Source organism: Prunus mume, linkage group LG5, assembly GCF_029339155.1.
Source record: "Prunus mume cultivar Tortuosa linkage group LG5, ASM2933915v1, whole genome shotgun sequence".
Lineage (NCBI taxonomy): Eukaryota > Viridiplantae > Streptophyta > Magnoliopsida > Rosales > Rosaceae > Prunus > Prunus mume.
In genome coordinates this window covers 24,124,742-24,261,703 of record NC_142702.1, presented here as the reverse complement: position 1 = coordinate 24,261,703, position 136,962 = coordinate 24,124,742, and the positions used below count along the sequence as shown (strand labels likewise).

Here is a 136,962-nt window from a genome sequence, read left to right as displayed (position 1 = left end):
AAGAGGTTTTAGAACATGATTCTTATTGGTTAGGAAAGAAACATAACTGCCACAGCAAGGAAGGAAGGAAGGAAGGGGCAGAGCATGGTCCATAGAAAAAAGAGAACGTTGTCTTTTTGCTTAAAATAAGACTTGAGCTGTTTAGGCATCCAAGTGGATGGTGTCCAATCAATGGATTCCTTAGTCCTTCCAAAGGTTGCTAAAATCGATGCTCTGCTTCTCTGTCTGGCAATGGATTCACCTGTCCTTTTACCAGGTCAACCAAAACTCCACTCACAAAAACTTCCCCAAAGCAATAAAAAACTAAAATGGGAAAGAAAGTCTCTGGTAGCTTCACAGACAAGGCGGACTTTGGTTTTTGCCTAGTGTGTAGTAAGAAGTTCTATGTACAAGAGGGATTTCATATTGATATTGTGATGTTTTGTGTAGTGCATTTTCGATGCGAAATTTCACTTATTCAGAATAATTCAATTAGTTACTCTAATAGAAAAAGAAAAAAAATAAATCCGTCAATCAAACAACTATAAATAACACTCTCTCACTTTGAATAATTACATACTCAAATTATATCCTGTTAAGAATTTAGACAGGACTAGCAAGCCAAAGGGGAAGGAATCTTACGTACAAAATGTAGCAAGCCATCTTAGCATGTTACTGTAATTATATTACATAGTCTTCTTGAATGTAGTTGTGTCAATTACATCAAGAAAAAGACTGAACTTTCCATTTTGTGAGGTTGTTGAGATGTCCATATATAAAAGTTTAGTGGACAGCTTAGTAACTAATTATTAAAGAATATGAGACTAAAACTCCAATGATGAATTTATTAACTTTAATTACTTTACATGATGAAAAATTCAGAACTTTATGCTTAAAATCAGTTCATAGACTTTCTTCTTCACCCCTACTCAAGTCAAAAAGCTTAGCAGTAAACCAGTAAATAGGGTAAATGTGACATGAAATTAGTAGACCCACCAAAAGACTTTTGGTTCTAGAATTTTATACTTGTTCATTGTGGTTGCTTCTTTAAACAAAAGCAAAACTAGGGTCACTCTCTCATTTTTCTTTTTGACATTGTATATATTTTCTTGACAAAACTTATAATTGCCGATTAACTTTATGCATGGAGCTAATTATAACTCATAGGAGTCTATCCTAAGATTGTCTTTACCTCAATTTTCATCTGTTTTTTTTCTTCCCCAAATGATTAAAGATACACTTTATATATATATATATATATGTATATGTATATATGCAAGATAATACCTATTTGGAGACATGGGCAGTATGACTTGTGTGATATTGATTGCTATTGACTACCTATCCATGTTACAGAACTAAAAAAGTGTTATACTTTAAGCCAGAACAAGAACTAAAACGATGAACAAAGAACAAGAAATACAAACAATTTAAGGGTTCCTCCAATATTAGAGTACCTCCCCAATCAACGGAAGCTTCTTATTAATTACCAAAGAAATACAAGAGAACTCACAAACCCAACAACTCTCAAGTACACAAACAGATGCGTCTCAAACTTAGCTCTACACTGCTCCTAAGGTCATCTATTTATACTAATAGATGACATATGTTACAACCAAATCCTATTATACATAAGAAACCAAATCCTAGGTTAAAACTGTATCCTAATCAAACTAGGAAATTAAGCCAATGTTAGCTAGCGTCCAAGATAACCCAAAAACCTACAACTTTCCTTTTCCTACATTGATATCTATTTTAGTTTAGGTGCATATTGAATTTATGCCAATTCCAACAAAAAGTCAAGGTCAGTTCCTTACAAAATGCGACATTTTCTTTCCAAACTCAAACCATTGCCATCCCTCATCTTCAATGTCTGTCAAAATCAAAGCCTATGAACTATCTAACTTGCATTAATAAAAACGAATTAGGACCAACAAGAAAGCACATGTAGATGTAGTGGGTCAGAAGTCATAGCCTGATGATGATGACCAAGCTGTAAAAAGTTGCCCTACCCAAGCTAACCCATGATGATAATGGATTTTCATGAGCTAACCAACCATATATACTTTATGGAGAGATACAAGAAAGAAAGGTCTGTCCAAAATTGGATAATATTAACAAAAGTGGATAATATGAATATGATGAGAATGTATGGGTTGCGTTATGGCAAATGCTAAAGGAAGAAGCCTATAATAATAAACTTGGTAGTTTTTAGGTAGGGAGAGAGAGAGAGGGTTGGTTGGTTATTTGATGGTGACTATTGACTGCTGAGGGATGGAATGGGATGACGGGGAAGCAAATCGCATTCATTTTCTTGGTGGGCTGAGTGAGGTGGTTGCAAATCTTTCAGAGTTTGTTTGTGCTGCTGCTGGGATTTGAGATTGAGACGACGACAAGGTCGCATATGTTAACTTACAGGGTGACAAAGTGTGATGGAGGAGGCTTTGGAATTCGGATCATAATTAATGATTTCCATTTTGCCAGAGGTTTTTTTTTTTGTCCTTTTTTTTATCTATGCATAATGCTTGCATGCATACAACTTTTTATTTTTATTATTTTAGATCTTTTTTATTGAAAGAGGCGATAATATACTAACTCACACACACTACACACCTCTCATTAATGTGACATTATTTCATATCCCAGTTTGATGAAGAAGTTAGCTGTCGTGGTAAGCTACACATCGCCCAAGTTATACAAGAAGAGCTACGACGAGAAGAAAGCTGTATAAGAACCTGTCGTTTGACGGAAGCTGCAACTTGCAAGCAAGAGGAGCTGTCGTTTGGTTGCATGGTCGTAATTTTGTTTGATGTTAATTTAGGGGTTCGTCTACAGTTCTGTCAAAGCTTAATTTGTAATTTTCTGTATTGGGAATTAATGAAACGACTCGGAACTCTGGCAAGAAGTCCCAACTTGCTGTAGTTTTGCTTTATTTTTGCTGTCTTCTAGTTCTTACAGTGTGCTCTGTATAGCAAGAAGAATGACAGAAAAATGTTTTACATACAAGCACTGCGGCTTGGTACTTGTATTCATCCACATTTTAGGCCATCAAAAATATCAAGTTCTCTGCCATATTATCTAAAATGATTTATAACAAAGTATTTTCACTATCAAAACACATTTGAATCCATGTGTATCTCTAAGACTAGGTCCATAATATAACGCTACATTCAGGTTTATAAAGTGAGAGGGTCAATGCACAGCAAAATTTATCTCACGGTAACCTACATCACATAGGGTAATTTCAAATTTTAGGGCCCAGAGTGACTGCCAACGTTCACATACAAGCGTCCTGGCTCCTTAGCTCCACTTAATCATCTACAAGTTCAAGTTGTTTCATCAGATAAGCTACAAAGTAAAATAGTTTCGACAGTAAAGATCATTCTATTGCAAGTGTGTAATTACAAGTTGTAGAACCCATACCTTGAAGAATCAAGATGATGTCTTGCATATCGAAAAATCTATGTGTAGGTAAGCTATACTAGCCATGAACACGAAGAAAAATGTAGACACTAACATTAGTGGTTCTGCCAGCATAAAAATTGGGTTGAAGCTGTAGTAAACCTGCCAAATTAAGTTCAGGAGAAAGAGTGGGTTCAGCCACTTCTCATTCTATTATATTAAGGAAGGTGCACATGCATATACATAATGCATTTAAATTTCAATTCCTTCACGAGACAGGACTCTAAGAAAATTCAATACTCACTTGATCCATAATATTATAGAATGACCATTTCACAAGTAGAACATATATATATTCTAGGATCAATGACCTACCCTGCAATGCACAACTAAAATATATGCTAACCTTTGTGCCATATTTACTATTGGTTGAGCCTAACTGATCCCAGATACGCTCCCACCAATGACATATAGACATTTTTGAGGTTGAACTTAACCACTTGGAGAGCTTGTGCTCCTTTAAATTCATCGAGAGTGTGTAAAGGACTATAATCGTATCCTAGAATATGTCATTGGTGGGAGCATATCTGGCTACATGTGCAGAGTTGACAGTCCTGACTTTAGGTTTTAGGATACCTTACCTCAAGCAATATATAGAATACTTAGGAGAGTAAATTTCAAGCAATATTAGTTATAGCCTAGTCACCTGGAAAGGAGAGTTGTGCTCTGGAACTACGTTTTCCTTTTCAAGAACCACCACTGTCCTTCCAGCAACATCAAGGTATGAATATTTGGTCTGCAGATATAAGAATGAAAAGATATGCTCACAATCACCATCACATAAAAATAAAAAATAAAAAACCATTTTATTTGCACCAAATAAAAGTTTTTTTATTTATAAATATTTAGATAGTCCTTTTTTTGGGGCAATGAAAAAGAGATCTTGTAATTTTTTTTAATGCACTTTGCAAACAGTATAGAGGGGGAAAAAGTTGAATTGTCATATGGATGCATCTATCAATATGAATAAAGCGCTACAACTGGATTACCTCTAGATGTTGCTTAACCGAGAAAGGAACCACAGCAGAAGGATCTTTTGATCCCTCTGGCAGCACAACCTGAAATATAGCAGTTGGTGAATCAGTAAGTTAATATTACCATGTCTGGTGGGAACAAAAAAGAAGAGCTAACGAAACTGAAAATAGAGCAATATGGATACAAAAGCTAAGTAACTAAACCCACTTTTATGATTAACTTGTCTACCGCCGTCTCAGCAAGAGGACAACCAAAAGTGAAGTTGAGGTATCGCCTGCCATCAGGTGACTCAAAAAGGAAGTCTTCCAATGGTAGCCCATACCCAATCACAAAAGTAGCTTTCCAACCTCCAAACAAAGGATACCTTGGCTCAATTTCAAGATCTGACTGAAAAAAAAGAAGTATTGAAGAAACAAAACAGAATCAGCATTGTATATATGTAAAAGGAAAGCTTCCTTGAATATATATGTTCCATTTCAAGGCAAAAAAGTTACCTTTAGATAATCTATACGTAAATGTGATGACGAGATGTTGCCAATTTCATCTCGGTAAAAGACAGAATGGACTCTAGGAGGTAGTCTGGCTAGAAGATATTTGAATGAAGAGATTCCACCAGAAGATGGCCTAGATTGATATTCAACCCTGCCAAAAGGAAGCCTTGGAAGATTAATATTAAAAACAAACACTCATAACAGTTTTTTATGAGCATTAACAAACATTATTCCTTTTCATTATTTTTTGTAGCAAACATAATGCAAATTAAAGGCTGTCTTAACCTTGGTCATGGAGTCCAAATCTCCAGAACGTATCTGTAAAAGTTTGAATTTCTTCAGCTGTGTGATGATGAAATGATATGAATTTTACTTTTATGTCTCTGAAGTTCAACTTTTGATATTCACCAACATAGCACCAACATAGTTTTATGAGAAGTCTATTTCCTATTGATTCATGGGATTATTTCACTCTGCAAATATCAGTTTTATTCAAAATATTAAAACTCTTCACATATTGCAATTTCTTCTAGCAATTAAAAGGAAATGATTTCTTATATGAGATTATGGGTATGTACAAAAGGCCCCTTCTTCATTTTCGTCTTCCCCAAAATCTCAGGATCAACCTTGACCATATCTTGGAGACTCAGTTTTTCTAAGTTGGGTGTTTGTTTTCATATCCATGCGATACATAGATGCATAAACTTACACAGACAGCAGGATTTACAACATCAACATATAATAAATATAGAAGATAAGACCAGCAACAGAGCCTACCTCGAAAAAACACCTTTATGTCGTGCACCAGCATGTGACAACCTGTAATGCTCTGTGATCTGAAGATTGCCCCAATGAGATATTTCCACTTCGCGTACAAGCTCCTCAACAACAGCAAATGGCTTGTTATTCTCAAAATGAACAATTACTGGAGAATAAGAGTATGCAGGGCGATCCTTGTAAGGGCCATACTTTATTTCAGTACCAGCGCGGTTAGTGGACTCTACTCTTGTAAATGATTCCACCTTAGTACTAGGTGTTCTTATAAAAGTAGTCTGCTGCTTAATATAATATGGTGACAATATTATTGCACTATCACGATAATAGACCAACTGAGACTCTGCTTGGTTTATCTCTGCAGGGAAAGGCTCCAGGAATGTGTCAATATATAAAGCACTTCTAATGTTGCAGTTTCACCTGCATTTAATGGGTTGAGCAAAGATATGGAAAAATATTTGGTCTGATTTGGTGCATCAGGGAGGTCAGTGGGATTCACTTCAAGAGGCACATAGCTTTTCTTTTTCTTTTTTCCAACAGTGAGAGCTGCTTTGAGCGAAGCTATATGATCAACCTGTGTAGGTGGAAAAGCCAGAAGTACTTCCGAAACAGGAGATGCACCAGTATTTTCAACCTGAAAGACAACCCCAGCAATCTAATAAACATCCCAGTACATTAAAAAGCTATTGTCAAAATCACTGATGCTATATGATCACAAAGTACGGTTGTCTACGGTGCCACGTTCGTCATTGTTACAAGTGTTGTGTCCCACCTGCGGTGCATGGTGCATCAAAACTCGCAGGTGGCATGCCAATTTGTAAAGAAAAGACTAAAATTTCAAAACTTCTACATTATACCATATTCAGACTATGTTTTGTAAATCTATTACATTAAAGATTGAAACTAAGCTCAATAATCTACATTGATGCCGAAAATTCAACATGAAAGATATTTATAAAATTGTAAACTGCGGTGCCACGTTCATCATTGGTACAAGTGTTGTGTCCCGCCTGCGGTGCATTGTGGAGCAAAACTCGCAGGTGGCATGCCAATTTGTAAAGAAAAGACTAAAATTTCAAAACTTCTACACTATACCATATTCAGACTATGTTTTGTAAATCTATTACATTAAAGATTGAAACTAAGCTCAATAATCTACATTGATGCCGAAAATTCGACATGAAAGATATCTATAAAATTGTAAACTATGATATCAAAGATGTAGACTTGATTCCACACCCAGAAAATTTTCCAATTTCCACAGATTGGGTACAATTTTCTACAATAATGAGTCCAATCCAAGAGTGTAAGCAATACAGAAAATACAGAAAATATATACCTTTAACGTCAAGAAAACCTTAACAATGTGAGAGGACAAGTCAATCTGCAAAGAACATAGATTGATAAAACATAAATGCATATAAATCATAACGATGAAGATAATTTGAGCACTGGGGAAGTGAAAGGGAAGGCTTACTCTGCGCTCAGCGTTGAGGATCTGGAGATCCTGAGGGGAAGAGGAGTAAGCAAGCAGTGAGAGATGGGACAAGATCCAGAAAGCTACGATTACTCGACCTAAGCTTCGCAAAGCGTCCATGGCTTCCAGTGAGAGAGTGCCTTGACTCTCCTGCGACGACTGGGGCAGTGTATAGTGGAAGAGGCTTGAGCTGGGCTCACTCTTAGAGGTGCTCAAGCTTTGACTTGACCATCCAGGAATGGAGGCCTCTTTGGGCTTTATTTGTGTGGGCTTGTTCATTTTTAAATAAGTCCATTGCTTATATGAGAGAGGCCTCTTTGGCAATCCGCTTTCCCAATAAAGAACTTATAAGTGGTTTCGACCAAAAAAAACCAAAACTTATAAGCGGAAGTGTTTGACGAGGGGCTTACAGCTCAAGTGCTTAAAATCATTTATTTATCCATATATTTGATATCTTATATGTTCCATGTGTATTGGATGGTATATCACCCATGTGGTATACTTGAAACATACAAAAATTTATCGATGTCCTAGGTTCGATTTCCCCTTGCCTAAAATCATTTAAGTAAAAGTGCATGCTACAAAAGCAATATCAAACAAGTTGTTTGACGAAACCTTAGAGTTGATCAATAATTTATTTATTTATTTTTTTTAAAACCACCCATTTTTCTTTTATTTTTCTATAGGTATGGTTGAAAAGCTAGCTTGTTAGACAATTTCTAGGAACACCATGTGTCATGTAGTGGTAAAGTCAAACAAAAATACGATGCAAATTGGTAAGTAATGGATATTAGGTTCAATTTTATTGTGAAAAGAAAAGGGACACGTTTAGTGTGAAACCCTCATTCCATTTTTCCCTTTTTATAAGATTTATTAATATGAGAAAATTGTAAGTGTAACTGGTTGTATATAATTATGTGTATATGTTGAGGTTGTAGTCACTAAAGGAAGGCCTGCAAATCACTAAAGGAAGGCCTGCAAATCATAGTCGGGGTGCTATAGTCTCTAGCAATCGTGTGACTATTTCGTAACTACAATTAATGATAAATAAATAAAAGTTTATTTCCATCAATAAGATAAGAAAAAAGACAAGTTAGGTGGATTTTTATCTTTATTCTGTTTCTTCCATTTTATCTAAACCAATACTTATCGATAAGAGAATATTTTAAGTGTCTAGTTGTATACAATTATGTATTGTGGTGACATCGTAGTCACCACAAAAAGCTTGCAAATCAAGTGGAGTGCTATCATGTGGCTATTTCCATCAATAAGATTAGAATTAGATCCAAACAAATAAGAATTATACTTTTGCAAAGGTAGAAGGAAATAAAATGCTTCTATGCTAAGTAGGGGCAGATTTTGGAAACACAACTATTGGAGGATCCAAATTGAGGAATTCATTAACCATCCTTTCCATAAAGTCAAAATATATTTTCTCTGTTGAGAGATAGGAAGAGTCAAATCCCAGGCCATGCAAATTTTATAACTTTTGCAAGACAAAGAAAGGTCTTATTGTCACGTTCCATTCTGTCCGCCATAATCGGGCCCTTCTAAGAATGGATAGCCATAAATCTTTTACAAAGTATACTGTACATACGGAGAATTTGTAGCAGTCTGGCCAAAATACTTTAATGAGAGTTTCATTAAAGTGGAATATTATATAGTACTCATCCAACGTTGGAAGTTACGAAAAATAAATTGAGAACAAAAATATAGGTTATGTTTCTAGAGAGTGATGCACCAAACACTGCCTCTGCCTTTTCCCCGTAACAGAACTGAATTCTCTTAGATCCTCCCCCTTGGACTCGGGACCTTCTCCAACCTGCCCTGTACCCCAAAAGCTCAAAAGATTTTAGAGAGAGAGAGAACCCATTTTCAGCACTGCCTTTGAATGATATATATGTCTCTCTGGTGGAGCTGTTTTGAATGATATTGGAGGACAGACTGAAGAGTGTTTAGATATGGCGTGCGTGAAGTTGGGATCTAAATCTGAAGTCTTTCACCTTGATGGCCAAACTTGGTATGTTGTTTTGATGCTGGCTTTTCTTTTCTGTTTACATTGAGAATTTAGAATGCTGGGTTTGCCATAACACTGGGAATGGCATAATGGGTTGGTTTCAATTGTATTTTTAGATTCTGAGATTTCTGGGTTTTAATTTTCTTGTTTAGGTTCTTTAGAGAATTACCAATTGGGTTCTGTCCCTTTTGTTGACGTTCTTCCATGGTTTAAATCATAACAAGAAAAGGAGATAGTTTTCGGAGAATATAACAGATGAGTAGAATCTATATTTGGTTGATTCTTGCTACGAGACCAATGAGAAAACAGAGAAACTTTATCTTGTGAGACAACTTGCTTGGTGTCTTGATCGATGTCAACGTTTACACATATTCCTTGTTGCTCCCTTACAACGAATTAATAAGTGCACTGTATCAGTTGTGCTTTTGTTAATCAGTTCTACCTCTATGCCCTTCTTCTTCTTCTTCTTCTTTTGTTGAACAATTAATGTTCTCTTTGGCAGGCTTTGCTCAACTGGACTTTCCAGTGACATTGTCGTTGAAGTTGGAGAAACATCTTTCCATCTCCACAAGGTGAATTTTACTGGGTGAATTCTACAATATATATGCAGGATATTATCATTTGAAAGGCAATGCTTGCATACCTCACACTGATGACTCATTGGCTTGAATCTGAGGCACACAAACAAAATGCTTCTCCTCAGCCTTTTGTTTTTGTTTGATAAAAAATACTTAGGATGTTAACCCCATTTCTACATATGCAGCTCTGTGTTTATTTCTGCTCACTGATTTGTTAATGACATTCTCTCCTCTCTGCTGTATATTCTCATACACTGTATTTTGTTTCCACCTTTTCTACATCCACCAGTTTCCTTTGCTGTCTAGAAGTGGATTGCTAGAGAATGTTATTGGAGAAGTTTCTAGCGAGGATGAGCAGGAATGTATTGTGCAACTGCATGACATTCCTGGTGGAGCCAAATCATTCTTGCTGGTAGCCAAATTTTGTTATGGGGTGAGAATAGAACTCAATGCTTCAAATGTAGTTAGTTTGAGGTGTGCGGCTGAGTATCTTCGTATGGGTGAAGACTATGGAGAGGGAAATCTCATAACAAAAGCAGAGGATTTTCTAAACGAAATCTTTAGCAATTGGAGTGATTCCATTAAAGCACTTGAAACCTGCGAAGAGGTATTGCCTCATGCCGAAGAGCTTCATCTTGTTTCAAGATGCATCAATTCATTGGCAATGAAAGCTAGTGCTGATCCAGGTTTATTCAGTTGGCCTGTGTCGGGAAAGGATGCAACGGAGAGCTCAGAAGGCGTGGCGTTTTGGAATGGAATATGCACAACAGCCAAGCCACATCCAGTTAGTGAGGATTGGTGGTATGAAGATGTCTGCTCCCTAAAGTTTCCTCTTTATAAAAGACTGATTCTGGGTGTTGAATCAGGGAGCATGAAGCCAGAGAGGATTGCCGGCTCCATCATGCACTATGCAAAGAGGCATCTTTCCTTGTTGGGTAGGCAATCGAGTTTTCGAAATGGAAACCATGCTGCCTCTTTATCAACTGTTTCTGCTCCATCTAATCCAGACCAAAGGAATCTCCTTGAAGAGATCGTGGAATTACTTCCTGATCAGAAGGGTGTCACACCAACCAACTTCCTGCTTAGGCTTCTGCGGACATCTATGATTTTGCAAGCTAGCACATCGTGTCGAGAGAATTTGGAGAGACAGGTTGGGGCCCAATTGGATCAAGCAGCTCTTGAAGATCTCTTGATACCAAACATGGGGTACTCAGTGGAGACCCTCTATGATACTGACTGCGTTCAGCGGATTCTTGATCACTTCATGCTTATGGACCGCGATTCGATTGAGTGTACTTCGAGCTGCATAGTGGATGAGGGCCAGTTGATGGGTGCATCTCATTCACTGACCCCAATGACCATGGTAGCTAACCTGGTGGATGGCTATCTTGCAGAGGTGGCACCTGATGTTAACTTGAAGTTGCAAAAATTTCAGTCTCTAGGTGCTGTTATCCCTGAATATGCCAGACCATTAGACGATGGAATTTACCGTGCTGTCGATATATACCTCAAGGTACATAGATCTTTACTCTTATTTATGATCATGGTTATGAAAATCTGGTTGAAGGACTTGTTCTACAACTTCCGAAGCATTTCCAATGCTTGTTATAACATCTTCTACTCTCTAATCTTGATAGTTTTTGGTGCTTTGGGACTGTTTAAATTTTTTGTAAATTTCTAAATCAAAACAAGGCATTGAGGCCTGCACACAGCATAAGAAAACAAATGTGCAATGCTTTTGGGAAATTGTTGCAGCCATTAGAATATGTTAATATTTCCATTACTTCTTAAGCTAACTTACTTGTTTCTCAAGTTCAGGCCCATCCCTGGCTAACAGACTCCGAGAGGGAACAAGTCTGCAGGCTCATGAACTGCCAGAAGCTCTCACTGGAAGCCAGCACACATGCAGCCCAGAATGAGAGGCTACCGCTCCGTGTCATTGTCCAAGTTCTGTTCTTTGAACAACTTCGGCTGCGCACATCAGTTGCCAGTTGGTTCTTTGTATCTGACAACCTTGAGAACTCACAAAACCAGAGTGGGAATCTTGTGCTTGGTCGAAACGAGGCATCTGCTCACGCTGGCACCGCGCGGCGTGATCATACTGTGACCGTTGATGACATGAGGGAACGAGTTTCCGAGCTAGAGAAGGAGTGTTTGAGCATGAAACAAGAGATGGAGAAACTGGTGAAGACAAAGGGGAGCTGGAACACATTCTTGAAAAGGTTTGGTTTGAGACTCAAGTCAAAATCTGATGCCAAAAAAGCATCCAAGCCCCGCAGTGATTCCAAAGAAGCACCTACATCTATAGCACCACCACTTATGAAAGGAAAACAAGATTTTGAAAATAATGAATTAAGAGATTGAATTTTCAAAATACTAAAATGAAAATGAAACTTTTTTTTTTCCAGTCTAGTTAGTGTTGTTAATGATCTAGGCTGTGGCTTGTAATTATGTTTTAGACGTCAGATATTGTATTCCATGAAACTTTCTCTTTATCTTCCTCAATTCTATTCTATGTTCAAAGAATATTGAGAATAATCAAATGCAGAATTGAAGGGAAAATCACTGGATCCTTGGTTGTATTATCAAACATTCTCAAACACGAAGACCCAATTGAAAACAATTTGTGAACGTATTGATTTAAGAAATCAACACTTCAACTTTGCTTCTACTTTTTTTGTTTTGTTTTGATGAATTCACCTTTAACTTGCTTCCATGAACGGTTCAACTAATGAAAATTCATCACACAATTATAAATTTGTATAATTATTATTTATTAATCTAAAAAAGGAATATAAAAATGACCAGTTTGGTCATGCAATCTGCAAGTTTTTTCAAATAGGTCCTCGTAAAATTAAAAGCATACCATAATTAGGCACAATATCACGAGAGGATGTTCAAGCCGACACACAGAGATTCTTAAGTGATGCCAATTGTATATAATTATATGTTTATCTTTCTTCTCACATGACAACTCATACGCTAATTTGGACCATAGCATAAGGACGTTCAAGCCAATATAGTGGTTGCGGCTGCTTGGCACTTGGGATCAAAATTCTAAAATTTCTTTAATCCCAATATAACCAAAAAGAGATAGACATGTGATTGTAAATAATTGGTCACATAGGATATTTTCTCTTACACATGAACTTGATTGGGAAATTAGCCAAGCACATAAACTTGATAGAAAGAAGAAAAAAAAATTATATCACTACCAATTAAGCAGAAAAGCATATGAGAACGCTTAAGTCTAATCACAAGAATTTAATTGAAAATTTTAAAACAATAGTGATACAAATGAGAAAAAAAATACACACAAATTACAGGACATGAAAGGATCAGACCCAAATTCTACTTTGGAATCTGTGTCGAACTCCGTGTGTGTCCAACACCTGGCAGGTGTCGAGTATGAATGACCAAAATACCCTTCTTGCCCTAATCCTAAAAACTGCTTAGGTTTTTACTTCTACCGGAAAACCAGCATAGTCTCCCCTGAAAAAGGCTTAAAACCCAGAAATCTACATGCATATCAAACTCAATTATTTCCCAAGCGTTCAGCAGCACAATGTATAAACCACACACCAATTAGCAAAAGTTTCAATGTGCTACATGCCCCCTTTACCAACATAAGAAGGTCAACAATTTCAACTTGACAAAACTGAATATAACAACCAAATCATAAACTTGCAGCTGCACTAAGTTAGCATAGGTTGCCTACATACCTTTACTGAAGGATCAAACCACACGTAATTCTTTCTACCATAACGCCCATTAATCTTCGTTGCTCATTTGCAAAACTTTCGCATCGATGTCTTCTATCTAACTTACCCATTTTTCCAGCTCAAAAAACCCAAGGAAATTAAACTTGAATGACTAGAAGTTTTGGTGATTTTCGAAGATTCCGACAACTCTGGCCGCCATTTTCGTTGAGTAAGGTGTGAAACTTCATCTACTCTTTGTGCTTTATCCGTTTATGTAAGTATTGTAGATCGATTGTGAGGTATTCATATCGTTCAATATACCCATTTTTAGTCGATAGTTTCGACTTCGATTTGGATAGTTCCTGTTAGTTTTTGGCGGTGGTCCAAGAACAAAAAGTGTTCTCCTATTTGTGCTTGAACTGTTGGTATAGATATTGTGGGGTGTTTTAAGAAATTTCCGTCGTCGAAATTTCTCAAGACACCCACGCTGTAGGGCGGTGGCGTGGGCCACTGTGTAGCGGTCCATTGCATTCTAAATTCTTTCCCTTATCGTCCTAAGCAAGATGGTATGCTTGGATTTGGAATTGATTATCGTTCTAAGTAAATCACACACTTAGGTTTTTTTTTTTTGGGCATATAATTATTTAACGAAAACTAACCTCTCCGCACACACTTCCGCTCATGTGAAAGACTTAAAAAAAAAAATTATTTTAGAATTAAAAAATATAATAAGCAGTTGTGTTTCATAAAAATAGAATTCATTATCTGATTTTTCTTTTAATTTTAATTTTTTTTAAATATGAAAATATGAATTTACCATATTATCCTCATTTAATTAATAATTTCAATTCTTAATGTTTATATTAGCCAACGGCATTTTTATATTTTGAATGTTTTACCATTCTCTTCTTTTTGCTTTATGTATATATAAATTTTGGCTACTTTCCAAAATTAGAAGATGAGTTCGAATATTCCATATCCCCTTATAGAAAAAATACATTTTTTTTATTAAATAAAAATAAAAATCACTGGACTAAATGGGCAATTTTACTAAAAAGAACGAGTATTTATAATTTTTTGGACCCAGCTGCCGCCAACTATAAACTTTACTCTTTCGAGTAAAAGAACCCTAAACAAAGACACAGAGGCATCGATTTCCTCTTCAATCGAATCCTCCAGAAGCAATTGCCAAATCAAATCCGTCTGAATCAGAAAAAGACCCAAAATCCACCATGGACAAGCTCCTCAATCTCAATTCCAAGCGCCAGAGAGATCGAAAATGGGAGGACCTAGACCCAGACTGTTTGGCCAACGTCTTCGTCAAAGTCGGAATTGAGTCTCTGCTCTTGTTCGTCCCCTTCGTCTGCAAGTCCTGGTACAGAGCGAGCCAGAACCCCGTGTGCTGGGAACGCCTCGTCTTCCCAGACAGCGAAGAAGAAGCTACAGACGATCCATGGAGCCTCGACGACAATGCCGCCAATCTTCCATGGACCTACGCCAACCGCATCGAAAGCCAGTCCTTCGATTACTTCGTGAGGAGATTCGCGCGCGAGTTTCAAATCCACTGGAGCCGTTTCTCAATCCCTAGCTTCATCAAAATGGTCATCAATCGCAGCGGCGGCAACGCCAAGTTTCTGAAAATCCCCGGGATTTGCAGCCACTACGTGAACGCCATTGAAAAAATACTGGAACACATCAGCAAGAACTGTAAGGGCTTCGTTGGGCTGCACGTGGCCTTCGCCGCGATTGGCACGAGCGAGGCCTCTGCGATCGTGAAATTTGTGCCCAATTTGAAGTACATGTGCTTCAGGAAGTCGCGCCTGGAGAAGAACGATCTCGTGATGTTGCTGAAGGAGTGCAGAGAGCTTGTGCTTCTGGATGTGAGGGAGTGCGAGGGTTTTGACGAGCGTGATGAGGAGATTTTGAAGCTGGCTTCTCATATCCCTAAGTTTAGGTGTAAGGGTTCCAAAACGCACGTTTTGAGTGACAATGATTTGGAGGTTGCATATCGTGAAATAATTGAGATTGATGATGAGTGAGGAGGAAAGGCAGAGGAGGAGGTTTATTTTGATCGTGAACTTTGTGTATTGTGAATCTAATGATGCAAAGAAATGTAATGGAATTCTACAGACCAAAAATGAATAAATAAATAAATAAAACTGTACTTGTTCTTTTGATTTTGCTAGTTTTATTTTATATTTGAATGTAGTATGTCGATATCAAGAAGAAAGAAAAGGACTTGCCGTTTGATACAAACTTGTGTCCATTCCCAAAAGTATTAAAAAGGGCTTGTAGTGAATTCTACACGTGAAAAATGGTACGAGAAAGTGTACCATGTGATTGAGCCGGCCGTCTAAACCAAGTCAAATCAAACTGAATCAGATCATTTATTTATATGTTCTTAACTATTATGGTATATGACATTTTTATCTTGGTTGTGACCTTTATTGGCATGTCTCATAATCGGGAAAAATTAAAATCTCTAATTCATCGTTTCTACTTATGTATGCTATGATATAAATTTCTCTAAAATATTGTTTAATTTATAATAATAAGTTCATTTTGATCGGCAACATTAAAATCTCTAATTCATCGTTTCTACTTATGTATGCTTTCATATAAATTTCTTTAAAATATTGTTTAATTTATAGTATAAAGTTTATTTTGATATATGTCATAGTGTTCTTTGATAAATTGCTTACAATAGAAAGCAATCAAATGAAACCAGTTTGAGGTCTAAATCCAACTGATTCAAAATGTTTCAATTTCAACCCAAACCGAAAAGAAAATAATAAGGCGGGCAGTTGGCCCGAAAAGTAAATTAGGCGGGCTGAGTTGCGGGGCTGGGCCCATTTGCTGAATCTAACCAGATAAAATCTTTGCAAAGAAGCGAAGCTAACAATTCCTTCTGTAGCTCTGTTTCTCACCTAAGATAAAGCGTTCATCGTCACTGTAAGCACCCTTAGCTCTTCTCTCTCGTTATATACTGCCTCGTTCGTCTTCTTCAAGCCTTTTCGAAATGTAATTTGTGTTTGTATGCATTTTGTGCTTGTATTTGTTTATTTTCCGTACGTCAAAATTTGTCTGTCTCAATTTCTCTGTGGAAGAAGATAAAAAGATTTGAGCTTTTTCGCTCATAAGTCGTTTGATGAAATGCCTAGCTGAAATTTTCGGCCAGACTTCCTTTAACATAAGTGAACTTAATGTTGTGTGGCCTCCTGCATTCCCATATAGCTCATTTTCCTTTTGGTCTGAACTATCTCTAACTTTCTCGCAGACATGGTTGCCCACTGGCAGCGTTTCCTCTCTAATTTACTTAATTAATCAGTGTAAGTGGCTCCTGAGAGTTTCTGATATCAAGCATTTCACACTATGCCCCGTACCCTTTTGTAGTTAGTAGAAGTTTGGACAAATTCTAAAACTATAATGTCATTTGTAGTCACCTCATCCTCCATAATCACCTCCTCTTATTTTAGCAGCCATACGGTTTCTAAATTAAGAACTTGCGAAAATACTTTGACAACTCCATGTTTTCCTTTTGTTCGATGCAAAAATCCATTTTGCCTTGCTGAAAATATCCATACAACTTTGACTAGAAAACCAAATGGTATTTTAAGGTCTACTGTAACGAATTGCACAAAACCAAATTATCAGTCCTTCACCGGAGAAGACGCAGTTTTTCTTGATTTGGGTGATGAAGACGAAACAGGGTCGCCCTGGGAAGGGGCAGTTATTTACAAGAGAAACGCTTCCATATCGCATGTTGAGTATTGCACAACGTTAGAGAGGCTTGGATTGGGGCACCTTTCAACAGAGGTCTCGAAATCTAAGGCTTCAGTGATGGGATTACGAGTCACCAAAGCTGTGAAGGATTATCCACAAGGTACACCTGTTCAGATCTCCATTGACATAACAAGGAAGAAGCAAAAGTTGAGGCTTGATGGCATCATTAAAACTGTTATCGCACTGACTTGCAGCAGGTATTTCAGTTGCTTATTTGATTGATGTCTGGAATGCCATCGATGGATAAATCTTTTTCCTCTTAATATATTTTATTGGTGCTTCCACTTTATATAGGATCTTTTCTGTATGAGTCTTTATCTATAACCCTATATGAGATAGGAAGTTCAGGGTTCTAATCAAATACCTGTATATTTACTTGGTTTAACTGTCCTTGGTCTGAGCTATAGTATGGAAATGACATAAGTACATTTTATATTTTGAGACTAGCAGTTACGGCCCATCTGAAAACACAGGTTGTGTTTGATAAAAAAATCCCTCTCTTCCGTTAGATCAGGTCAAGACACATGGGTCGTTGCAAATAGTGAGCAAATGTTTCACTGTTGAAAACCTGCCATTTTCCTAGGTGAGATGACTATCAGCTTTAGATGTTAAATCAGGAAAGGAGAGTTAAGATTAAAAGATACCAGGACCTAGCAAGAGCTCCTGTTAAACTTCTACTTTCGCATTCACCTCTCCTGGCAATCTATATCTTCTAACAACTAAGACTGGTTCTATGTTTTCTTGCTTGTAAGCAGGTTAATGGAAATATCGACTATATTATTTCCATCTGTCTTTTCTTTAAGGTATGCTATTTCCTTTGATTAAAGATTGTGTTTATGTTGAAGGTGTGAAGATCCAGCAGCCGAGTGCATCTTCTCAAACTTCTCCCTTCTCCTCACTGATGAACCAATTGAAGAACCTGAGATCATCAATATGGGAGTGATATATGGTGACACTGGGATAGGTGGCCAAGGGGAGGAAGATGATGAAGGCACAATTGATTTTGAGGATCAGCTGTATTTTCGCCCCGGGGACAAAGAAATAGATATTTCAAAGCACATAAGAGACATTGTGCATCTAGAGATTACCATCACCGCAACATGTAATCCAAGTTGCAAGGGTTTGTGTGTCAGTTGTGGTAAAAATTTGAACACTGGCAGTTGTAATTGTAGCAAACAGCAGGCAAAGAAGGGTTTTGGACCGCTTGGAAACTTAAAGAAGCAATTGCAGCAGCAAAAAAAATGACGTGTATATTTTCTGGAATTGCACCAAATGGTTTTAGTTCAAGCACATTGTGAATCCCATATTATTACTATTAGAATTACCATGAATTAATATTCCGTTCTATTTCAGGAAACATTGCATCCTCCTCAGAATTCAGTTGATAGAAAATATAAAAATTCTTATTTCTTGGAATTGCGAATTACTAAAATAAATTAGGCTCATCGTCCATTGTCACAGACGTGAGTTAGGCGAGTTAATCATGGCAGCAAACTTGTCCCATTTCACCCAAATTCGAATCACCATCCTCATAAATTAAATTAGTTTAAACTGTTTAAATTGTCTTTTATTTCATTCTTTTTGCCCAAATAAACTGTTTAAATTATCACTTATGTATAATAAGTAAATGGCCTCAGCACCTGACGAATAAGATTTGGAAATCTTCTTACAACATATAGATTTGTAACTAATGCAATATCCTGCACGCAAAAACGACGCCATTGATTTGGGCCTATCGTTTGACCCCAAAAAAAAAACCCATGCCCAGGCCAGCCCCCAAGCCATACCCATTTTCACGGTCGACCAGTTTTCACCATCTTAATTCGGGTTGAGAGAGAAAACCTAGAACTCCAATTCAATTAGCTTGGGCGTTGATTGTGATGGGTGTGGCGATGACAAGCGTTGAGACAGGAAGAAGCGACCCTGTGATCAAATCGACGTTCAAGAGGTGGGGCAGGAGGCACCCGTTTATCAGATACGGACTTCCGATGATCTCGCTCACCGTGGTCGGTGCAATCGGACTGGGTCATATGATACAAGGCGGCAAGGACGTTGCGAAGGTGAAAGACGATCAGGAATGGGAGATAATTGAGACAAGAAAAGCACTTTCGAGAACAGGGCCGGTGGACGCCTACAACCCAAAAAAGACATCGCTCGAGGAAGAGCTCAAGGTACAAATTTCCCCATAAGCCATAAGCCAGAAGTAGCCACAAAAGTGCTTTTGCTAACCCAGTTCTTGTTTCTCTGGTTTCTGTTTGTTTATAGGCTTTGCAAGAGAAGGTGGACATAAACAACTACGACTACAAGAAAATCCCGCGTCCAAATGAAGGCAAATCAGCCTAAAGGCCGAGTCTTTAAGTCTTGTGCAATTTCTCTGTGTTGTTGTGTGGCCTTTGAGCTTATGCCATTATGTAATTTTTGTAGGTTTTGAAATGACTGGCTAACTCTGTTTTTTTGTTGGGTTTAATCTGGTTTAAGGGAATTTACGTTTTGATTAATAAAACATTAGCACCATGTTTGATGTTTGTCTTGTTATAAGCCTGCGATGTGCAATTATTTGGTTGAAAACAGAGGCCTGCAGCAAGTTGTGAATAAGAGAACAGCAGCAGAGAACTCAGAAGCTGTTTGTGGAATAAAAAAACAGCGGAATGCATGCATGACATCAACCAAAACGTAAAAACGGAGCCATTTTTCGGGGCCACAAGCAGTTGCCCATTTGATAATTATTTCAATTTTAGTTTTTAGTTTTTAATTTTTTTTTAAATTTTATACAACAATACTACTCTAAGGGGAGGGGGCTCAAGCACCAATGTGCACATATGGGGCTTCGAACGGGGTGCCATGGGGGAAGGGGGAAGTCACCGCCACTGTGGTAGAACCCATTGGCTTAGTTTTCATTTCTTGTGTGGTGCTTCAAGATTTTGATGTCGTGAATTGTGTTGTATAGGCAGACTGCGTTTCTTAAGCTTGGGTTTCTAATGCTCTTTCAATGGGCAAATCTGAACCCATTGGCTTAGCTTTCATTTCTCGTGCGGTGCTTCGAGATTTCGATGTCATGCATTGTGTTGTATAGGTAGACTGCGTTTCTTAAGCTTGGGTTTCTAATGCTCTTTCAATGGGCAAATCTTACAACTTTCGTTTTTATACCTTGCGTTGCGCCCACCTCGATTGATCGCAAACATTCTTGGCATTCATGGATGCTTCAAGAGCCTTTTTGAGAGTTTTTCAGAAGGCCGCTAGTGCTTTTTTAGCACTCGACATAAAATAGCTAAGAACCTTTTTTGAGTTATAAAAGCACATTTTCGTGTTTTTTGGTATGTTTCTCAACATCAACATCCTTTGGTCATAGTTGTTGGATATTATTACAAAAAGAAAACAACATCCTCAAATGGCAATGTCGTAGAAGAAAATATTTGTAGAGTCGAATCGAGTAGATGCATTCCATGCATGCCTCGTACATGTAAAGAATCCGTTCGCACACAGATGAAAACTACTAATAATTTGAACAAAACTTTGTCTAATGAATTGAGAGAACGTAAATTACATATGAGGTGAAGGGCTCACCCGAACCATTTTGACAATTACATACTTGTACCCATTCTCTCATAGAGAAAACCATTTTTCTTTATGTACACCAACCAACAACACAGGAAATACATAATGTTATAAACCCTACTCTACTTGTTCCTTTTCTTCTTTCCTTCCCAATTATACCTTTTTCATCATGTTCCTCTTTTTTTTTTCTTATTGATTTACATATAGAAGGCAGGAGGCAAAATCACAGCCAAAAAAACATATCCTCATCTCTTTAATTTTATCTCCCTCTCCCAAAGAAAATTGAAAAAAAAGGGGAAAAAAAAAAGATGAGCACACAGCAATCCTATATGATTACCTCGGCTTTGGTTGTGAACATAATGGTCGGACAAGCCGCTGGGCTGATGGACTACCCAACAGCATAGCCTGAGATCGAGTAAGCATCTCAACCATTGATGGGGTTTGATAGGCCTGAACAAGACTTGAACCGTCGGTGGAGTCACCTCTTGCTGTTGCTCGTTGCCATGAGTGCGAGCTCAGTCCTGAAAGAATATATGCTCTCCCAGATGCCTCGTACACATGCCTGCTTGCCATCCTCTCTTGCATTTCCTTGAGCTCAGCATCCAATGCTACACAAAGGCGGTCATTGGATTTCGCTGACACAGTCTCTGACAATACCCTTCGACAATTTTCAAGGGTTGAAACTGCACCAGCTAAGTCTCCTAGCTCAGCTGCAGCTCGTGCTTGTGCCATTGCCTCAGCTGCTTGGAGCCTATTACGTTGCCTGTCCACTTCTATTGACACTAGTGCTTGCCCAGCTACTTCAGGTCTCTCAATTTTAACTTCTCCACTTTCTATTGTTGCCATTTCTTTAGTTAAGGGATCCTTGTAAATGCATCTCACCTTTATCAATGATGTCAGATTGCTAGAAGACTCTGCTGGGACATTAACTGAAACCAGAAAATCCCTCTCTTCATCTGCATACATATCTCCAACATCAATAAATCCTCTGCGTCCATCAGCCATCACACGACTCGGGTAGCTTCCTGCTTTTAGTGAACCAAGGAAGAGACTTGTGTTCACACACTCAACTGCCACCTGCAGCTCTTGCACCACAACACTCAAAAGCCCCCCAATGCACTGTGCAAATGCATCCTGGATGACAGCTTCAGTCTCAATGAAAGAAAAGGTCCCTCCAGATATCTCTGAAATGGAGTGCATTGATGATGCATCGTGATCTGCACCAAAACCAAATGCGTGCACTGGAATCTGGAAGCCTGTATTGTCACCACCATGAATAGACAAAGGAAGGAGCAACTGATAATTTGGTTGAGGTTGGTTAGCGCCAGAGACACTGACAGTATAAGTGTCCTGCCCATCAGACAACAATATTATACTGGCAACAGGATTCTTTCCCCTTCGATCTTCCAATACCTTGCCACCCTTTCTTAGGCCCTCAGCAATGTTGGTCCCACCATTTGCAACCAGAGAGTTAACAGCTTGCAGTGCCTGCTGGCGTCCAGTGTCAGTCATTCGGCGGAGGGGAAAGAGACGACGGGCTGTTGAAGAGAAGGCAATGACTGAGAGCCTGTCATTGGAGCCAAGATTCTGTATTACAAACCCCATAGCCCGTTTTAGCAATGCAAGCTTTGTCCCTGCCATGCTACCACTGATGTCAAGCACCGTGACTAGGTCTACTGGAGCACGATGAGTCTGGGAAAATTGTGGCAAACTAGACTGGTTTCTGCTAGGATTTTGCCTTGTAACTGAAGTAGCAGCTTTCAGATGGACCAAAACGGTAAAATTGTCATAAGAACTGGATTTTGGAACAGCTGAAACCTCTGGGAACGTTTTGATCTCTATTGTCCTACAAAAATTTTCACCAGTGCCATTTTTATTGCAAGAGCTTCTCTCATCAAACACAGGTTGGTGATCTAAGGATTCATCATCATTAAAGACACCTGGCTCATGGGCCTGATACAGTGGCACAATGTGTCGTCGGCTCAAATCTCTTCGAGGAGGAGGTAGTCGACGAACCATAGTCACCAAAGCATCATTCTGAGACCAACCAACTGGACCGATAGCTGCCCTTCCAGGAGGAGGATCCAGATTAGGACCCTGCACTGGGATTTCTTTCCATTTTGCCCTACAAACTGGGCAAATTTGGTTGCCGTGTTTGACATTTGATGTGATGCAGTGGAAATGAAAAGAATGTGAACATTCTGCCGTGAAAAGGGCATGGCCGCCTCCTTGTTTCATTTTAGTTAAGCATATCGAGCACGTCTGCTGAAAACATAAAACAAGTGTAAGAAAGAAAGCGTAAATAAGCCATATCAATCAAAAGTTCAAAACACACATACACATGGACACATACATAAATTTAAACAATCTCAAAGGAAATATCATTTATCTTTATAGTATGAAGATTATAGTGCATGGAGGAATTCAACAGTATTGTGCTAAGTACAAGGGCAAATATAGTACTGAAAATACACATACATTCCACAATTGCAAGGAATTCGACAGTATTGTGCATTTAGAATTACAATATATATCATTCAATGCATTCTTTTTTTATTTGATTTAATATGGGTATAATTGGAAAATATGGGAAAGGAAATAAAATGACATCTCCCGATTACTTTCCTAGCATTACCAAACATGGGAAAGGAATCTTCATTTCCCATTCCTTGGGAAATGACATAGGAAGGGATTTCCCCTCAAATCCGTTACGTGAAGCAAACGGGAGGGAGGGATACTTTTTTTTTTAAATTTTGTGGTAAGTCTGCCGTACATTTTCAAAAGAGATGCCCTAAGCAAGTAGAATTATCACATACCGACAAGAAAAAGAAAGTGATTACTAGTAAGCTGAAAAAGTCAATGTTATGGGTCCAGTCAGGGGTATAATGGGAAAATGGCAAAAATGATCATGGAAACCCAAAAATTTGCTCAATTTTATGCCTTAAAAATCAAAACAGGGAAAAAGAGACGTTCACTAAGAAAAAGATAGAAGTTGAAAAAAAAAATGAAAAAAAGAAAGAAACGATAAACAAAATTAGTGAGGGAATACAGGAGCAACTTCATTAACAAAAAATTGAAAACTACTCTATGATTTGTTCGGTTTGAATGAAATATAAAATTTGCAAAAAGAACAGAGAGAACCATTTTTAAGAAACCATAGAATGGACCTGAGGCTTGAAAAGAGCCAGAGAAACCAATTTATCAAGCAAAAGGAAAATCATAAGTTGCTTTATAAGACTACTTTCCCCTTTCTTTTATCTTTGATGAAACTCACTGCCAGAAAGCTTGCAGATTGACAGTCAACAGATGAGGCCAGCAAATGGCCAAACAAGCTACTTTCCTTTTTTCTTCCATGGGAAGGAGGAAAAGGAAAGGTAAAACCTTTAGTCTTCTTTTACTATTTAGGCAAACAAGAATGGTCCTGAAAGCGACTTGTGCATTAACCCCACATGCTCAAAGAGAGCAAAACAACATAACATTAGATTTCCATCCATAATTTTTTGTGCTCCTCAAAATCTGCTAAAATATGGTATCATCAAAGACCTCATGTGTATTGAGGGAAAAATGGAAAAGAACTAGTGTGTAAATTCTCAAAATACTTTTCCCGAAAATATGCAGGCTAAGAAGCATAAACCATGAACAAAGAATAACGTTATTAGTGAAAGATCATGTAGTTTCATCCAATTTGTAGATGAAGTAATATATCAATCATAATTATTGGAACCAAATTCGAAATCAGATTTTAAAGTCACAGCACAAAAGAAATGGAAGCAATTTCTAAGCTATTTCCATGTCATTGAAAAATCAGAAATGAATGCTCCAAGGATCCTAATACCCCTGATTGGTTGCTTGGGGAAAGCAAGGAAACGAATATTGTTCAAATAAATTATCTCGTAACATCTCAAAATATGAAAAGAAAATTAGCATCCACAAGACATAACAGACGAAACCAAATAAAGCAGCACAAACTAACTATTTTATATGATATACATGACCAATATTATTAAGCATTGAGCTAAGCTGAGCTGAAAGTTCTGCCTTCTAAAATATTATACCGAGGAAAACTGGAAAACCACAAAGCAGACACAAAACTTCATTTTCTCAGCACATAAACAGAATCAACTCAAAATGATAAGAACCCATCAATTTTGTAAACACACACACAACCACATAACCCATTTCATCCTTTCTAATGAGATGTAAAGACAAACCTTGGACGATTTGCTTCCACTTCTAGAGAGCTTCAAACCATGAGATGATGGCGTTGGCGTGCTGGGCCTGGACGAGCCCATGGCCCAATTGGCAGGTGAAAGCAAAGCAGCATCAGACAATCTCTCAGCTGAGTCCAGAGAGGAGGGAGATGAATCCTCTAGTGTTTTTGGAAGATACACACAAAGATTCAGTCCCAGTGCTAACTTTGCTTTCCTCCATTTGCTCCCCATTTTTCACTTGAAGATTTCAAGCTTAAAACCCAGAACCCAAAACCTATGCTTTGAGCCTCAGCTCAAGAAATTTAAAAGAGAGCACAGAAAGACTAAAAATTTAAGCAAAATTCACAAAACTCAGATCTCAAAGTGCTTAAATTAAGCTGCTTTAGCTCTTTTCTCTAGCTGGGAGAGAGTTCTTGGAATGAGAGAGAGATAATGGGCTTTAAGAAAAGTTGAAATGGAACACGAAATTCGAGAGAGAGAGAGAGAGAGAGAGAGAGAGTTTAATGGGAGGGGTTTTAGCTAATCAAGGAGAGAGGGAAAATGGGGTTGGGCTATATTTGCAGAAGAATGAGAAGCTAAATGTCAAAACAGAGCAACTGCGTCATATGGGGGGCTTGTACCAGTCGTCTTCTTGTTGCTGTCCCTGGCCGCCATGAGAGAGCATAAGAGAGTGGCTTTGCTTGGTCTTAAGAGGCTGTGAGTGTGCGTTTATTGAGGATGTTGACCTTTGTTGTTGGGTTGAAGTAGGAGCTTAGCTGTAGAGAATGGTAAAAGGAGCAAAAGGACATAAATACAAAAGCACGTTTTGGTTGAATAGGCGAAAGTTGGCTGCTTTGTATTATTATCTCTCACTTTCTTTTTCATCAAATTATCATTAATTGAACCACTACTTTTCTTTTCTCTCTTTTTAAAATAATAATAATAATAATTTATTATTATTTTCTACTTGCCTTCTAGTTTCCATGAATTTTTTGCATAAAAAAGAAAATATAAATCATAGTTTTAAACGTGACATTGACAAGAGGTAATTTGGAAAATCATATGATGTATCTTTAGTCAGCAGCAGCTTTATAGATACCCAATTTTCATCTTTTATTTTATCAAAAAAAGGAAAAATAAAATAAAATCATCTTTTATCTTTCTGGGCGAGATGATGTTTGCTGTAAAAAGAACATGAATAAAATGATAACCTTTCGAACCTGAAAATGTCCACCAAATTCCATGACAATTTTTCACACTTACAAATGCCGCATTTTCTTAATGTTTTTTTTCCTCCACGAAACAGTAACATTCTGCAACAATGAATGCCATCATATTCTCCGGTAAAAATACAAACTCTTGATCTTGATATCCAACTATCTTGTTGCCTTGTTTAACAAAGTCAACTCTCTTGGAATGTTATCTATTTCCATGTATGTATAGACAAATAAACCAAGCGGTCCTGCTTTGATTCTTTGTACTCACTCATGAATCATGATCAATTCATTTTCCAGCAGCTTTGGTTGATTAATATAGTTTCTACCTAAAATGAGAAGAAATTAAAGAGTTCAAGTTTGACGAGGGTAAATTAAGCTATCTATAATTTTATTCGTCTAAACATCAACAATATATCAAATACTGTAAAATGTGCAGAAGTCGTTTCTTTCTTCATATAATATAATATGTATAAGTATAAAGGGAGTAATAATAATGTTATGCAGATAAGCAGCAATGTTTAGTGTTAGTGGCTGGTTGTCAAATCCCTCTTTTTTTCTTACTTTGGCTAATAAAATAGCGTTCAAAATGTTGAGTGGATCATGCCATAATCTCCTTCTACAGGCCCGCCTGATCATAATTTATTTGACAAAAAAGAATACCCCATTACAACATGTATGGCTCAAATTTTTTTTTATTTTTTATCATGAATGACAATTGGCTTTGGCCCCCATGCTGCGCTATGGATCATGATGATGAATCATTGTTGGCCATGGAGTCAAATGGTGCCATTTTTTTAATCATGCAAAAATTTTCTTTGAATTTTCTTCTTATATATAGAAGAAGAAAAATGGCACCATTTGCCCCACATGAGCTGATCATGATAAGTTTGCCACACGTGCACATCATCACAGCAGTCCTTTTGTGGTTCCCATGTCAACAGGGTTGACATTACGACTAGATCTCATCACATGACTTGGATTTCTCTTTTGTTTTCCTCTGAATTTATTTCCCATTGCTTTTGCTTGTTAATTTTCTTTTTCCCTCTTTTGACTTTTAAGAGCCTAATTAGGGTTCTTGATGTTTTGATATATTCCATCTAGATTTCCCATACTGTAGAAAACAACACTTTACCTAAAAATGGAGTAATTATAGAACACTACGATAGTACAATCACATGGTACATTTTGTACACGTGTTATAATATAAATGGACATTTATTGATATTATTCCCTAACATGTGAAAAAATAAACATTGTCACCTATATTATAACACGTGTATAAGATGTATCACGTAACCATAATACCATAGTAGTCTCCTAGAGATGGTAAAAACATTTTAGGAAGAATTTCGAACACAAATTTGGGAAAATATTCCGAAAATGAAATTTGTAATATTCCCAAAGTAGTTTTATTTTCCTATGGATTCTTTTCACAACCAAATGGGCCTTAGAAGGAGGACCACAATACTTGTTCTTCCTGCCCTTCATTTTTAATCATGCAATCTCCCTTATTATAACTAGAAACCGAAAGAAGAAAGAAATAGAAGAAACTTTTCAGCACAATGTAGGGTTTGGCAATGTCTACGGTCATCATATTGGCTCAATATTTCTTTAATAAACAAATTGTTTTTATTTTTAATTCCACCTAAAACGATGTGTTCAAAGTTTCAAACCTTGTAAACCTAGTGATGAGTATGATATGTGTTCATAACTGTTTTATTATAATCATATATTAACATGGTTTCGTGTGTATTTTCAAAACATACAAAACCTTGGTCGATGAACCCATGCACATCCACCCTCAGAATTTGTCATATCGATTCAATGGTCAAAAACTGGCACTTGGGAATTTTCAACAAAACCCTAAACCCTAACCACTATGCTTTGATAATTTCTACAAGACTAGTAGGCTATGGCAGAGTCTATGGCAGGCATGGGTTCTTCGAGAAGAATCGTGCTTGAAAATTACAATTTTGATGTTAAATGCTGCGCGCCTAATATATTCTTGGAAGACTATTGAGTTGACTGAGTTATTTGTCTTGACATGCTATATCTTGATTATTTCCTAGGTTAATTTTGGCTAAAAGTGAAAGTGTACTCATAAAAAAAAGGAGGAAGAAAAAAGGGGGGGAAGGTTGGGGAGAGGAAAGGTTGGTTCTTGCCAATAGGTGTGGTGTGGCCTTGGTTGAAAATTGAAATTGGGTCAAATATTCCCATTCCCATTAGGGTTTGGATATATAGGCACATTACACAGCTTTGTTCTCTATGCAAAATTACATTCTTCCATATCTCTATCTAGAGTTAGTTGGGTAGTGGGATTTTTGGGAATTTGAAAATGAGTTTGTGGGAGAGAATTTGTATCTCCATTATTTTGAAAATATTTGGTGATTGTCTACTGAGAAAGAGGCATCAAGAATCTCTCTCAATCACAAGAACCTTAAAGAGATACATGACATCTCATGAGCAGCTTCTGAAATTGAGAGTGTGCTGCTCACAGTGCACTCTGCCTCAAAGGAGCCTCAAAGCATCCAACAAGACACCAAACACTAAATCCAAATCAAGACTTAACCATCATGTAGTGAAGTGAGTGGGAGTTCCCTATTCCCACTTTATACACTACTCTCCTCCCTCATGGCTCATGGCCTCACATAATAATATCACAAGACAATACCCTTTTAAAAGAAAGAAAGAAAGAAAAATGCTGTGGCTTTTTAGAATGCTAAAGTTATTCCTCTCCCCCACAAAAGAACATCAACAAGGAACCAAGAAAGTGACCCCCTTTTTATTTCACCCCTCCTTTTGAGAGCACACATGCATGCCTCACACAACACAACTAGCCCTAGCAAGTGAGAGAGAGAGTAATGAAGGGTTCCTCGCAATGAGTGGAGATCCATTATAACAAAGAATCCTCATAAAAACCCTTTGTGGGGAGGGGATAGGATTCCCTTTTACTACCTCTAAATTTGCCAGACTTTCTGGGGCAAGTCAACCAGAAAGCTGACCCTTTTTATATGCAAGAGGAATCCCTATTCTTATGGTGCTCCCCACTTGGGTAATGAAAGTGAGATTAAGGGCATTGGATGTCTTGCATATTTTAGAAAATACTCAAATTCATGCTTTACTTAAATAATTAATCTTTTTCTCTCTCTTAATTTGTATCAAAATTAAGTAAACTATATAACTGATTATGTTGAATCAACGCGATCGACGGTTCTTAGACATCGACGCATATTTGTACTTATCAAATCTATTGAAGGATCAAATTTTTTCAACGCAGATTGGTTTTAGGTTCTCTGTTCTTTTAGAGAACATACAAACATGATTTGTAGTGTAGAATAAAATACAATGCAAAAGCTGGAGAATTTTTTTTTAGTGGGAAGGCAGAGATTATGTAATTAAAATGTATTTAATGCAAAAGCTGGAGAATTTTTTTTTCCTTCATCACTCAGTTGGATTTAGTTTGGAACATTAATTATTACATGTATGCTAATCCTCTAACTCTTTAATTAGGATAATATAAGATGGACTTTAAACCATGCATATCCACTATAGGGAACCAGTAGCCAAGCAGCTTTTTACCTTAATTATGATGTCACATGTATTGATCAACAGCAAGTCAAACCTAATCCATGCCTCCACTGGGGTCCATATGTTTTAAGATGATGTCCATATTTGGGATTGTGAAAGTCCTTTTCAAACTTTTTTTTTATCTTTTTTATCTTTTTTTCATAATTTTACTTTTTATCAGCATATTCATGCATGTGTATGTGCATCATGTATCATAATGCCTTCTGGGTATAGTGGGTTTTGGCATCATTGGGTTGGGCTAGGTTTGCTCCATTTGAGCTTCATCCTCAGCTTTGAATGTGACTTGGGCTTGGTCTGGCCTCATCTTGCTAAGGTTTAACCCAAAGCTGTTGCCCTTGCCAAAGCAATAGGGGACTGTTTTGCACTTTGCTGCATAACAATTTCTTTAGCTTTAAGCATGCTTCATAATTGCCAACTTATACAACATTTGGTAGATTTAACCTCTCATGGTAACTGTTTGTTGATCTGGTAAAGCACTAATTCACCAAAAATTTAATAGAAAACTGTTAGAATGAAAAGGAAAAATAAATAAATTGTTGAAGCCCATTTTCTATGAATGACTCTACTCTAAATATTGAAATATCAAAACAATCAATTGAATTCAAGAATCTCTCTCTTCTTTTCCTCCCATTTCCTCATATAATCCTCTGTTGTAAGTTGTAACAATTGGAAAGGTCAGTTGAGACTTGAGATTACTTGCAACTCATAGTTTTTCAGTATCTCATGTCTCAAGCCTTTGTCCAACTTAGCTCTATGTGTATCCTTCCATTGTGCGAGTCAATCAAATGGTACTTTTGGTTGATGCGTCCATTGTATACAACATCGGCGAGATTGATTTCTACGTACCCCAACGATTCCTACGCATGAGGAGATGTATGTATAGAATCAGAGCAGTGCAAAGCATGTGGAGAAGATCAGTGCATGTATAAGGAGGGGAACAATGATAAACCATACCTTCGCTCGGAAAATGGCTCTGCTTTTGCTCATGACCTCAATATAGATCTTGTCTTGTAAAGGAGGCTCATCAAGCATAAATTGGAAATCTTCATTCCAAAGTGGATCACGAGTTTTTTTCACCATCTGCCAAGAAAAGGAGTTTGTACCATAAGTTAAAAAAACAGGTAAACTGTGTATTGTGAATTTGTGACGCATGCCTATGTTCACGTCTCTGAAACTCTTGTTGATAATAAAAAGGAGCTGGTGATTATCAAAAGGGAAGTTCACCTTAGTTTTCTTTTCTTCACCTCTGAAGCAAAGCAAAGCATAAGGATTGTTGTGATGCTCCCCTTCTACATCCTCAGCTCCCTGGATCAGAACAGATAGTAAACCTGCTCCACCGAGGGACTCGGAACTGTCTGAGGACCTACTAATTCCGCTTTCACTTCTCCCATATTCATTACCATTTTCTGATTTGAAAGGAACGAAAGCAAGCTCCACCACAATTTGTCCCCTATGCTTCTTGTTTTGAGGATCATTGATATTTGTGTTCTTGACCAAATCCAGCACAAGTTCCTTTGTCAAACCGGGTGTTAGCACTTTTAAAGGAACTAACTGCATTCCCAATTTGTCATGTCTGCCAACCTATAAACAGAAAAGAAGATCAACCTGAAATTGAACCTTGTTTATAAATTCAAAAACTAACAAACAGAACCTTTCTTGTACACCTTCCTAAGAATAACTTATAGAGACACTAAATACTAATGATCAACAGTGAAAAGATACTGCAATTACTCTTCACTTTTTTTTTTTTGTTGTACTTACTTTTAATGGTGAAATAACTTTTTCATTTTTTTTTCTGGAATATTTATCAGATAGGAACATTTCTAACTTAGTAATGACCAATTTTGTGAGAACTAACATATGGAAACCTGGTGAAAATGGGAATTATTGTTCTCTGAATTTGTTTTCAAACAAAGTTGAGATTAGGGTTCTAGAACCAATACCAATGTAAGAACAAGGACCTCCTTCTGATTCCTTTTTCTAAAGGGACAAAGGGCTACATCATTGAAAAACTTCAAATTCCTTAACATTAAGCATAAATCTAAGCAACAAGGGTTTAAACTGTGGTAAAATTGCAGGAAATAACAAAAATATGGATTAAAAATCACAATTTTATTAAGTCGTATTTGAACCAAAAGATAAGAGGTGAGGGGAAAACCTTGTCCCAGTCATAAAGTTGTAACTCGAGGGCTTGAGTTTGAGGATCCTTCACAAGAAGCTTGAACTTCTCATTCCATTCAGGATTCAAATTCTTCATCTTGACTGTGGTTTTCTTTGCTGGCAACCTCTCTTCCGTAAGGCTTAGTTTGACGTAAGGATCAGAACTTCCCAAAATGTCCATCTTCAAAAGTTTCAGTGCTCGAACAACTTTGACATGAAGTATACCTACAGGCTTCTTGGCCACTCTATTGGAAGATTTAAAGGGAAAATTAGTTTTGTAAAGAAATATTTGAAAGAAGAGCACTAATAAATTTTCTATAAACAAATATAGCAACATTCATCTTTCTGATGGCTCCACATCTGTGAAGCCTCATTCAACATGATTGATTCATGACTTAAAATGGATATAAAGAGAATAAAATATATAACTAATTAATTTTTGGTGAAAGAAGGGGGCTAAATGTTCCAAAGCATAGCTATATCATCTCATAATTACTCACACTGAAGCATCAAGAACAGGTATTTCAAGTGTTTGAGGCCAGAGATAGAGGCTTGCGACTTGTTTTTTGATGTTCTCCTGCAAACACGTTGATGATTAGTTAATTCATACCAACCAACCTCTGAGCAAGCATAAATTGTCTAACACAACCATCCGGACCCAGTTAACTAAAAACCAAAATCCTACCCAGAACAGAATTACTGGTGTAGCACCTGAACAAACCGATAGAGGCCTGGTATGGACATGACATCCCCTCCCAATATTTTGATTCCAAAATCTACTTGTGGCTGCAGATAGATGGAGAAAATCATTTTATCAGTGCAATCTGAATTAAAAAGTACAAAAAGAAAGAGTGAAAATTTTGCTTTTTTGAGACCTTCTCCAATAAAGACACCACAATGCTTGCAAAACATGGAAAAGTCGGCACGAGAGGCTTTAAAGTTACCCGTGGCGCTGCAAATACTTGCAAATCCACTAACTGAGAATATGTACAAATCAGTATTCTGAAAATAATGCATCAAATGTAGCAGCATGTAAATAAACAGATTTTTCCTTTCAAGGATTGTGTCATAATTTCTTACCTGAATAGTAATTCTCAGAGACAACAACTTTAACACCAGAACTATGTTGGGATTACCAGCCCATCTAAATGCCGGTTCCATAACTAATTCGTTCTCATTAGTCTCATAAACTTTTAGACCTGAAAGATTCAAAAGGTAACCAAAATATATGATAGTAAATCTAGAAGGGTTGTGCTATGCTTAGATTATCAAAGTGAGTAGACTAACCATATATTATGGGCGGCATAGTTCCAAGACTTAACTTGTCAAACTCAATTGCCTCAATGTGAAACTTCCCTATGTACTCTTTGAAGATAGGTTGTGCTATGCTTCTTATTGTACTACAAATTGCCTGAAAATTAATAAACTGATTCTCAAATACCAAAAGATATAATAAAAGAACTGTTAACCAAATTATCACCTTGTCAAGGTATGGCCACATATCAAAGAGAAACTTGTTTAGCCAAGAAGATATAATAAAAGAACTGTTACCTTATCACCTTGCAAGGTATGGCAATATCAAAGAGAAACTTGTTTACGTCTACCTGCAGTATAGTCAGAACATAGATGTGAAGGCTTAGCAGCAGTGAGAGAAAGAAATAGCAAAAGCTTGATGTAATAGGATTAAAAGGATATACTAACTCGATCATAGTCGCTGAACTTTACCCACATTGGAATTTCAGGTAGAAGACCTTGCAAAGTACTTGAATCTAATTCATGCAGTGGCCTGACGACTGGATCCTGCAACATTAAGTATGTTGAACATTTTACAGACTAAACACACTTCACAGTCTCTCTTTTTTAGCAGTGTTTCTTTGATGTTCATAGATTCGAAACCAACCTCTTAGTTACAATCAAGGATTCAAGAGGGGAAAAAAGCAGGGGAGGTGAAGTTAAATGAAAAATGAAAACTTCAAGTGATCCTACTTAAATATTCCCCAGAAACAAAACAAACAAAAAAGTGTCCTCGTGAAGCTTCAAAATATAGGACTATGGTGGTTGAATTAAAACCATGAATTAGATAGCGGATTTCACTATTCAACGCTTAAGCAGATAGACATGCCAATGGCAAATGCACCCGGCTTACTGTTGCAGTGGAAAAAAAAGACCACTTTCTCTGGTTTGAATCTCCAGTAAAACGGGAGATTCTCTGAAACAAATGAGCAACCCAATATTCTAAACGCATCTGATACAACAGTCCAACTTAAACAGTCCTCTCAAATAACAGAAGATACAAGCTAAAAACTAACACAAAAATTATAATTTGAGATTCATAGTTTGTTATCCATGCAAGACTGGCAAGTTGAAGAAATTTTTCAATCTAAAATACCCAATTAAAGCCTTGAAAACCCAGTAACGAAATGCTTCAAAGAATCCTTACAAAGAAAGATGAAACAAGAATGATAAACATATATAAGAGGTTACCTTCACTTCCTCAGGCTCTGAATAGATGAAAAGGAAGAAACCCACCAAGAGTCCAAGAAGACTTCCAATGCCAAAACCAAAAATCCCCAAGAGAGTGCTGAAAAGTCCCATATTCTCAAGACTGCAACTTCAAGAAGCTACGGAAGAAAAAATGCAATGACAGAGGAAAAAAGATATCAATAATTCAACAAAACCAATAAAGAAAGGTCTTTTAAGTGAAAAATTAACTTGGGTAGGTACCCAAACACTCTGTAAGAATAAGAGCGCCGAAAAACCAGAAGACACTCCGGTGTCGTTTCACCTCAATTTGGCTTCGAAGTTTCAAACTTTGAATTCCTTTGGCTCAAAGGAAACTACTACCTTTGTCTGCTCGTCAGAGCCTCCCAATTGTCTCTACGTGTACATGTAACTTGTAAGCCATCCTGACAGTTACGTTCTCAATATTGGAAATGACATTTGCACCCTTTGTCACCAAATTAAAAATTCGCTTTCAAATAGAATATTATTTTTTAAATTTGTTTGTTTGTTTATTACAATAAGCACAAATTTAGCCCATGTCTATTACCATAAGAGCAGGGATCTTGTAATAATTATAAAGGTTTTTGTCCATTTTATTTTATTTTTTTAATACAAGAACAAGTGATACTCTATTCTAATCTAATCTAAACTACTGTGAGGGAAAATCGAACTCATGCAGAATGTGAAGCACATCCGCTCTAATCAATTTGAGTGAACTCATATATGCATCCATCTAAAATTTTAATCTTCAATGTTGGGTTTTATTATCTTGGATATCAGTTCAATTATGTTCCACATTTTACAATATGAGAAGATATTTTTAACACATAAAAAGGTTTTAATTTGAGTCAGAAAAATAGTAATTTATATGTAATCAATTGTTGCATTTGTTAAAAAGAAATAAATTTTTTTTTTTTTTAAAAGTTAGCCAACAGGGTCCAACAAAAAGACTTTGATTTACATACTGAAGTCTTAGGTTTGAATCATAATATTTTAGTTGTGTTTGCATGGGACACTCCCTATCCCTCCAACCATATATATATATATATATATATATATATATATATATATATATGTAAACACATTTTCAGAAAATGTACATAGCGTCATTAATTGTCCTTGTCTGTCTTTCCTGTCAACTCACCAACTTGCTTTCCATGGCTCTATCTTTTGTGGTCCGACATTTGTCGAGTTGGTGACCCAAAATAGACCCAAAATTGTTTGTAATAGCAATGACGATTATTTGCTAAATAATTATAAAGTATACTTTCATAGGGAGATAAATAAATATCTTCCACAAAATGATATGGTCGCTATGTATGTAATTGGGATATCAAAACAACTAAGTAAATGTTAATTAAAAGTGTTTTGGTACCATATGCTAATTTGCCTTAAATTCAAATGTTACGAATGAATGAATTCGCTATATGGTCACTTCAAGAATATATAATAATTTTATTAGAGTGCTAATAACAGCTCTTGAAATAAAAGACAGATCGATTAAACTTTGATATGTGCACTGCAGGACGAAAATAACAATATAAATTCGATAGAATATGCCTCTGAGTCACACACATGACTGAAGAAATCTATAATTCTTGGAGAGAGAGATCTAGGACACTACAAGTGGCCAACTAATAAAAGTCATTAACTACCTCTAATGAGCTCTATAATATTCAATTATATTCTAATATTCTATTTGGACAACTAAGTCAGCCTGTTAACCTACGACAACACAAAAGGTTATATGCCAAAGTCATATATTAATTTGATTGTAATCTTTAAAGACGCCATTTGGCACGTTAAGATTGGACTAAGAGATTGGTCTTAAGATAATAATTATTTAGGGAAAAAGGGTCAAATGTTTGGAAGACTGACATCAGATATCATCATGAATAAGCCTTCCTGAGTTCTAACTCACAAATAGATTAACTATTAGCATGCTAGTTCTCTGCATTATGTATAAAATATTAGATTTGCTAGATATAAAATTGTGTTCACATTTGCTTTTGAGATTGCTAATTGTTGGATTGTAGAAACATTTTATTAATTATGATGAAAGATTATTCTTGTTGTCTCTGAACATCTGCAGATGTCAATCTGGAAAGCCAAATCGAACATATGATGTGCATTATTTGTGTGGATTTCTAGCGAGTTACAACAAAGAAAACACTTGTATTTGTTGAAGAATACACACAGTTCCCATTAGAAATTTAACAAAATAGAAAGTCTCATATAATGAATAGCTCAACACATCGAGGTCTTTTGTATAAAACCCCACACCTACTAAACAGGTGGTTAGGTTGAGGACAATATCGATGTTGCTAGTGATGGGCCAAGGTTCGTCCCTCTGAAATCTTTATTCACAGCTTCAGCGTTAGTATAAGCAAACAAATCCACCTCTCCTCTCTGTTTCTGAGCTCTGCATCCAAACATGGAGTTCATTAAACAAAATATATAAGTATATAATCTTTCAGTGTTGAACGTGACCTGATATTTTACCTCTCTAATAAATATAGGCCAACAATAATCTTCCCAGACGAAGATTGACTCATGTTCATAGCCTGAAGGGTTTTGTGCTTTCTTTCAGAGTTTAAGACCACTCTCTAGCTTTCCAGGTTCCATATGCCTCAAATCATCTTCCAGCTAATCTCAACATGTATCATCCCATTCTTTGAATTGATTAGGTGGTATTTCTGGTTGATCCGGCCGTTGTGCACAACGTCTCTAAGATTAATTTCCACATGCCCCAACGATTCCTACTCGGTCGAAACAGAATTAAAAGTTCAAATGCTTGTAACTTATGTGCAGAAATTGTTGCTACTACTAATTGCTAATTATAAGTGGTTGAACTCACACACCTTCAACCGGAAACTAATGCCTGTCCTCTTGCTCAGAACCTCAATGTGAACTTTCTGGTCCAAAGGAGGCTCATCCAGCATGAACTGAAATTCCTCGTTCCAGCGCGGATCACGAGTTTTCCTAAGCATCTGAAGAAACCAAATTTGTGTCATATTAAGGGTGAAATGGATAACCAGGCATACAAACTTGAAATACACCTTTGCTAACACAGCTTTGGAGACTCATACTGCTGTCTTGAAATGGAAAATAGCATACACTCTTATCTAGGAGACTATGAAATTGCTGCTTAAAACCAGAGTTTGACAGTAGCAAAGAGTTCATATTTATTAAAACCAAGACTTACGTGCGTTTTCTTCTTTTCTCCTCTAAAGAGGATGAGAGCATAAGGATTATTGTGACACTTCCCCTCGACATCCTCGGCTCCTTGGATCATAACTGATAGTACACCTGATCCACCTAGGGTACCCTCATCTGATGATATTGACATATCAATTTCGCTTTCGTTTCTCCTATAAGCTTCAATAGGTCCACTGAATTTTCCACTATATTTGCTTGTGTCTTCTTTGAAAGGCACAAAAGTTAGCTCAACCACAAGCTGCCCTCTTTGCTTCTTGCTATTAGAATCAGTAATATTTGTGTCCTTGAGCAAATCGAGCTTAAATTCCTTCATCTCATGGGGTGTCAGCTGTTTGAGAGGAACTAACTGCATTCCTATCCTATCATGCCCCCCAACCTGGAAGAGCAAATGCAAATGATCAGAAACAAACACCTAACACGTAACTACACTATTTCTTTGCTTCAATTTCTGTGTTTAATTTGAAAGAAGTAAAGAGAGGTAACCTTGTCCCAGTCATAGACTTGTAACTGAAGAACTTGGGACTTGGGATCTTTCACAATAAGCTTAAACTTCTCATTCCACTCAGGGTTCAAGTTTTTCATCTTGATAGTCGTTTTCTTTGCTGGTAGCCCATCTCCAGTCAGGCTGAGCTTGACATAAGGATCAGATGATCCTAAGATATCCTTCCTCAAGAGTTTAGTTGCCCGAACAACATTCACATGTAATATTCCCACTGGCTTCTTTATGGCCACTCTGTATGAATAAAAAGTACATAGTTTGCTCAAAATATTTCTGTAAAGTGACTGAGCAAGGAACGTGTATCATCTCAAATTAACTTACGTCGAAATGTCAAGAACAGGTATTTCAAGAGTTTGGGGCCAGAGGTAGAGGCTTGCAACTTGCTTCTTAATAGTCTCCTGCAGGCAATTATATTTACATAGTTGATTCATATCCAACCAACCATCCACATGTCAGACAATCAGAAAAAATCCCAACTCCCCATGAAAGTATTACCAGTGCAGCACCTGAACAAAATGATAGAGGCCGGGTATAGACATGATGTCACCTCCCAATATTTTCATTCCAAAATCAACATGAGGCTGCAGACAGTTCAGAGAAATTCAGCATATGAAACTTGTCTTATTTATCGAACCTATTTAAGGTACGAAAAGGGATACAAGTTAACTACAGCCTCTGCTTACCTTCTCCATCAAAGACACCACAATGTTTGCAAAACATGGAAAGGCAGGCACAAGAGGTTTCAAAGTTATCCTTGGTGCTAAAAATACTTGTAGATCTACTAACTGAAATGAAGTTTAATCAAATTTCTGAAACAAACGCATCCACATTGAAGAAAATAAAATTCTTCATTCCTATGTCAAGGAATACTTCCTTAGGCTCTTCTTACCTGAATTGTAATAGGTACAGACAGAACTTTTACCACCAAAATTATGTTGGGATTGCCAGCCCATTTAATTGATGGTTCTAGTATTAATTCCTTCTCATTAGTCTCATAGACTTGAAGACCTGAAAATTTGTAAACCAAAATAATTGATAACAACACAAGGACAAGTGAATGATGTTTTTTATGCTACTAGAAATGTGATCGTTCCACTACAATGCATACAATTATATATCAATATGGTTTCTTGGTCACAAGCTTTGCTCAAAATTTCTTGAAGCTTAGGTATTATATATGATATCTTTTCTTTCTTTTTGGGGGCATCAAATGATGTTAGAATTTTCTTTTTTGGATCAATACCAATTTGTGCCCACGATTTATGCAGTAAAGCGAATTAGATGATGCTGGGAGCAAACTCACCATAAAAAATAGGAGGAAGAGTTCCCAGATTTATTTTCTCAAACTCAATTGATTCAATCTGAAACTTCCCAATGTACTCTGAAAATATAGGTTGAGCCACACTTCTTATCATACCTCCAATTTCCTGCATATTATGTTAAACTCATGTCTCAGACAGACATAAAGGAAAAGGAATAAATCAAGAAGAACTATGGCTAATGATCAGAATATCACCTTATCAAGGTAAGGCCATAAATCTGAGATAAATTTATTCAACCAGTCTACCTGCACAGTTGTGGAATGAATAAAGATATAGCTTAGGAGCAGCAAGAGAAACAATAACAGAAACTCTACTGATGAGTGAGGTGATTGAAAGGCGATACTAACGCTATGATAATTAGGGTTCTTCACCCACAATGGAATTTCTGGAAGAAGATCTTGCAAGGAAAGTTCATCTAACTCATAAAGTGGCCTGCTTACTGGATCCTGCAAAGTATGTCAAGTTATTATACAGACATGTTATGCATGGTGTAACATTGTTCTGTCTTGATTTTAGTTTTTGGTATTGAGATTTTCATTATTCTGAATGAAACAATCGGCTCATAGAATGAAAAAGATAAGAAAGTCAAGTGATTATAATTCCTTTAGACAAATTTAAGAACATCCCACATAATCAACCTATTCATCTTTTTTTTCTCACTCAAATTTCAAAAAGAAACAGTAGTTCCATTGCACCCTCACCTCAGAGCATGAGATAAATTGTTACAAAAGAAAGTAAACTATGCAATGCAAGACAGGAAAATAATTCATCCAGGACAATACATGTTAAACAAAAAGAAAACAGAAAACAGAAAGATTGATCATAGAAGAGCAAGATGAAAATGGACTTACCTCAACTTCTTTGGGCTTTGAATAAATAAAAAGGAAAAACCCCACCAAGAGTCCAAGAGGGATTCCAATTCCAAAGCCAAGGATTCCCAGTAAACTGCTTAGAAACCCCATCTTCTAAAACCTCCCAAAAAGAAAAGAAAAGAAAAGAAAAGAAAACTCAGAAAACCTGCATGCATTGAGAAAGAGCTAAGACAATGAATGAAGGGTTGATTTCCAGCAAACAAAAATGACCAGCGATAAACTCTAGAAGAATGTACTAAAAAAACGTAACGAATAAACTCCCAACCAAAACAGCCAAAACGGAGACGTTTTTCAACTAGTTCAAACACAACCAAATGTATACACAAAAGAGCTGCGAACTCTAAACATGATTAAGGAAAAAAAGAAGACATAATTATTAATAATATCCTTGTAGTTGTTGTATGTTGGGATGTTTCAAACCCTTGGGATCCACATGAAATTTATTTGAAAGCCACGTAAACCTCAAAGCATGAATGATGTAGTTTCCATTGTGTTGATCTTTTTTCTTGCAATTATTATAGAGGTTATGGGTTGTTTTCAAGCTGTCGAAAGTCCATTTAAATGGTTAATTTTAGATTTTATGTGGATGTTCTTAATTTGGTTACGATTATTCGCTAATTCAAGAGCCCTTTGGACCATTATTATATCTCAACAAAATTTGATTGACTAGAAACAAAGAGTTCTACTTTAATGGGATTTGTATTAAATATTATATTATTCTCAATTGTTCACAGTTTGTGTCTTATTGTAACCATGCTAAGTTTGCTCTAAGTAGTGTGTCTTCGGACGCTCGGCTTGAAGAGGGTCCTCCAAGGCCAATGTGTCTCTTTTAGTTGACGTTGTTATTTTTGTTTTGTTTTTGAGTTTAGTTTGTAGCCTTTATGGTGCGTGTGATGCTCTTTTTCCTTCGTCTCATAGTTTGTAACTCTTATGGAACGGTCATGGTTAGATCAGCTAGTAAGTATAGTGTGTCCGTCTTCTTGCACCCGAGTTCGAAATGCCTTCTAACAACATTCTTCATTTAATATTTGAAGATACTATTGACCAAGAAATGTATCCACAAATATTCTTTTTCCTTGTTTCTATCATGTTTATGCACCTAGCAGTGGAAGAAAGCAAGAATACAAATCTATAGCAGCCGAGAGAAACGATATACGTCTGCTATTGCTAAGAGCCAACTGCGTATCACTTAACTTTATTCTTGTTCTTAGCCTTACTAAAATTGTGGACGATTTCTTCCTTCCTTCTTTTTGTATGCCCGATGACGTTTTTTTCTTGTTTATGGGGCATCCAGCTTTGAAATGTTTTATTTATAAAAGATAAATACAGTGAGACCTTGGAAGTGTTGTTTTCTTGTTAGATTACAACTGTCTATTTATTAAATGGGTTAGTCCAAAGCTACAATCTTCTTAATTTGCTGGCGATATTGAAAAGCCACCCCACTCTGAATTGATAATGAGACGAGTTTTTGGTGTAATTAACCAACTATATATCCATAATTAGTTTAAAGGTCTGTAGTGGCATTTGCTTTGTTGGTTCATTTCTAGGTTCGTGTTCGTGTCAATATCTAAACTCAAACTCGACCCGTTAATTTTGTGTGACTATAAGTTTGTAACAAATTAAAAACTAAACATAACACATAAAAATCAAAAGGCTTTGAACACAACATGTCCCAAACTAAATTATGAAGAGCATTAGAATAGAAAAACAACACAAAAGCAACATCCTCCATGAGCGTCTTCAATTTTAATCATGTTTAGGATTTTATTTCATTGGAAATTAACAAATGTTTGCCTCGAAGCAAATTCGCATTTTCTCGTGCGAAATCGTAGCGTGAATGATTTTTCTAGGCTTAGAATGAGCCCCTTACAAATCATAGCAAAAAAAAGAAACAAAAGACAATATGAAAATCAGAAATATAACATTGAATTTGGGCCTATGCTATCAACACCTCCACAGAGCAAGATGTCTTTGTAATACAGCTTTTAGCCCATCTACATACAACCCAGCTTCAATCTGTGATGATATCTCTCAGCTTGGGCTTTTCATTGCCTTAAAAATCCACAAGCTCTTCTACTCTTTGAATGTGGGCTTTTGGGTTTTTAGGGAAACTGCCAAGGACTCACTTTCCTTGTATTTTGTGTTTTTTTTTTCTTTTGTAAGAGCAGTTGGAAGTGGGAGCCAAGTAGTTTATCAAGTGACAAGATTCTGCAGGATCTATCATTGTCTCTGTTTTCTTCTCTCTCTTCAGACTTTCAACTTAATCTGCATCAATGCGAAAGTGCAAAGCAAAGCACTGCACATTTTGACATGTTCAGCCTTGTACTAGGAAATAACCCAGTGGTTTCCCATCAATTTCAATCACACAACAACAAACCAGATTGTGTCTTCATGCAAGAAAATAAGAGTGCAATTGCCACTGGAAAAATGGAGAAGAAGAAGAAGAAGAAAAAAGCTGCTTTCCACCTGAGAAAATCATGAAAGTACTTGACCCAAAAGCACCTAGAAAACATATTGGTGCTTCCACATGATAGCTTGAATTCCTGATCACAATCATAGAATAAGATGTGGGAATTGAATTACAAGAGCAATTAAGCAAAGCAGTGCACTTAAGCAAGCATTGACCCCAACACAGAATTTGGCTGGTTGAAATCAATGAACACTTAATTACTCTCTGCAACAAGTCCTTTTTTTCTTCTTCTTCTTATTATATGACAGTTTTTATTTGTTAATGCAGCTTCCATTGGGCTAAATAATGTTGCAAAATGAGTGCAAATTTTACAATTGCTCTAGCTTGACCTTGACCTTGACTTTGACCTCAAGTCTACCCAGATTCTTAAGGGAGCTAATCAGACCATGCCCCTGATTAACATTTGCTTTCAAATTAAGAAATTTGAAGCTCAGTTTGGTTACTTCTAGGAAAGCCCAATTTCCATTGAAGTTCCTTGTTTTTTTAGCTTGGTATTTGCATTTCTTTCCTTCTTTTTTTTGGTTGGTCTGATCATTTCTTTTGACTAAGAAGTTTTGCCTGGGAATGTCAGCTCTTTGACTCTGTCTCCAATTTATAATTATATTTTACTCATCATTTATGGTCAACTCATACCCAAGTGACTTCAAGTTTCATTTTTTATTTGGTCAACTCATAACTATGATTGTTGTTGCCTCTATTTTTTATTTTTTATTTTAATTTGTCTATTTTTATGTAGTAGAGGCATGGCCTTAATAATTCTTGTTACAACTAACTAGCTCCTTGCCAATTAGTTTTTTTAAAACTTTTATTTTCATTTAGAATTATAAAAAAATAAATAAAAGATAATGCATAATTGTGTTTCATAAATATAGGACCCACTATCTGAATTTTTTTAATATGAAAAAAATGTTAATTTATCATATTATCCTCATTTAATTAATAATTTCAATTCTTAATATTTGCATTAAGTAAGAGTATTTTCTAATATTTTGAATGTTTGCTTTATATATATAGATTACTCTATTTTCACACTAATACCTGTACTTTTATGAATTATTTTGCAAACAAAGTTGCATTATCTCCACCATAATTTGTCTTAACTTCCACTTAACTAAAAAAAATACACAAAGGCCAGTAGGGTATAGCCATGGGCGGAACTAGGTAGGGGGCTACCATGGGCTCTAGCCCAGGTAGCCTTTTTATAAAATTAAAATATATTACATATATTTTAATGTTATTCATCCCATAAACACTTAGTAGCCTACTCAAATATAATTTTGTAACCCATTGTCTACTCAATTTTTATAGGCATATAATCATATTTAATTTGTTTGCTCAATTAATAAAATAATCTCTTAATAAACACTCATGATTTTAACTCTCAACCTTTTACTATTTTATCCCAATATGTACTTTAATATATTTCTAGAAAAACTATAGAAACAGTAAGTATCCAAACAAAAATTAGTCCTTAGATTTTAAGCTAAACAACTTTAATTAGCCCACCCATTGAAAAATTCATGGTTCCGCCCTTGATAATAGTTTAGTTGGTTGAACTCTTCCACCTCCACCAATATGAACAGAGGTTCAAAACCCCCAAACACCAAATTAATATTTGTGTAAAACCCCCTTCCTTAATCGCTTGTGCCAAAAAAAATAAAAAAACTAAAAAACAACCACATACTTCTCATCTCTAGTCTCTACTTCTAGAAGTAGACCAAAACCCAAACTCCTAATTTTATTTTTATATTATATATCCAAGTCACTTGGATAAACGTCACAGTCACGATATAATCATTCTTAATGTAATTAATTCTTCACGGCCTAAGATTCAAAATAGAAATAGTCTAAGAAAGAGTGTATGGTGGTGGATGACCTATTCTTTTGTATTTTTATTTGAGTTTGCCAGCCAGCTATCATATGATATGAAGCCTTCAATTTGCTAAGAATAAATGGAGATCAAGTTAGGGCTCAAAATGACAGGTTGATAAATTAGGTAGAGATTTCAATCACAATTGCAACGACACATTTTGCGAATGGAAAATACTTCCCTCCTTATCAAGTAAATAGGAGCTTCTACATTCATGTAAATAGCAATTTAACATGTGTGCAAACGTTTTTCTTTTTGTCTTTTTGATTAATTACTTTTGCATATGTGTCAAACTGTGATTCGCAGGATGAACATCTCCTTATAGGTACGGAGGCAAGTAGTATCCTTTGCAAATTGAGTTTACCAATCCGATCCTTTCCATTTTTTAATCTCCAAATTTAGAAAATTAGGACCCAGATTAGCATATTAATTAGTTTATGCACCAAATTTGGCTTTGTTTGTGTTATAGATCATGAAGAATCTTGAACCACCATCTCAATCCTTATTGCATTACTAATCTTATTTATAAATCATTGACTTTTTATATCGTCTTGCATGCTCTGTGGTAAACATTTTTTATTTGGTTAATCAGATTCTTTTCACTAAATAAATAAACTAATTCTACAATTAATATGCTACAAAAATTCTACGAGCCAATTGATATAAAACTGAAACTTGTTGCTTGAGATGATCTTAATTAATGTGATGCATGTTTGCATTATGCGCATCTAGAAGGTCAGTTTGTCAATTCCCTTTCTCCAAGGGTAGACCTACAAAGGGGCTTGACTAGGTTTTAGCTCACTGTTGGTTTTGTAGTTTAATCGTAATTGTACAACAAAATCCACTACGATAAGTTTAGCCCACTTATCTTAAAGCCTATCATAGTCACCCACATTAGAATAATTTTTTTTCTTCTTCTACTCACTAAAATCCTACCATATTGTCTATAAAATAAACATATAATCCTACCATATAATATTAAATAGCCCAAAAATTCCTGGTCATAAAAAATCTCCCTACAAAATTAAATTTAGCCCACCTCTAGATAAATTCATGGGTCAGCCATTACCTTTCTCGTAATCAAGGAGATTTGGAGAGAAGGAAAAAAAAAAACAAAGATATGTATGTTAAAACCATTTTTCGTGATCATAAAAAGAACTATGACAAGTAGGAGACACTCTTTAGAGTCTCATATGTTTTTTTTTTTTTCAACGATCCAAACTGTCATATTTTTTTTCTTTTCAGTTTTATTAATCTCGTTCTGATTTCCATCTGTTTTTAGATTTTTTAATCTTATTTGGTGGGGTTTTAGAAGGGAAAAAAAAAAGAAAAAAAGAAAAAAGGGGCGGGTGGATAAGGATTTTTGAATTCCAATTAATTATAAGACCACTGAAATTGAGATGTCAGCATCGATCTCTAAAAACTGTAGCTGTCCATATTCCATCCACCTTATCGGCGCCTTTGATACAAAGCTTTTTCAAAATTGAATTATGAGCACAATGTTTCAGTTTGGATTACAATTTACAAATGCATGCATATGCCTGCTTTCTGTTCCACGGCATTTGCTAGCTTCTTGAATTAGGTCACATGTAGCGCTAGATACGACAGGATCATACATTGCTGGAGAGACGTGTGACACAATTTTGGGTCATTAATAAATAATGTATGTACATTTTACTAAGAAGATAATAAGTATAAATAAATAAATGTTTCTTCAGAAAAATTTAAATATTTTTTTTTTGAGAGAATAGGTATATTTAAAAAAATTATATAATAGGTACATAATTAAACTTCATTAGATATACTTGTTAAGTTGGATAGTAGTTATTGGGTTTTTCTTATAAAAATTGGATTTTATTTTATAGAAAAATAAAGGGAGTTTCACTAAAACACCCAAAATGGGGGTTGAAATTATAAAAAAACCCAAGCACTATTTAAACATATAAACACACCCAAAACCCATCATTACATACACTCAAAACCCATTTATAAACACACCCAAAAAGTTGACTTTGGGGTTGATTTTGGGTGTGTTTCTATGTTTAAATAGTGCTTGGGTTTTTTTATAAATACATGTCTAGAATTGGGTTTATTTCTAAATTTGTAAAAAAGAAATTGATGGGCTACATACATGTAAGAAAAATTAATTTGAAAGGGAAAAACTAAATTTACTATTTTTTTTAAAAAAAAAACGTTGATTGTGTTAGTCTCACACCACATCCGAGAGCAAAAGCCTGTCTAATAATTTAAATAAATTTGAGTTTCCTCACTCATCGTCAATTAGTTTTGGATCAAATATTACATTCTAATATGGTATCAATTTATTCACATATTGGGTCTAATAATCACACATGCTCCCATGTCCCCGACATATCTTGTCCAGGTGGTTGAGTGTGAATTTCACATTAGAGAATGAAAGCATTACCTAATAATTCAAATGTCTTGAGTCTATTCACCTAATGTCAATTGATTGTGTATTGAATACTCGCATTTAAATTTTTTTTTTTAAAATCTTATCCTATCAACCAATTTTGCACTAATGGAGGTTTAGTAGATGCACATTTTAGATAAATTCTGTAATAAATTGTAGCATCATCAATCACATATAAAATCGAATTCTTAACTAGAAAGTGAGAGAGTTTTATCTAGTTGTTGAGGTAGGGCATCAATTATCCTTTGTTCTTCAATTAAAAAACCTCCTTTGTAGTTAAAATAGAAATAGAATAAGATTTTGTTTATGTGTCGTGATTATAGACAGATATGAAAAGGGGGAAGAGGGTGGTGGGGTTGGGAGGAAAAGAAGATATCTAATATCACCACTTTGTGTGTGGTGTTGGTCAGCCTACAAATGCTTATTGCTTGCAAAACGCAAAGTGGGTTGGTGAAAACGCTTCAATACCAAACACAAAACGCATTAATTTTTATTTTTTTTAAATGTCTTGCCTAAATGGATAATGAAGTGTTTTTCATGCTAGTCTTGCCCCAACCTCCTAATAAGATCCTTCCTCTACACTTTTGTTTGGTGCCTCTTTTCCGCTGTTCACACCGACATGATCATCTCTCTCTCTCTCTCTCTCTCTCTCTCTCTCTCTCTCTCTCATGTCAAAGTAAACGAGGAAAAGTCTTACCCGATATCCAATAAAAAAACATTCCATTCATTGGATATTTCATTTCACAATTAAGGAAACGACTCGGAATATCACCACAATTCACAAACTATTTCTGTACTTATTAGTGAATTCATAGTACTTATTAGTGAAGACACTACACGTTCTATTATTGTTTGGTTATGTCAATTGGATTGCCACAATTAGCTAATCATCGCTCTAATTTCAGCTAATTACAACACATTAAATACAGATAAAACATATTTCAAGTTATGAGTTTTGCTAATCACAGTCGACTCACACACGATGTTCGCCTAAAAACGAGTACATATAATTTGATGTTCGCCTAAAAACGAGTACATATAAATTTAAAGTCTTATTCGATCTTTTGGTAGGACTCCAGTTTGAGAAATTGGTTAGAAAAAAACATCATATATGTGGAGTAAATACCTCATAAAATGTAACAAAACATGATCAATTTCTCCTTTGGTTTCTTCACCTACCCCCCAAAAAAAAAGAGTGAGTGGTGGTTGGTAGTGGGCATGACTTATCCAAAGAGCTCCTAAGTTTGGTTTTTAATTAATTTCTTGTTGCATTGCCATTGACGTATTACCTTTAGTATAGTTTTGTTTTTAATCTAGTTTTCTTTCCTTATTGTCTTTGAGTATTACATTTTGAGGCTCCAAAGCCTTTCGATCGGCAGTGTCAGCTTTGCTTAGTCAAGGACTCAAAACAAAAATATTTTATAAGATTTTTTCTTGGTCAAATTTGCCAATTAGGTCATCAAATACCAAATCATGTTATAGGACTCAATCAGAACAGGGTACTATTGTCTTGACTTATCTGGTTTCATGCTAAGATATATATATATATATATATATATATATATGTATGTATGTATATATACATATAAGAGTCGTGCAACTCTTCAATGCTGTTAACAATAACTTTCCTTCTGGGGAACTCCTTTTACCAAAACCCTGTCTGGCTTGCCATATATAATGGCGAAGCTGCCTCCATAAATTCTGCTGTACAGAACACCTCATAAATAATGTGACATTAATCCACAGAATTTAGGAAGGAATAATATCAGTTATATAATAGCCAACGGGTCCTAGGGTTTTGGCTCGAGAATAACTTCCATGTAACGGAGATGCCATTGTGGCAATATTCCGAGCCTATCAAGTATTGCCATGTCGAAAAGTTAAAACACATGACAATGAGTGGTTGGTTTGGGATAGCGCCATACAGTGGCGGAGGTAGAGTTTGATATTTGGAGGGGCCACAAGCTTAAAACTATGGGATTTTTTTGTGCAATCTATATTACACTCTTTATATAGTCAAAGAGGTGAGAAGATGTTGGGGGGGCCCAGGCCATCTCAGGCCTATGTATAGCTCCGCCCCTGGCGCCATAGTGGTATACCTGGTACGGAAATATTTTTGCTCACCACTTTAACCCAAGATGTACTTTCACCATCCTTCTCAATACTTGACACATGTCCATTAGCATAATTATAGTTAACTATTTACTTTGTATTTATGGAACTATAGTTATGTCAATAGACACGTGTCAAGTGTTGAGAAATATGATGAGGGTATACCTTGAGTTAAAGTGGTGAGCAAAAATACTCCCTACCTGGTACATGTAAGTTTTTTTTTTCAGTCGGCTGAGCTTTTTTTTCTCACATGAGAAAGCAATTAATGCAATGTTTTAGCAATTAATGCTTTGATAAATTTTTAAATAATAATAACAATATCAAGGGTATTGTTGAAAAAATTATAGCCCTTACAATTTAGACTATCACTTTTATTAAAAAAGATGAAGATAGATTTATTAATGGCAACAATTAATAAGGTGTGGAATTTGAGGAATATAAAAAGGCCACCTCAGACTCCATGCCAAAATCCCACCAAACACTAACCAAATAAATTAGAGGGGATGGGGTTGGTAGGTTTTCCACTAAAATGGTGCATAAAAAGAAAGAAGTGGTCCTAAATTTGGAAATTTCATGCAACATAAGATTCAAACGTACTCAGACAAATAATAATAATTATAATAAATTCAAATATATGCTAGAAATGAATAAAAGAGGATATAAAAAGTAAGAAATCAAGGAGAAATAATAATAATAAAATGGGTCATGTTTTTGAAGCAACAATAATTCAATCACCTAGGTTTGTTTGAAGCAAAATCACCCAATCATGTTTTTATTTATCTTCTTTTGGCTTTTTGGGTTCGGTTTCCACTAGAAATGTCAAGCTAATAAAGCGTGCAAAAGTGACTGAAGGCCCGGTCATATAGATTTTACCTTTTAGGTGCATAAACTTGGACCAATTTTAGAGATGATCAATAGTAGATGAATAATCGTCTAATACTGAAACTATTAAGTGGGATATATTCTTTAGTTACATGGAGGCATTTTAAGATCGAAAAACACTTGACACCTAAATTTTAATATGAAGTTAACTTGAGACTAATATCGATACTACACGAAGCTGTATCACATAAACTGTAATAAGTTGTAAGGATATTATTTTCTTAAATGTAGATAGAGTTACCTTGTTTTCTACAATTAGTAATTTCAGTAAATTTTTATATCTTTGTTTTCCACAACAGTATATTGGGTAAAGATCCTCTTGCTCATAAATTTTCACCATACAGTAAAAATAAACCAAACTGATACATTCATAATTTAACAAAATAACATATTTTAAAATCGTACGAGATTACGTATTTATTTTTATAATTTAACAACGTAACATGTTAAAACCCTTATTGCTGACCTTCCGGTTGTACCCAGAACTACTAGTCATTTTTACAAATAGTTTTGCAGGGAATTAAGGATGACGTGCTGCTTTCGTGCCCTCTCTCACAGCCTGCTCACCAACCCCCTTCCTTCCAGTTATCATTGACAAGTAAAAGCCCGCGTTTTTGAACCCCACCTAAACTACACATGTTGTTCACAAACACACAAATTCGCCACGTGTCGCGCTGTCAACCGTTCAAGATCATGAAGATCCAAGGGCCACCTGCAGTTTTCAACTAACCCATCGGCCTACCAACCCCAGAACTCTATGCAGGAAGGCCCCTATATAACAAGGCGAATATGGGTGAACCAACTCAGGAAAATTTTCACTCCTCATACTTAGAAAATTTTCCATCCAAATTCATCACCCTCTTCATTTCCCATTCCCATATTTTCTTCCCAGTTTTAATCCCATTTTTTGAGTTATAAAAAAACCCTTTTGCCCTTCGTGCCATTTTGTAATTTGTCCCCTCATCAAATTGAGACATTTTTCCTCATCCGGCTCCTCAAGTTTGGCATTGTTTGTGATCTGGGAAGCAATGGAAATCGGCAATAAGGATCAAAACGGCAATGGGATGGAGTCGTTTTGCCTGGGGCATGATCAGCTACATGGGACACAGGACCCATTGAACTGGGGCATGGCTGCTGAGTCTCTGAAAGGGAGCCACCTGGACGAGGTCAAACGAATGGTCAACCAGTACAGGAAGCCAGTTGTCAGGCTGGGTGGAGAGAGCCTGACCATAGCTCAGGTGGCTGCAATTGCAAACCACGACAGTGGGGTCCACGTGGAGCTCTCTGAGGAGGCCAGGGCCGGGGTGAAGGCCAGCAGCGACTGGGTTATGGATAGCATGAGCAAAGGCACAGACAGCTATGGTGTAACCACTGGTTTTGGTGCAACCTCACACAGGAGAACCAAGCAAGGTGGAGCCCTCCAGAGGGAGCTAATTAGGTAATTAACTCTAATTAATTCATCCATTCAACGTATCAAATCATCTTGCGTTCACGTCCTCATGAGGTGGTTTATGAATCCCATTATAAATGCGAGTAGATACTCGTTATCTCGCCTGACCATAACAAGTAACAAATTGATAGGGACTTTTCTGTGTTATGATGGTTTTTGTTTTTTACTTTTATGAATATGCTTGGACTCCGTGTTGGGAGTTTAATATGATTGAACTGAATAAGGATAGGGTGTGGCCATAATTTTTGATATATTTTTCTTATGCCACCAGCTATTTTTAGGTGAAAATTGGTGACTATAATTGTCTCACCTTATGTACTTATTGATGGCGGTATAGGTAGGTGAAGTCTTTTGAAATGGCCTTACCACCAAAAAAAAAAAAAAACGGAAAAAAAATCTAGAGAAGGAGAATGACCATTTCACCAAAAAATTATAGTAATTTTTTATTTTTAAATATATTTATATAAATTTCTTTTTATAAGATTATTTTTGTCCAAACGTGAGTCATCATGTGATTGAGTCTTTCACCTGAGAATATAAATTTACTCTCCAAACCATGTAAAATAAATATTTTTATTTATTTACTACTATAACTGGTATTTATTTATTTATTATTATTATTTATAAATATTTATATTCAGGGCAAGTTGAGTTTTCTATTTAATAGCTGAATTTTCCGTTTACATTAACTCAACCGTAGTTGTTATTTGCAAACGAAGATAGCACTCTCTTGCTATTAAAAAGATGAATAAAAGCAATTTCTATTTGTCAAAACATTTTGATAGTCTTGTGATTTAATAAAGATAAAGTAACTAATATTGATAATAAAATAATTTTATGACCGGTCAAAATAATTGGGGATTAAGAGCGACACAGACACGTTATATTTATACTATTATTTAAGAGAATATTTTTGTCAATGATTTTAGATAAAATAGTCCTATTGTATTAATATTTATACTATTATTAATAAAATAGTTATATTTTACATTTGCTTGACATAAAAGAAAGCTAATATAATAAAAGTAGAATAGTTGAATTTTGTGCTCATGACAGTCTGGTCCTCTTACACAAAAACTATAGAGGTCTCTGTTTTGGGACAAAAAAACACCCATTTTACTAATTTTACTAATTTTACTAGCCAACGGTCTAGCTTAGTGGAAAGGTTTCATCGTTTTAACAGTGTATGCGAGAAAACCGCCCTCTCCCGATATCAGCTTTTATAAATAAAAAAAATATGGTGTTAATTGAGTCTCTTTTTTTGTTTGTTGAACAGATTCTTGAATGCTGGAATCTTTGGCAGCAGCACAGAATCTACCCACACATTGCCTCACACAGCAACAAGAGCAGCAATGCTTGTGAGGATCAACACACTCCTCCAAGGCTACTCAGGCATCAGATTTGAAATCTTGGAAGCCATAACCAAGTTCCTCAACAGCAACATCACCCCATGCCTTCCTCTGAGAGGAACAATCACTGCATCAGGGGACCTGGTTCCTCTCTCCTACATTGCTGGGCTTTTGATTGGCAGGCCCAACTCCAAGTCCACAGGGCCCAATGGAGAAACCCTTACTGCTGCTGATGCCTTCAAGTTGGCTGGGGTTGATGGTGGGTTCTTTGAGTTGCAGCCAAAAGAGGGTCTTGCATTGGTCAATGGCACTGCAGTTGGCTCTGGTTTGGCTTCTATGGTTCTCTTTGAGGCCAACACTCAAGCAGTTTTAGCAGAGGTCATGTCAGCAATTTTTGCTGAAGTTATGCAAGGGAAGCCTGAATTTACAGACCATTTGACACATAAATTGAAGCATCATCCAGGCCAAATTGAGGCTGCTGCCATAATGGAGCACATTTTGGCTGGAAGTGATTATGTAAAAGCAGCTCAAAAGGTGCATGACTTAGATCCTCTTCAGAAGCCTAAGCAAGACAGATATGCTCTTAGAACTTCTCCCCAATGGTTGGGCCCACAGATTGAAGTGATCAGAACAGCAACCAAAATGATTGAGAGGGAGATCAACTCGGTGAATGATAACCCATTGATTGATGTCTCAAGGAACAAGGCTTTACATGGTGGAAATTTCCAAGGGACCCCAATTGGTGTTGCCATGGATAACACCAGATTAGCCATTGCTGCTATTGGCAAACTCATGTTTGCCCAATTCTCTGAGCTTGTCAATGACTTCTACAACAATGGGTTGCCTTCAAATCTCACAGGAAGCAGCAACCCAAGCTTGGATTATGGGCTCAAAGGTGCTGAAATTGCAATGGCATCTTACTGCTCAGAGCTCCAGTTCCTTGGCAACCCTGTCACCAACCATGTCCAAAGTGCAGAGCAACACAACCAAGATGTCAACTCCTTGGGGTTGATTTCTTCTAGAAAGACAGCTGAGGCTGTGGACATATTGAAGCTCATGTCATCCACATACTTAGTTGCATTGTGCCAAGCTGTTGATCTGAGACATTTGGAGGAGAACTTGAAGAGCACAGTGAAGAGCACTGTCAGTCAAGTGGCCAAGAGAGTCCTAACAGTGGGCTTCAATGGTGAGCTTCACCCCTCTAGGTTCTGTGAGAAAGACTTGCTCAAGGTGGTTGACCGCGAGTACGTTTTCGCTTATGTCGATGACCCCTGCAGTGCTACCTATCCATTGATGCAGAAACTGAGGCATGTTCTAGTTGAGCACGCATTGAACAATGGTGAGAAGGAAAAGAGTTCAAGCACTTCAATCTTCCAAAAGATTACAGCTTTTGAAGAGGAGCTTAAGACCCTCTTGCCCAAAGAAGTTGAAAGTGCCAGGCTTGATTATGATAATGGAAAATCAGCAACCCCAAACAGAATCAAAGATTGCAGGTCTTACCCACTATACAAATTTGTGAGAGAAGAGCTGGGAACTGCTTTGTTGACAGGTGACAAAGTAAGATCACCAGGTGAGGAAAGTGACAAGGTGTTCAATGCGATCTGTGCTGGAAAGTTCATTGATCCTCTGCTGGACTGCTTGAAGGAGTGGAATGGTGCTCCTCTTCCCATATCTTAGAGAGTGCTGGTTATCGCCTTACTACTGCAAATTACTTAATTTTCTTATCAAAAATTTATGTTTTTTTATCCCCTTTCATACAAGGCTGTATGGCCTTGAAACTGGAAAGTGTATGCTTTTTTTTCTTTTTCTTTCATTTTATTGCTTATATGTTGTCTACATTGTAGTCGATCTTCAGCAGATCAACAAATGTATTATAAACAAAAGTCACAAAAGGTGGCTTTATTTCTTTAAATCTCTCTCTCTTATCTCTAAGGATGTCTTCTTTTGCCCAACCTGTATGAAAGCTGAAAGCAAGGAAGCTGACCAACTGGTATTGGTAAATACATTGATCAAAATGATAGATTTTGTGAACTTGAAAAACATGTAAGGTCCCAACCAGCCGACCTGATCGATTTCCAGTTTTGTGGAATAAGAAATAATTACTTCCTACAAGTACTGTTTCTCTATGTCTCTGTTTTCTCTATCTCATTTTCTCAAAATTGTAATCGTTGTAGTTTAACTTCATTTAAACAGAATCCACAACACAAACTTTTGTTATAAAAAAAAAAAACTTAAAAAGGTGAAACCCCTCGTGGCATCGTGGTAGTGTGTGTGAGAAATCTCAATTTTTATAATTTATACTATCGCTTGTATTTAAAAAAGAAAAAAGAAAAAAGAAAAAAAAGGGTGAAACTCTTACTTTTCGAGAGATGTACGTTCTCAATCAATACAGTCCATTTGAATTTATGAGATGGGAATAGTGGGAACGGAAACGACAGATGCTACTCATTGCCCCTCTTAAGTGAGATATTAGATGTTACACCAACCCCATTGTTGTTTAACTCCAATTGGAACCTTGTTTAATAAGTCAAGTTAGAACAGATATTTCTTTGTAAATGTCAAAAGCGTTACTATCATGTACTGAATCTTCAAAACTCTTGGTAGGTGAAGGTGAAGATAAAGGTAATTACCAACCAAACGAAAACATAAAAAAGGTAGGGGGAGGAGGGGGGTTGGGGGGGAGAAGCAGAAGGTCTCAATCAAGGATGGCCACAAATCAATAGCTTTAAAAGTAGGACTGGTGTTTGGTATGTGTTCATATCATGTTTGCTTGTACCATGCAAAAGAATGTTTTTTTTTTTTAATTGGTGAGTAAGCAATATAAGATTTACAACAAAGTTAATTTTTTCTTTTTCTTGAAATATGATATGTTTCATTTATAATTTTCTTTCTACCAAGAGCATATGACTCGTCATCATTACGACACAAATTTCACCTTTATATTCGTACAATATTTTATTTATTAACTTTAATTCAAATGACATTTATAACAGTCGGATGAAAAATAGATCTATCCTGAGTTCTTCTTAAAAGAAATACAGTAAAAAATTGGCATATCGAATTTGGCTTATACACACACGTCACATATTTTATAATTATTTTAGCTCAAGTATTAAGATAGATTTATGATTGTCTAAAAAAACCCCAAAGAAAAGAAAGAAAAAAATCACTACATTGTGACATAGTGGGTTGGTGACTAATTAAAAAATAAATTAAATCAAAAGAAAAATCAAAAGGAGCTTGGGGGTTGGTGATGTTGAGTGACATCTCTCCAAATCCCCACGTACGTTGCTTAGTATAAATACCTCGCAAACCCACACTCTCTTTGTGCTTAGCTGCTCGACCACTGTTTCTCTCTTTCTCAAAACACATTTCAGAACTCTCGCAAATTTCATAAATGGCGTACGAGCGGGTTCTCCTGGGGATGGGCAATCCTCTTCTCGACATTTCAGCTGTCGTTGACGATGAATTCTTGACAAAGTAAGCCCCCATTTTGGTATCTTAACGTTTTTATATTCCCATGCTCTGGTACTGTATGGTTGCTCAGAAAATGGTAGGAAAACTAATGATGTGCGATCTGTTATTAAGATTATCAATTTTCGTCCTGCTTAATTTGATGGGTTTTGCGTCCGTTGTCAATAACTTGTATTGGGCAAACTCGTGTAGATAGATCTGAAACTTTTTTGTTTTAAGAAACAGAGGATTATGATAAAGAAAATAGATCTGAAGGATTTATTGTTCTTTGTTTTGTTTTATGGGCTTAACCCAAAACCTGATTTTTTCCATTATGGTAGCAACCCAGATGAGCAATAGTTGAGTTATTGTAGCTGATATATATATGTGACTGTTTTGGTTTGGATCTGATCTGATTAGATATAGTGCAACAAATTCTCCTTGTCACTGATGATTGGGATTGTGTGCTTTTAATAGAACTTCAATGGTTTTTCTTATTATTTATGAGCTTTGCTCATGCTCACTTAGTTAAAGTGGAAAAGGCCAATGTGGTTACTTGCTTGTTTGATTGTGTGATTTTTTGTATTCACGGTATATATGACTATGAAAAATCCATTTTTAATCCTCAATGAAAGTTTCTTTATTTCCTCTTTAATTACTTCCTTTGTTTATTCTTTGGCCAACTCTTCAATTACTTTCAAGTGTTATAGCCTCATATTAGTTTTACTTCAATCTTAATTTGTTGTTACACTGGAACTATAATCATAGATTAATGTTGTATTTAAATGCTTCTATATGCTGACTGTATTTTTTTCTCTTTCTTTGATCTATGCATCATGCCGTATGGAGAACTAAGTTGACTTGTTTATTGACAGATATGACGTCAAGCCGAACAATGCCATTCTTGCTGAGGACAAGCACCTGCCCATGTAATTTCAGTTCATTTTTGGTTCTCATCCTTACTTTCTTGTTTTCTTATTAAGTCACCTTGGTTTAGAAAATGTTGTCTTTTATTTCCATAGCTTCCAGTCAGTAACTAAAACCAATTAACTTTCCCTGTTTGAACCCCATATCTTCTTATTGGCAAAAGGTGTTAGTTTTCTAATCTGTAAGCTCTATGTTGATAAGCTTCTCTTAGAGGTTTGTTTAAACATAACATCATGATTGGTTTCTGGCATTTGCAACTTCCTGGAATATTGCATTTGCTTATTCAATCTTTGTGGATGGTTTTTCACAGGTATGATGAAATGGCTTCCAAGTCCAATGTAGAGTATATTGCTGGAGGTAAGTTGATAAGTTGTTCTCTTTGGTATTTGGTGATGCCATTTTGATGATCTTGTCTACAAACTTGCTTGATAATAATGCCTATTTTTCTATCCTTTGCAATCTGTTGACTAATGTACTATGTGTTTATTGTGCTCTCTTTAGGTGCAACTCAAAATTCAATTAAGGTTGCCCAGGTGTGTTTATGTATTTTTAAGAGAATTTTGTATTTTATTTAAGATCTGATTCAATCGTATTGTACTGATAACAAATCTCAATTTCTGTGTTGTTTTGTTACAGTGGATGCTCCAAGTTCCTGATGCGACTAGTTACATTGGATCCATTGGGAAGGACAAATTTGGAGAAGAGATGAAGAAAAATAGTAAACTTGCTGGTGTTAATGTGAGTTTCTCCACATCTTCACCTACCCTACTGATCCCTCAGCTATCAAATTATTTTGAGTCACAAAATATTTATTTATATTTGTAATCAGGTACAATACTATGAAGATGACAAGGCTCCAACAGGAACATGTGCTGTTTGTGTAGTTGGTGGTGAGAGGTCAGTTTTACATCTTTTGCCTGTTCAAAAAACTGTTGCATGCTGATCTTCATAGCCATCTTCATGCTGATCCTCTTTTACTTTTATGACTGCTCTGTGTCATGCATTTAGATTTTACTCATGGTTCCCATCATGATCCTTTTATCAGTCATAGGTCATAGATTTTTGGAACAAAAGGCCCCTGCATAAAGTTTTCTATTTCTTTTTCTCCTCAACTAGTCCTATGGTTTATTAAAACTTTGCTGGGATTAATTTCCTGTTACAAATAATTGTACAGGTCCCTTGTTGCTAACTTATCAGCTGCAAATTGTTACAAATCTGAGCATTTGAAGCAACCAGAAAACTGGGCTCTGGGTATTACTTTGCTCTTTTGTTAATTCAAACCTCGTCTTTTTTATTAGTTTTGGTCATTTGTCCTCTCAGACTCATCTCTACATAAACTCATGCTTGAACAGTGGAAAAGGCAAAATATTTCTACATTGCTGGATTTTTCCTTACCGTGTCTCCTGAGTCCATCCAACTGGTTGCTGAACATGCAGCTGCAAACAATAAGGTATCAAAAATGTAATTTTTCTTGGACTGAGTATGAACAATGTGGTTGGAGTCTTTCTCTTTTTGTTGTTAAATTCAATAGCTTCTCTTGGATGTGTAGGTATTCATGATGAATCTATCTGCTCCTTTCATTTGTGAGTTCTTCAAGGATGTGCAGGAGAAAGCCCTGCCGTAAGTCACTTCTGCCCTCAACCCCCAACCCCTTCAAATAAAAATAAAAAAGTAAGAAAATAAGTTTCTTGGTGTTCATGATGTTCCTCAATGGAGAGTACTGAATTTCCTTTTCATATAGGTACATGGACTACGTTTTTGGGAATGAGACAGAAGCAAGAACCTTTTCAAGGGTTCATGGCTGGGAGGTAACACTACTTGGTCTTGGGTATCTCAAATTTGACAGCGTAACTTCTAATCTCTACCAGTCACTAATTTTAATGTCTTTTGCAATCAGACTGACAATGTCGAGGAGATCGCTATAAAGATTTCCCAGTTGCCCAAAGCATCAGGTGCTCACAAGAGGATTACTGTGATCACACAAGGTGCAGATCCTGTTGTGGTTGCTCAGGATGGGAAGGTGAAATTGTATCCTGTGATCTTGTTGCCTAAGGAGAAGCTGGTTGATACCAATGGAGCTGGTATGATATCTTACCCCTTAACTATAAGCAATTATCAATGTTTACTGGTGAAACACTTGAGTGGGAAATCAGGATTAGAGATGAAGAACAGAAGAGGTCATGTCCAATAAGGATTAACAAAACCCATGATGTTTCTTGTGGCAGGGGATGCATTTGTTGGGGGATTCTTGTCTCAGCTGGTTCAAGAGAAGCCCATGGAAGACTGTGTTAGAGCTGGTTGTTATGCCGCAAATGTTGTCATCCAAAGGTCAGGCTGCACATACCCCGAAAAGCCTGATTTCCATTAGGCCCCATTTCTCAACAGTTCAGCTCCATGTAGTTCCATTTGTGGTAGAGTTGGATTTCATGCTGATGTAATTGTCAGAGCCGGCAGTGTTTATCTCCTAAACCCATTTATCTGGTATGGGAGTTTGTTTGTTTTGATGTTAATTTTGTTTGTGATCCTTGTCACATAAAGATGGCATCGATGGCAATTTCTTTACAGTTCGTATTTTCCATATTTATATCAAAAAAGCTGAACAAGTTATCGCAGTTTATTTTAGTAATTTTATTTTCATGGTTTAATTTGAGTACACTGCATTCTCTTCAAACTTGGCTGATGCCCTCGGAACTTTTTCAGTTACGAATGTAAGTTAGGAGAGATTCTTGGTTGTCACTGGTTGTATACACCCTTGAGTGAGAGTGATTGCTACGATCTCATTCTACTTGTATGGCTTCCCAAGATAATACTGTCGGGTCTGCGATCTGCGTGGGTATACCGTATATGTACGTAGGTACAAGTGTGACGAATGGTGGAAATTACATGTAAACCTTGCAATAGTTTATCAAATTATCCATTTATCATCGATTCACATAACTAAGTCACTTAAATCAAGCACTCTTGAAAAATGAAGAAAGCAAAGCGGCGATAAAATTACAATTCGTAAACTCATTTACAAGGTTAGATGGCTCCATCTGCCCAATTCTGGTTACAACTTACAATTAGCCTGGGAAGCACTAGGCTCCTTTAGCACTCTAATTGCAGATAAATGCTTTGACTTAAGGAGGCTCTGCTCATCTAAATTTGGAAATGAAGCATGCACAAGCATATGATCAGTTGGAATATTGGCCTAATAAAAGTTGCTTCACCATCAAGGAACTTAGAATTAGGGATCTTACTCACATTTAGCATTACGTAGAGTAGATTAGGCTATGGTGGAGTTTTTGCAATTAGAGAAAGAATGCTATTTCCCTACACAAAGTTACATCTCTATCATGCCAGTCAAATCACAGTTGTCGCACTAAGTATGACTTGGAAAACTGAATATTGTAGTCACAGAAGGAAGCTTGAATTTTATTTATTATTTAGAATATAGCTATAGCCTGATTGACCCTCCATATAATTTGATCATTGAACTAAAAATCATGTAAAAATGTGTAGATATTTGGGCACTTGAATCATGGGTTTATAGAGAATTTTTGTTTAGATAGTTATTCTTGTGAAGGTACACAATGTACAAATACAACACAAATTCAGCATCTGACTTTCTACCATATCTTATGTATCTTCCAAGGTCCAAGCACGTGTAATGAAACCTGTGGAACACGGCACCTCAATGATAATGAAGCCCCTGATCAAGTTCAGCGCCGATGCAGCAAAGAACGCTGAGGAAAATGCATTCGTTGCAAGGAATGCAGAGCTTTGAGTTGGTGGAAAACTGGAACACTTCCTCAGCATGATCAAGCAATGCCTTGAACAAAGGGTGCCTGAGCAAGGCAACCTTGATGACATATCTTTTGCAATCTTCACCAACATACACCACCAAATGGCCTTTTGGGACATCTTTTGGGATGTAGTCCTCCTCATCAAAGCAGAACCACATGTATCTATTGCTAGTGTGACCCCAGATTGCACTCTTTAGGACACTAGCGCCGGCTTTCCTGCATCTGCGAAAGCATTGCTTGATGAGAAACTTGCTCTCTGTCGGCTTCATTGATGTTCATGACAACTAGACTGTGAGAGAGAGAGTGAAAGAGAGGGCACTGAGGATTGTATGGCAGCAAAGTTTAGCTTTATATAGCAGTATGTAAGTGAGAATTCCCAATGTAGATTAGCTACTGTTAGGGATATTGTAAAATATATAGATTATTTTGCCACAATTGTGTTTGTGTGTGTGTGTGTGTGTGTGAGAGAGAGAGAGAGAGAGAGAGAGAGAGAGCAGTGGATTCTTATTACATTTTGGTGGGGTGGTAAATTAGATCATAGTTCACTTGCAATTACTGTTCTAATTATGGAAGTATATAGCTCATAATTAACCATCATTTTCATATTTCCCCTGTTAATGTACATCTCTCTGAACTAAATGAGAGGACTGAACCAAAAGTACAATAGAAAGAAAAAAAAGAGAAATTAGAAAAACCATTCCCAGAAATTTACAAATGTACCAGCTAAGAATGATGCCATTCATTAAGTAAACCTAGTCTCAGTGTGTTTGTGTTTATGGAATAATCTGTCTGTAATTTTTTTGGAACCTGAAATTTGAATGGAACATAAATAAATACACCAATGAAAAACTTGTTAAATAAACTTCAGAAGCAAATTTGTTTTCTTTTTGCTGCTTTGTTTGAAGTTTTCTTGAGAATTGTATGTGGCCAATTGGGACAAGTCAATTTGAGCCATGGCCCATGAGCTATATAGCACACAGATTTCATTTACAATAAGTTTTCCTGGTAAATTGGTATATATAACTGAAGAATGAGACCTCAACATGACACATCATTCAATTTCAAAAGCCAACAGATCTTCCCATTTGGCTCCACTCTGCACCCACAGAGAGAGAGAGAGAGAGAGAGAGAGAGAGAGAGTTCCCTGATTCTGCTGTTAGAGAGGTTAGAGGGTCAAATCTGGTTGTTTTGGACAAAATTTGAAGTTATAGCATAATATTATCCATGCATTATCTTTTTAGCCTTTGTTGGCAGAGTTTGGATTATTTTTCTTTTGTTAAAATGGAAAAGTGACAACATTAGTTGTTGAAGATGTTATCTTGTCTAACATTCCCCTTGCAACATGCATGTGTTTATGTTCAGGCTTTTGATATTCTATACAATTCAGCTCTTGCCCCATGTACATGGCAGCTTTTTTTTTTTGGTCTTCAGATTTGTGTTTTTGGCAATTTCAATTTGTGAACAATAATGAAAGCAACCCATTTTCAATCCCCATCCCTCTCTTTGATTGAACCCAAAATTAGGAGAAATTTTTGTATGTTCCGAGAAGTCCAAAAACCTCACATTGATGGGAGCACATTCACCAATGGTTATGGCTCACAAAATCACTTCAAAATACTGAATTAGAGTGCTAGAAGCTAAACATAGAGAGTACTAAATTGTATGATTAGCCACTTTAACCTCTTTCTTGGGGGAAAAAAACCAACTAAAATATATGGCTTTTATTGTATATTGCAATCCCAACCTCATATTTTTCATCCCATGTTTTGCTCCAAACCGCCTAAAACATGAGGCACACATCTTTCGTTCCTAAGTATGTCCAACTTCTCACCCCTTATAAAAACCTAACCCCATCAATATTTCTAATTTCATCTTCATTTTTTCAAACACAATTCAATCAAAACCCTCAAAAAATTAAGAGAACACCAAAAAGGATCAATAATATGGCCAATAAAACTGCCATTCTCATTTGTGTGCTAGTTGTTGTGATTGGATGTAGCAGCATGCAGGGCAGTGAAGCAATCTCAGCATGCGCCAAGCCATGCATGCCAGTCTGCATGAAGGAGGAAGGGGCAAGCATTCCCATCTGTGAGATTGCCTGTGAGAACTATTGCAAACAGATCTCCGGCAACCGGAATTCGGATTGGAATCGGTATCGCAACCTTTGATTGTTCATCAAGCAAGTTTCAGATTTAATTAAGTTCAAATTAAGTTGGTCTAAATAAATTATGTAACTACTGGAATTTTGTGAATATTATAAGGGTAGCTGAACAATATTCCATTGTAGTTTGTAAATAGAGATGCAATATTCTTTACCAAGCATACTTTTGTAATATTTTTTTACCAACAGTTTCTTTACTGTTATATACAACATTCCCCCAACAAAATAAAATAGACTCGTAATTAGCTTGTAATGTCAAAATAACAAAAGTGCAATCACCAAATGAATCATCATCATCATTTTATTGAAAACTTTTTCATGTTGGTCCCCTCACTTTCCAAATATAGTACATGAAATCTTTGATTTTGTTGAAAGTAGCTTTTGTTCTTTTCTAATTTCTATTTGAATGGTAATGCATTTTGATCGTGACATTGAAATAACCTTGCAATATGTAATTTCTCCACTGTGTCTTATTGTTAATGTCAAACCCCCCGCGGGTCTTTTTCTCTCTTGCTCTTATGTGATTAGTTATACTTATATGAACTTCATGAAGAGACATATATATATATATATATATATATGTAAAGAAATGTTACACTCGTGATATGTAAGTGTTTCTCTAATCATACATATATGTAATGACAATTAAATGTCAAGTCTTTCTCCACTCCCGAAGTATATGGATAATTCCAATTACATCCTAATTAATCACTTCTTATCTAAATTTTCTCCACAATTCACTTTCTATTTTGATTTCCTTCATTTAATTTCAATTAAAATATTAATCATATCATACCCCTATATTGTTACACATAAATTATTAGCACACGTTATCTGTGATGCTCTAGTGATAACTTATCCCATATTTAAAAGAAAATATCTGACAAAAAATATATTTAAAAGAAAATAAAGGTTAACTTATATTCTTTTTTTTTGAGTTATCTTGTTTTTGTGGGTCGGTATACTTATCTATTTGGTACCACCATTTCTATATGATTTATTCAAGACCGTTATATGTTAAAATGCGCACATACGCGCAATGTAACCCAACCCCAAGTCGTACCGTCAGAAAACAACAGTGACTTCCTTCGTGCGCTGTGTCCCAGCCGCGCAAATTAGCGACCGTCCTTCGCCAAAACTCTATCCTGAGGCTGCTTCAAGGTTGTCGCGCAAAACCTAGACAAAGCTCTCTCTTTCTGTGATTACACCACTTGGAACTGGGAGTGCTTCTGAAGGCTAATCAACCAGTCTCGTTGAATGTACAGGTTCTCAATTAGTCAATTTCTGAGCTTTATGTATGAATAATTGCTACAAACCCATGCCAATTTACCCAAATCTTGCACTTTTAGGGTTTCGTTACTGGGTTGGTCTTGTAACTTTATTGATTACATGATTAGAAGCCAATGTACCAAAAGCTTATATCTTTTAGGAGAATAATGTTGTGGATGTGAATCTTGGGGAAAATGGGTGATGTTGAGATACCCAATTGGCTGAAAGGGTTGCCATTGGCGCCCGAGTTTCGACCGACTCATACTGAATTTGCAGACCCAATTGCTTATATATCGAAAATTGAGAAGGAAGCTAGTGAATTTGGTATTTGCAAGATTATCCCACCGTTGCCAAAACCCTCGAAAAGATATGTTTTTAGCAACTTAAATAAGTCGCTTGCTAAGTGCCCAGAATTGGGTTCTGATGTAAATTTGTTGAATGATTGTTCTCCCCTGAAAACGGGTTTTGGGGATGGTCGTAATGATGGGGAGGCTAGGGCAGTCTTTACCACAAGGCACCAAGAATTGGGCCAGAGTGTGAAAAGAGTGAAAGGGGCAGCAGTTCAGAATCCGCCATCAGGTGTTCATAAGCAAGTGTGGCAAAGTGGGGAAATTTATACTTTGGAGCAGTTTGAATCTAAGTCTCGGGCTTTTGCAAGGAGCATTTTAGGTACAATTAAGGAGGTCTCTCCATTGCTTATAGAGGAAATGTTTTGGAAGGCAGCTTCTGAGAAGCCTATATATGTGGAGTATGCAAATGATGTGCCTGGGTCTGCTTTTGAAGAACCGGTTGGTCAATTCCGTTATACTAATAGGCGGAGGAGGAAGAGGAATTCTTACCATAGAAGTAGAGAAAACTCTGACAGTAAGAGAAGTGACCTGATTAGCAGTAGTGAAAGAGACTCTCATAGTATTGAAGTTAAAAATGCTTCTCCTAAGAATGTTTCAGATACATGTTTAGAGGTATCCAAATCATCTACTGCTCCAGAAATCTTGTCAGCAGAAGAAACCTCCCAATCTTCTAGGCGAAAAAATCCAAATGCATGTTGTGATACAGAAGGTACTGCTGGTTGGAGGCTTTCAAACAGTCCTTGGAACTTACAAGTAATTGCACGCTCACCTGGTTCACTTACTCGTTTCATGCCTGATGATATCCCGGGTGTTACTTCTCCTATGGTTTACATTGGAATGTTGTTCAGTTGGTTTGCTTGGCACGTTGAAGATCATGAGCTTCACAGCATGAATTTTCTTCACACGGGATCTTCAAAGACTTGGTATGCTGTTCCAGGAGATTATGCATTTGATTTTGAGGAACTTATTCGCACTGAGGCATTTGGTGGTAATGTTGACCGCCTAGGTATGTGAAACTCTTCATGGCTGGTTCATTGGTTGTTTCATAAAAGCTTACAATTTAAGCAGATTGGAAGTCCAAAATATAGCATCTCCAAACAAATTTTAATTCAATTTTTTTATCTGTTCTGTTCTTATAGGATTGCCCATTCCATTCTGAAATTTATTGAGTGTTATTACTTCTATAGCCTTTTTCTAACTCAGGTCCAGTTTCTCTTATTGCCAGCTGCTCTCTCATTACTGGGTAATAAAACAACTTTAATTTCACCTGAGGTTGTTGTTGCATTGGGAATTCCTTGTTGCAGGTGGGTTTTTCTTTTCTCGTTCTTGTTACTTCTGTGGTCCTTTATGATGTTAATTTAGTTTATGGATTTCTTTTACATGTTAAATATTTTGGCTTTGATCCGTGAAGCGGAGTCTTTATTGGGTTCTACTTATGTCCATTCTGGTTTCTTCTTTAGGTTAATACAGAATCCTGGTGAGTTTGTTGTGACTTTTCCAAGGGCTTACCATGTAGGATTCAGCCACGGTAATTGTTTTATATTTTTGCACGTAGTACTTAATTTTGGAGGAGGATATGATAATTGTAACATTTTGGCCTGAACTCTGTTCTGACTCTTGCTGATATGGCAATGTTATGACAAACTTACATTATTTCTGACAATTGCATTAGTAATTTTTATATTCATTTGTTACTGACATTGTGATCCTTTGTAACATGCGACATGATGTTTCCCATTTTCATTTGCAAGTCATACTTTTTCATAAAGTTTCTCTTTATTCTATTTAAACATATTTTATTACCTGTTTGGAATATAAGGTTTTAACTGTGGGGAAGCTGCCAACTTTGGAACACCACACTGGCTTGAAGTAGCTAAAGAAGCTGCAGTACGTAGAGCTGCTATGAATTATCTTCCTATGCTCTCCCATCAACAGCTGCTATACCTCTTGACCATGTCTTTTGTTTCAAGGTCAGCCAACCATCTTATTTGGATTATTTTGAGCGAAAGATAGTCTCAGTATGGTTGTACATGCTGCTTCTGGAACTTGTTCGTTGATGATTCAGTTAATCATGATTGTGATAAAGTTGTTCTTTTGCATTTGCTCTTCTACGCCTTAGTTAGATAGATGATAGAACTGCATTATGACTTTGCTTGTTGTCTTGATAAAGTTGTCAAGTGGGGCACCTGATAGACATTGTTTCTCTTGTTTTGGCTTTGCATTTTTGTTATTATGCTAGAGTGCCAAGGTCCCTACTACCAGGTGTGCGGGGTTCGCGTATGAGAGATCGGCAAAAGGAAGAAAGGGAGTTATCGGTAAAGAAGGCTTTTGTTGAAGATATGTTAAAGGAAAATAACGTTTTATCCGTCCTTCTTCAGAAAGAATCAAGTTACCACGCAGTATTATGGAACCCAGATTTACTTCCATATACAAGTAAAGAGCCCCTAACACCCATTGCAGGTGCTCCTGTTGATATGAAGCCAAAAGAAAATGCTACCCATATTCAGTGTGGAAATAATAATAATGATCAGAACTTACTGTTTGATGAGATGAGTTTGTATACGGAAAATATGAATGATTTATATTTGGGTAGTGATGATCTGTCATGTGACTTTCAAGTCGACTCAGGGACATTGGCATGTGTGGCTTGTGGAATACTTGGGTTTCCATTTATGTCAGTAGTGCAACCATCTGAGAAAGCATCAATGAAACTTCAGCCTGAATATTTTTTGGCTCAAGAATTCCCTGGAGTTTCAGGACTTGAGAAATCTCATTTGTCTACAGGCCATCAAGCATTTGTCAAGGGCTGTGTTACAGGTATTGGAATATGGATCCGCATCTCTTCCCTTGCCTCGTATTTTTGGCCTTCTCAAATAACTTCCATTATCTATTCATTTAGCTAAAAGAAAAAAGAAAAAAAGGAGAAGTCATACTTGGTCAACGGTAAGGCTTATCTTATAAGTATGTGACCATGTACTGTCTAAATGGGAAGAAATGATATTTCCTTTTAACCTGTTGTGTTTTTACCAGCCAATAGTTGAAACTTTAGATTTCACCATCCTGGTTAGTGCTTCTTATTGGTTGATTATATGTTTAGGAAGTAAAATATAATTTCAGATCCCTCAAAATTAGTTCTTATCATTTGATTATCAGGGAGTGGCAAAATTATCTCCAGAGCCCTTAAAAATAGATATTTTCCTATATAGTTGGTACAGTTTCAGGTCTTTTGGAAGTCTAGTGCTGTTATTTTCTGTTGGCCAGCTGTATAGATTTTGACAAAGTATTGTGGTACACAGAAACGGAACTGCCTTCACACTTTCAGTTGTGAAGCATCTGCAGCTAATTTTTGAGATCTTCCTATGCACTCGTTTATGGTTTCTTCTTCTGTTTCTGACATAGGACCTTGAATCTGCTTGCTTTCAGACACCTGAATGTATTAATTGTTCTCCGTAGTGTATTGTCACATAAATAGGGTCAATATTTTCTTTATTGTATAGACTACATTGTTTCCAGGTGTTTTTCACGAAAGCAAATGTTCAAATCTTTTCTTTTCTTTGTTCTGCAGAGGATCCGTCTCCTGTTCCCAATGTCATGTCACCTGCAAAGGATCCCCTAATACCTTCCACAACCAAGCTTAATAAGGATTGGAATACTGTTAATAAATTTCTGAGACCGCGGAGTTTCTGCCTTGAGCATGCTGTTGAAATCGTGGAGTTGTTGCAGAGTAAAGGTGGAGCGAACGTGCTTGTAATTTGCCATTCTGGTAATCTGGAAAACACAATTACTTGATATTCTCTCTCATTTTGCAAAATTGTTTTACTTGTGGGTAGTTGATTCTTTATTTATTTGGATTTCTGCAGACTATCAGAAAATAAAGGCTCCCTCTGCTGCAATTGCAGAGGAAATAGGTTTCTCTTTTAATTATACTGAGGTTCCATTGGATATTGCATCGAAGGAAGATCTGAATTTGATAGATCTTGCAGTCGATGATGAACATGATGAATGTAGAGAAGACTGGACCTCAAAGTTGGGTATCAACTTAAGGTACTGTGTCAAGGTCAGAAAGAATTCATCCTCAAAGCAAGTCCAGCATGCATTGACATTGGGTGGATTGTTCTCCAAACAGAGCCCGAGCTCAGATTTTCAGAGGGTCAAATGGCAATCCAAAAGATCTCGATCTAAAAAGCTTAATCATCCAGCACATTGTAGACCATGTGGGAGCATTGAGAAAAAGGATGAAGTGGTGGAGAGAAAGTCAGATGACACCTCTTTTAAGAGGGATGAAAAAATAATTCAATATTCAAGAAGGAACTATAAGCTAAAAGCAGGTGATTCAACAGGAGCAGGTAGGATCTGTGGGTACCCTGCTACTTGTGGAGAGGGTGATAAACACAGTAGAATGGCATCAGAAAGTAACCTTCGTGACATTGGGAATTCCACGAGCAGTTGTGCAAGATTTTATTCCTCCAAGTCAAATAGAATGTCTGAAACATATCCTGTTGTTCAGATGCTAGAATCAACCAAGGATATCAGTTTGTACTCTACTTCTTCCCAAGTTGCAGCTAAACTTGCGACTGCTACATTAATAGCTGAAGGCGTTGAGGCACAGGTTGAGAATCACAGTTCGGAAGGAAGAAATATGTACGGTGAAGGTTGTGGTTTAGTATCAAGAGATAGTTCTGATATGCAAGATGAGATCGCGATCCCTGAAGAAGCCAGTGAGAACAAGTCTGAGGTTTCTGATATGCAAGATGAGATCGCGATCCCTGAAGAAGCCAGTGAGAACAAGTTTGAGGCACAAATGGTGAATACAGTAATGGAGATATCTTGTATGAACAGTGAAATTTGTGATTCCATGACTTTGGGTGATGAAGTGCAGCCAGAAAACCAAACTACCAACAAAAGAAACGACAAGGCACCAGTTTCATGTAGTTCCCATCTGTTGCAGGATCCTACTTTCGCTGCGGCTGAGGACTACGAGGGATGTCCAAGAGAGACCCACATTGCAGATGAGTTTAGCAAGGATGTATCTTTAGAATTCAAACTGCAAGAAGAAATTAAGAGTCTGAAAGGAAGAAATGAGGAACCCAGTTTAAGTCCTAACAGACAAATAAATGAGCCCTCTCCTGCTTCAATTGAAGGAACTTCAGGAGTTCCTAGAGAGCTCTGTGCTGCAGAAGATTCTTTCCCTGGTCTGATTTCATGTAGTGAAGAATTCCGGACTGCAGATAGAAGTGAGGGGGAACATGTCTCCACCTCAGTGACACAAATGGAAATAACTCAACAGTGTATCTCAATGGAAGAATCTTCTCAAGTCCCAAGGGGTTGCTCTTCTGAGGAAGGCCCAGACAACGGTGTGACTTCAGACACAGTTCAGCAAGAAGTACAGACTACAAATGGACCTATGAAGGAACCTATACTTGGTCTTGTCATAGAAACAGAAAATCAGCCAACACCTGGTTCAGTTGAAGAATTTGAGGTTCTGAGAGTGACCTGTGCTACAGATAACATCAATGGTTTTGTGGCTTTGGATAATAAAGAACAGAGAAAAAAACGGACTACAAATAGTAGTGAGGAACTCATTTATAGTCAAGATATTGCCAGATGCCAGCCGTTACCTGCTTCAATCCAAACATATTCTAGAATTAAAAGAGAGCCTCGTGCTGCTCAAGGCTTACGCAACTCCAGTGAAGTTTGCTTATCACCACTTGATAAAGAGTTGGAAAGCATTGGGTCTTCCATTGCAGACCCTGCACCAATTCCTGAAATGGGAAGAAAAAGAAAGAGAGAAGTGGAGCAAATAAAAGATGACAATTTCAATTTCAATGGATTTATTAAAGGCCCATGTGAAGGATTGAGACCAAGGGCTGGGAAGGATGCAATGAGTAGAAGCGGGATAGACAACCTCCACAAAGAGGTGGAGGAGAAGCCAGTGACAAAGAAGGTGAAGAAACCTTCAGATCCTCCCAATCCCAAGTATAAGAAAGAACAAGAAAAGAAGTCTCACAGGTGCGACCTAGAAGGCTGCCGCATGAGTTTCGGAACAAAGGCAGAGCTAGTGTTGCACAAGCGTAACCGCTGCCCACATGAAGGGTGTGGTAAGAGATTTAGCTCCCACAATTATGCAATGATACACAGCCGTGTGCATGATGATGATAGGCCCCTCAAGTGCCCGTGGAAAGGTTGCTCCATGTCGTTCAAGTGGGCATGGGCACGGACTGAACATATACGAGTCCACACTGGAGAGCGACCGTACCAGTGCAAGGTTGAGGGCTGTGGCCTCTCCTTCAGGTTTGTATCAGATTTTAGCCGTCACAGACGGAAAACAGGGCATTATGTGAGCTAACCTGCCTGAAGATTCGTTGTTTTGTTCAGGTTACTTGTGTAACATATGATGGGTATAAGCAAAAGTGGTTTCTGGGGCCAAAGAGGCCTACAGGATCTCGTGTAATCTTCTTTTTTCGTTTTTGGTTAGAATCTCATGTAATCTTGGATAGTCTGGTTAGGTGTAGATCAGTACGAATTTACTTTTTTGTAGCTGCAATTCACTCACCAATTATTTGAATGCACCGATAGTTTTCTGTCTATTTAGCCCATTTTGATTGGTTTGGTTTTGAAACCACGGTGCCATGATGCCAATGTCCTTGTTGTCTCCATGTTCCAATGTCCTTGATGTCTCCATGTTCTTTCATTTTTTGACACTAATCTCAACCATTTTCTTCTTTTTTATGCATACATACATGGTACAGGAGGATTTGCTTTCAAATAACGAAGGGTTATTTTGTCGGGCTTCTAATTTCATTGCTAGTACAGTTTATATTTACATGCTTTTTCATTTTTACAAAATGACATTCTAAACTACTCTGTATGGAACACGCGTGCAAAGGACACGATCTTAGTCAACTAGCCTAACTTACGTATGTAACAACAGTTTCATGGAACATCACATCTGCATTTTATCTTTATATTCGAGTTTCATAGAACATCGGTACAAGATCACCGACTACTGTATATCTTTGTTGTTTTACTGGAGTATTGATGTTCCAAACTAGTAGATATGCAACCTATTAAGCCATTTACCTCTCCATTCCAAACTCCAAATATAATCATCAAAATAAGCTTGTATTGATTGCAAAGGATGAATCAGCTTACAAATTATTACAATCTTGTGGTTACAAATCCAACCTACAGAGAATGTAAAACGCCCCAAAAATGCATTTCTTAATCCCTGATACAACAAAAGAATACAAGGTAAAAGAACTCGAGAGATATTTACAGTAGAGTTTATTCTGGGTGCAAAAAAATTACCCTTCTCTGTACGAACAAATATGGGGAGAAAAATTATAGAACAAAATGCTGATGACCTTCATAGCAGCACCGATGATAATCCTGATGTAAAGTACTTGCAAGGTAAAAATGAATAAATTCCTATGCCAAAAATAAAGCTTCCAAATAATCATCAGTATAAGCTAAGCACGGCCAGTGGTCAGTTCGAATTCGGACTAACGTTGAAACATCGGACACTTCCATTTGGAAGAGGAGATGGAACCTTGGTGGAAGAAATATCAAAATAAGAAAGCAACCCATGTTTCTTTTACGGATATTGACAGGACTGTCCCTTTCATCTTCATCGTCGGTGTACGTAAGATGAGGAGGGCCTCTATGAAAATCAGTCCCTGAGCTAGTAATATCAAGGGAAGAATCTGAGGCTGCATCCTTCCAGATGACGTTCCTAATGATTCCTGCATCCTTTACAATATTAACGAGTGGTTCACCAATCACACTCACCACAAAGGGTGCCAAGTAGCGCTCAGTAGCCTGAATCAAAGATGATGCAGGGACTTCAAGTAGCTTGACTGATCGCGTACCACTGATTGCTGTAACCCCTTTGGCTCCTTTCAATTGAAAGGTCTCCCGTGCAGTGTTGGCAGTACCACATGCCTCCCAAAGAGCAGTGAACAAGTCTAAGTAATAAACAGGTGTGGCATCTTCCTGGATGTCAGGCGGTACAATAGACTTGAGAAACATATCCTCTATGCCTACAGTGATACTGTGAAGCTGACCACTGATTATCTGACCATTTTCTGCATTTGTTTCAATGGAAACATCAATTAGACCAGGTGTTGGTTCTCGTGGTTCCAATTCAATTGCTACTGGAGCTCTAAAGCTTTCCTCTTCTCCAGATCCATTTTCTACAGGAACAATAGCTAATGAGGCTGTCTGACCAGATACATTAGTTTTTCTGGGAGGCTCACCAAGAAGAAAAGGTATATGATAGGATGCAATAGGCCCATATGGTGCAGAGGATGAAAACTTTAGCACGGTTGCATATAAAGCAGGAAGGGCATCTAATTCATCTGAAACACCAGCAGGGGAATCAACTCCCCATATTCGACTGAAAGGTTCAGATTCAAACCTCAAACTACAAGATAGTCTAACCTTAAGTCCTGGCATATGTCTAAAATCAGGAATGCATGAAAAATGCCTCCTCAATGTTCCTAATATCTCTGAAATCTTTGAATCCGTCACACGCAATGGCTCCTGTGGTCGATCAATTATAGGAGCTTCTTCAATAATTTGGACATTACTACTGTCCTCAGCATTACTACTGTCACCAATCTCACTATCCTCTATTATGGGTTCAATGTCCCTGATGCCTTCAAGGTAACCAGGTTCAGTACTTCCAACACCCAAAGATGATAAAGACAAGGACCAAGACTGTTTGACTAGTAGGGGGATTACTCGCTCAAAATGGACATATGAGGAGATATTCCTAGATTTCTTGAGACTCTGAGAAAAGCGAGGAGCCTGGACATTGAAACTGGAATGTGAAGATGGTGAAATACCGAGTTGTTCCCCAAGATTCAGCATGTCCCTGAGCTTCTTTCCCGGCACGCAGATCAAAATTCGAAGGTAGATCCTGCAAAAGGCCATGATGAATGAACATCAGCTAATAGTGGGTATTGACAATATTATGAAAATTGTATATTGTGCCCATACAAACAAAAAGGTAAGATCTGAAAGGAAAAAACGAAAGAAGAGCAGAAGCAAGTTTCTTAATCATACCTTGCATTGTCACGAACCTCCAAATCAGGAAAGTAAAGGCAAGTAAATGCCAAAAGGCGAGATAGTCTAAGGAACAATCGAGAGCTATTGTGATGCATCAGCAAGGTTCGACAGATGCCAAGAACTCTGCTTCCCTGAGACCATGATCTCAGTCCTGTGTATGGGCCATGTTTACCAACAAGGAAGGCCATGAACTTAATAAGAAGCTCTAGCAATCCTCGAGGAGGAATTGTATCACTTTCGGCAATTCTATCAAATATTGGAAAGAAGGAAACCAAGTTGTAATCCAATTTCACTTTTGGAAGCAAATGCTGATCAAATGTCTGAAGCAGGCGCTCTCCCAACCAACGGTGCTTTTGACAACCCAACAAGCGATCAGTCAAAGCAACTACCACTGGAACCAATCTCCGACACTCCAACATCAGGTCCACCAGCATCCCCTGGAAACAGAAATTTGGAGACATTAAAAATGGCACAGATATAAAGGTGAACCCACCTTTCCCACTTCTCCTCTGAAATAAAGATCACTAAAGCAATTGCACAGTTGAGATTTAGAAATGTCCGTGCAACTAAAGTCAATATATAAACAATCAATACTATTAGAAGCATCAACAGTTCTCCCAAATTTTAGACATCAACTACTGTGGTAGATGACCTGGCAATTTCTTAGTTGCTAAACATAAAACACTATTACATCAGCTTATATCAATAATTTGGTCCACCTTGTATTCCTCATAAACAATATATGCACATACAAGCACTGAGACGAATCCAAACACATCAACTAATCCATAAGCAGAACAAAGGAGCAAGATTGATTCTTCTGAGATTTTAATTCATTCCAATTCAAACTCAAAGCTCAGGGGAGAGCTAATGTATCCAAAACCAACAAACATCTTCAACTATAAATAGCAATTTTCACATAAATGTCTTTTTATTACAGTAGAACATATGCAAGGAAACTGAGGAAGAGGGAAAACTACCTGTATGGTACTGAAAGTGGTGGAGTCCATCAGACTTCTAGTGGTGGAAGGATCATTGTCTGAATGAGATGATGCCCCAATCAAGAACCTATGCAAAGTTCGAAATGCCACTGCAGTCTCAGTGCTCCCCGGAGGTAACCATTTGAATGCTGATACACAAACAAGTCCATCTTCGAACAGCTTCACCACCAACTTATCCTCCACCCCACCATTCTCAACCGAAACAGTTTCCGATTTCAAGACATCAGCACAAACCGAGCAAAAGGCAAGAAGGTCAAGCTTCATCGCTTTCAAAGCAAGCGGGTCGAACACACTCGGATAGAATCTCGAACCCATATCAACAATGGTATTCACTTTCTTAGCCTCCCTTTTCAACACCAACTGACCAAAACCCAACAACCAATGCACTGCCAGCAATCGAAAAACCAAGTGGTGCTGCGATTCTCTGGATAGTAACACAAGCCTGCTCACAATGTCACCTTCTTGCCCATCAAACGCGTCCCAGAACCTCGGGTACATGGTCAAAACGACGTGGGCGAGCATAGGATCGGACGAATAAACCATCCCAAAAAATTGCACCTTAAGCATGGAGGCTTGGAGATCCAATGCCGCCGCGATTGGCATTATCAAAGCCAAGAACTCAACCATCGCACACGGCGTCAACACGTGCGGCCACTCTAGCAAAAACGCCATCGCTCTCCTCAGCTCCTTGTGATTCAACCCGCCCGGACCCGTCCCATTCTGCGGAGCACTAAACGGCACGAGAGGCACCGTCGTATTGAGAATCGAAACGCCGAGATTTCTAACGATGATGTTGTGAACGACGGTGGTGAACAAGAGAATGTAGCTCTGCGCAGCGTGAGTTCTCTCGTTCTGGGAGAGACTCCATAGATGTCCGCCGATTTCGGAAAGCAAGCAGGGGCGAGATTTCTCCAACTCGCGCAGGCACTCACACGCGAGCGCACGCGCCTGACGGTCGATGCCGTGATTGGGACGGTTGATCACCGTTAACAGTAGCTCCACCAAGCCCTCGACGATGGCGATTGGGACGACGCCGTCATCGTCGTCGAGGGAGACGACGATGGAGGTGACGGAGAGCATCATTTGCTCCTTGAGCGCGAAGGTGATGTGGACCCCATCGGGCGGGGTCTGGATCAGGGCGCGTAGGGTTTCGATCAGACGGTGGAGGACTTTGCGCAACGAAACGATGTCGGTTCCGGAGCTGGCGGTGGTGAAGAGCGGGTCGCAGAACTCTTCGAGGAAGGTGATGACGTGGAGCTTGAGGGGAAAGTCGCGCCTGGCGAGAGAGGAGAGGGCTTGGTCGAGGAGGGAGAGGCGGATTGGGTGCGCGGAGGTCCATTTGTGTTGCCGTGCGCCGCCGTGCTGGAAGTCGTCAATCAATGACTCCCAGTCTTGGAGCGAGAGCGGCTTTAACGGCGGCGACGACGGCGGAGCTGCCTCTGGCGGCTTATCGGTCATGCTTCAGCTGCTGCCCTAGCGGCCGAGCTCAACACAACAGTACTAAAGCTGAGCTTGGGAGATTCGGCTGGCTTGGCTCATGGAGATTTACATCAGATTGAGAGTTGAAATCAAAAGAGAGGGAATTTGAAAATTTTCAGAATTTTGGAAATTTGAGTCGAGGATTTTGGATTTTGGAGGGTGAGAGCGCCACACCGGCTCGGGAGGCTCGAGTGTGAGTTGGCTTTTTCCAGTGGTCTAATTTTCTAATTTTGGTAATATAGAGTAGAATTTGCCATTGCCGTGTCTTAATTTGGCATTTGGAAAGTGACGATTCTCAATTCTATTTACATCCCATCCGCTAAATTACCACTCACATCCACATTTTACCGTTACCATTTTCTACTTTTTATTTTCCAAGTTTTTAAAATAAAATTACTTTTGCAGCTGTTATTGTCACGCAAAACAAAAATTATTATGCACTCGAACAAGAGACTTGTAATTCAAGTAATTAAGAAATTTAGTTATCAACACATTATATTTTGTGTTCGAATATTCCTTTTCTTTTCTTTTTAATTATCACTTTTATTATATAAACAATCATCATTAAACTTTTTATCTGTAATTTATTATTATTATTTTCAAATTGCCAACAACAATTTCCTCGATTTGTTTACTTAAAGAAGAGCAACATCTCCAACTCTTCCTTCTTGTTTGATTCATTTATATGTGGATTGTCCTAAGAGTCGATGAATCTGGTCATTTATGTTAAAAAAAAAAAGTTGAGATATGTCTATGTTGAGATGCATGCTATGCATAACTTCTTCAAAAATGTTGTTATTCACTTTTCATTTTTGATTATTGTATGACGTATATTTTTACATATGCAATTAGTCAATGAATTTTGAAGAACACAAAGTGAGAGACGTCAAGTGAATTGATGAATATGTGTAGTATTTTTCATGTGCAAAGTAAATAAGTCACTCCCAAAAGGAATTGGTTTCTCATTCTATCTCTCATAGACATGTTTTTTGTTTTGTTTAGGTTGTTGTGTTAATATTTGGGAAAATAAATTGGCTTGAATTTGTGTAGCGGCCCCTGATGCTGATACGGCTCAAGCATGATGTTGTGTAACACCCCGACTCTGTTTAATTTCCAATGCGAATGGTAAAACTAAATTAAAATATGAAATTACGAAACTACCCTTGGGGTAGGGTCTTTCGGTCATTTTCTTGTCCGGAAGGATTTTGGGACCACAAGTGGTTTGGTTGCGTAGGTGGTTCTGAGATGAATTCGTGGACAGGCGGTAGGCTTGAATCGGAGTTATACCGAGGTTTTGGCGATGAAATTTCCTTCGGTGGCAAAACCGTAAATAACTCAAAAAGGGTTTTTGTCAAAATAAAATCAGATTTTCTTTTTTATTTTTCTTTCTTTCTCTCTCTCTCTCTCTCTCTCTCTCTCGTGCGAATTTCCTCCCTCCCGCGAGCACACCTCTTCCGATCGGTGCAACCACCGATTCCGGCCGCCACCGACCGTGACACCGGTGCCAAACAGACCGGCCAGGCCCCACCGTCACACCCCAGCCAAGCTCCGTCGATAACAGCCGCGAATTTCGCCGGAAATTGCAGAAATCCGGTGGTTTTTCCCGATTTTTCAAACCGCTCGTTCTCTCTCATTTCTTCACCAAATTGGACGTATAAGGTATGGATTTCTACCTATTTTCCGTGCTCTAGCTGATGGTTGGATAGGATTGCATTGATTTTGAGCGTAGGAGGTCTGATTTTCGACTTAGGTTTTGGCCGGATTTCGGGATGAAATTCCGGCCACTTCCGGTCAGTTTTTGGGGTGGGCCCAAGAACAAAAGTGACTCCAAATAGGGTGTTACATCTAGGATAGGAGTCTGGGGCTGAGATTTTGAGATTTTCCGGCCAAGCCTAATCGCTTTGGACACCCGCTTGCTGCCAGCGCGTGTGGCGGCGCGTGGGCAAGTGTGGTGGAGCTGTAAATCATTCCAGTGTGATCCTTAGGTTGTCACGAGCGCGTAGGATTTCGCGGATCTCGATTCCGAGGTCGTTTGACAATCGAACCAATTATCGCATATTGGGCGTTATTCGGGTTCGATATGTCCCAACCGTTGGATCGTTTTCAAACTGAAATATGTTCCTCTAGATACCCTTAGGATCGTGTAGGATTCGACGGATCGTAAAACGGAGTCCCGGATACTCCGGAAAGGCTAACCTAGGGTGAGGGTTTCCGTAACCGTCCAATTGGGCGATCGTGAGCGATCTAATCGTCCATTTCGGACCAAATGTATAGGACGTGTATCCTAGACCTCGTCAAACCTATAGAAACTCCCGGGAAGCTAGGGTTTTATTTTAAAGTTCTGTTTTGAAGCGCTTGACGTTAATCGTATTTTTATATTCTGCATATCAGGTACTCCGACCCAACATACGCAGCAGGCGGGACCCTCTAAGGGTCAAGCTGTGTGGGATTACTTGTGAGTGGACTTTTTCTTTTGAAACTCAGTATGATTTCATTTATGGAATTGTGGCATATAGTTTTGTTTTGTTTATCAAGAAATGTTTATATGCTCGAATGAACGTTTAAGGTTTTTATACACCTTATTATGATATTTGAATTCCGAGAAAACATATTTGCATGCGTCTATGCATGGGGTACGTGATGGTTGGCATGGACTATGGTAAGGTAATATTTGATTTGCTGGTTGGAGTGCGTTAAGCACTAATTCATGTACCTCCCCTGATCTGATTTTGATTACGGATATTGAGTACTTTTGAAATTATGAGAACTCAGAACATCCTTGAGGGGATGTTGCTGTGGACCCTGGAGTTGGGGTAGTCTGCGCGCGTAGGACTGGTATTTCAGCGTACAAGCTTTGATCGTGTCGGCTGTACGTGCTGGCTGAGAGTTCGTTCCCCAGTTGGACGGCTCGTTCCCTAGACACGTGGTGAATTGAGGAATGGCTCTGCCATGTGGACTAGTCAAACAGTCCCCCGGTTGGATTGTTTCCCTGGTACAAGTAAATATTGGTTATATTATCATTATTATTATTATTATTATCATTATTCTATTACATCATATATTTAGTAGGTATATTATTGTATGTTTGCATGAATGTTTATGAGAGTCTAACCTCTCGGAACTCTTAATTTGAGTGGTGGGCTTCGTGAAGTATTATTCACGGATTACGGATTTGAGATCCGGTATAATGGTGTTAATATCTATGCATGTGTTGTTTATGTTGTTTTGTTACACTTATGGTTTTCTTGCATATAAAATGTGGGGGTTACATTATTTTGTTTTCACTTGAACTAAACTTGGTTTTTTGTCCACTCACAACTTTCTTTTTGCGCTGACCAAGAGCGATCGAGTTTTGCAGTTGAGCCGGGTGCATTTTGGAATTCGAGTCTTCGTAGAGACTCTTGGTACCTTTTCCTTTCAGTTGACGATATTTCGGTTGTATTTTGAATTCTGTAGTTATGCTCAGACGCCTACCGAGGGTTTAAATTTTGTAAGGCCCGGAGGCCTTGTTTGTAAATTATTGTATCTGCTGTAAAGCATGCTGCCAGTTGGTTGTTTTAAATGTAAATTTTGAGCAGGTCGAATTGGGAAATGTTCAATTTACGGGGAGACTCTGCCAAATTTTGGTAGAAAGTCTCGATTTCTAGTAGATGGGCCCGACATCGGGATGATGTCGGTAACTAGCGGGTCTGCTCCAGTTCCGAGGAATTTCTGGACGGGTCTGTCAGTTTGGTATCAGAGCATTAGGTTCATTTTCCTTCGACCTTTGCGCTTTTGTTGCATTGTTGAAACTAATGATTCTATGGTTTCCTTTGTGTAGAATCATGCATCCTCAGCGTCCTAGGACGAGGGGTGGTCGTGTTCCGAGATGGGGAGCAAATCCTCCACCTCCACCGCCACTACCTTCTCCGTCTCGTTCACCTCCATCTTCACCATCTCCACCTGCCGAGGAGCATGATGGAGGAAATGAGCCCGGCCTGCGGCGTCTTTTATCTCGGTTCACCCGTACTATGTCTACTGCCTTACATGGGAGAAGAAATACTGAAGGCTTAGACATAAAAAGGGTAAAGGAACTGGGAGCAAAAGAATTTCATGGTGGTACTGATCCTGCTGAGGCTGATGCTTGGCTTACCGATGTCGAGCGGATATTTGAAGTCCTCCAATGTCCTGATGGAGATAAGGTTCAGCGCCTTCTTGCTGAAAGGGAATGCATATTATTGGTGGAAGACAGTTCGAAGAGGTTATGTAAACCTGCTGTCATTACTTGGGAAGAGTTTCAAGGGGCATTCTTTGATCAGATTCTATCCGCATACTTACAAGACTACGAAGAAGGCTGAGTTTTTGCATCTGAGGCAGGGTTCCATGTCGGTGTTCGAGTATGAGCACAAATTTAATGAGCTGTCTCGGTTTGCACTGAATTGGTAATTACGTATGCAGATAAGTGCCTTCGCTTTTGAGCAGTGCGTGGCTCGATATTCAGGCGTGGTCATTGCTACGACATATCCCACCATGAGAGCCTTGGCCCAAGCAGCGACGGTGGCGGCGTATAATCAGGGTGCCGATGTCGAGGCGTCCGCAGAGGCTCATCTGGTTTTGGTGGGCCCACCGGGTCCATCAAAGAGGGAGGATCTAGCTCGATTCTGCGAGTAGTGGATGGTCGGAGGGCGTGGACCGGTTCCAGAGGGGGTTCTCGACCGTTCGGAGCAGTCTTGGGACAACGATCGATGGGCGACCGGGGATCCTCGAGGCCGTTCAGTAACTTGTTATAACTGTCAGGCGGCGGGACATGTGAGGAAGGATTGCCGAATCGTGGGCAGGCTAGTGGCTGCCGAGGGGCGGAGTGACGTGTTTTCAATGTGGGCAAGTAGGGCACTATAAGAGTGAGTGTCCCCTTCTTGCTGGTAGTATCTTCTTTAGAGAGGGGCCCACTGGGCAAGGCGTGAGCTCAGTCGACACAGTGGCGCATCGTCGTCTGCAGCGGGTTCGTCATCGAGTGGTGGAGTGCAGTCCACTTTTCGGCAGAGGCGGTAGGGTCGAGGGGCGACGCCTACTACGCAAGCCGGGTATTCTCGATGACACAGCAGGAGGCGCAAGCGACACCCGATGTTATCACTGGTATGATCCCTATTTTTGGTTACCTTGCTCGTGTTTTAATAGATCCCGGGGCCACCCATTCCTTCATCGCCCATAGTTTCTCACCTTATGCCAGTGTTAGACCGACACCCATGGCAGGGAATTTTAGTATCTCGTTGCCTACGGGCGATGTTCTGTTTGCGGACATGGTTTTCACGGATTGTTATGTTCAAGTGGGTGATGCCATGTTGGAAGCTGATTTGATTCCTTTGGAATTAGTTGACCTTGACATTATCTTGGGAATGGATTGGCTGGAAAAGCATCGTGCGTCGGTGGATTGTTTCCGGAAAGAAGTTGTGTTCAAAAGTCCTGGACAACCTGAAGTAATATTCCATGGAGAACGTAGAATTCTCCCATCTTGTTTTATTTCTGCCGTAAGGGCAAAAAAGTTACTCCAGAAGGGTTGTGCGGGATATTTAGCTCATATCATTGATACTCAAGGGTCCACTTTGACTCTGGAAGATATTCCTGTGGTTTGTGAATTTTCAGATGTCTTTCCTGATGATCTTCCTGGTTTGCCCCCCCAGAGAGAAACCGAATTCACTATTGAACTTCTTCCAGGAACGAATCCAATTTATCAAGCCCCTTATCGAATGGCACCAGCAGAATTGCGTGAGTTGAAGACTCAATTGCAGGAGTTGGTGGACCTTGGGTTCATTCGACCTAGTGTCTCCCCTTGGGGTGCACCGGTATTATTTGTAAGGAAAAAGGATGGAAGTATGAGACTTTGTATCGATTACAGGCAATTGAACAAGGTGACAGTGCGTAATCGATATCCTTTGCCTCGAATTGATGACTTGTTCGATCAGTTGAAGGGTGCCAAATATTTTTCTAAGATTGATCTGAGATCGGGATATCATCAACTCAGAGTACGGGAAGATGATATTCCCAAGACAGCATTTAGGACTCGTTATGGTCATTACGAGTTCTTGGTGATGCCTTTCGGATTGACAAATGCACCGGCAGCGTTTATGGATCTCATGAACAGAGTGTTCCGACCTTATTTGGATCGTTTTGTGATTGTATTCATAGACGATATTCTGGTTTATTCCCGCACTTTGGAGGGTCATAAGAAACATCTGCGATTAGTATTGAAGACTTTAAGAAGAAAGAAGCTTTATGCTAAATTTAGTAAATGTCAGTTTTGGTTGGATAGAGTGGAATTCCTTGGACATGTTATATCAGCAGAAGGAATTTATGTGGACCCTCGCAAAGTAGAAGCAGTTGTGAATTGGGTGCAACCCACAAGTGTAACAGAGATACGGAGTTTCCTGGGGTTAGCGGGTTACTATCGTCGATTTGTCGAAGGGTTTTCTTCGATAGCAGCACCTCTTACTCGGTTAACGAGGAAGGATGTTAAGTTTGATTGGACGGAGGAGTGCGAGCAGAGTTTTCAGGAGGTGAAGAAGCGGTTAACCACCGCACCTGTTCTAGCTCTTCCGGATAACTCGGGGCACTTTGTGATCTATAGTGACGCATCTTTACAAGGCTTGGGATGTGTTCTGATGCAACATGACCGGGTAATTGCTTATGCCTCAAGGCAACTCAAGAAGCATGAGCAGAATTACCCTGTCCATGACTTGGAACTTGCCGCAGTGGTGTTCGCGCTTAAAATATGGCGGCATTACTTGTATGGTGAGACGTGTCAGATTTTCATTGATCACAAGAGCCTCAAGTACTTTTTCACTCAAAGGGAGTTGAATATGAGACAACGACGTTGGCTGGAATTGATTAAAGATTATGACTGTACGATTGAATATCATCCCGGTCGAGCTAATGTGGTAGCTGATGCACTAAGTAGGAATGTTGGTGGAAGTTTAGCTCATCTCAGAATGGTCTATCTTCCGCTATTGTTAGAACTGCGAAAAGATGGTGTGGAGTTGGAAATGACTCCTCGGGGAGGTATGCTTGCTAGTGTGCAGGTGAGGCCTATTTTGGTTGAGCGGGTGATTGCAGCACAATTGAGAGATCCTAATCTTTGTATGCTAAGGTCGGAAGTAGAGAATGGTACACGGACGGATTATGCAATAAGGAAGGATGGAGCTTTGGTAGCTGGAACTCGTCTTTGTGTACCCAAGCACGATGAAGACTTGAAACGAGAAATCATGGAAGAAGCGCACTGTTCTACTTACTCTATGCATCCGGGAAGTACTAAGATGTATCGGACTTTACGGGAGTACTACTCGTGGCCACATATGAAAGGAGATATTGCTCAGTATGTGAGCAAATGTCTGATTTGTCAACAAGTGAAAGCGGAACGACAGAAACCGTCCGGACTCATGCAACCACTTCCGATCCCTGAATGGAAGTGGGAGTTTATCACAATGGACTTCGTTTTCAAACTCCCACGTACTTCAAAGGGGCATGACGGAATTTGGGTGATCGTTGATCGACTCACCAAGTCCGCCCATTTTCTACCTATAAAAGAAACCTATTCCTTGTCAAGGCTGGCAAAACTCTTTGTAGATGAGATTGTGAGGTTGCACGGAGCTCCTGTGTCTATTGTGTCGGACAGGGATGCAAGGTTCACATCTCATTTCTGGAAGTGTTTAAATGAGGCTATGGGTACTAAGTTACATTTTAGTACTGCTTTCCACCCACAGACTGATGGACAATCGGAAAGAACCATTCAGACCTTGGAAGACATGTTGAGGTCTTGTATTTTACAACTAAAAGACAGTTGGGATACTCACCTTGCGTTGGTGGAGTTTGCTTATAATAATAGCTATCATTCAAGTATTGAGATGGCTCCGTATGAAGCTCTATATGGAAAAATGTGTAGAACTCCTGTTTGCTGGAATGAAGTAGGTGAAAGGAAGCTGGAAAAGGTAGAAAGTATTCAAGCCACAACTGAGAAGGTGAAAATAATTAAAGAGAAGTTGAAAACCGCACAAGATCGACAGAAGAGTTACGCGGATAACCGATCCAAGGATCTTGAGTTTGCAGTTGGAGATTGGGTGTTCTTGAAGTTATCTCCTTGGAAGGGTGTGATGAGGTTCGGTAAACGCGGGAAGTTAAGCCCTCGTTATATTGGGCCTTATGAGATCACTGAACGCATTGGACCAGTTGCCTATAGACTTGCCTTACCTCCAGAACTATCTCGGATTCATGATGTATTTCATGTATCCATGTTAAGGAAGTACATGCCTGATCCCTCTCATATTTTGGAGCACCAACCTATGGAGTTGAGTGAAGATTTGACGTACGAGGAACAACCTGTACAGATCTTGGATAGGAAAGAGCAGAAGTTGCGCTCCAGATCCATTCCTGTGGTGAAAGTATTGTGGAGAAGTCAAACTGTTGAAGAGGCTACTTGGGAACCCGAGGCGCAAATGCGGGCTGAATATCCTTATCTCTTCAATTAACAGGTATGTAAATTTCGGGGACGAAATTTTATAAGGGGGGTAGGTTGTAACACCCCGACTCTGTTTAATTTCCAATGCGAATGGTAAAACTAAATTAAAATATGAAATTACGAAACTACCCTTGGGGTAGGGTCTTTCGGTCATTTTCTTGTCCGGAAGGATTTTGGGACCACAAGTGGTTTGGTTGCGTAGGTGGTTCTGAGATGAATTCGTGGACAGGCGGTAGGCTTGAATCGGAGTTATACCGAGGTTTTGGCGATGAAATTTCCTTCGGTGGCAAAACCGTAAATAACTCAAAAAGGGTTTTTGTCAAAATAAAATCAGATTTTCTTTTTTATTTTTCTTTCTTTCTCTCTCTCTCTCTCTCTCTCTCTCTCTCGTGCGAATTTCCTCCCTCCCGCGAGCACACCTCTTCCGATCGGTGCAACCACCGATTCCGGCCGCCACCGACCGTGACACCGGTGCCAAACAGACCGGCCAGGCCCCACCGTCACACCCCAGCCAAGCTCCGTCGATAACAGCCGCGAATTTCGCGGAAATTGCAGAAATCCGGTGGTTTTTCCCGATTTTTCAAACCGCTCGTTCTCTCTCATTTCTTCACCAAATTGGACGTATAAGGTATGGATTTCTACCTATTTTCCGTGCTCTAGCTGATGGTTGGATAGGATTGCATTGATTTTGAGCGTAGGAGGTCTGATTTTCGACTTAGGTTTTGGCCGGATTTCGGGATGAAATTCCGGCCACTTCCGGTCAGTTTTTGGGGTGGGCCCAAGAACAAAAGTGACTCCAAATAGGGTGTTACATCTAGGATAGGAGTCTGGGGCTGAGATTTTGAGATTTTCCGGCCAAGCCTAATCGCTTTGGACACCCGCTTGCTGCCAGCGCGTGTGGCGGCGCGTGGGCAAGTGTGGTGGAGCTGTAAATCATTCCAGTGTGATCCTTAGGTTGTCACGAGCGCGTAGGATTTCGCGGATCTCGATTCCGAGGTCGTTTGACAATCGAACCAATTATCGCATATTGGGCGTTATTCGGGTTCGATATGTCCCAACCGTTGGATCGTTTTCAAACTGAAATATGTTCCTCTAGATACCCTTAGGATCGTGTAGGATTCGACGGATCGTAAAACGGAGTCCCGGATACTCCGGAAAGGCTAACCTAGGGTGAGGGTTTCGTAACCGTCCAATTGGGCGATCGTGAGCGATCTAATCGTCCATTTCGGACCAAATGTATAGGACGTGTATCCTAGACCTCGTCAAACCTATAGAAACTCCCGGGAAGCTAGGGTTTTATTTTAAAGTTCTGTTTTGAAGCGCTTGACGTTAATCGTATTTTTATATTCTGCATATCAGTACTCAGACCCAACATACGCGCAGTGGGACCCTCTAAGGGTCAAGCTGTGTGGGATTACTTGTGAGTGGACTTTTTCTTTTGAAACTCAGTATGATTTCATTTATGGAATTGTGGCATATAGTTTTGTTTTGTTTATCAAGAAATGTTTATATGCTCGAATGAACGTTTAAGGTTTTTATACACCTTATTATGATATTTGAATTCCGAGAAAACATATTTGCATGCGTCTATGCATGGGGTACGTGATGGTTGGCATGGACTATGGTAAGGTAATATTTGATTTGCTGGTTGGAGTGCGTTAAGCACTAATTCATGTACCTCCCCTGATCTGATTTTGATTACGGATATTGAGTACTTTTGAAATTATGAGAACTCAGAACATCCTTGAGGGGATGTTGCTGTGGACCCTGGAGTTGGGGTAGTCTGCGCGCGTAGGGTATTTCAGCGCATGCTTTGATGTCGGCTATGCGTCTGGTGAGAGTTCGTTCCCAGTTGGACGGCTCGTTCCCTAGACACGTGGTGAATTGAGGAATGGCTCTGCCATGTGGACTAGTCAAACAGTCCCCCGGTTGGATTGTTTCCCTGGTACAAGTAAATATTGGTTATATTATCATTATTATTATTATTATTATCATTATTCTATTACATCATATATTTAGTAGGTATATTATTGTATGTTTGCATGAATGTTTATGAGAGTCTAACCTCTCGGAACTCTTAATTTGAGTGGTGGGCTTCGTGAAGTATTATTCACGGATTACGGATTTGAGATCCGGTATAATGGTGTTAATATCTATGCATGTGTTGTTTATGTTGTTTTGTTACACTTATGGTTTTCTTGCATATAAAATGTGGGGGTTACATTATTTTGTTTTCACTTGAACTAAACTTGGTTTTTTGTCCACTCACAACTTTCTTTTGCCTGACCAAGAGCGATCGAGTTTTGCATTGAGCGGACCGGGTGCATTTTGGAATTCAGTCTTCGTAGAGACTCTTGGTACCTTTTCCTTTCAGATTGACGATATTTGGTTGTATTTTGAATTCTGTAGTTATGCTCAGACGCCCATCGAGGGTTTAAATTTTGTAAGGCCCGAGGCCTTGTTTGTAAATTATTGTATCTGCCTGTAAAGCATGCCGCCAGTTGGTTGTTTTAAATCAGAATTTTGAGCAGGTCGAATTGGGAAATGTTCAATTTACGTGAGACTCGCAAATTTTTGGTAGAAAGTCTCGCTAGTAGATGGGCCCGGCATCGGGATGATGTCGGTAACTAGGCGGGTCTGCTCTGTGTTCCGAGGAATTTCTGGACGGTCCTGTCATGTTGTGGCCCAAGGCCGAAGGATTAAGAAAAAAACCTTTGTGCTGGATAGCCCAAACAGATACGTGGAATCAATGAATTGGTTACGAGAAAATAAATACAAAGTCTTATTTGAGCAGATATAATAGTAATACTACTCATAAATGTTGAATTTATTCACCTCTTAATATAATTAATCTATATTTGATAGTTTTTGTTGAGGTTGGCAAAAAGTTCTCTTATTATAATATATATAGATGCAAGAATCTGTGCTTAGACTTCTAAACAAATATTAAATAAAAGAAAACAAAGTCTACTCCTACTTCCCTTTTACCCTTTCTCTTTTAGAAAAAGACTCACGAAATTGGTGGATAATGAAGCAAACTTTGATTCTACCTCTCGAGAACACCGGAACATAAAATTTCAAGATCAACTGTCATTTCAACGTGAGATAAAATTTGTTTGTCATTGTAAAAGGCAAAGAGAGGCAAGGGCTGTTCAAATTTGCCATTAGACTGAATTGAATCCGATGATGAAGATTAGATTGTTGTTCAAATTTGAAGTAGATTTCTCATGTATTGTAATCGTGAGATATAATTAAAGTGTCATCTAAACCAAACTATTTTAATCGTAATGAGTAAATTCATTTAAGTAAATTTAGGTTTTAGCCACACAAAAACTTTCACTTTTGAAAAAAGCCAAATTTTTTTCAAAAAAGACAGAAAAACCCACCAACTTACAAACCAAAGCATACTAAATGTAAAGGATTTCCTAAGAAATTCAAAAATAAATAAGGACATTTCTGTCTATTTTGGCTTCTTTTAAAAATATTTCTTTCTCCTTTGACTTTTTTCAAAATGTCCCAATTATTTAACGTAAAAGATGAATGGAAATACATAAAATTCCCAATTGAATGTTCTAATTCAGGTGGTGATGATTCCACATAAGGAAAATGAATCTCATTTATGCAAAGTTTCTCTTTATCTCTCGGATGCTTATCTTAAAAGACACGAATTTGTTCTCACGTGGCGGGCGCAAAATCGTTGGATCCGTTTAGCGGGCAGGATTGAAATCCTGCGCACAACGAACTCCATTATAATAACCGTTCCCACTTCTCCTCAGTCCTCACTACTCATCACCAGTACGATTTTCCCAAGCTCTCTGAAAACCGCAATCAACTTTATCTGAAAACCGCAAGCGTAACCCAAAACCCAACAATGGCCGCCGCCGCACCGCCACCACCACCGAGCCCAGCCCCAGAGGCACCCAACGACGTGCCCCAAGGCTCGACCCCAAGGGGCCACCCACTCTTCGCCAGAATCCGCTTAGCCCACCCCACCGACGTCCCCCACATCCACAAGCTCATCCACCAGATGGCCGTCTTCGAACGCCTCTCCGACCAGTGCATCGCCACCGAGGCCTCTCTTTCCTCGACCCTCTTCACCTCCCCACCCTTCCAGTCCTTCACCATCTTCGTCCTCGAAGTCTCGCACGCGCCTTTCGTCGAACACCTTCAGTACAACAACGCAGCCTACCCGCCCGTCACCAAAGTCGTCAATCTGGACCTTCCGATTAACGACCCAGACCGCGATTTGTTCAGATCCAACGGTGGGGTTCTTGGCGGCGATGCCTGCGTTGCTGGGTTCGTGTTGTTTTTCCCAAACTACTCGACTTTTCTGGCGAAGCCTGGGTTTTACATAGAGGACCTGTTTGTGAGGGAGTGCTACAGGAGGAAAGGGCTTGGGAAGATGCTCCTTTCAGCTGTGGCTAAGCAGGCTGTGAAGATGGGGTATGGGAGAGTGGAGTGGGTTGTGCTTGACTGGAACGTGAATGCTATCAGGTTTTATGAGGAAATGGGTGCTAAGATCTTGCAGGAGTGGAGGATTTGCAGGCTCACTGGTGATGCTCTCAATGCTTATGTTAATGCCCAGCTCTAGCTCTAGCTTAGGTAATTTCCATACCTTTTTCGTTGGATTTAGAATTCAGGAAATCAAATGAAATGGAAGAGAATGTTGAAGGCTAGCCCGCCTTAGATTGTTCCTTCTTGTGTATTTTCTTTCTTCTTCTTGTCTGTTTGTTTTGAGATGGAAATGTGTGTGTGGGCTAGGAAGATTATGACTGAGGAGGCAGTCTTGTAGAACCCTTGTTGTTTCTCCTAGTCCTAGCAATGTCACAGCTACACCTTTTACATCTCTGAAATCTTCTGCTGTATGCCATTGTTGTTTGATTTGTTCTACTGTGTTTTTTAATTGCTTTGCTCTTTCGTTTCTGTGTGGTTTGTGTGTGTGTTGATTTTGCCTTTTTGCCATAAATCGAGCCATAAATGAAAATTCTCATATTTGGACTTCTAATATTCCTTTATTAGTAGCTAGAACGTTCTTGAGAATTCTCTTCTTCTTTCGTGAGGATCAAAGTAAGTGAAAAGACCCAAACTTCATTCCAGAAAAAGGGAAGATAGAGAAGAAGACGGGCCCAAACTTTGGTCACGGGAAAGAAAAGAGAAACTTTCTCCCACCGCCCCCTCCCTTTTTTTGCCCTTTTTATTATTTTGGCTCGTGTTGCCGACGTCAAAGACGTCTATGGGATATTTCTTCCTACCCTCTGCGGAACTGGCGAATCCTGGGTTTTACATAGAGGACCTGTTTGTGAGGCAGTGCTATAGGAGGAAAGGGCTTGGGAAGATGCTGCTTTCATCTGTGGCTAAGCAGGCTGTGAAGATGGTTTATGGGAAATTTGGATTGGCTTGTGTGTTTGACTGGAATGTGAATGCCATCAGGTTTTATGAGGAAATGGGAGCTAAGATGTTGCCGGAGTGGAGGATTTGCAGGCTCACTGGTGATGCTCTCAGTGCTTATGTTAACGCCTAGCTCTAGCTCTAGATCTAGCTTTAGGTAATTTCCATGCCTTTTTCTTTGGGTTTAGACCTCAGGAACGGAAATGGAAGAAAACGTGGATGGTTAGGCCTAGGCCTAGATTGTCTCTTTTTTTATTTTCATCGTTTCTCCGCGTATTATGTTGCAATTTAGGCCCATGATTTTGGCTCGTGTGGTCGACGCCAAAGTTTATGGGATATTTCTTCCCACCCTTTGCGTGCTAGCTGGGATTTATTGTAAAAATTATAATGGTCGAAAGAATATCCGAGTAAAACAGATCTTTTATTTTATGTTATCTATCCGTCAATCCTCTTCTTTCTTTTGGCAAGTCAATTCTTTTTTTATTTTTAGGATAAAAGCGGATGATCGAAAATACTTCTAATCACTTGAGTTACAAATCTTTAATTTCTTTTTTCTTCTTTTGTTTTTGTACATATTTCAGCTACACAAACACGATTCTAGTATTCCTCCTCTTAATAATTATGTGGCACTGGCGACGGTGTGGTGTGGTGAAGGTCAGTATCTTCTGCTTTTTATAATAAAATAGTTATAAAAAAATCTGCTTATTGTTCTCATTCTTGAGTCTTGACCCGAATGTGGTGCTTGTTCATCAAATTATTTCATCCCACCCGCGGACATAATAATGAATTTAGGATTTGACCAACATAAATAAAACCTCTTTGGCTGCTGCTGTGTGGCATGCTGGACTAGAGCCGCGTCACATAAGATATCGCCACGTTGCGTAGTTGAAGAGTCCTCTCAAAATATGCTCATCGTCATCGCCCCCTACAAATTTTTGACCACATTGTATTTTTATTTTATTTTATAAACACACCCCTTCTTTAATCTTAGTTTTAACTTCTCTTATTTGTATTTGTTTTGTTGCACTTATCAAAAAAATATTATCGTCTTTTGTAATTTAAAAAAAAACCAAATTATTAAATTGATCAACAGTATAAATCGTCATGAGTATTTATGCGAGTCAAGTTTGAGACCTTAAAGTTAAGGTAAATATCACTAAACTAAATGTTAGTTCGGCATAAGTTAGGGTTGTTTGCATAATCTGTTAAATTATTAATTATTAACAATATAGCGAATATATAGGAGAACTTATAATTTTTGTTTTGTTGGATAGGAGAGCCAATAATTAGGAAGATAAAAAAAAGGCCATCATAAGCCCAACCATATGCCAACATCTTTCTTTATTATAAAGATTAGGTTTTTTTATCACAAAATGTCCTTAACGTTTGCGAAACTATCATATTGCATTCTTAAAGTTTTTTTTTATCATTCATGGTCCTTAACGTTAATATAGGTGCTCTTAAATAGTTCATCTGTCAAAAAAACTGTTAAATCCAAGAATATAATCGTCAAATCAATTCAAAATTATAAAATATTTTATTTCCTTCCCTACTCTCTTTTTTCCTCCTTTTTTTTCAATTAATTTTCATCAGAGTTTTCTGGGTTGGGATACTTATTTAAATCACGCTTCTGGGAATTCACCAGGCTCGACGTCGTTTTCGACTGCGATATTGGTGAGCGGTGAGCAGTTTCAACGGCGTTGACTTTTGCCCCAACCTCCGTAGCCTTCTTTCGTATCGAAGCGGCTGACATGTCGTGTAGCTGCTGGCCGTCTTCTCAGAACACAACTTCTGGGAAGTTGAGGCGCGCAGAAGGGCCTCTGAGGTAGAAAACGGCCGTGTCGTATGCTCGGGCGGCGGCAACCGGCGTCGTGTAAGAACCAAGCCAGATTCGAGACCTCTTGTTAGGTTCTCTAATCTCAGCCACCCACTTCCCCCACTTCCTCATCCTTATCCCTCTCTATGCTTGTTGTTGTGATTGTTGAAGACGAGGAAGATGAAGAACATCAATACTCTGCTTCCATCCCGAGAAAATTTAGAAGCTACCTAATATTAATCAAAACCCTTTTAATCTGCTGCTGTTCTTGTAGTTGTGGTTGCTTTAGAAACTAAATAATCCCAAAACACATAAACGAAAAAACCCAAATGAAAATAATCAGAAAACACTTGCAATTCCTGAGAGCAAAGGTTATATTGTATTCACAGGAGAGAAAGAAGAAGAAGAAAGAAAAGTGAAGGGAAGGAAATAATATATATATAAAATTTTAGATTGATTTGATGATTATATTCTTAGATTTAACAGGTTTGTTTTTTTAATAAAATGATTATTTAAGAGGATCTATATTAATATTGGGGACCATAAATGATAAATTTTTTTTTGAAGATGCAATCTGATAGTTTCGAAGACATGAGAGATGTTTTGTGATTAAAAGCCTAAAGATTATTGTCGTCTCTCAATTGGTCACATGTGCATAAAGTAAGCTTGTAGTTTCGAATAATTTATAATATCTACTTTTTTTTTCCAATCAATAATAAAATATCACGGTATTACAAAGTGGTTGGTCTTCTTCTTCTTCTTCTTCTTCTTCTACCGCTTAGTCAGGTACTCGATCACAAGATATTGACAAGGACGCAACTCATATACTCTCTAATTTATTCATCACATCCTATTTTTATACATTTGAACAAAACCAGCGCAAAATTTAATCCGAAAATCCCAATTCTGCTATGAAATGACGCCGTTGCCGCCGCCACCACCACCGCCACGTTCAACCCCTTCGTCCTGATGTGCTTGACCAAAAAGAGCACGCAGGCGATGGAGCCCAAGAGCCCCAACAAATCCCGAACCCCAAAATCATCCTCCTCCTTTCCTGCAGCAGACCCCTACTCCACCACTTTCAGCGCCAACGGGAACAACTCCAGCTACAACTTCTCCTCCAAGTCCTCCACCTCCTCCATCGGATCCCTCAAGTCCCTCAAATCTTCCCTCCCCGAAAATCCCATCATCTACGACATGTCTGAAATCCGCTCCTCCACCGCAAACTTCCTCGCCCGCCGCCTCTCCTCCTCCTCCACATCCTCCTCCTGGCGCTGCTCCCTCCGCGGCAAAGACGCCGTCGTTTTCCAGCGCAAGTCCCGCCTCCCCATCTCCCTCGCCGACCTCCAACACCGCCTCGCCCAAATCTCCAAATCCAACCACACCAGCATCATCAAGCTCCTCGGCGCCTCCCTCTCCAGCGGCTACGTCTACCTCGTCTACGAATTCGTCGCCGGCGCCACCCTCGCCGATTGCCTACGGAACCCTAAGAACCCGAATTACACCGTTTTGCCCACGTGGCTCTCCCGGATGCAGGTCGCCACCGACCTCGCCCACGGCCTCGATTACATCCACCACAGCTTCGGCCTCAACTCTACCTTCGTCCACAACCACATCAAAAGCTCCAGCATCATCGTCTCCGACCAGGATCAAGTCGTGCTCAACGCCAAGATCTGCCATTTCGGCACCGCGGAGCTCTGCGGCGAGAGCCACGCTCGGTCGACGAAGGTGGAGGGCACCAGAGGGTACATGGCACCCGAGTTTCAGCTCAGCGGGACCGTGACGCAGAAGTGCGATGTCTATGCCTTCGGGGTTGTGCTGCTGGAGCTGATTTCAGGTGAGGAGCCATTGAAGTACATGATGGATGAAAATGGCGGAGACGGAGTGTATAGGAGGGTGAGTGCGATCGAGACGGCGAGAGAGGCGATAAGGATCGGCTGCGGCGGGGTGAGGAGGTGGGTCGACCGGAGGTTGAAGGACTCGTTTCCAATGGACGTGGCGGAGAAGATGGTGATGTTGGCGTTGGAGTGCGTGGCGGAGGATCCGGACAGGCGACCGGATATGGGTCGGGCTGCGGATTTGGTATCGAAGCTGTTTTTGGAGTCGCAGAGTTGGGCTGAGAAAATGGGCGTGCCTGTTGACCTGTCGGTTACATTTGGCCCCCGATGATATTGCTATTGGTTTTTCGGGTTGAATTTTGTTTTGGAGTTTTGGGTTTTTTGATCTTTTTAGGTTCATCACAAATTGTGAAGAGGGATTGGGGGATGCTGTATACTTGTATATTTGATTTGATGCTGTGAATAATTTCACATGCAAAAATAATTCATTAAGCTCAAAGAACTGACTGAAAGTTACACAACTTTTATCTTGAAATGGTTTTTTTTTTTGAGTTCAGTTGACATAATTTGTAGCTCTAAACAGGCTAAGCCACTTTTGTCAGCATCATTCTTCTCTTTGAATGTCGGTGTATCGGCGGGAAGGAAAGGAGGATTAAGATTATAATAGGTTAAGAGTTCGGTTAATTTATAATGATTAATTTTGGATTCTGGGAAGAGTGCTTAAGATTAGAATAGGTTATGCGTTTAGTTAATAAACGAAGCCAACATAGTCATTGTTTGGTAAGTTTATGCAATCCATGAAGTAGAGATATTCATATATAAAAAATTAAAATTTTGAGAAAATCTATGTTGCTTCGATTACAAAATACAACTATGTAAAGTCAACGAAAGTTGGTTGAGTTGGTAAGGATTATTCTCTTCGCTATCAAGGTCTAAGTTTGAGTCTAGCTGTTGACAATCTTTCTTAGTGAGTAATTTGTAAAAAACTGAAAGATAGGCTAAGATCTCCTTTGTAAGTCCTCAAAAACGCATTGATACGCCTGACCTTGAGATGAGTCTAAACTTTTAAAAACTACGCAAACAGGTTGACAACAGTGGAGGAGATGGCTACAGTCAGTCAAGTCTACGGTCCTGGGTATTTGTCAAAAAATATAGCTCCTTAAATTAGGAGCCACAATATAAATTCCATTTTGACTCTGCAAAATGGATAATAATTAATAATTAATGGCTGCGGCTGACAGAAAACTTGTTATGCCGCTTGATATTCAAATTCAAGCATATGTCATGAGTTTGCCACTTCATTATTCAGCGCACACCAGAAGCCTAATACAAGCAGATTGTGTTTCCGGTTGAATATTTATATTAGGCTTTTGATTTTCAAATGTCTATATTAGTCTGTTGGTATCGTCTACGTAATACTGTTTACATAACCGACTTCGAACCGCCAAAGCTTAAGAAATCGAGCATGGCAGCTCGGATGTTGCAGAGGCGCATAGGCTCGCTCTGGGGTTGTGCTGTTGGAGCTGATTTCATGGGGAGGAGCCATAAGCTAGCCATTTAAGTTTCAGACCAAAAAAAAAAAGCTAGCCATTTAAGTACATGATTGATGGAAATGGCGTCGGTGGAGAGGGTAAATGAGGGTGAGAGGGAGGCGGTGAGTATCCAAACCATATAATTTTTAAGTGTACATTCATAGATTATCATTGCAAAAAATTAGACAAATCGAAAATTATTTCGACATCCAATTGTGTCATTCAAAATCAATGAACATGGTGCTTCAAGAAAGTATTAAAATTTCAATAATTCAATTGAGTGGTCAAATAATATTGGATTCAAGTGATTTTTTATAGAGATGATCTTTGAATGAATATTTACAAAATAAACTATTTGAATTAGTAAAATAGGCTGTCCCTTAAATAAGCTTATTTGAGAGATCATTATATATTAGATTTTTTTTGGGGTCTGAATATATATATATATATATATGTCTATATATATATATATATAAAGCAAAAAGCAAAGAATTGTAAAGCATTCAAAATACCAGAAAATACCATTGATTAATTCAAACATTAAGAATTGAAATTATTAATTAAATGAAGATAATATGGTAAATTCACATTTTTCATATGAAAAAAATTAAAATTAAAAACAAAATCAAATAATAGTTCCTACTTTTATGAAACATAATTATCCATATTATCTTTTCTTAATTTTAAAAATAAAATAAAAAAGAAGAAAGAAAATCAATTGGCTAGTATATATAAAAGATAAGTTTAGAGAAGATTTAATCTAGTAGTAGCCTTTTTAATTAATTAAGGACAAAACTTGGAGCGCACCCCAATCAATTAAAGAAAAAGGAAAAAACTTGAGGGCATCCCATTCTCTGTTGGTGAATATCGTCTATTATTACCGCTCACTTGACTTAAACCGACATTGAACCGCCAAAGCTTGAGAAATCGCCCATGGCTGCTCGGATGTTGCAGAGGCGCATAGGCTCACTCTTCCTCAGCAATCAGCAGCAGCACGGCAAACTCTTCAAAGGTTAGCCCTCACTCTCTATTGCCCGCTCAAAAACCCAAGAAATCATGTTTGCGAAATTGGGGTTTCTTAGTTGATTTTGGTGGGGTTTTGTTTTCATCAACGAAAAAATATGAAATTTGATTGCCATTACACATCCAAAAATTGATCAGGCTAGAAAAAGCCTCCACCTTGCTATATTTTGGTCTATATGAAGAAAATTTATCATCTTTATGAGATTTATTTACAATTGGGCTAACTGGCATAAGAGATTATAACTTGAAGGGCATTAATTTAGGAACTCTGCAATGTTCATGGTCATCCACTGGTGGTTCTTTCTCTAATTTCCTCATAGGATGAGTGTTATTTTTAGATGCCGGCTTAGGATTAGGAGGAAAATTTCCTGAGGTGAATGTACTCCCACAATATCTGTAACATGGAACACTTGAAAATTTGGCAGAACAGTTTGAGAAATAGAGTTCACAGATTGCATTTAAGTATTAGATGGTTTATTTATTGTTTGTTAATCTATTTATGGTTTTAGGATATTGGTGTTATTTGCTTGTTGACCTTCAAAAAACACAGACATGGGCACCCATAGTATGTGAAACTCATCAATTTAGATACAGAAGACTATGAGTATGTTGTGAATTTTGTGACTGAACATTTTAAAAAAAAGAAGAAAAAGTTGGAAGTTCCTTTTGTTGACCTATTTCCATGACAGTCCTCCTTTGCCTCTCCCTTTGGGCTGAAGAACTTGTTGGGTATACAATTTTGATTAACTTTTGTTTTTCTTTATGCAAATTGTTGTTGCAGAGCAATTTGTTCCTTCTGTGAGTTCTGTACTCGGGAAATATGGATTTGACAAAAGGCATTTTCAGACGCAAACAAATGCAACCAATCTAGTTAATGAGGGTTTGGCAGATCATGGAGATGGCAGTTTGAAGCATAATTGTGAATCGAATAACTCTCCGTCCCTCTCAAATGCTATCAACAGTTCTGATGTCAAATTTTCTGCCGCTGCCAACTTGAAAACATCCCCAAGGCATGACCTTGCCATGCTTTTTACTTGCAAGGTCTGTGAAACAAGATCTATGAAGACGTGTAGTCGAGAATCATACGAGAGTGGTGTGGTGGTAGCGCGTTGTGGCGGGTGTGATAATCTCCACCTGATTGCTGATCATCTTGGGTACTTTGGAGCACCTGGAACCATCGAGGACTTTCTGGCTGCCCGCGGGGAGGAGGTGAAAAAAGGTTCTGCTGATACACTGAATCTGACTGTTGAAGATTTAGCCGGAAGGAAAGTTTGAAATGATTGAACTTCAGCTATTATGATGTAGCATTCATATAAACATTTTAAAGTTACGTACAAAAGTTGAACCTTAGTTTGATTTGGCAATGTCAAGTTTCACTTACAAATCTTTTTTCTGTGTTTGATGAAGATTAACAAGGTGATCTATGCTTAGTGCTTCCATTTTCGGTAGGGAATTTATGAACGTAAAGGTACTTCGGCTTGAGAATTCATTGGGAGATATGTCATCTGGCCCAAACCCGATCGCCATTCGGGTGGTAAGTAAATGAAGCCAGCGTTTAGTGTCTGCTCAAATATTAAAGTAAAGAGGCCAAAGGGCGATTTCATCTAAATAATAGCAATTAAAAACAAGAATTTAATCGACTTAATTTGATGAATAGAAAACGCGTTAACTTGTTGGTTGTTTGATTTAAATGGCAATTTCTGTTCAAATTTGAACAACAAAAATTGCTTCAATACTCATGAAAACAACAGTGAATATCACCCTTGTCATTTTAGTTGAATGGCTTGGAGATTAGTTTTTATTCCGAGGAGTTTGCTGCACAAGTGGTTATGAGACGGAATTGAGTTTTGCTTATCCGTTTTCTCAATATCGTTTGTGTTAAAAAATAATAATTTTTATTGTCTAAATTAAATAAAATCACTCTCGATATGCATTATTTCCAAATATAAAAGTGGTTACGGATAACGGGTCAAGTACTTGAGCTCCATCCGGGTACCGAGTCTGAGCTCATATAAATGCCAACCGACCGAAGTAACACTCAAAACTGAAATTCTCTCCCTTACCAGAAACCATGGCGAGCAGTACGTGTATTCCCTCCACTTTTTCACCTATTCTTCACAACTTGACTACCAGAAACTCCATTACCATGGTGGGTTTGCTCTCTTATGCCCCCAAAAGCCTCAGGCCTCTCTCTCTTACCAAAAGCTTCAGCTTCGGCTCACTTTCCACCGCCAGAAAACCACCGGGAAAATTGTTCCAATTCCAAGGTTGTGCCTTTCTTCAATATCGACTGTTATTTATCATGCGGGTCTGAATTTTATTTTTTAATTTTTATAGATTAGATTATATTTTTTGAGTCATAATTCAAACTTGTCTGTGATTTTAGCTAGTTGCTTTGACTTTTCGGATTGATTTTCTTCTTAATTGATGATTTTAATGGGCATTGAACTCGTGTGGTTTGAAGCAGTAGTGACATGGTTGTAATTTTATTGGTTATTCTTTAGAGCAACTGGTTTAGCTTGGTAGAGAAGAAAATGTATTGGATAAATGACTGAAATTGATGTGGGAATTAGTGAGAATAAGGAGATTTTCTTTATGTTTTTTTTTTTTGGCTATGAGAAAAATGGGTTTTTAGTAATATTTTGCTGTTGAATATGTGCCAAAGCTGGCAGAAGACGCGTGGTAAGGTTTCCACTAGCCGCAAATATAACTCATTGCAGAATCGTATTGGAATGAGTGGAGGTTGGGGTTGAAAGTTTCCGCTCAAAGCACTTGCACTTTGGTATATTATATGTACTGGAGTCTGTTTGTATCTTTGGCTCTAATTGAAGGAAACAGAGGAGATCATGGCTAAGAACTTGCTTTTCTTTAACCAATAAGTTGGAGTCAATCAACTGTGTAGTGTGTAAGAATTGTGAATGACGGAAACAAAATGTTTACTCTTGAAAAATATGCTTTAGGAAGAAGACTCATTATCAATTTTTCCCCCTTCTGTGAAATTTCTGTTGATTTGACCCCTTTTTGTGAAATTTCTCTCTCTTGCTGTGAAACCATCCACTTCCTATACAGGTGAAAATTATACTGAGGTTAAATTTCTTGGACTATTAGTAGGCACCTAATATACTGGTTGATCGGTAGTTCATGTTTGGGTTTCTTCTATGTATAAAATTTTGCTTTGGTTCCTGACAATTATTGAAAACGAACGAAGTTTGAATCTTTAGTTTTTGTTATAATGAGACCCAACAGATAATGTCTTCTCTCAACCAAGCCCTATATTGTTTAGAAATAATATCAGAAAATTGAGACTTCATTTCTCTCTCCCTCTTGTTTTCTCTAAAATGAGTAAGTTCTTGATGAGTTTACTATAAATGTAATTGTTTGTATGAAAAGCCACATCTAATCAATCCTGGCTGTGATTTCCATCATGGAATTTATTTGTCCCTGTTTAGGCGTTAGGGCTTGTTTTATTCTAAGTGCCTCACAAGTTTAGAAGTATAATTAGAAAGAGAAGTTTGTGATGTTATTATGGGATTTTTGACAGTGCAAAGTTGAGAGTGTCAGAATGAATCTTTTTCATTTATACTATGTCTTAATTTTGGTCAGTGAGATCAGTTGCCGCTCCGGCAGAAGCTGTTGCCGGGTTTGATGACATGGTTTCTGGGACTCAGAGAAAGTATTACTTGTTAGGTGGGAAGGGCGGTGTAGGAAAAACAAGTTGTGCTGCGTCACTTGCTGTAAAATTTGCTAATAATGGGCATCCCACTCTTGTGGTTTCCACTGATCCAGCACATTCCTTGAGTGATTCCTTTGCTCAGGTTTAAAACACTCTTACTTATTAATGTTTTAAAGTATTCACATTTCCTGCAAAGTAGAAACTGGTTGTATGTATGCGTGTATGTGCACAAATATATCATAATTGTATATGTTATCTTGTCCTAGGATTTGACTGGAGGGACACTTGTACCAGTTGATGGGCCCGAAGCTCCGCTTTTTGCTCTTGAGGTGTGGAGTTAGCTTTGTATATGAGTTTTCTTCACGTAATTCTCTGTTTGCGGTACTTGTTTTATGAGATGATCATTACAATGATTAATTGGTTGTTAGTTTTTCTTAGTATGGTTTTGTAATCTTATACTTAGTGTACGTGGTTAAACTAATAGCTATACCACAGATAAACCCTGAGAAGGCAAGGGAAGAATTCCGTAATGTAAATCAGCAAAATGGTGGAACAGGAGTCAAAGATTTCATGGATGGTATGGGCCTTGGGATGCTTGCGGAACAGGTAAAGCTTTTATTTGGAGATATTGGTGTTGCAACTTGAGTTGTAGTTATCATCTTTTGATCCTATTTTTATGTGATATGGATGTGCTTAATCCTTTAAAGGCCTAACTGATATGTTGCAGGCATGTGCATGCACACTTAATATTCTCGCATCATGATCTAATTAGTATAGGGTTTACACATATAAAAGGATCATATGTACCAATATAGATTCACTTATGCTTTATGGTGATCCTTGCTTCTCTCTTTAACCTTGGTGTTTTATTATTATCATTATTTCTATGGTTGAAGTTAGGAGAGTTAAAACTGGGAGAATTACTAGACACACCTCCTCCTGGTTTGGATGAAGCTATTGCCATTTCCAAGGTATGTCTTTTTGGCTTGCCAACATGCTCAAAATCTTTTTTGCTCTTCTATTAATGTATAATCCTCTTTCCAGGTGATACAATTTCTTGAATCCCCGGAATATAGCATGTTTACTCGTATTGTTTTTGATACTGCACCCACGGTGAGAAAATATTGATGCTGTTTTTGTCACCTCAAATTTTATTTTTTATTTTTAAAAATGTTGGAATTAGCTCACTATGATGGGATATTGTTAACAGGGTCACACATTGCGGCTTTTGTCCTTGCCAGACTTTTTGGATGCATCAATTGGCAAGATATTGAAGGTAATGATGGCAACTTAGAATGAATAACTATAGAAATGTGTGCATGTATTTTTCTTCTTGGATTAAATGCATCATATGACTTGAAATTTAAATTAGGAGATAATGTATGAGCAGTTGAAGTCTGCTGCACTCCTTTGAAGTTTCGATAGAATGACTGCTATACCCAATGTTCTAGTTACTTGATTCTAGTTCCCAACAACATAATATTGACTTTGTTTCTTGACTAATTGCTTGAGAAGTATTGTTGCTGGAAAAATGTATGCCATTTTTTTCGTAGTTTATTTTCTTAGAAGTTTAAAGGTGTAAATGCTTGATGTAACTTATGGATAAAAGCTCTGATAACTGAAGTAAGCTAACTTTGTTGGTGTTGACGCTCATAATATCCAGGCAAAAATAAAAAAGAATAGGCAATTGGAACGTGGAAGACAATTTCCCCTGGTTCTGGGATCACTTGATTGTAGCATATTGTATTTCCTCGTAAACATATGGCTAGTCTGTAACTGAAAAGACAAAAAATATATGGCTAATCTCAAATGAATTTTAGCATTCTTACCTGTGTAGACATGTTTGCTACTAATTGCTTGTTCTTTTAATTTGCAAATAGTTAACATTCTTTGTTATACAGCTTAAACAGAAGATATCTTCAGCCACCTCAGCTATCAAATCTGTCTTTGGGCAAGAGCAACCTCAACTGGGAGCAGTAAGTCTGATACTTTGAGCTGTTTTTATACTCTGCTTCCTAGACAAGTATGCTAACCTTTTAATTGTAAAACTTCAATGCAGGCTGACAAATTAGAGCGACTCAGAGAGAGGATGATTAAAGTGCGTGAGCTTTTCCGCGATACTGATTCCACAGAGTTTGTCATAGTAACAATACCCACGGTAAGTTCTTTGAAAATGTGGTTTGATACTGGGTGTTTGTGATTTTTGTGTAAATGTTGTTTTCCTTTATGCTGTAATTTAATATCTTCTCAGTTCACTTTGATAGAGATCTGTTTACTTGATTTATATTCTACAATGTAGAATTTAATCTTGTAAAAAGATGGATCCCTGCATATTATATTTCCTCTTTTTTCCTTCCTAGCGAGCATCATTTGCTTGGAAGTTGGCTAAATATGTTCAATGTTGGAGGAAAAATTTGCTTCTCATCGATTTTTCACACTTTTTTTTTTCTTGTTCTTGCACAAGGTGATGGCAGTCAGTGAGTCATCTAGGTTGCATGCCTCTTTGAAGAAGGAAAGTGTTCCTGTGAATCGACTTATTGTTAATCAGATTCTTCCCCCATCTGCCTCAGACTGCAAATTTTGTTCAATAAAACGAAAGGTATTAATCTACTCTCCTTTTAATTTCGGGTAGGAAATGCATTCACCCTCCGTGCTTTTGGCAGAATGTGTGTTTTTTTCATGGCATCTAGTAAAATGATGTTTTGATGAAACTAATAACCAGTTGAATGCAAGAACTGCCCAGACCGTGCAAAAAATATTTTGTGCTTCAAAGATAAGGCTCTTCCATCTCATATGGATGGGGCGAGCCCCACCCATGTGCATTACATGTGGGACCCATGCTTTAGTTCGATTTATTATGTTTCTTAATATTCTTACATGTTTGGTTGGCGGCAAGGAATTCTAACTAATTTTTCTTTCTAAATACCTCAGGATCAGTTGCGTGCTCTTGATATGATCCGGAGTGATACAGAGCTTGCCGGCCTGACATTGATCCAGGCACCACTAGTTGATATGGAGATCAGAGGTGTTCCTGCCCTTAGATTTCTAGGAGATATAATTTGGAAATGATCATCTATCTGCAGAGTCATATAATCAATGATAAAAGAAAGGACCTTTTTTCTTCTTTAACTATTCATTCATTTGACAAAATGGGTTGAATTTGTATCCAGTAAAGTAATTTTCCGTAAAAACTGACTTCCCTTCGTTTCCCCATCCCAACCCATCTTACTGTAATGCAATAAACCAATTTATCGCAGGCATAGAAATTGTGACGGGCTGCACTGAAGCTCAATCTGTTCAAATTCTTAGAATCCAAGCCTTCTTAGACATATGCATTTACATGTGACCTAAGTTTTGGTTTCAGTTGGGGTTGAGTTTTTCACAACCAAGCTGAACCTCTGACACAACTCATAGCCTTGAAAAGGAGATGAGTTGATGAAGTGATCTTAAACATAGATTGTAAATGTTTGCTTATTATGGGCAGTTAGAGCATAGGGTTTATCATTTTAGTTCAATTTTCAATCTTTATATATGTGATGTGCTAATTTGTAAAAGAAAACAAATAGTTGAATTTTGAGAACAACTCTGTATAGATTGCATTAAGATCAACAGTGTGTTTGGGAAATTGGGTTAGATTGTTCACTGCCAAACCCTAAACCAAATCTCCTATAAGATACATCCTAGGCTATAATCCTGGTGCAAATGGGACACCGGTGGATGGCAGGGGCGGAGCTGTACTAAGGCCCCTTCAATTTATTTAACCCTTTTGAATGTATATATTGGATGTGGTAACAAATGCAAAGAAAAATTGCTATACTTAAGCCTATGGCACCCTCATCACAAATCAATACTTGTCAAAATTGTATTTTAATATGAATATAATAGTAAAATCATACTATATTTATGAAAGAAAATCACTCATTTCAATTCAGTGCTTTTGTACGCAATAATTTACTCAATATGCCAAAAAAAAAAATTATACAACTGAACTTTTTGTGTTTAACATGTTGGCCCCCTCAAATATAAAATCCTAGCTCCGCCCTGATGGCAGCCATGAGTTCCAACCAAGAAACTTTGGCCACCGTAAAGGAATCGGCCTTGGACGCCTCGGTAATGACATGATAGCCAGGCCACTTGACCCGGTTTCAAACCGAGGCACCTGGGCCATTGTTCGTGTACTCAGCATAATACAGAGTGCTCAGAACAGATTTCCCATTCCACTCCTCTGGCCTTATAACGTTACTCACAGATGACTTCATGAACACGGTACATGCATATTTGCCCCAAGGTGGACCCAAGTACGTGGGCGTAGAGTTCACATTTCCCGCCAAATCAGAATCTGGCTATGGCTTGGTGCAGCCGCAATGGCATCCATTATTGGCTTGAATTTCCCTCTCCCATCCTGTGAAAAGGTGATGTCTGCCGTCCGGGAGTGCAGGCTCATAAGGAGCAGGAGCTGGACCGGGAGTTGCAGCGGCATTATGAAGATGAAGATGATGTTGCTTGCTGCTGCACTTGGATCATCCCAAAGAAGGACCTCATCGATTGATTTGGTCACTTGTCTTAGGCTCTCTGCAACCTTTGAGTCGATGCCATTTTGAAAAGCTTCCACGCATGCCGTTTCTCTGGCTTGAGAAGTATCCAGCCATGTTCTCATATGGGAAACGACATCAGCTGTGCCATAGATATACAAATTTTCTTGTCAGTAATCCAACACTACAACAATAAATTAAATGAACGACGAATGCCATAAACACTCTCGTCTTATTTTACCAGCCGTCGTCTTGCAAGAAAAATATATATACATTACAATTATAGTGTGATAAACGAAGTTGATATTTATATGGCTATTATTAAAATAGTATGAAAACTAAAATAAGTTTTACATAAACATCATGTGTCAATGTCACACAATCATAAACTATGACTGTATTCCAATATAGAGTAATAGGTTCACCAAACTCCATTGAAATCAACTGAGGATAGATTAACAGCTTGATGAGTACCAGCTGTGCTTTCTGTGGACATACCCCCAGTACTACCCCTATTTCCCGTGTCAACAGAGGTTTCATTTCCATGCTTGGACTTGTTGCTCTGACTCCTAATATTGTATTTAAATAGTATAGCCGCGTATAACTGTGGGGCCATACTTGTAAAATTTCTATTCATAGTGTATAGCCGCACAGCTCTACTGTTAAACAGCAGAGGTTGCATTTCCATGCTTGGACTTATTGCTCTGACTCCTAACAGTTGCACATACTGAATATGCCATCTCATTAATGGAGCTCAAAAATCCACCATACATGAAGAGGGGATAGAGTCAACCTTCTGAATAGACCTAAATCACAAATATCACATGTTTCATTGGACATGCTACTATGGCAATCCACATGTAGGCTATAGTCAAAATTCCAATTAGAGCAGCGATAAGGCAAGAGACAATAAAAAGGCGATCAGTTGGATTCTTGTTGTTCCAATTGGAGAAAAAATTATCAATGTTACCATCATCATCCATCCTCGATGAGTACTTGTTTGATCTACATTCGCATGAGCATCAAACTGCCCAATCCCAATTTAATTAGGCTCCAACTCATATATCCTCCAATATGGTTCCATCATTCAATAACATTATCAAAAGCCTTAAACTCATTTGACAACCCAACTCATCATCCTACTTTATTCATCATGCGCGACAGAGAGTCGAACAATGCTTTTTATAGGTGCTACTTACTGTAACCGCTTCAACCTTAAAAAAAAACTGAAAACGTTTCACAAGTAAAACAAATATCATTCCAAATACAAAGCACTTGCTGCCATGATTAGTTTCATATCAAAATTCAGATGTAAAAGCCAGATACAAAATACATGTAAACGTGAAGGAAATACAAAGTCCACCACAGTTCTATCATATATAATTCAGTGATATTTTAAATTAAATGACAGTCCTTTGGAAAAACAAAACACCCCCATCTTTAGAGACCAAAGCAGCCTTCACGCCACACAAAACCCGCTTCATACTTCACTTTCTATTCTATTTTCTTGGAAACCAAACAGAATAGTCTAAAAGCAAAGCATAACATATGTACATACATTCTAATATGTAATCACGAATACGTATCTATGAGTGTGTCTCATTTTGAAATAATAATCAATAAATACATTGAACCGTGAAGAATTCAGAAAATGAAAAGTGAAAGCGTTTGAAAAAAAATAAAAAAAATAAGAGAACTTACAGTGAGATTCCGAGGAGATGGAGATGGATCACGTCGTTCAGAGAAAACCCTAGTCTTAGCTTGATACACGAAGAGAGGGAAAATTTAGAGTGTAGGAATCGAAGCAAAACCAAAATCCTAAGATTAATTTTTGGGTTTCTTGAGCCAAAATTTGTATTCGAATATACTTTTTAAATATTAAAGAGTATTTAAATATATACTGTGTGTTATATAACTAGGGAAAATTGTAGAGAGAATTGGAAAGTAGAGAAAGACAATAGAATTTGTGTCAATCAACTTCTATATCTCATCCTTGCTTACAATGATAAGAAGACATTAACAACTCATAAATTACAAGCCCATAACTATGGTATGTAGTGTATAGGTTATATAGAATTAGAAAGAGTGAATGCTAAGAGGTATGGTGGTCATCCACCAACTCATGCATTTACAACATTTCCCCTTAGATGTCCACCATACAATGACATAGCTGCCTCATTAAAAACCTTGCTTGAAAAACCCTGTGGGACAAAACCTAAGTGAAGGGAAAATGAGTGCACCTTTCTCCTGGATCATTGATATGGTTTTGGACGCACTTATCCTGCCTCGTTAAATCCTTCATAGGAAAAACCCGGTGGGACAAAAACCTAGTGAAAGGAAAAAGAGTATAGTGTATATGTCTTATATGAAGAAAATTGTTGAATCCTCCCCCTGATGACTACAAACTTGAATTATTTGAAGATACAACACAAATGATATTGATATCTCATTTTTCTCCTGCAGAGCAAGCTTTGGTAATGCTTTGTATAAAAATTTCTTCAATATCATCATTGGAGGATATATGTGTCATTCCTTTGAATCCCTCTTGAGGTTAGAGTAATACCAAAAATATCTAGACTATTTTCACAAATCATTTCACATTAACAATTCTTAAAATAACATCATATTCTATAATATCATCAAAATAATAATATAAGCAAACTCATACGTTACCGTTACAAGGACAAGAATATAAAATTGCATGATGTAAAAAGCTATTCATATAAATTTGTCTATATTATGCTAGCATGTCATAGGGTCTTCAAGAGACCTAAATATTCTGATAATTTCTTTAAAAATTTGAATACGTTGCAACGATATTGAACTTGATCTCGAACTCATAATTCAATCAAAGTATTCACTGAGGCAATTAGATAACTTTCATTTCATGATATTTGAATACATACATTGAGCTTGGGGCTCCTTAACGTTTTTAGTAATTTTCTTTCAATAATTTATATAATGTATGACATTTTACATCTCTCAAAATTTATTCCTATGTATTCTTCAAAAGGATCACTTCTGGCGATATGCTTAACTTCATAATCTTTTTAAATTTTTAAATAAATGCAAGTCTCCATAAATATGCAGTGAACATGCTTCGTAAGAAGAAACATGGATGTATCTACATAATATACTAAGAGAATATCATAAAAGTTCCATGTCTTTACATGGATACATTTTGTCATATCCAGTGATTTTATTTCACTGCATCACAAACACCAATTTGTAACCTATACAATTTCATATCTTTTGGTGTTTGAACTGTAGGTCCGTTTCTTCCACATTTTCCAAAAATATTCAATTTTATTGGACTGCCTCTTACAGTTTGGCCAATCTTTCTTTACATTGTCAATAATCATAATAAAACGCAGATCAATATCATTATAGCCCTTCATAACTTTAGTACATACTATATATAAATAGTATCATTCATGATCATCAATTTATAAACCCACATTTCTCTTTATGCATGCATAAGATATAAACATTTTCATAGCCACTGGGTACCCATGCCTCTTCAAGGGCTCTCATTGTTTTCTAGTGGACTTATGCCTTCTTATAAGACTATATCTCTTCTGAGATTAAATATATAGGAAATGTGGATATTTCATATAGTATTATATTATTTGGGCTACATAGACCTTTTAATATAGTCTCAAGTTCAACGGAACCAATTGTGGACTACTTAGGCACACAACAAGATAAATCATTTGCCACCACTTTATATTGCCTAATTATGACATCAACATTTTGATGTGATTTGTCACTTCAGCTGCTTTTTTAAATGCTTCTAGAATTTGACTTGCAATCTTCTAGATTGTGGTTTATTTTCTACCTTATTTTCACATTAGGTGGCACAAAATTTTGATGAAACAATAATGAAATCATTTCATAATAATTTACATAGTTCTTTAGGAACAATCTTTTCTCCCCCTAACGACAGGAAATTGGTCTCATCAAAAGAATCTTTTGATTAGAGTGGTAAGTATTGTCCTCCACGGACCAAATATAAATAATATAAAGATAATAATGTGAAGCAAAATCTTCATGTTCGCTCAATATATAGTGTAACATAAATACCATGGTTTCCAAAACTATTCAATCAAAAATAAAATTTTCACATCATAAATTTTACAGATCAAAGAACTTCTGGTTCTCATCAGAAAATGAGTTCATATGAAACAAATTATGATTAATATGTTTCTAGCACGAGACCATAAGTATCGGTCATGTGTATTCATAATTTAAACATTAACTCTATTATGTGTATGTATGAATCTATGTAAATTTCTTTTGGAACTAAGTAATATCAAACATTGTAAGTATATAATTTGACCTATCAATAGCTCTTAGTCATGTTTACAGAACCTAATAAGCTATTTACCAAAATAAATGGTAGTTAAACTCAAAAATAATTTCAATTCAAATAGTTCTGTGTATTGTTTCACTAGCAATAAATATCATAATTCTTGGAGGCTTTGTCATACAAGACCCTCCCTTTATACTATTTAACTTCAAAAATATTTCACTTCCAGGATAAGGTGTAAGTAACATATGTTTCAAGAAATGATATAGAGCTTACATTTGCTTAAGGGAATTATGTAATGCTTATATTTCTTTAGGAAATAATAGATCCAATTATATGAAATTCGTGGATGTATAATAAAGACTTTTTATTTACCAAACAATTGAAACACATCATATTTTTCATATTGCTACTGCTGGAGCACCTAAAACAGGAAATGATAAATTTATTCCTTTATGCTCTTCCACATTACAATCCTACTTAGATCTCTATTTTCTTTCTTATTCGTATATATAAGAATATCAACTTTTAAGATATCCATGAAAACTAGAACCCAAAAATAAAAAATAAAAAAAATTATTGAAGACTTAGTACAATACACGTATGTAAATATTTTTCATGTTTAATACACATGTTTTTTTATTATAAAATTTTCAATAATACATACAAAATTCAAGTATTATACATATAAAATTATATTAAAATAATATATGGTGGCCGAACTTTTCAGTTCCAAAAGGTTAAGTGAGAAATTAAGACCCTTTTTATAGCCGCATGGCTATATTATTTTGAAAATTAAAAAAAAAAAAAATCTTCCGAATTGGTGCTATTAGGCGGTTCCTATTTTTTTTTTAGGGAGTTTCACTAAAACACCCAAAATGGGAGTTGAAATTATAAAAAAGCCCAAACACTATTTAAACATATAAACACACCCCAAACCCATTATTTCACACACTCAAAACCCATTTATAAACACACCAAAAAAGTTGACTTTGGGGTTGATTTTGAGTGTGTTTCTATGTTCAAATAGTGCTTGATTTTTTTTTATAAATACATGTCTAGGATTGGGTTTTTTTATAAATTTGTATTTTTTTATTTAATTTTTAAAAATAAATAGTACGGCCACGCGGCTATACCAAGGTCTTTTAAAAATAATAATATAAATAAATAAATAATATAGCAACACGACTATACCCCTTAATTTCTATTTATGGAGTATAGCAAAGCGGCTAGACTTGTAATGTGAGAAACTGTAAAAATATATATAAATATATATATAATAATTATTCATACTACATATTAATTATTTATTAATATGAATTTTTCTTAGTTAAATATTTTTTGTGAATGCTTATATATTATTAAATCTTAAGCACAGTATGAGATTATCCCTTTAGTTGAAAGATGAGATCATTCTTGTTGGTTTTAATCAAATCATCATTGTCATGCCACCTTGCATGCTAGTAACAAGTGGTGTTGTGATATCATTGGGCTGACTCACATTATTTCCTTATCTTTCTATCTTATCTTTTGGTGGTCGTGTTGTGATAACATTGGCCAAAGGGGGATGAATCATATTATTCCCTTACTTCTATCTTATCTTTTGGTGGTTTAAAATATTGTATATATAAATATTATTTGGGTGCATCCATAGCCTCTTCTACAAGTATCAAGCTTCCTTACTTCAATAATTTATTCCAATCCTTTAAGGTAGATTTCTACCATGAAGTATAGAGAGAGAGAGAGAGAGAGAGAGAGAGAGAGAGAGAGAGAGAGAGAGAGAGAGAGAGACAAGATGAAGAGTGTGTGTGTTCGTCTTGCAATTTCATACTTATCATGGTGAGTGGGTTATGTAATATGTTCTAAAAGTTCTTATTTTGTGATAAATATGAAAATCTATTTACACACTTCTCTCTATTTTTAAGTCAAGCATGTCTAATTTGTGCAATATTTCACACAATATTATTTGGAGTTTTTGTGAAGTATGTATTATTCATGGAACATGAGAACTTCAGTGACTGAGTATTTGAAGGATAAATGTACTAGACGGGACAGAGGGCAGTGAGGCCGATAGGGTCACGTATTTGGTACAATTTGTGAAGGATAACCAAGATATGAAGTAATGATGTGATATGGTTTGGATTGTGTATCTTTTTATTATATTTTTCGAGATAGTGTAAAATGACATTGCTTGACTGACATATTACATAATCTATTCAATGAGTGGTGGTTTGCTCATCCCTCACCTATTTTGTTTTTCAGATCAATTAGTGGGCAAGACAAAGCCGAAACCAAAGAAGTTGGATTAATTTAGAGTGATAAAATTTTATTTATATCTTGTACACTTGTAAGATTATTATAATTTTATTTATAAATATAATGGTAACATATTTTAACTAATTTTTCTGTATTTTTATTTATTTCTTTCAATTCATGCACCATGATTTGGGAATATTATGTATTCTCGGATCGGGTCGTGACATGTAAAATTTCTATTTATAGCTTATAGCCGTGCAGCTCTATTGTTTAAATTTCAAGTATAGCCGCGCGGCTATACCGGTAATATATTGTATATACAGAGTACAACCGATCGGCTATACTGTTATAATTTCTATTTAAGCCGTGTGGCTATCCTTTAAAATATTCTATGTTTTCACCAAAGAAACAATAATTAAAGTAATTAAAAAAGACTAAGATATTACTTAATTCCATATATTAAATAACAGAAGCTAGGCCAAAAAAAAAGTAAAGAAACTAATTTTATACTTTTAACTAGTATAGCCATGTGGATATACTTTTAAAATAATTAGAGTGTGCAGCCACGCGACTACACTATTAAAATATTGTATTTAACAGGTATAGTTAGGGGCTATGTCATTATAATTTCTATTTATGGCGTATAGCAAGGTGGCTAAACTTGTAAAATTTCTATTTATAGAGTACATTGCCGCCCGGCTATACTTTTAACATTTCTATTTATACAATATCGCGGCAATACTGTTAATATATTGTATTTAGGGAGTACAACGGCTATACTCTTATAATTTCTATTTATGAGGTATAGCCGCGATTATAGTGTATAGCTGGTCGGTTATACTCTAAATTTCTATTTATAGCGTATAGCCGGGCGGCTGTACTCTAAATTTCTATTTATACAATATAGCCTATACAGTTATGATTTCTATTTATAGAGTATAGCCGCTCGGCGATACTTTTAAAATTTCTATTTATACAGTATAGTCTCACGGCGATACTGTATCCAACAAAAGCACATTGAAACACCATCACTTTCGTGGGAACATCGCTTCAAGATTAGGGATGGCAATAATACTCGCAAGGTCGGGCCCATGTCGGGTCCCCGGCCCTAACGGGCGGAGTTTTCGGGAAATCGGGGCCGGGTATGGGGATCCCGAATTTGCAAAATCCCCGGTCAGGGATAGGCCGGGGATGGTATTATTATCTCCATCTCCGAACCCGGCCCGATAAGTAATATATTTATTTATAATTAATATATAAAAATGTATATTAATATATATTAATATAATATAATAAACGAGTTACCCTAGCGTCGCTCCTTATTCCTGATACATTGCATAGAGAGTTGGCATGCACATCGAACTTGGCAACAACATAGTGGATTGGTGTAATATGTGAGGATCATGAAGAGACCATGAATGAAGATGAAGGGTTGGTCACGTGCTGCTGCTTCTATTGGTTTTTAGGAAAACCAAAGTCCTCAAACAAACCATGAATGAGGAGGAAATAAAAATGGAAGGCTAAAACTCAAGTGTTTACAAAAAACCTAAGTTTTTTGTACGCCATCAAGTAGGTCATATATGAATTTGGGTTCTAAGTTTTGTTCATATTCAAAAAATATGCTATCCTCTCGAATTCTTTGAGCAACTACACATCAAAGTTGTCTGTTTAAGATTTCTTTTAAATCAAGTTCACATGCAAAAGGTCAGCATTGTTCTCTCTTTAAGATTTCTCTCTTTGATAATTTTCTATTGTAAAAAATATTGTACCTCTCAATTGCTGTATCAATCTTTATATTTTTAATGTATATGTTTTTTTTTCTAGATGGGTGACAACAATAAAGAGACTCAAGTTCCTGAAACCCAAATTGAGAAGGATAATAATCCTACACCAACTGAACATGATAGCAATCCTACACCAACTGAAAATAACAACAAAGAAGCCACCAGTTCAACTCAAGATGTTGTGAATAAAAGAAAAGGTAGATCTCCTGCTTAGGAACATTTTGAAAAGAAAGAAATTCGTGGTCAAATGAAAGCTGTGTGCATTCAATGTAAGAATACCTTAGGTGAAAGTAGCAAGAATGGGACTAGACATTTACTTGATAATGTAAAGTCTTGTCTTTATAAAAGACAAAGAACCATAGATCAATCAATGTTGAATCCTACAAAGTCGAATGATGGGACCGTCAAGCTTGGTACTTATAATTTTGACCACGACCATGCTAGGAGGACACTTGCAAATATGATTATTCTTCATGAATATCCATTATCCATGGTTGATCATATTGGATTCAAGATGTATTCCAATGCTTTGCAACCATTATTTAAAGTGTGTTCTCGAAACACAATCAAGAAGGATATCTTTAAGGTTTTTGAAGTTGAGAGGGAGAAAACAATGAATTTGTTGGACACCAACAGAAGTAGAATTGCCATTACAACGGATATGTGGACATCGAATAATCAAAAGAGAGGATTCATGACTATCACATCACATTTCATTGATGATGTATGGAATTTACAAAGCCGACTAATAAGATAAATATATTATATTGTTCTTATTTGAATTATTAATACTCTTTAAAAAAAAAAATTAGATTGTAACTTATTTGGTTTTTATTGTAGGTTTATATACGTTCCATGTCCACACACGGCAGATGTACTTGCTGATGCTTTATTGGAATGCATGTTCGAATGGAATCTTGACAGTAAGTTGTCTACCTTAACTATAGATAATTGTTCTACAAATGATTCCATGATTGCGATAGTGTTAGATAAGATTTGCTCCAGTTCACTTATGTTAGATGGACGTTTATTCCACATGCGATGTTGTGCTCATATTCTGACTTTGGTGGTGAGAGATGGCTTAGAGGTGATTAAAAAGAGTATTGAGAAAATTAGGTACAATGTTGCATTTTGGCTAAGAACCCAAAAAAGAGAGGAGAAATTTCTTGAAGCAGCAAGACAGTTGAGAGTTCCAACCTCTAAAATGTTAGAACTTGATTGTAAGACTAGATGGAACTCTACATATTCCATGCTTAAGACTGCAATGATATTCAAAGATGTTTTTCCTCGTTTGAAGCATCGTGAGCCATGTTTTATGATGTGACTGTGCTTTTTCCAGGGACCAAGTATCCTACTGCTAATCTTTACTTTAAGAATATTTGTGCTATTCGATTAGCAATTTATGATTAGCTTAATTCTGAACAAGAAGAAGTGCAAGCAATGACATTACATATGCAAACAAAGTTTGAGAAGTATTGGGATAGAATGCATGGTTTGATGAGAGTTGCAAGTATTTTGGATCCAAGGTATAAGATGAAACAAATTGAATTTTTATGCCCTCTAATATATCAAAACAATGCAGCTCAAGAGATTAAGAAATATAAAGATATCCTCTATGGCTTGGTCAAGGAGTATCAGTCAAAATCTCAACAAAGTCAGCAGGTCCAATCTGAATTTTTGATTCCTACTTCTTCATCTAGGCCATCTATGCCTAAACTTGATTTGGTAAAGCAATTGGATATGTTTGTTTCTCACTCCAATACCCATGGACACGTTAAATCTGAGTTGGATCATTATTTAAAAGAGTCTCTTTTACCTAGGAATGATGATGATGATTTTGATATATTGTGTTGGTGGAAATCAAATGGGATCAAATATCCTACTTTGCATGATATTGCTAGAGATATTTTGGCCATTCCTGTATCCATAGTTGCTTCAGAGTCTTGCTTTAGTACTAGTGGAAGGATTATAAGCCCTCATCGTAGCCGGCTTCATTAAAAAACAGTAGAGGCATTGATGTGCGCTCGTGATTGGTTATGGAGTGAGATAAGAGGTATTGAAATATTTTTGTGGTTATATTTTTCATATTAAGTAAAACATTTTATTATTGTTTTATGATTTTTTTTTTTTATACAGTTAGCTTCAAGCTTTAATGAGAACGAAGCTAAAAGACTCACCGTTCAAGATGAGGAAGTTGATAATAATGAGGAAGAGGTAACATTCTTATATTTAATAGCTCTCCTTATTTTTTTTAAATGGATTTTTCTTGTATTGGCCAGTTTCTTATTTTCTTTTAAATAATTGTAATGCCTTTATCTTATTAATTTTTATTTTTTGTAGGCGTCTACCATTGAAACAGAGAACATCTCTTTGTGTTTTGATTAAGGCTATGAATGAGGAAGCATATGAGAGTTCATTAAAATTGTGAAGTTTCATTTGATGACAAAATATTGTCAATATTTCTTTGGTTTTCTAATTTAAGACTAGATGGATTTGTTGTGCTTACTGAAAAAGTTTCAAAAGATTTGGATTGGGAAATTATTTCAAGTTTTGTGTCCTCCTTTGCCTTGTTGAGAAATTTATTTTATTCATTTGGCTGTTTTTAAAAATTTACAATGATGTGACTATGCTTAGAAAATTATTTTAACAAGTATCTTATTAAAAATCGGGGATTGGGGAGGGTATGGGAGGTACTTCCCCGATGGGGACGGGGACTCCCCGAAAAGCCTAAACCGGGATTGGGGCGGGACGGGGACGGGGATGGGGAACGGGGATAGGGATGGTATTGTCATACCCCCCGTAACCGGCCCGTTGCCATCCCTATTCAAGATCGCCTGTGAAGTTGCCAGAGCAGTATCATATATGCACTCTGCAGCTTCAATCTCCCATCTTCAAGTCTTCTAACATTCTTCTAGACCATAACTTCAGTGGAAAAATAGGGAAGGATGGATTATTAAATTATCTACATAAAGATGATTGACATACGACATATATCCCCATGAAACAAACTAAAAAAAGTGAACAGGTTCCAACTTTCTACAATCTCACCGCAAAATTTCTGTTGTAATGTTCCGATGAACGCTTATCAATCAAATGAACTTGCAAGTCTGGTGGTTTGTTTAAAGAAGTATCATCGGGAGCAACAAAAAGTGAATTACGGCACTCATGTCCCCGTACAGGATCTGTTCTTGATTGCCGCTTTCGCTTATACGTTAGCAACACTTTGCTTCCAGACATATAAGCTTTCAAAAATAAATCTTGCTGCAATTCCAAGCACTTGGACTGCATTTTTCAATGAATTTTGTATTTATTCCACTATGTTCAGTCTCATTTCAACACAGAAAAACCTGCATATGTTAAGGAAGAATATCCAATTAACTAAACAGCAAGTCATGACTCATATAGTTAATACAGTTATGAGTAGCAGCACTCTGAAATAGTGACTGAAAAGTACATGCGTCAAAGTGTTAAAAAGCCCTTGCTCGAGTATCAAGCTAAAATAATTTTGATAGATACGATTTGTCTGATGGTCTGATCTTATCCCTTCTGAGGTTATAGGAGTTTTTCATAGGAAGAACCTACAAACCGCATCAGGGGATTCTAAAAAAAAACTTTAAAATTTATCTCATTATTAACTTAACCACCATAAATGTCATTTACCCTTAAAAACCCCACCTAAACTTCCCCTTATATCAAAATTCAGCTTCTCTTGAAATACAGGAACTCCATAAAAAAGTCAAGTTACATGATGGGCAAAAGATTAATCCATGCACGGTAAAATCTTGGATATCCAAGAGGATCAAATCAATCAAAAGCTTCCTGTCATCAACTCTTACAGCAAAGGATTTCTACGCAGATTCTGTGATTGTTATTATAGATCATAGCAAGAGAAAATCAATAGCCCAAGTTTCAGTTGTCCTATCGGAGTGGCTATTAATGTCATCTATGAGAACTCATGCAGTTTTAGAGCTGGTAAGGAGGGCATCTGTTAAAACTGATTTGGAGACTCTAATATTTCTGACTGATATCATAAATTCTCAATTCTTTTAGTAGCTAGTTTTACGGGGCAAAGTGTTAGACACACATAAGAGCAACACAACCATGTAGCGGGAATGAAAATATTAATATGGATGGTAGGAGTGACTTCAAAAGGACAATTAAAAATCAAAACAATAGAAAAACACTGGGAGTGAACCCTGTTAGTGATAAGTCAACAGAAGTTAATGTGATAGGAACATGTACAACATAGATCACCAAATGTACCTAAAACCGAAGGAAAACTAGTTAAAGATAAATAAGGGCATGTATGATGATGAGACTTAGCTATCAACATCCCTAAGGAAAGGAAAATCACTCATTATGTGAGGCGTGCTTGGTTCTCCCATTACGATTGGCCTTTTTATTTTCTGCCTGCAATGTAGGCAGAATCAAATAGATCTCTGGATAATGATCCACTGTCAATCACTCTTGGTCTTCACCTCTTAAGTTCCAAGATTTTCTTCTCACTTGGTAGTTGGAATTTAGATCGCTATTTTCTGTTCACAAATACTATGACTGTCCCCCGCAGTGCATTTCCATTATCTGTGCTATGTCCACATACTCAAAATAAGAAGTCAACTTCAGAGTTGAGACTTTTATAATGATGCTTCGTCTTAGACTCCGCGGAAATTTTATACAGAGCTCACATGCCACAAGTAAGGAGTAAAATGCACTCATCAAACCTAGATAATTATTTATGCATTTCGTAGCTCCTCTATACCAACTGTACCAACTTCATGAACTTCAATTCCTTGTGGTCGCACACTCCCCTTGTGAAGTATTTCCGATGAAACCTTTCCTTGAGGCTTATCATTATCATATGTACTCATAAAAACTGCCTGGTGTCCCATCCAGCCTAAAATACTGTTGCACTAGATTAGCTAGACTCTGTATGACCTTATAAAGCCTTTCAAGAACTTCAGGTGTTGAGCCATAACACGAAAACCTAAAGTCATTATGCTACTTCCCTTACCTACATGAAAAATCACGTAATGCTCTCCTAAACTGCAATCTCAAAATCCAACATTAGGCTCTCAATATAATCTTAACAAAATTCAAGAGCACATTTTCTACTGATTTACGACAATTGACACAGGTGCCCTCATACAACAATTGTCAAGAGCATGTTTAAAAAAATTAAAACCCCTACATTATCTAGCGTTTCAATCAAAATTCAAAATTGAAAAATTGAAAAAGCTATGAACTATTGAATACTAAAATTTACAATGAATGAACAGAGGCAACAGACCTTGACGACAAGGGGAGAGAGAGAATGCGTTTGGATGCTGGAGAGCGAGAACTGAAAAGTCGGCCTAGGCGGGCGGCTAGGCGGGTCCTAGGCTGCTAGGCGGTGGCTAGGCGGGCGCTAGGCGGCTAGGCGGCTAGGCGGGTGCTAGGCGGCTAGGCGGTGGCTTGGAGGCTAGGTGGTGGCTAGGCGGGTTGGGTCTGTTTTCGGTGCCGAACCCGGAGGACGGCGATGGGAGAGAGAGTTCCGTCCTCTGCGAGTGCAAGCTTCGTGTTCGTTCGAATAAATTTAAAGAGTATAGCCGTTCGGCGGTAATCTTAAAATATTCGAATGTAATTAGAAAGTATAGCCGTGCGGCATCATTTTTGCTTTGTCCAGGGCACGTGCAGCATATGCTATGAGAGCTCTTTGCTTTAAACTCAAGGAAGGATGCAAAATGCAGAAAGGTCGCTCTGATACCACTTGATGCAGTTCAAGTATGAACTCCCAGAGCCTGTTACTATTTTTTTCCTTGTGGATTTCCTTACTACTCTTCACCTTGTTTCTTACTTGTTTTGCACTTTAAAGTATGCTGATAATCTCGTTGGCTAAAAATTTATGTGAATAATTTCACAATCTACTGTCTACTGGATCCCTCCACTAGTTTATGAATCTTCGAGGTAATTTATTTCATTAAAAAGTAAACTAAAGTCATAATTTCATTTAATATGGAGAAAGAGTACCAGAAGATGCCTTCTGCCATTACTCAGACTATTTTTTTTTTTAATTTCTTGCTGAAGATATGATAGAGATTCATGGTCATTTCAGAATCCTCATGGTGGTTTTGGATTATTTAGCATATCTTATTATATGGGCTTCTTCTTGTTCTAGCAATAGTATGCTGATAATATTGCAGAAGCCTCAGGAATATGATTTGATGTGGTAGAAATAGACCAGCTTGACCAAATGAGAATACAGTATGCTGATTATTTGCTGATATGCTCTACGTTTTACTTGTTTGGCAGAAGAGTGTGTGTGTTTGTCTTGCAATATTTCATACTTATCATGGTGAGTTTGCTGCAGCTTTCTCTATTCATGTTTAATATATATTCTCTTCCCAGTTCCATCCCAGAGTAGCTCTGTTTGTCCTTACCCTAAAAAAATTACTTGTTCCTTCCCAATTAAAACAATCAACCAATGCCACAATCTCCAAAGAGTGACCACCTTCATGTTGGTCCCTAACGAACAGGTTGTGGAGGTCTATTCATGACAGATGACAAATCGACCCTTTGGTTGTTCAGTTGTTCAATATCTAATTTGACTGAGACATGTCTAATACATGCAAAGTATACCTCTGGATTGCATAGTACCATTCTTTGGGGACCAGCCATTTTGGGGGGAGAGGGTGCATGCCAGAGGAGTAGGTCCTGCACCCATTCCAGCTGATGAATTCTCGCTTTAAAAGTCGGTCGATGCCATACGCTTCATGTTAGATCCAAAGGTATTTATCATTTCTTTTTAAACTTGCAAGTGATTTGCATATATTTGTCATTTCTTGAGTGTAAACTTATCACACATGCATACGCGCTGATTTAATTGAAGTTGACATTGTTTTATAATCAATTTCAAAATGCAAATACTTGTCACAACTCTGGGGTTATTTTATGTTATTTCAATCCATTGCGTGTACCTAAATAGATTAAATTAACAAAGCAATAACTATTTTATGTTGAAAGGTTAAAGAACGTGTTGTTGAAATTGCCAAGGCCATGGATGGCGAAGATGGGGTGACAGGAGCAGTGAATGCCTTTCATAGGCACTTTCCTCACAATAAATCTGAAGATAATAACGTGAAGCAAAATCTTCATGTTCGCTCAATATATCGTGTAACATAAATACCATGGTTTCTAAAACTATTCAATCAAAAATAAAATTTTCACATAATAAATTATTACAGATCAAAGAACTGCTGGTTATTATCAGAAAATGAGTTCATATGAAGCAAATTATGATCGATATGCTTCTGGCAAGAGACCATAGGTATCGGTCATGTTTATTCATAATTTCAACATTAACTCTATTATGTGTATGTATGAATCTATGTAAGTTTCTTATGGAACTGAGTAATATCAAACATTGTAAGTATATAATTTGACCTATCAATAGCTTTTAGTCATGTTTGTAGGACCTAATAAGATATTTACCAAAATAAGTGGTAGTTAATTAAACTCAAAAATAATTTCAACTCAAATAGTTCTGTGTATTGTTTCACTGGCAATAAATATTGTTAATGTATGGTTTTTGTTATTTTCTTTTGGCTTCGCTTGACAACTTTGTAATAGGATATGTATTGTTATTTATCAAGCTCACGTTTAGATTAAGGAAAACTTTTCTTGGTGTTCTTCTCTAATTTATGCTCTATGGAGGTTCAAGCAAGTTGACAAAGGTATTGTGCATTGCATATCATTACATTAAACAGTCTTCATAAAATGATGACTAGTCATCCGTTTCTCATATGACTAGTCATCCTTGCTCTGTAGGATTTGCAGCTGGGTAACAAATTGTTTTGTCCTATTCTTCTTTATTTCTCTCTGCTGCCATGTGGGTTTCTGACCTAAGAAAATTTTGGTCTGTAAAGGCTACGATTTTGCTTATTTGGCGGCTGTCTCTTTTGCGTGGAAGTTTTGGAAATCGGCTTGCTATCTTTCTCTTCTTCTTCCTCAAGAGAGAACCAAATATTTCATCTATGAGTTTTTCCAATTGATTTCTTTTTGAAAAACTGCTTTTGAAACCAGAATCTGCATCTAGCTACTTAAATCATTCTCTCATTTTTATCTAGGTCAGATTCAAGACTGATTTCTTCAAGAGTATGGTTTCTTGAAGAAATTGTTCATTCTCCTTTGAATCCAAATATTGGTTTCGGTCTGTGTTGGAGCTTGCAAGCTAGTCCCATGAGATGAACGAGCTGGAGAAGGAGCTGCCATTGCCATGAAGAACTGAGCTTCAAGTTTTGCTAAGTTGGAGAAGAAGATTGCACAAAGGAGGTATTGCTCATATTCCTTAATAGATCTAGGTGCTTCTTGAGCTTGGTTGTGTTTCCTTTGTAAGAATCTTTTTCTACTTAGTGTAGTGCCTGGTCAGTTGATGACTCCCAGTTTTTCCCAATAGTGGGTTTCTGGGTGAACAAAATCTATTTTGCATATCTGTAATTTTTCTGGGTTTGTGTTCTTGGTGGTTGACTAGTCATCTTTATCTGCTATTTGATGTTTACATGATAATGATGATTTCACACACTTTCACCATAGTTGTTGTTAGCACAGGGGATGCCTAGATTGACGGGTCCTTCTGAGTGCCTAGGTTGTCACTAGGTACTTTGTGGCATGCTCTGTATGTTCTCTTGATTGTGGGTATTCATGACTAGCAGTTGACTAGTCATATGTGTATTTGGTCAAGGTTTAAAGTGTGTGAAGATTGCTGTGTTGTTGTGTCTTGTTTGTGTGATTAAATTTACCCCTCGTCACCTAAGTACCAATTTCAAATATCATAATTCTTGGAGGCTTTGTCATACAAGACCCTCCCTTTATACTATTTAACTTCAAAAATATTTCACTTCCGGGATAATGTGTAAGTGACATTTGTTTCAAGAAATGATATAGAGCTTATAGTTAATAAGGGAATTATGTAATGCTTATATTTCTTTAGGAAATAATAGATCCAATAATATGAAATTTGTGGATGCATAATAAAGACTTTTTATTTACCAAACAATTGAAACACATCATATTTTTCATATTGCTACTGCTGGAGCACCTAAAATAGGAAAGGATAAATTTATTCATTTATGCTATTCCACATTACAATCCTACTTTGATCTCTATTTTCTTTCTTATTCGTATATATAAGAATATCAACTTTTAGGATATCCATGAAAACTAGAACACGAAAAAGAAAAAAAAAATCATTGAAGACTTAGTACAATACACGTATGTAGTATGTACATATTTTTCATATTTAATACACGTATTTTTTTTACAAAATTTTCAATAATACATACAAAATTCAAGTATTGTACACACAAAATTATATTAAAATATTATATGGTGGCTGAACATTTCAATTCCAGAATATAGCCGCATGGCTATACTCTGTTGAAAAATTTAAAAATAAAAAATAAGAATCTTCCAAATAGGTGTTATTAGGCGGTTCCTATTTTTTATTTATTTAATTTTTAAAAATAAATAGTATAGCCACGGCTATACCAAGGTCATTTAAAAAAATAAAAAAATAAAAAGTATAGCAGCACAGCTATACCCCTTAATTTCTATTTATGGAGTATAGCTGAGCGGCTAGACTTGTAATGTGAGAAACTGTAAATATATATATAATAATTATTCGTACTACATATTAATTATTTATTAATATGAATTTTTCTTAGTTAAATATTTTTTGTGAAGGCTTATATATTATTAAATAGATTATCCCTTTAGTTGAAAGATGACACCATTCTTGTTTTTCACGTGTAGAGACTTAGAATTGGTTTTAATCAAATCATCATTGTCATGCCACCTTGCATGCTAGCAGTGGCGGAGCTAGGATTCTTAGTATGGAGGGGCCAAAATTTCAAAATCACTTCTACTAGGTTTTTAATCTTCATCTGGGAGGGCCATCACTAATCTAATTGCAGTTTTTGTATTACTATATCATATATTTTATAATATATTACAAGAGATTAATAATTAAGTGGGGGGGCCAGGGCCATGGCAGGCTTGGCTGTAGCTTCGCCACTGCATGCTAGTAACAGGTGGTGTTGTGATATCATTGGGCTGACTCACATTATTTTCTTATATTTCTATCTTATCTTTTGGTGGTGCTGTTGTGATAATATTGGCCTAAGAAGGATGAGTCATATTATTCCCTTACTTCTATCTTATCATTTGGTGGTTTAAAATATTGTATATATAAATATTATTTGGGTGCATCCAGAGCCTCTCCTATAAATATCATGCTTCCTTACTTCAATCATTCATTCCAATCATTTAAGGTAGATTTCTACCATGAAGTAGTGTGTGTGTGTGAGAGAGAGAGAGAGAGAGAGAGAGAGAGAGAGAGAGAAGAGAGAAAGAAACAAGATGAAGAGTGTGTGTGTTTGTCTTGCAATATTTCATACTTATTATGGTGAGTGAGTTATGTAATATGTTCTAAAAGTTCTTGTTTTGTGATAAATGTGAAAATCTATTGACAAACTTCTCTCTATTTTCAAATCAAGCATGTCTAATTTGTGAAATATTTCACACAATATATATTATTTGGAGTTTTTGTGAAGTATGTATTATTCATGGAACATGAGAACTTCAGTGATGGGGTATCCGAAGGATAAATGTACTAGACGGGGACATAGGACAGTGAGGCCGATAGAGGTCACGTATTGGGTACAATTTGTGAAGGATAACCAAGATATGAAGTAATGATGTGATATGGTTTGGATTGTGTATCTTTTTATTATATTTTTCTAGATAATGTAAAATAACATTGCTTGACTGACATATTACATAATCTACTCACCGAGCGGTGGTTTGCTCATCCCTCACATATTTTGTTTTTCCGATCAATTAGTGGGCAAGACAAAGCCGAAACCAGAGAAGTTGGATTAGTTTAGAGTGATAAACTTTTATTTATATATTGTACACTTGTAAGATTATTATAATTTTATTTATAAATATAATGATAACGTATATTAACCAAATTTTCAGTCTTTTTATTTATTTCTTTCAATTCACTCACCGTGATTCGAGAATATTCTTTATTCTCGGATTGGGTCGTGACATGTAAAATTTCTATTTATAGCTTATAGCCGTGCGGCTCTATATATAGCTATACCGGTAATATATTGTATATAGAGAGTCAGCCGAGCGGCTAAACTTTTATAATTTCTATTTATGGATTCTAGCTGTGTGGCAATCCTTTAAAATATTCTCTATTTTCACCAAAGAAACAATAATTAAAGTAATTAAAAAAGACTAAGATATTACTTAATTCCATATATTAAATAATATAAGCTGGGCAAAAAAAAAAAAAAAAAAAAGAAGTAAAGAAACTAGTTTTATACTTTTAACGAGTATAGCTAGGGGTGGTTGCGGTTCGGTAACCGCGAATTTTTACTCAAACCGCAAACCGACCGACTATTTACGGTTTGGTGATTTTTGAAACCGCAAATCGACCGCGTTTTGCGGTTTAAAACCACAAGTTCTCAAGCATTCACAAAAATATAAATTCACAACCTAAATAAATAAATACACAACCTCAATTTCTCAAACATATATAAATTCACAATCTCCTCAACTTTTCAAGCATTCACAACCTAAAAAAATTAAAGTTACAATTCCAAGCATTCCAATTAAGGTTAAACTTCTTAAGTATTCCAATTCCAAATTCTTTAAAGTTACAAACCAAAAGGAAAATGCAAAGCAAAATTCTTTAAAGTTACAACTAAAAAGAAAAACCCAATTCAAAGTAAATTAAAGTTACAAACTAAAAGGAAAATGCAATGCACCAATGTTACAAACTAAAGTTACAAACTCAAGTATTGGTGGTGAGTGGATTTGAAGAACCCCGTTGTGTTGTTTGAGCACCAATGTTATTTACAAATAAAACAACATAGTTGAGTACATTTTATTATAAGAAGAAGCATAAATAACATTAGCATAAATAAACTAATTACTTACAAGTTGTCATATGTTACATTTCCTTATAGAATTCAACATCATCATCCGTGCGGCTATACTTTGCGGTTTGCGATAACCGCAAGTTTTGAAAATCAAATACCGCAACCGCAACCGCAAATGCGGTTCGGTTTGCCGCGATTGCGGTTTCATTACAGTAAATTATCGGTTGGTTTTTGCGGTTTTTCAGTTTTTCGATTTAAAATGCCACCCCTAAGTATAGCCATGTGGATATACTTTTAAAATATTTAGAGTGTATTGTATTTAACAGGTATAGTCGGGCGGCTATATCGTTATAATTTCTATTTATGGCGTATAGCAAGGCGGCTAAACTTGTAAAATTTATGTTTTATATAGCCGCCCGGCTATACGTTTAAAATTTTAGTAAATTTAGGTTTTAGCCAAAAAAAAAATTTCACTTTTGGAAAAAGCCAAAACTTTTTCAAAAAAGACAGAAAAACCTTTCAACTTTCAAATCAAAGACATGCAAATGTAAAGGATTCCATAGGAAATCCAAAAATAAATAAGGGCAATTTTGTCCATTTTGACTTCTTTTACAAATTTTCTCTCTCCTTTGTGTTTTTCCAAAGTCTCCATAAAATTTTTATTTATACAATATAGTGGCAATACTGTTAATATAGTATTTAGGGAGTATAGTGGCTATACTCTTATAATTTCTATTTATGGGGTATAGCTGCGAGACTTTACTTGAAAATTTTCTATTTATAGCGTATAGCCGTTCGGCTATACTCTAAATTTCTATTTATACAGTATAGCCGGTTGGCTATACAGTTATAATTTCTATTTACGGAGTACAGCTACCCGGCTTTAAGGGAAATTTTTTTATTTATAGAGTATAGCAGCGCAGAATTTCTGTTGTAATGTTCTGATGATTGACATACAACATATATCCCTATGAAACAAACTAAAAAAAGTGAACAGGTTCCATCTTTCTAAAATCTCACCGCAGAATTTCTGTTGCAATGTTCTGATGAACGCTTATCAATCAAATTAACTTGCAAGTCTAGTGGTTTGCTTAAAGAAGTATCATCAGAAGCAACAAAAAGTGAATTACGGCACTCATGTCCCTGTATAGGATCTGTTCTTGATTGCCGCTTTCGCTTATACGTTAGCAACACTTTGCTTCCCGACATTTAAGCTTTCAAAAAGAAATCTTGCTGCAATTCCAAACACTTGGACCGCATTTTTCACGTGAAATTTGTTTTTGTTCCACTATGTTCAGTCTCATTTCAACACAGAAAAACCTGCATATGTTAAGGAAGAATATCCAATTAACTAAACAGCAAGTCATGACTCATATAGTTAATACAGTTACGAGTAGCAACACTCTGAAATAGTGACTGAAAAGTACATGCGTCAAAGTGTTAAAAAGCCCTTGCTCGAGTATCAAGCTAAAATAATTTTGATAGATACGATTTGTCTGATGGTCTGATCTTATCCCTTCTGAGGTTATAGGAGTTTTTCATAGGAAGAACCTACAAACCGCATCAGGGGATTCTCAAAAAAACTTTAAAATTTATCTCATTATTAACTTAACCACCATAAATGTCATTTACCCTTAAAAACCCCACCTAAACTTCCCCTTATATCAAAATTCAGCTTCGCTTGAAATACAGGAACTCCATAAAAAAGTCAAGTTACATGATGGGCAAAAGATTAATCCATGCACGGTAAAATCTTGGATATCCAAGAGGATCAAATCAATCAAAAGCTTCCTGTCATCAACTCTTACAGCAAAGGATTTCTACGCAGATTCTGTGATTGTTATTATAGATCATAGCAAGAGAAAATCAATAGCCCAAGTTTCAGTTGTCCTATCGGAGTGGCTATTAATGTCATCTATGAGAACTCATGCAGTTTTAGAGCTGGTAAGGAGGGCATCTGTTAAAACTGATTTGGAGACTCTAATATTTCTGACTGATATCATAAATTCTCAATTCTTTTAGTAGCTAGTTTTACGGGGCAAAGTGTTAGACACACATAAGAGCAACACAACCATGTAGCGGGAATGAAAATATTAATATGGATGGTAGGAGTGACTTCAAAAGGACAATTAAAAATCAAAACAATAGAAAAACACTGGGAGTGAACCCTGTTAGTGATAAGTCAACAGAAGTTAATGTGATAGGAACATGTACAACATAGATCACCAAATGTACCTAAAACCGAAGGAAAACTAGTTAAAGATAAATAAGGGCATGTATGATGATGAGATTTAGCTATCAACATCCCTAAGGAAAGGAAAATCACTCATTATGTGAGGCGTGCTTGGTTCTCCCATTACGATTGGCCTTTTTATTTTCTGCCTGCAATGTAGGCAGAATCAAATAGATCTCTGGATAATGATCCACTGTCAATCACTCTTGGTCTTCACCTCTTAAGTTCCAAGATTTTCTTCTCACTTGGTAGTTGGAATTTAGATCGCTATTTTCTGTTCACAAATACTATGACTGTCCCCCGCAGTGCATTTCCATTATCTGTGCTATGTCCACATACTCAAAATAAGAAGTCAACTTCAGAGTTGAGACTTTTATAATGATGCTTCGTCTTAGACTCCGCGGAAATTTTATACAGAGCTCACATGCCACAAGTAAGGAGTAAAATGCACTCATCAAACCTAGATAATTATTTATGCATTTCGTAGCTCCTCTATACCAACTGTACCAACTTCATGAACTTCAATTCCTTGTGGTCGCACACTCCCCTTGTGAAGTATTTCCGATGAAACCTTTCCTTGAGGCTTATCATTATCATATGTACTCATAAAAACTGCCTGGTGTCCCATCCAGCCTAAAATACTGTTGCACTAGATTAGCTAGACTCTGTATGACCTTATAAAGCCTTTCAAGAACTTCAGGTGTTGAGCCATAACACGAAAACCTAAAGTCATTATGCTACTTCCCTTACCTACATGAAAAATCACGTAATGCTCTCCTAAACTGCAATCTCAAAATCCAACATTAGGCTCTCAATATAATCTTAACAAAATTCAAGAGCACATTTTCTACTGATTTACGACAATTGACACAGGTGCCCTCATACAACAATTGTCAAGAGCATGTTTAAAAAAATTAAAACCCCTACATTATCTAGCGTTTCAATCAAAATTCAAAATTGAAAAATTGAAAAAGCTATGAACTATTGAATACTAAAATTTACAATGAATGAACAGAGGCAACAGACCTTGACGACAAGGGGAGAGAGAGAATGCGTTTGGATGCTGGAGAGCGAGAACTGAAAAGTCGGCCTAGGCGGGCGGCTAGGCGGGTCCTAGGCTGCTAGGCGGTGGCTAGGCGGGCGCTAGGCGGCTAGGCGGCTAGGCGGGTGCTAGGCGGCTAGGCGGGTGCTAGGCGGCTAGGCGGTGGCTTGGAGGCTAGGTGGTGGCTAGGCGGGTTGGGTCTGTTTTCGGTGCCGAACCCGGAGGACGAAGCAGTGACTGGGAGAGAGAGTTCCGTCCTCTGCGAGTGCAAGCTTCGTGTTCGTTCGAATAAATTTAAAGAGTATAGCCGTTCGGCTGTAATTTTAAAATATTCGAATGTAATTAGAAAGTATAGCCGTGCGGCATCATTTTTGCTTTGTCCAGGGCACGTGCAGCATATGCTATGAGAGCTCTTTGCTTTAAACTCAAGGAAGGATGCAAAATGCAGAAAGGTCGCTCTGATACCACTTGATGCAGTTCAAGTATGAACTCCCAGAGCCTGTTACTATTTTTTTCCTTGTGGATTTCCTTACTACAATTCACCTTGTTTCTTACTTGTTTTGCACTTTAAAGTATGCTGATAATCTCGTTGGCTAAAAATTTATGTGAATAATTTCACAATCTACTGTCTACTGGATCCCTCCACTAGTTTATGAATCTTCGAGGTAATTTATTTCATTAAAAAGTAAACTAAAGTCATAATTTCATTTAATATGGAGAAAGAGTACCAGAAGATGCCTTCTGCCATTACTCAGACTATTTTTTTTTAATTTCTTGCCGAAGATATGATAGAGATTCATGGTCATTTCAGAATCCTCATGGTGGTTTTGGATTATTAAGCATATCTTATTACATGGGCTTCTTCTTTTTGTAGGAATAGTGTGCTGATAATATTGCAGAAGCCTCAGGAATATGATTTGATGTGGTAGAAATAGACCAGCTTGACCAAATGAGAATACAGTATGCTTATTATTTGCTGATATGCTCTATGTTTTACTTGTTTGGCAGAAGAGTAAAACAAATTATGAACCCCCAGATTCACTTGCAGAGTGGCTTGAAGCTGGTGAACAGCCTGTCTATATTGGATTTGATAGTTGGGGTGGCCTTGGTAATTGTAAGTCTTGATTCTTTAAAAAAGATTACTTTCAAGCACATTGTATTCTTATGCTTCTTTACATCTGAAAGCCTTCATATATTTCTCTTCTCAGTGGCAGAACCGAGTGATTCTGTGTATTTAGTGGACAATTGCCCCCATGATTGGCTATTCCAACGATGCTCTGCTGTGGTAAATTTCAATGCTTTTAATTCTTTTTAATTTGGTTGGGATTTCACTGCACTGGTGTTCAGAACGTCACACATGAACTTGATGCTCCTTTTTGTCGTTTTGTTGTTTTGTTCCCCCCTTGGATAACTAGGCTACTCCCGGTTTCTTGAATGTAAACTTATCACACATGCATACGCGCTGATTTAATTGAAATTGACATTGTTTTGTAATCAATTTCAACATGCAAATACTTGTCACAACTCTTGGGTTATTTTCTGTTATTTCAATCCCTTACATGGACTTGAATAGATTAAATTAACGAAGAAATAACTATTTTCGGTTGAAAGGTTAAAGAGCGTGCCGTTGAAATTGCCAAGGCCATAGATGGTGAAGATGGACTGACAGGAGCAGTGAATGCCTTTCATAGGCACTTTCCTCACAATAAATCTGAGGATAAACCCGAGTCATTGCCGACTAGAAGAGGATTATTTTCCATCAGGAGGTGTTTTGGCTACTCCTCCTCCTACACATGATTATTCACTAGTCCACAACGATGTTTTATTCCTATCATGTGCAAGACATCAGAAATGTGAAATTCTGTTATCCTCTTACTAGGTTACTCAACATTACATCGTTTTTGTTTTGCTCGGCAAACAAATCTTCTACAGATGCCTTTGTTTTCATTATTAGATAATGTCTATTAGGGCCACTTCCGCCAGGACAGTAAAAACTGTTATTGGAAGTGTTTTTAATACACTGAGAAAGATGTGATGCTTTGGTAAGGAGCTTGAAAATTTACAAAGCTGAACGATTCTTCGAGAGACTTAAGAACTATATTGATGGCTTAAAAATAAAGCCGTTGGATGCACTATACAAACACAATTTCTTTCTGTTGGAAACATGAGTACTAAATTGCTATAAAATATAAACAAAATAAATACTGCGCATAAAACATATTTTTACAAAAGGAGAATTGAATTAGAAGAACCTTAATTGAGTCGAGGCAAGTGTTTGACATTCTGACCTTAAGACGAATTACACCCCACACTGGTGCTTATGGTTCACTAGCATTCGCCTCCTAGGATACAACGACTCCCCTCCTCGTAAAAGAAGCACTGCAATTCACAAGGAACTTTGAACCAAATTATGCAAGAACCTCTTTTTATGAAAACTCTAATGCTCTCTATATATGAAAGTCTGTATGTAGAGAATTAAATTGAATGAATAAAATTGCAGGAGGATTGCTCTATTTATAGATTATGAAATACCCTTTCCAAAAAGGTATCCCAATCTGAAAAGGCAAACAATGCATCCCTTGGTCTGAAAAGTTGTCACCCCAAACAATGCATCCCTTGGTTTGAAGAGTTGTCACCCCCCAATTGAAGATGTACTCTTTAACCCAAGGGTCATGTCTTTAACCCAATGAATTTTATTAATTTCCATTCAAATAGGAAAATTAATATTAGTTAATATTAAATTTCCAACACTTTGTTAGTCTTGCAACCCTATATATGCACCTCTCTCAATTTACAGCATTATCTAAAAACCAGACATCATCAAGCAGAAGATTAGTAGAAAACTCTAGCCAGATCATTCCCTATTCCGGCTGGTAGAATAGCAACTGGAGGAGGAGACACGAAGTTTTGCTTTTCTATGGTGCGGCACCTTTCTGAATAAATAAAGACCCACCTCCAGTCCTTGTGTTGAGGTCGGCTCAAAAACCTACATGAAACACAAGCACATGCAACAATTTATGATACATCCGAAATAAATATCATAGTATGATAAAGTGAAGTTCAAATAATATAGCAAGATAAAACAATGTACAAAAAAATCAAAGTAAATATGCATGTTGTCTTATGTACGTATATGAACCTTTAAGATCATCCAGTGGCGAATCTATTAAGGCGCAAGGAAGTGCAATTGCACCTCCCCTTGTCAGAAAAGCCATTGTAGGTGCTGCATATTGCACCTCTGCTCAGCTTGGGAGGTGCACTCTAGGTGTTCGACGAAAAGCCTAAACAATGTCAGTCTACTACTGCGCTGCTGTGTGTTATGTTTATGCGCAGTGCGCTTGTTTGTTTGTTTGTTTTTTTTATTTAAATCCTAGCCAAAATTACACCTCCGTGAAAAAAATTCCTAGGTCCTTTAGTGATCATCAATTGTGAAAAGGGACCAATCCAAGACTTCAGCAGTTTCATCAAGCAAATCCTCTCAATATGAAATGAAGCAGTAGAATTTTCATCGTCTTCACCAGCTTGCATATATGACATGGTAGAGGCCACATTTTGTACAAGTTCCTTGGTCTTCTCCAGTGAGTTTTTGAATGCAGGCAAAGGAACATTTATCAAGTAGGGGTCAACATTATCAGCACGGGGTCAATGGAAAGAGAAGAGAAACAAATAACGAAAAAAATGAAATGGCAGGACAACTTCATGAATGGACTCATAGCACCAGAAAAGGTAAATGAGGAGGGAAAAAATGTCTACTTGAGAGAGAAGGCAAAGAAATGTTACACTATGAACAAGAATGTCTTGTATGAGTATATATATCTCTGTCGAATACTATATACAACGTACTATTTTTTGAGATTGGTTGTATTGAAGAATACGATTTATGGATGGTATGATATACACAATGCATCATTTTTCTTTTTTAAAGATTTGTTACTTATTTAAATTTGAAGTACATCTCCTTTCAAATGTACGAAAACCAGGAAAGCATTTAATTACTTGTGACCGTTTTAACTTTTCATTACCAAGCTCACTATATGACCCCAAAACTTATATCAAGTTGAATCTGAAAATCCACAACCAAAAAATAAAAAATAAAAAAACACACAAATTGAAATTTAGTAAGCGGAGGTGAAATAAGGAGACAAATTATGCACTGGGAGGAAGAAGATGCATATTAAAAAATAATCTTGAACATTAATTTCAAGACTGAAACATGGTGTTTGCTTAATGCGGGCCATTACCTTTCACAATTTGTATGCCCATAGGCAGCTCGGCTCGGCCGTGATTTGAAAGAATATAATGACCCATTTAATATTAACAATGATATATTGCATTTAATACCCTTTTAAATGTAAACTAGTGTTGACCCAAGGGTTTACCTCAATGTTGAGGTTCCTTGCCCTTCCCCTCCTTGGTCACCCGTTTGAATCCCAGGAAAAGTGCCCCCTCCCCAATACTCTGAAGAAAAAAAAGGAAGTAAACTAGTACTAATGATCCTTGCATTTCATTAATAATTACATATGCCTTATTTGATAAGGTCATTTAAGCCCAGCACTTTGGTCCGCATATGAGCCCGAAAATTCTTGATCATTGGGTAGGAGAGTATTTAAGATGGGGTTGGTCTGGCCTGGCCTATTCAACCCCTAAGGCCAAAAAAATCCGTAACTAAGTAGTGGGTAGTGGCCAGGTTAACCCCTCTTAAGGTTGGATTGACCAAGTTCAACCAATTTTACATGCCTAGTTAGGAGATTGAAAGACCACCTTGTGAGTTTTAAAAACTAAACTTCTATTTTAATTTTCGTGTTAATTTGATAGATAAATTGAGCGAAGTATTTGTAGGACTTCAAATCCAAATTTAGAATTTTTTTGATTTTTGATTTGAAAAATAAAATCGAAGGTTATAGACATGCTTTCCAGCAACCCTTGAGTAATACACACGAGTTTGAACACAATTTTGTTGCTCGATGTCAATTAGTGAAATTTTCAAAATTATCCTAAAATTGGTAACAAATCCACATGAGTTTGAACACAACGACTAAAATAGGAAAAGTAAAATCACAATGACTAAAATTAAAATGTCATTTGAAATTCATTGTTTTAAAGTCAAACCCTTGTTCAATAATAATCTTGGTGAGTATGGGATCCCTGTGGATGGAAACCATGAGTTGAAGCCCAAAATGCCCGTCCCATTCGTGCCAGCCCCCTGGCCTTAGAGTTTGACCCAAATATGACTTCATAATTCTAATCCACAAGGCCAGCCAAGAAAGCCTTGTAAAAACGAAGAACAGAAATTGGCGTTGCGCACTGGAGATTCCAGGTGAGGCAGGCAGGGATGGCAAGGGCCGGTTCGGGGACGGGGATTTTTGCCATCCCGCTGAGGCTTTCTTCGGACCACTAAACGTCAACTCTGGAGATTCCAACTGCTTATAATATTATTAACAGACATATTTGGAAAAGGCAGAACATGGTCATGATCACGATCATGCTCATGATGCAGAAATAAGAGTTTTTTTTTCTTATTTTAATATGATGTGGACAAAAATATTGGGTGTCCTTTTATGGGCTGGGGATGCCCCACCTCAGTCGCCCCTTATTTTAAAGATGATGAAGAGGCATATATAGCATATTATTGTGCACGAGGGAGCACAGCAGAGAGAGCAAAGAACCAGGCAAGGGAAAGGCAGTGCGGAAAAACAGCTCAGAGGGTGAGAGAGAAGTTGAGTTTGTGCAGTGCTGTGAACAAGAGGGTATTTTCTCTTGGGGTGAGAGTCATCTTCATGGGTTAGACGGATTATAAAGAGTGTGTGTAATGTAAGGAGTGCATTCCATTGGATACGAGCTGGGATTTGACAATGGACATAGTGTTCGGCTTCAAATGCTCTGAGCACACTTACCCTCTCGTCCTATATTATTTACTATTTTGACACCTGTCCACCACCTATATAACGAATACGCGATGTCCTTTCAAGTACAGTGTCTTGCGTTTCTAGATTCTAGGGTCAAGAATTATATATGTAGAAAACAAACCAAAACGGCTTCCTTCCCTCTCCCTTGGACCCAATCTGTCCGTTTCATGCTCTCTGCGAATCGATGCTCCCTTGATCGGCTGCAGTCTCATTCACTGAATAAGAGCCCAACTAACTCATCATGTCGTGCAAGAACAAAAATAACAAAAAAGCCAGGCAGCCGATTGAGCCGGACCTCGTCATTTTCTAGCGCAAGTACGGCCTCCCCATCCCCCTCTCCGACTCCGACCTCCACCACCGCCTCGCCCAGATCTCCAAATCCCACCACACCTGCCTCATCAAGCTCCTCGGTGCCTCCCTCTCCGGTTACTACGTCTACCTCGTCTACGATTACGTCCCAGGCGCCAACCTTGCCGACTGCCTCCGCAACCCTAACAACCCCGACTTCACCGTTTTGTCCAGGTGGCTCTCCCGCATGCAGGTGGCCGCCGACCTCGCCGATGGCCTCCGTTACGTGCACCACTCGTCCGGCAACAACTCCACCTTCGTCCACAACCACATTAAATCCTCCAGCATCATCGTCTCCGAGCAGAAAAACCTCCCGCTCAGAGCCAAGATATGCCATTTCGGCACTGCAGCGAGACACAGGCTCTGTCCTCGACGGTGGAGGGCACCAGAGTGTACATGTCGCCCGAGTCTCAGATGACGCACAAGTGCGATGTCTATGCCTTCGGGGTTGTGCTTCTGAAGTTGATTTCAGGGGAGGAGCCATTGATGGACGGCAATGGAGGAGGCGGTGGAGGAGGGTGTAGGAGGGTGAGTGTGATCGAGACGGCGAGGGAGGCTCTGAGTAGCGGCTGCGGGGTGAAGAGGAGGTGGGTGGATCGGAGGTTGAAGGACTCCTTTCCGATGGAGGTGGCGGAGAAGATGGTGAAGGTGGCGTTGGAGTGTGTGGAGGAGGATCCGGACAGCCGACCCGACATGGGTCGGGTTGCGGGTTTGGTTTCGAAGCTGTTTTTGAAGTCGGAGAGTTGGGATAAGAAGATGGGCCCGCCTATTGACTTGACAATTTCATTGGCCCCTCGGTGATATTACTATATTGGTTCAATTTCGGTTGAACAAATTGTGAATAGGGAAGTTGTGTGTGGGATTGGGGATGTGTATATACTTGTATTATACTTGATTTGATGCTGTGAACAATTTGACATACGAGAAACTGACTGAGAACAGAATAGAAACACACAAGTTCTTTCAACCGAGACAAGGCAATGGGGTAGCTCATGCTCTAGCTCAATATGGATTAAGGGAACAAAATCAATGTCACTGACATGGGAATGCTCAATTGAATAAGGGAATGCTGGAATCAGATATTGAGGGGGTAATTGCTTTTGTTTGGCTGTATTGGATCTCGTGGTATACTTTTTTCTTGACCGGATTTTCTTTATAAGTTGGGGTTTTTTAAGGCAAGATTTTAACGATCGTTGCATCCATCATTTTCATTACTATTTGTAATTGGTTTCTATTGAATGAAGTTCTTCCATTTTGATATATTTTTTTAAAGTCTTAGGTCTTGGCTATTTGTGGAAAGATATACCTCTTAAGTTTAAGAGCAAAAATATAATTTCCATTTTGACCGACTCAGCAAACTGGAAAATAATTATTATACTAGGCATTGTTATCTGTACAAGTATTCAAGTATTATTCTGCGCACACCTAGTAAGAATCAATGCTATACCTCTGGGGTTCACTCCAGCATGTGCAATGCTTATCAAATTTTATAATGCATAATTGCATATAACTTGACGGCCACAAACTCCATTACCATGGGGCTTTTGCTTTCGTACGCACCCAAAGGCATCATGCTTCTCTCTCTCTTACCAAAAGCTCCAGTTTCAGCTCACTTTCCACCGCCAGAAAAACCACCCGGAAAATTGTTCCAATTCCAAGGTAGGTTCTTTCTTCAATATCAACTGTTATTTATCATGTATGTGGGTCTGATTTTCAATAGATTAGATTATGTTTTCTGAATCATAGTTGAAACTTGTCTGTGATTTTAGTTACTTGCTTTGACTTTTCGGATCGATCGATTTTCAATCGATAATTTTAATGGGTTTTGAACTCGTGCGGCTCGAAGCAGTAACAACAAGGTTGTATTTTCATTTATACTATGTCTTAATTTTGGTCAGTGAGATCGGTGGCCTCTCGGGCAGAAGCTGTTTCTGGGGCTCAGAGAAAGTATTACTTGTTAGGTGGGAAGTCACTTGCTATGGGCATCCCCACTCCTTGAGTGATTCCTTTGCTCAGGTTTAAAACATTCGTACTTATTAATGTTATAAAGTATTCACATTTCTTTTCCTGCAAAGTTGAACTTGTTTGGGCCTAAAAGAATTCACACGCCAGTCCACTTCTCACAGAGAAGCCCAGGAACAGGGAAACAGAATACTGGGCTTTGATTCCAAAAAGAGAAAGCCTAATCCACATCAGAAGCCCACGTCTTTTAAGAAATGGCAAATTTGTAAAAACATCAAAATTAGATGGCAATCGACCACTAAAGCAAATCGATAAAAACTAAAAAAGAATTGGATTGGGCCCAGCTTCTAAGTGCTCACCATGGATCACAAAGCCTAGAGTACAAAGTCAGTAGACTTTTGAAAGTCTATTCTCAGAAAAAATCACATGATTACTTGACTTGGAAAAGTCAACAAATTCAACTATCACAGAGGAACTAGCAGAGAT

The 136,962-nt window shown here is 37.5% G+C and overlaps 18 protein-coding genes, 1 long non-coding RNA gene and 4 pseudogenes across 22 annotated transcripts; 15 read left to right on the top strand and 8 right to left on the bottom strand.

The window, feature by feature from the left end:
* Positions 1-3,017: 3,017 nt before the first annotated feature.
* On the bottom strand, positions 3,018-7,340 carry LOC103332361 (Ribophorin I). Its single transcript, XM_008235092.2, is given in 10 exon segments — positions 3,018-3,297; positions 3,403-3,543; positions 4,088-4,177; positions 4,431-4,499; positions 4,624-4,803; positions 4,911-5,058; positions 5,685-6,060; positions 6,063-6,315; positions 7,021-7,065; positions 7,159-7,340. Coding segments are annotated over 9 exon segments (1,413 nt in total). The 5' UTR covers positions 7,279-7,340; the 3' UTR covers positions 3,018-3,297; positions 3,403-3,411.
* A 1,521-nt stretch (positions 7,341-8,861) lies between these two features.
* LOC103332360 (BTB/POZ domain-containing protein At5g03250) lies at positions 8,862-12,325 on the top strand. Its single transcript, XM_089051555.1, has 4 exons — positions 8,862-9,178; positions 9,678-9,747; positions 10,043-11,266; positions 11,572-12,325. Exons 1-4 carry the CDS (start codon positions 9,120-9,122, stop codon positions 12,115-12,117), a joined length of 1,899 nt encoding a protein of 632 aa, XP_088907681.1. The 5' UTR covers positions 8,862-9,119; the 3' UTR covers positions 12,118-12,325.
* Positions 12,326-14,485: 2,160 nt separating this feature from the next.
* LOC103332359 (F-box protein FBW2-like) lies at positions 14,486-15,631 on the top strand. Its single transcript, XM_008235090.2, has one exon. It carries the CDS (start codon positions 14,687-14,689, stop codon positions 15,491-15,493), a length of 807 nt encoding a protein of 268 aa, XP_008233312.1. The 5' UTR covers positions 14,486-14,686; the 3' UTR covers positions 15,494-15,631.
* A 615-nt stretch (positions 15,632-16,246) lies between these two features.
* On the top strand, positions 16,247-18,594 carry LOC103332489 (BTB/POZ domain protein, putative (DUF177)). 2 transcript variants are annotated; one of them, XM_016794843.2, is made up of 3 exons: positions 16,247-16,406; positions 16,732-17,434; positions 18,083-18,594. In XM_016794843.2, exons 2-3 carry the CDS (start codon positions 16,881-16,883, stop codon positions 18,480-18,482), a joined length of 954 nt encoding a protein of 317 aa, XP_016650329.2. In that variant the 5' UTR covers positions 16,247-16,406; positions 16,732-16,880; the 3' UTR covers positions 18,483-18,594. The 2 variants fall into 2 exon arrangements, with proteins under 2 accessions (XP_016650329.2, XP_088909763.1); XM_089053637.1 differs by having other exon boundaries at positions 16,345-17,434.
* A 353-nt stretch (positions 18,595-18,947) lies between these two features.
* LOC103332358 (cytochrome C oxidase assembly protein) lies at positions 18,948-19,762 on the top strand. The gene is made up of 2 exons (XM_008235089.3): positions 18,948-19,408; positions 19,503-19,762. Exons 1-2 carry the CDS (start codon positions 19,118-19,120, stop codon positions 19,578-19,580), a joined length of 369 nt encoding a protein of 122 aa, XP_008233311.1. The 5' UTR covers positions 18,948-19,117; the 3' UTR covers positions 19,581-19,762.
* A 1,123-nt stretch (positions 19,763-20,885) lies between these two features.
* LOC103332357 (Zinc finger (C3HC4-type RING finger) family protein) lies at positions 20,886-25,754 on the bottom strand. Its single transcript, XM_008235087.2, is given in 3 exon segments — positions 20,886-21,150; positions 21,153-23,057; positions 25,004-25,754. Coding segments are annotated over 3 exon segments (2,169 nt in total). The 5' UTR covers positions 25,235-25,754; the 3' UTR covers positions 20,886-21,117.
* Positions 25,755-30,152: 4,398 nt separating this feature from the next.
* LOC103332356 (synaptotagmin-3-like) lies at positions 30,153-34,802 on the bottom strand. The gene is made up of 13 exons (XM_008235084.3): positions 34,672-34,802; positions 34,432-34,568; positions 33,645-33,747; positions 33,428-33,498; positions 33,235-33,358; positions 33,028-33,146; positions 32,823-32,924; positions 32,659-32,733; positions 32,448-32,524; positions 31,946-32,192; positions 31,012-31,368; positions 30,742-30,867; positions 30,153-30,644 (listed from the first exon to the last, which is right to left on the bottom strand). The coding sequence occupies exons 2-13, from the start codon at positions 34,540-34,542 to the stop codon at positions 30,516-30,518; spliced, it is 1,641 nt and encodes a 546-aa protein (XP_008233306.2). The 5' UTR covers positions 34,543-34,568; positions 34,672-34,802; the 3' UTR covers positions 30,153-30,515.
* Positions 34,803-36,604: 1,802 nt separating this feature from the next.
* SYTC (Calcium-dependent lipid-binding (CaLB domain) family protein) lies at positions 36,605-40,645 on the bottom strand. The gene is made up of 13 exons (XM_008235231.2): positions 40,341-40,645; positions 39,837-39,935; positions 39,684-39,734; positions 39,471-39,594; positions 39,057-39,175; positions 38,851-38,952; positions 38,674-38,748; positions 38,489-38,565; positions 38,152-38,401; positions 37,655-38,044; positions 37,311-37,439; positions 36,952-37,208; positions 36,605-36,871 (listed from the first exon to the last, which is right to left on the bottom strand). The coding sequence occupies exons 1-12, from the start codon at positions 40,449-40,451 to the stop codon at positions 37,080-37,082; spliced, it is 1,656 nt and encodes a 551-aa protein (XP_008233453.2). The 5' UTR covers positions 40,452-40,645; the 3' UTR covers positions 36,605-36,871; positions 36,952-37,079.
* A 10,262-nt stretch (positions 40,646-50,907) lies between these two features.
* On the top strand, positions 50,908-54,837 carry LOC103332355 (phenylalanine ammonia-lyase 1). The gene is made up of 2 exons (XM_008235082.3): positions 50,908-51,564; positions 52,853-54,837. The coding sequence occupies exons 1-2, from the start codon at positions 51,155-51,157 to the stop codon at positions 54,600-54,602; spliced, it is 2,160 nt and encodes a 719-aa protein (XP_008233304.2). The 5' UTR covers positions 50,908-51,154; the 3' UTR covers positions 54,603-54,837.
* Positions 54,838-56,244: 1,407 nt separating this feature from the next.
* Positions 56,245-59,917, top strand: LOC103332354 (adenosine kinase 2-like). The gene is made up of 12 exons (XM_008235081.2): positions 56,245-56,405; positions 57,254-57,307; positions 57,616-57,662; positions 57,807-57,838; positions 57,942-58,043; positions 58,135-58,202; positions 58,480-58,556; positions 58,658-58,755; positions 58,855-58,925; positions 59,047-59,113; positions 59,203-59,386; positions 59,531-59,917. The coding sequence occupies exons 1-12, from the start codon at positions 56,323-56,325 to the stop codon at positions 59,671-59,673; spliced, it is 1,026 nt and encodes a 341-aa protein (XP_008233303.1). The 5' UTR covers positions 56,245-56,322; the 3' UTR covers positions 59,674-59,917.
* A 1,050-nt stretch (positions 59,918-60,967) lies between these two features.
* LOC103332487 (protein SMALL AUXIN UP-REGULATED RNA 12 pseudogene) lies at positions 60,968-61,380 on the bottom strand (annotated as a pseudogene).
* Positions 61,381-62,973: 1,593 nt separating this feature from the next.
* Positions 62,974-63,584, top strand: LOC107881189 (uncharacterized). Its single transcript, XM_016794420.2, has one exon. It carries the CDS (start codon positions 63,034-63,036, stop codon positions 63,256-63,258), a length of 225 nt encoding a protein of 74 aa, XP_016649906.1. The 5' UTR covers positions 62,974-63,033; the 3' UTR covers positions 63,259-63,584.
* A 710-nt stretch (positions 63,585-64,294) lies between these two features.
* On the top strand, positions 64,295-71,457 carry ELF6 (Zinc finger (C2H2 type) family protein / transcription factor jumonji (jmj) family protein). Of its 2 annotated transcripts, XM_089051670.1 has the most exons (8): positions 64,295-65,876; positions 66,096-66,174; positions 66,331-66,398; positions 66,690-66,840; positions 67,110-67,687; positions 68,436-68,633; positions 68,731-69,605; positions 69,666-71,457. In XM_089051670.1, exons 1-8 carry the CDS (start codon positions 64,715-64,717, stop codon positions 71,214-71,216), a joined length of 4,662 nt encoding a protein of 1,553 aa, XP_088907796.1. In that variant the 5' UTR covers positions 64,295-64,714; the 3' UTR covers positions 71,217-71,457. The 2 variants fall into 2 exon arrangements, with proteins under 2 accessions (XP_088907796.1, XP_008233302.2); XM_008235080.2 differs by having other exon boundaries at positions 68,731-71,457.
* A 516-nt stretch (positions 71,458-71,973) lies between these two features.
* On the bottom strand, positions 71,974-76,659 carry LOC103332486 (AP-5 complex subunit beta-like protein). Its single transcript, XM_008235229.3, has 3 exons — positions 74,920-76,659; positions 73,937-74,376; positions 71,974-73,790 (listed from the first exon to the last, which is right to left on the bottom strand). The coding sequence occupies exons 1-3, from the start codon at positions 76,396-76,398 to the stop codon at positions 72,299-72,301; spliced, it is 3,411 nt and encodes a 1,136-aa protein (XP_008233451.2). The 5' UTR covers positions 76,399-76,659; the 3' UTR covers positions 71,974-72,298.
* A 12,013-nt stretch (positions 76,660-88,672) lies between these two features.
* Positions 88,673-89,810, top strand: LOC103332352 (GCN5-related N-acetyltransferase 8-like). The gene has a single exon (XM_008235079.2). It carries the CDS (start codon positions 88,779-88,781, stop codon positions 89,496-89,498), a length of 720 nt encoding a protein of 239 aa, XP_008233301.1. The 5' UTR covers positions 88,673-88,778; the 3' UTR covers positions 89,499-89,810.
* A 1,973-nt stretch (positions 89,811-91,783) lies between these two features.
* On the bottom strand, positions 91,784-92,319 carry LOC148917394 (ethylene-responsive transcription factor ERF011 pseudogene; annotated as a pseudogene).
* Positions 92,320-92,528: 209 nt separating this feature from the next.
* Positions 92,529-94,484, top strand: LOC103332351 (lysM domain receptor-like kinase 3). The gene has a single exon (XM_008235077.3). The coding sequence runs from the start codon at positions 93,081-93,083 to the stop codon at positions 94,278-94,280; it is 1,200 nt and encodes a 399-aa protein (XP_008233299.2). The 5' UTR covers positions 92,529-93,080; the 3' UTR covers positions 94,281-94,484.
* A 1,780-nt stretch (positions 94,485-96,264) lies between these two features.
* Positions 96,265-97,888, top strand: ZR3 (Zim17-type zinc finger protein). Its single transcript, XM_008235076.3, has 2 exons — positions 96,265-96,493; positions 97,286-97,888. The coding sequence occupies exons 1-2, from the start codon at positions 96,415-96,417 to the stop codon at positions 97,777-97,779; spliced, it is 573 nt and encodes a 190-aa protein (XP_008233298.2). The 5' UTR covers positions 96,265-96,414; the 3' UTR covers positions 97,780-97,888.
* Positions 97,889-98,534: 646 nt separating this feature from the next.
* On the top strand, positions 98,535-103,306 carry LOC103332349 (ATPase GET3B-like). Of its 2 annotated transcripts, none has more exons than XR_016126691.1 (11): positions 98,535-98,771; positions 100,108-100,319; positions 100,444-100,506; positions 100,673-100,783; positions 101,074-101,148; positions 101,222-101,290; positions 101,388-101,453; positions 102,079-102,153; positions 102,237-102,335; positions 102,652-102,776; positions 103,109-103,306. XR_016126691.1 is itself a non-coding variant. In XM_008235075.2 (11 exons), the coding sequence occupies exons 1-11, from the start codon at positions 98,576-98,578 to the stop codon at positions 103,244-103,246; spliced, it is 1,239 nt and encodes a 412-aa protein (XP_008233297.2). In that variant the 5' UTR covers positions 98,536-98,575; the 3' UTR covers positions 103,247-103,306. The 2 variants fall into 2 exon arrangements, 1 of the variants encoding a protein (XP_008233297.2); XM_008235075.2 differs by having other exon boundaries at positions 98,536-98,771; positions 102,642-102,776.
* Positions 103,307-113,098: 9,792 nt separating this feature from the next.
* Positions 113,099-113,815, top strand: LOC148917393 (zinc finger BED domain-containing protein RICESLEEPER 3-like; annotated as a pseudogene).
* A 683-nt stretch (positions 113,816-114,498) lies between these two features.
* LOC148917392 (zinc finger BED domain-containing protein RICESLEEPER 3-like) lies at positions 114,499-115,443 on the top strand. The gene is made up of 3 exons (XM_089052425.1): positions 114,499-114,978; positions 115,195-115,272; positions 115,399-115,443. Exons 1-3 carry the CDS (start codon positions 114,499-114,501, stop codon positions 115,441-115,443), a joined length of 603 nt encoding a protein of 200 aa, XP_088908551.1.
* Positions 115,444-115,448: 5 nt separating this feature from the next.
* On the bottom strand, positions 115,449-118,564 carry LOC107881263 (uncharacterized). Its single transcript, XR_001677968.2, has 3 exons — positions 118,346-118,564; positions 116,107-116,405; positions 115,449-115,980 (listed from the first exon to the last, which is right to left on the bottom strand). It is a non-coding gene; the product is annotated as an uncharacterized LOC107881263 (long non-coding RNA).
* Positions 118,565-134,216: 15,652 nt separating this feature from the next.
* LOC103332484 (lysM domain receptor-like kinase 3) lies at positions 134,217-135,596 on the top strand (annotated as a pseudogene).
* The last annotated feature ends 1,366 nt before the right edge of the window (positions 135,597-136,962 follow it).

Coding starts and splice junctions, on each gene's coding strand:
- LOC103332489 (XM_016794843.2), top strand. CDS start 16,881: ATGTCATTTGTAGTCACCTCATCCTCCATAATCACCTCCTCTTATTTT. Junction 17,435..18,082: donor ATCGCACTGACTTGCAGCAG/GTATTTCAGTTG, acceptor TTTATGTTGAAG/GTGTGAAGATCCAGCAGCCG.
- LOC103332358 (XM_008235089.3), top strand. CDS start 19,118: ATGGGTGTGGCGATGACAAGCGTTGAGACAGGAAGAAGCGACCCTGTG. Junction 19,409..19,502: donor CGCTCGAGGAAGAGCTCAAG/GTACAAATTTCC, acceptor GTTTGTTTATAG/GCTTTGCAAGAGAAGGTGGA.
- LOC103332359 (XM_008235090.2), top strand. CDS start 14,687: ATGGACAAGCTCCTCAATCTCAATTCCAAGCGCCAGAGAGATCGAAAA.
- LOC103332352 (XM_008235079.2), top strand. CDS start 88,779: ATGGCCGCCGCCGCACCGCCACCACCACCGAGCCCAGCCCCAGAGGCA.
- LOC103332355 (XM_008235082.3), top strand. CDS start 51,155: ATGGAAATCGGCAATAAGGATCAAAACGGCAATGGGATGGAGTCGTTT. Junction 51,565..52,852: donor CTCCAGAGGGAGCTAATTAG/GTAATTAACTCT, acceptor TTTGTTGAACAG/ATTCTTGAATGCTGGAATCT.
- LOC103332356 (XM_008235084.3), bottom strand. CDS start 34,542: ATGGGACTTTTCAGCACTCTCTTGGGGATTTTTGGTTTTGGCATTGGA. Junction 33,499..33,644: donor CAGCGACTATGATCGAGTTA/GTATATCCTTTT, acceptor CAAGGTGATAAG/GTAACAGTTCTTTTATTATA. Junction 30,645..30,741: donor GAGCCATTTTCCGAGCGAAG/GTATGGTTTATC, acceptor CCTCATGCGTAG/GAATCGTTGGGGTACGTAGA.
- LOC107881189 (XM_016794420.2), top strand. CDS start 63,034: ATGGCCAATAAAACTGCCATTCTCATTTGTGTGCTAGTTGTTGTGATT.
- LOC148917392 (XM_089052425.1), top strand. CDS start 114,499: ATGACATTACATATGCAAACAAAGTTTGAGAAGTATTGGGATAGAATG. Junction 114,979..115,194: donor GAGATATTTTGGCCATTCCT/GTATCCATAGTT, acceptor TTTTTTATACAG/TTAGCTTCAAGCTTTAATGA. Junction 115,273..115,398: donor TTGATAATAATGAGGAAGAG/GTAACATTCTTA, acceptor TATTTTTTGTAG/GCGTCTACCATTGAAACAGA.
- LOC103332351 (XM_008235077.3), top strand. CDS start 93,081: ATGTGCTTGACCAAAAAGAGCACGCAGGCGATGGAGCCCAAGAGCCCC.
- LOC103332354 (XM_008235081.2), top strand. CDS start 56,323: ATGGCGTACGAGCGGGTTCTCCTGGGGATGGGCAATCCTCTTCTCGAC. Junction 57,308..57,615: donor GAGGACAAGCACCTGCCCAT/GTAATTTCAGTT, acceptor GGTTTTTCACAG/GTATGATGAAATGGCTTCCA. Junction 58,203..58,479: donor TGTGTAGTTGGTGGTGAGAG/GTCAGTTTTACA, acceptor ATAATTGTACAG/GTCCCTTGTTGCTAACTTAT.
- SYTC (XM_008235231.2), bottom strand. CDS start 40,451: ATGGGGTTTCTAAGCAGTTTACTGGGAATCCTTGGCTTTGGAATTGGA. Junction 38,402..38,488: donor CCTGTTCTTGACATTTCGAC/GTAAGTTAATTT, acceptor TTATTCATACAG/AGTGGCCATAAAGAAGCCAG. Junction 37,209..37,310: donor GCATTAGTTTCCGGTTGAAG/GTGTGTGAGTTC, acceptor TCGACCGAGTAG/GAATCGTTGGGGCATGTGGA.
- LOC103332486 (XM_008235229.3), bottom strand. CDS start 76,398: ATGACCGATAAGCCGCCAGAGGCAGCTCCGCCGTCGTCGCCGCCGTTA. Junction 74,377..74,919: donor CCACTTTCAGTACCATACAG/GTAGTTTTCCCT, acceptor TTCTGTTTCCAG/GGGATGCTGGTGGACCTGAT. Junction 73,791..73,936: donor GAGGTTCGTGACAATGCAAG/GTATGATTAAGA, acceptor GGCCTTTTGCAG/GATCTACCTTCGAATTTTGA.
- LOC103332360 (XM_089051555.1), top strand. CDS start 9,120: ATGGCGTGCGTGAAGTTGGGATCTAAATCTGAAGTCTTTCACCTTGAT. Junction 9,179..9,677: donor CACCTTGATGGCCAAACTTG/GTATGTTGTTTT, acceptor TCTCTTTGGCAG/GCTTTGCTCAACTGGACTTT. Junction 9,748..10,042: donor CATCTTTCCATCTCCACAAG/GTGAATTTTACT, acceptor TACATCCACCAG/TTTCCTTTGCTGTCTAGAAG.
- ZR3 (XM_008235076.3), top strand. CDS start 96,415: ATGGCTGCTCGGATGTTGCAGAGGCGCATAGGCTCACTCTTCCTCAGC. Junction 96,494..97,285: donor GCACGGCAAACTCTTCAAAG/GTTAGCCCTCAC, acceptor TTGTTGTTGCAG/AGCAATTTGTTCCTTCTGTG.
- LOC103332349 (XM_008235075.2), top strand. CDS start 98,576: ATGGCGAGCAGTACGTGTATTCCCTCCACTTTTTCACCTATTCTTCAC. Junction 100,507..100,672: donor CTCCGCTTTTTGCTCTTGAG/GTGTGGAGTTAG, acceptor GCTATACCACAG/ATAAACCCTGAGAAGGCAAG. Junction 101,149..101,221: donor AAGCTATTGCCATTTCCAAG/GTATGTCTTTTT, acceptor TCCTCTTTCCAG/GTGATACAATTTCTTGAATC.
- ELF6 (XM_008235080.2), top strand. CDS start 64,715: ATGGGTGATGTTGAGATACCCAATTGGCTGAAAGGGTTGCCATTGGCG. Junction 65,877..66,095: donor TGGTAATGTTGACCGCCTAG/GTATGTGAAACT, acceptor TCTTATTGCCAG/CTGCTCTCTCATTACTGGGT. Junction 66,175..66,330: donor TTGGGAATTCCTTGTTGCAG/GTGGGTTTTTCT, acceptor TTTCTTCTTTAG/GTTAATACAGAATCCTGGTG.